The 121,811-nt window shown below is 45.9% G+C and overlaps 6 protein-coding genes across 19 annotated transcripts; 4 read left to right on the top strand and 2 right to left on the bottom strand.

Moving 5' to 3' along the window:
• Positions 1-325: 325 nt before the first annotated feature.
• Positions 326-21,090, bottom strand: LOC116435105 (venom dipeptidyl peptidase 4). Of its 2 annotated transcripts, XM_076367302.1 has the most exons (14): positions 20,938-21,090; positions 19,540-19,906; positions 15,016-15,073; positions 13,438-13,679; positions 11,243-11,317; positions 10,500-10,552; positions 9,516-9,712; positions 8,755-8,924; positions 7,604-7,704; positions 5,557-6,017; positions 4,673-4,955; positions 3,733-3,927; positions 2,713-2,873; positions 326-1,719 (listed from the first exon to the last, which is right to left on the bottom strand). In XM_076367302.1, exons 1-14 carry the CDS (start codon positions 21,078-21,080, stop codon positions 1,403-1,405), a joined length of 2,823 nt encoding a protein of 940 aa, XP_076223417.1. In that variant the 5' UTR covers positions 21,081-21,090; the 3' UTR covers positions 326-1,402. The 2 variants fall into 2 exon arrangements, with proteins under 2 accessions (XP_076223417.1, XP_031850173.2); XM_031994313.2 differs by lacking the exon at positions 20,938-21,090.
• Positions 21,091-23,540: 2,450 nt separating this feature from the next.
• vari (MAGUK p55 subfamily member vari) lies at positions 23,541-56,140 on the top strand. 7 transcript variants are annotated; one of them, XM_031994237.2, is made up of 8 exons: positions 23,541-24,175; positions 34,525-34,640; positions 47,494-47,790; positions 49,957-50,193; positions 51,630-52,104; positions 52,520-52,854; positions 53,991-54,065; positions 54,521-56,140. In XM_031994237.2, the coding sequence occupies exons 1-8, from the start codon at positions 24,112-24,114 to the stop codon at positions 54,695-54,697; spliced, it is 1,776 nt and encodes a 591-aa protein (XP_031850097.1). In that variant the 5' UTR covers positions 23,541-24,111; the 3' UTR covers positions 54,698-56,140. The 7 variants fall into 7 exon arrangements, with proteins under 7 accessions (XP_031850097.1, XP_031850099.1, XP_076223418.1 ...); XM_076367303.1 differs by lacking the exon at positions 23,541-24,175 and adding an exon at positions 24,248-27,212; XM_031994234.2 differs by lacking the exon at positions 23,541-24,175 and adding an exon at positions 31,293-31,858.
• A 3,567-nt stretch (positions 56,141-59,707) lies between these two features.
• On the top strand, positions 59,708-63,438 carry Sps1 (inactive selenide, water dikinase). The gene is made up of 6 exons (XM_031994243.2): positions 59,708-60,277; positions 61,080-61,184; positions 61,360-61,621; positions 61,704-61,894; positions 61,965-62,209; positions 62,287-63,438. Exons 1-6 carry the CDS (start codon positions 59,992-59,994, stop codon positions 62,437-62,439), a joined length of 1,242 nt encoding a protein of 413 aa, XP_031850103.1. The 5' UTR covers positions 59,708-59,991; the 3' UTR covers positions 62,440-63,438.
• Positions 63,439-63,748: 310 nt separating this feature from the next.
• On the top strand, positions 63,749-65,954 carry Ak3 (Adenylate kinase 3). 2 transcript variants are annotated; one of them, XM_076366460.1, is made up of 5 exons: positions 63,749-63,879; positions 63,956-64,134; positions 65,227-65,346; positions 65,455-65,627; positions 65,745-65,954. In XM_076366460.1, exons 2-5 carry the CDS (start codon positions 63,966-63,968, stop codon positions 65,952-65,954), a joined length of 672 nt encoding a protein of 223 aa, XP_076222575.1. In that variant the 5' UTR covers positions 63,749-63,879; positions 63,956-63,965. The 2 variants fall into 2 exon arrangements, with proteins under 2 accessions (XP_076222575.1, XP_076222576.1); XM_076366461.1 differs by having other exon boundaries at positions 63,755-63,873.
• Atg4b (Autophagy-related 4b) lies at positions 63,936-70,992 on the bottom strand. Of its 2 annotated transcripts, none has more exons than XM_031994353.2 (6): positions 70,376-70,992; positions 69,601-69,780; positions 68,997-69,344; positions 68,636-68,917; positions 68,038-68,438; positions 63,936-67,954 (listed from the first exon to the last, which is right to left on the bottom strand). In XM_031994353.2, exons 1-6 carry the CDS (start codon positions 70,437-70,439, stop codon positions 67,772-67,774), a joined length of 1,458 nt encoding a protein of 485 aa, XP_031850213.1. In that variant the 5' UTR covers positions 70,440-70,992; the 3' UTR covers positions 63,936-67,771. The 2 variants fall into 2 exon arrangements, with proteins under 2 accessions (XP_031850213.1, XP_031850214.1); XM_031994354.2 differs by lacking the exon at positions 70,376-70,992 and adding an exon at positions 70,231-70,325.
• A 7,918-nt stretch (positions 70,993-78,910) lies between these two features.
• Positions 78,911-121,396, top strand: mGluR (metabotropic Glutamate Receptor). 5 transcript variants are annotated; one of them, XR_012998350.1, is made up of 12 exons: positions 78,911-79,508; positions 83,256-85,659; positions 85,892-86,744; positions 96,017-97,096; positions 97,394-98,090; positions 98,667-99,460; positions 106,253-106,365; positions 108,586-108,857; positions 109,843-110,227; positions 110,626-111,097; positions 118,222-118,693; positions 120,294-121,396. XR_012998350.1 is itself a non-coding variant. In XM_076366564.1 (11 exons), exons 5-11 carry the CDS (start codon positions 97,543-97,545, stop codon positions 118,365-118,367), a joined length of 2,730 nt encoding a protein of 909 aa, XP_076222679.1. In that variant the 5' UTR covers positions 78,911-79,508; positions 83,256-85,659; positions 85,892-86,081; positions 96,017-97,096; positions 97,394-97,542; the 3' UTR covers positions 118,368-121,396. The 5 variants fall into 5 exon arrangements, 4 of the variants coding, with proteins under 4 accessions (XP_076222679.1, XP_076222678.1, XP_076222677.1 ...); XM_076366564.1 differs by having other exon boundaries at positions 85,892-86,081; positions 118,222-121,396; XM_076366563.1 differs by having other exon boundaries at positions 85,892-86,115; positions 118,222-121,396.
• Positions 121,397-121,811: the final 415 nt, after the last annotated feature.

The following is a 121,811-nucleotide window of genomic DNA, read 5'->3' as shown; positions in this document are numbered from 1 at the left end:
TCGACTTTATCGGGAACGAAAAACTAAATAGGAAATAACTTTCGCGTCCGGTGGCCGGCTCTATTTACACGCGGAATGGAGCGCGAAATATGTATACTCCCGCCTCGACATTTATTCAACTTGCGCCGGCGAAAAAAGAGGAGGCGGAAATGAAATACGAGGGAAATATCGCGAGGACGCGTCGAACGTACGATCGCGGAATCCTCTTTTCGCTCGTCGATGCCAGAGTTTCCTCCGATCCACTTGGAAAATTGGATTTTGGGTTCTGTACCGTTAATGATTAAGCTCGCGGGAAGTTTAATGGACCGTTAATGAAGTTCGAGGATTTAAACAGTCGGTATAGAAATTTATTTCCAAAGGAATGGACAACGTTCTCTGTTGAGATACACGCAAACCGTTGGTCCAGAGTATGCTGGTACAATTTTAACTATCCGCAGCGGTGTATTCTCCAAGAATAGCAGTGTTTAATTAGATTCTTGGCAGTCTACTTTCCGTTTACCTGAACACTTTGCGAAAGGAACAATCGAGAGCCCGCGCGGTTCTTCGCGCTCTCCTCGGCAGACTGTCGCGGAATCCATCCTCAAATATCGACCGATTCCCAGGCGAGTCTGCTTTAAAAAATTCACTCCGCTTTGGAACATCGGGCACGTACGTAATGTAAAACAAGAACCGCCGATATGTTTCTTCATCGAATCCACTTCCGACGAAATTCTTCGATCGGAGGGCTGGCCTTCGAGAGGAATCATTGATTCCTCCACTGTGTACAGGTTTAAAAAAGGGCTTCAAAGGACAAAGCAAACGAGAGAAAAGCGTTCTAACGGACATCGGTCGAAAAACGAGTATTTCCAGTTCCAAAACTGACTTCATCCATTCGCTAGTTACCAACAATTATTACGAGAACAGATTATACAAAACTTCATTCATAAAAATAAAAACATCTGTTCAACCCACGTTCATCAGAACCTTCCTACTATACACTAAAACCGAGTTAAATTTCCTTTCCGAAATTCCTCTATGAAAACCCCAAGAATAAAACTCTCCTTAATTTCCAATTCACTTCGCGCCAAACAAATTAATTTCTCGGAAGCATCTATCTTCAATCATTTCAAAACGAACACACCGCGTTGATCCATCCGCTAGTTTTCGCGTTAATCATCCTCGCGCTCAACCCTTTTCCAACGTACGATGAAACGGATCTACATAGATCCACGCGTAACGTGTGTAAACGTCCGTGTCGCGACGAGGTCCTTCGAGAAAGGAGGAAACGTAGTCCGGGAACTGCGAATGTCCGGATTAACCGGTCGGCGATCGAGCGACGCCCACGGTATTACAGGGAACGGTTCCAAGGGACAGGTCCAACCCTCCGAATCGTTCCCGTCCGCTAATCCAGAGGCGATCCGGGTCAGTGAGCGCGCGAGTATCCCAGGCAATCACCCCAAAATCGGTCCATGGTGTGGTAAAGGTGCGGAGATACACCGGTCAGGCCGTGCGCCTCGTCCGTGTAGGTCTGTTGCTGGAACATGATGTCCCGCTCCACCAGCGCCCTGTTCAGCGCCATGGCTTGCTGGTAGTGGACGTTGTCGTCGCCGGTGCCGTGTATCAGCATGTACTTTTTGCCGCGAATGCCTTCCACCCTTCTGGTCACGTCTGTGCGGTTGTAGCCTCCCAGGTTGTCGTCCGCCGTTGGCAGACCCATGAACCTCTCCGTGTAAATGGAGTCTACGGCACAAGGGGAACGGTCGAGAATAAAGAATGAAGTATGTATGTGCGCTGCGCTGCCGGGGAATTTCGGAAAGTTACTCGGCGAAGTTAAGGTGGCTGCGAGCTGCTCTAGCTTAGGGTGTATTTACACCGGAGCCGGGAGACTTTGATAACAGCGCCGACGACGGGGAAACGAGCGGATGGAATAAATGATTTCGACGCAAACTACCGAGCGATTACAGTGAGCTTTTGACGTTTCTCTGTGGGAATTCGATGTGTGCCACTGTTGAGACTTTAACCCCTTGGCGGACTATTTATTTTCGGTAGGAAGCTCGTGGGAGATTTTACTATCGGCAATTTGGAAGAAAAGTAGCAAAATTTTCCATTGTGCCTCGAGCGGAAGTTTCATTTGAAGATAATACATTGATAATAGCGAAATAGTCTCACTCATCATTGTACGGGGGTTAATTGATTTACGATTCAATTCGCGTAATGCTGAATCAGTTTCTTTGATCGTTTCTCGAAGAAACGTTTGTTATCTTTTTAACACGTTGAATGCCATGGAGTCACCGATGAGCCCCGCTCAAATTCAGTCACTGTAATTCTGAAATATGAAAACATTCCTATACTGTAAATAACGCTACTTAATGCGTTGACATTCAGCAAAACAAACCTGCGATAATCACGACGCAATTCAATGAAATCATTTAATATTGTACTTTTTCCATTTCGCATATTCTGCACCTTAAAATGGTGCGGCATTCAACGTGTTAATAATTGGAAAAGAAGACATCACGAGTAGGTTATAAACTGTCTGGTAGTTTTAGTTAAAATTGCAGGTTATGGATGGACTTAGTTTTACTAATTTGAATGTGTGTGCAGGTTATGTATTGTTGGGATTTAGGATAGGATGAGGAAGTGTACTGAATCTTTAAGCTACTCTGTGTCACATTTGAACATGGGCTACAGAACGAACGACAGTTGTAAGTGTCATGAGCAATATCGAATTACCATAATAGATCCAGGACGTAACAGGTGCGACCGATATTCCACACTTGAACACGGAGTCTTTGTCAGTGGCCAACGCCATCGCCGTCGCGAATCCGCCGTAGCTCCAGCCCCATATCGCGGTTCTGTTCGCGTCTATCCAAGGATAGAGTTTTTGCAGATACCTGAGCACCGAGAAGAATGAAGTAATCAGAAATCAGAATAATATCGAGTGAAGGAATTTCAAAAATAATAATAAAACTAGAGATCATTTGGGATCAATGTTTAACACTAGGACTACCTTATTTAATACGATTAATGACCCTATAAAAATCGTAACAATATATCGTGTCCGGTTTCTTCAAATTCATCATAGCATTCAAGTGAAACTATTTTCAAAATCATTTCGAATATCCAATGCTTTTGAGATATCAATAACTACGAAGCAAGTCGAAATCATTTTCATTGGTACGATAGTTCTAGTGTTAACAGAAAAATTGAAAGGACAAACACAGAATGTATTCAATTATTTTCTCATCGCAAAAATATCTGTGCGAATTATATATAATTCTAGTGTTAACAGAAAAATTGAAAGGACAAACACAGAATGTATTCAATTATTTTCTCATCACAAAAGTATCTATGCGAATTATATATAGTTCTAATATTACCAGAAAAATTGAAAGGACACAGGATGTATTCAATTATTTTCTCTTCGCAAAAATATCTTGCGAATTATACATAGTTCTAGTATTAACAGAAGAATTGAAGGGACAAACACAGGATGTATTATTTTCTCATCGCAAAAACATCTGTGCGAATTATAGTTCTCCAACTTCCATCGCATTGAGCAAGAGAATTATTATCTAAACCATTTTCGTAGTTTGTTGCCCGTCCCGCAACCGCGAAACTTAAGTCGGGGCAAGTCCGCCGCGCTTCAACTCCACCTGAAGCAACATCGGCGAAATGGGGTGACCTTCGTCCTCCCAGAAACGGACGAACCACCGTGACCGAACTGCCTGGCAAGAAACATTGGCTACTTACCGCGTGACAGCTATCTGGTCCTCGATTTCCACGGTCCCGATACGTCGATATATCTCGAATAGCATCTTGCTGCCCTTAAAGGCGGACCCGCGGCCGTCGATGTGCCCATAAATGACACTCCTGTTGGTTGCCATGTAAGACTCGAAGCCGTGCGTGTTCGAGTCCGTGATTCTTACGGTGTTCGGCCCGGAATACCTGCAGGAATGTCGTGGAACATAAAGAATGGTGTGTAAAATGGACGACGTTAAAAGGTGAGGATCACCGAGTACGTGTTTGGACAGTGGCACTTCGGATATCCGCATTCTGAACGGGGATTTAATTATCTCGGCGATTAACACTTTGCCACGTCACCCGAATTCGTGACATCACCGTTTACGCGTCACTATTTAAGGAATAATTGAATAATAGAATTTATAATACATATAGAATATAAAATAAAATATAAAAATATAGAATATAAAATAAAATATAAAAATATAGAATATAAAATAAAATATGAAAATATAGAATATAAAGTAAAATATAAAAATATAGAATATAAAATATAAGAATATAGAATATAAACTAAATATGAAAATATAGAATATAAAATAAAATATAAAAATATAGAATATAAAATATAAGAATATAGAATATAAAATAAAATACAAAAATATAAAATAGAATAATAACAGAATACTAAAACTTAAGCAATCTTGGTGACGTGACGAACGAATCGGATTCATTGACATTCCGACGTTGCATGAATAATAACTAGTTGCTATTGAATATTTGCAATAACCATTGCAGTGCATTAAACTGCTGAATAAAGTATGCAATATTTAGAAAGTTTCTGCTAATTCAAAAATTGTATACCTATCTCAATGTTCTCTCTTACAATATATTTGTTCGTTTCACACTTAATACGATCGTTACGTTTAATTAATTAACGGTAACTTACACATTGATCAGCAGAGGATACTTCTTCCTGTCATCGAAATCGGGCGGCAGGTATAGCCTAACTTTGCTCTTGTACCCGTTCACCTTAACATCAAGATTATAGATGCGCGGATGGCTCCGAGTAGCCAATTTTCGTCTCAGAGCTTGATTCTCCTCCCACGAGTAAAGCGGCGTGTGATAAACATCGAAGATCCTCACGAACATGGGATCAGGTCCCGCGCAAGCTATCACGTAGTACGAATTATCGCTGGAGAAGGAAGCATGAACGTAGGTGCACGTGTTTCCTGTGAACAATATCATCAATGCTTTCGCATAGTCATTCAATCGATCATCCCCCAACACGAATTCGAAAAACTTCGTATAGCTTCCCACCTATTCATCCCTAACTTGCGTTCTCAATCGATTATATCGAACTAAATAAATTCAAAGAAACATCTAAACAGTATTATCAATATCTCATAATATAAATAAACAATACACAAATCATACGAACATCAAAAAAGCCCACCGTTCTAGAATCAATTGAATCGCTCAGAAGCCAATGATTAAATCAATTTCCTGATATTCTCTGATTTCTATCAATTCCAAAATAAATATTCTTTACCAAATGATTTCGTTTCTAGGTCACAAATCTCTTCTGAATATTTCATATAATAATCTCAGCCGAAACATTAAATTTCTCAATCCCTTAACCAATTAACACTAAAACAAGCGATTAAATTATCTGAAATTTCTCTATATCAACCCCGAGAGTGCGTCTACTGACACTTCAATTGATTTACAATTCAGTTTGCTATTGCTGAATGAATTGTTCGAATTCAGAGAAACATCTGTTATCTTTCTAATTGCAAAAGGAAGGCGTCGGTCAGTGTTGAGGATATTAACCTTCAGGCGAGACAACGTTGCAAGAGACACACTCGGGTAGATCGCTGCCGTCCAGAGGCACAGAGTACAAGTTCCTCTGCTGGGGTTGATCAATCCCGGTCGCAATGAAATAGAGAATCTCCCTCTCGTGATCCAGGGAAACTATGCTGATCACTTCGTAGCTGCCGGGAGTTAAATCCTTCTCCCTGATCAGTCGGCCGAGCTTGTACTCGTATCTGGTCGCGTGGACGAATCGTCCTGCTGATGTCCCTGTGTTCTGCAGCTTCAAAACGACCGCGTATTGATTATGGTAAACCGGCGGCTGTATACGCAGCCAACCTTCGTCTTCCCTTTGCAGGAGCATGTTGTCCGCGTTGCCAGCGACGTCGTAACGCACCAGCTGGGCTCTGTTCTGCACGCGGTTCGTCCAGGTCGCCACCACGCTGCTGTCCCACCAATTCACCGTGTACAGGACGTTGTCACTGCCGGAAACGACGCTTCGATGAGATCTTGTTGCTTTTAACTCTGATGCTGTTCTCGGCTAGCTTATGTGCTCGAAATGTCAGTGGAAAACAGCACCATGTAACGATTTCTTCCTGTTTTCGTTACATTCTAGGGGATTCTTGGATAATTACAGGTGATTACATAAGGGATGATTAAATAAAAGTAACAGTGTTAGCAAAACGTCTATGTGCTCGAAATGTCAGTGAAAAACAGCACCATATAACGATTTCTTCCTGTTTTCGTTAGATTCTAGGAGATTCTTGGAGAATTGCACGTGATTACATAGAGAATGATTAACCAGTTAACTGTGGAATTTAATTAGAAAACCTCTGGTTCTGCTCGCAATAAATTAGTAAAATGGAGCGTGTACTCGTCGAACGCAGGACGAATGCACATAGAGTATATTTTAATGAAAGATCAAAGCGAAACAAAGAAGAATTACATGTTTACGTGAAAAAATAAAGAATTCATGAAAAAATTCGTATCATGTCAAGCTTTACGATGACGTGTATACTCGTCAAACACAGTTAACTGGTCAAATGAATGTAATAGTGTTAGCAAAACTCCTATGTGCTCAAAATGTCAATGGAAAACAGCATCATATAACGATTTCTTCCTGTTTTCATTAGATTCTAGGGGATTCTTGGATAATTACAGGTGATTACATAGAGGATGATTAAATAATATTAAATTAAGTAACAGTGTTAGCAAAACGCCTATGTGCTCGAAATGTCAGTGTAAACAGGAGCATAGTTTCTTCCTGTTTTCGTTACATTCGAGGGAATTCTTGGAGAATTGCACGTGATTACATAGAGAATGATTAAATGAATGTAACTGTCAGCAAAACGCCTATGTGCTCTAAATGTCAGTGTAAACAGGAGCATAGTTTCTTCCTGTGTTTGTTACATGCGAGTGAGTTCTTGGGAAATTACAGGTGATTACATAGAGGATGATTAAATGAATGTAACAGTGTTAGCAGAACGAACATCGCTGATTTGCATCTAACGATGACAGTAACATAAAGACAAGTAGATTCTGGAAATAAGAACGTTGTTTAGAATAGACTACGATGAGAATTACCTTTTGCGGACGATGATCGTTTATAGTATACAAAACTCGAGAATTCTAAATTAAATATTGAATGCTTAAATAGCAGAGAATAAGGGAACTATGTATTGATCTCTCGCTGTTTGAATAATTAAATCACTCGTTTGCAACTCGGTGTTCCAAACATGAAAGTTTGATCTCGACAGCGTCGACATTCGTCCGCAAAGGTTAACGATCGAATAGATTAAGAATGATCCATATTGCAAGCTTGCTACAGATAACGCGTCCATTATAAAATACAAAGCGATCGTAGAGAGTATACCAATGTGAACTATAAACTTCCACGTTAGCGATACTTGTCACAGTTAATCCCCGCCGAAGATAAGGCTATCAACTGTAGGAAATGAAGTCACCGGTGTTACACGGTGTCTAGCGATGGCCGGTCTGTTTGTTGGAAATCATGCTAATCCGGCGCGACAGCTGTAATGACGACAGAGAAGGCTTTGGGGATACTTACACGCCAACGATGTCAGTGGGTGGCTGGAGATTAACCAATTTGGAGTTCGGATTAGCCAAATCAACGACGCTTAGGGTTACAATTGGATTTGGACTGCCCGCCTGAAAAGCCACCGTAACTGATTCGAGCACGTTCGTTGCCTCCACGTGAGAAAGGATCAAGGGAGAAACCAAAGAGATGTAACCTCGGTCGAAAATCTCGGCGATCGCCGGCGGAACGGTGTTAATTTTCTTTAACGTTCATCGGCCATGGATACAAGCCGAGAGTAAAGCTCGCGCGGCGAGAAAAACCGAGGGGTTAAACGCGAGGTAACCCTTTCATCCCCTTTTAAAGCCGGCAATGAGGCCGGCCGGCCGTCCCGGGCTTCCTAATCTGTGCCGCACCGGCGACGAATGTCTCTATCCACCAGCAAATTGACTAAAGGCGAGGAACCATTACCCGATTCAGCCGATTTTTCGACCAAAGAATTCATCCCCTTTGTGTTTCTTTGAGAAAAACCAGAGAATTACGTTTTACGGATATTTAGGAACCGCCGCATAGTACCGAACGTCCGTTTTCTAGGCAAAACTGAACGCAAACTACCGAGCAATTGCAGTGACTAAGTTTTTGTAAAAATTTGGACAATATGTTTCTTAAGATCTGATCGGTTCCTTATTGTTACTGTACAAATATATATATAAATATTTATTTCACGATTTTTCGCGAGAGTTGTCATAGTTGAAATATTTGCAAACTAAACAGTGTTAACCCTTAGCACTCCAGGTTTTGTCATCTATCAGCAACTAATTTTTATAGTATTCTTAGTAAAAATTAGGAATGTGATAAGATTTCTTCGATCTTTTGTTTTCCTTGTTGGTACGAAATTCGGATGAGTGGAAAATCGAATAATTTTAGGGTAGTTTCTTTGAGATTCATTGAAGTATTTAATATTACAACTGGTGCAATATTGGAGCCTACAGAGTTCAAAGGGTTAATAACTTAGGTAGTTTGTTTCAGTTTCTCATCGATGTTTACGTTTTTCAGAAAGACTTTCAGTAATAGTTTCATTGTCCACGCAATAAATTTCGGAAATATTCATTAGGAGGAATGCGGTGCAATAGAAATAGATAATAGAGAGGTCGGTGTCTCGTCCGATGATTTATTAATCTCACCTTCGGGTACTTGATCTTCTCTTCCGTAGGATATTGATCCTCCATGCTGCCCGGCTTCCCATAATACAGGATCGCGATATCTTTCACCCCGGTGTCGTTGTAGGTCGCGAAAGCGAGGTGACGTCCGTCGGGCGAAAACCAGAGGGCCACCGGCGAGGCGAGCACTTCCTCTGCGAGCATTGTTACGTGCATAGATCACTATCGTATTCTCGATTAATCGCGCGTTCTTCGTCGAACGCGGGAGAAAACTAAGCACTTCTCGCGATTCCGTTGGATGATCGGAGGAATCGAAGGTAAAATTGAAATCCTATCCAAATAACTGTGACGCGATTGCATAGAATCTACACTACTGTTCACTTTGAACAAATCTCTGAAACGTTAATGATCGTTCCTTATAAAACATCTCGCGCAGACAAAATCAATACTATAATACGCGTTGGATTTCTATAACTTCGAACTGAAGAAACATTTCTACTTACAAAGAAATTCCACGCGATCTGCAAATGTAGATTAATCAATCCACAAAGTTCAAGATCGACGTGTTCAATATTTTTAACGGAAAAATCTCTTACATTGAATATTCTTCTTTCCTCGAGCCATTAAATTCTGAAATTAATTTAAATGCCAAGGGAATCGCTGGTGTTTCCCGACAAAATTATTATAATTCCATCAATTAAATGATGAATAATCGCAATTATAATGTATTACATTTGTTGAATTTCGTGGATTTTGCTACATCAATGTGTTAATAATATTCGTACCTTCGTAAACCCAATCAGGCACGCCGTTGAAAACAGCGTTCGGCTCGCCTGTGTGCGTCAATCGTCGAACGTTGTGGCCGCTATCGGTGAACTCCTGGTAATAAATGTCATTCTCCAAAACGTAAACCAACGCGTTCTTGGTGGGCGACCATTTCGCCAACGTCAGATGTTTTCCACCCGCGAGGTTCGTGTAGCTCCTGCGGGAAAGGATTCAGCGTGATTGCAACGGAATCGGAACGAACCGGTGCGGCGCACGAAAATATAAGTTAACTTTTTGAAATTTCTCTGTGGAAACTCCAAGACTGCATCTATCAAGGTTTTAACTGATTAACAATTCAGTTTGCGTATTGCTAAATCAATTTCTTTAACAATTTCTCGGGGAAACAGCTGTAACCTTTTTAATAATTCACAGCGCCAAATATTCATTCTCCGAACAGAACTCGATAAATTGAAAAGTATGAATGATATAAACAAATGGTTGAGACAAAAGTTGTAAGGTATAGAGCTAAGCATATGGTGGTTACATTTTTGTTCACATTATAAGGATATTATAAAGTTTTTCCAATGATAATGGATACTTTGCGGTTCGATTCCAAGGTTATACGAATAGAAAAACGGAATTGTTTTGCACGAAATTGTTGTTTCTCAAATGAAAATCATTTTGTATAGCAAGGACTACTTAACAGCACATTGCTAACCTTCAATTTTCGTTATACCAATAGTCGAATTTCAGGATTTTGTCCACAGACCACATCGCGCGGCGCAGCGGCACGAAACAAATCGATACGATCGCGACTGACGTTATCGCGACGATCTCGTGCACTTTGTACCTCGCGGATCTTGACGCGCGTAATGGAAAACAGAGGGACGAACGCGAACTTTATCATTATTGCGACAGAATCACCGGATCGTCTCGTAATTCGGTTTATCGGCGGATCGTTAAAGTTATCGGCTGCTACGCGGAAACAACGCAGGAATACTCACTTGCTTTCCATGCTGTACACGTCGAACTTCTGGTGCATCGAGTACCTAAAGCCCTGGAAAATTCGTGGAAATCATTTCTTCGGAACTTTCTCTGTCTCCGCGAGAAGATACTACTCGAGTAAAGATTCTCATTAATTGATAGCTAGGTCTGTACTAGGTCGTTTATCAGAAGACTCAGTTGAACTCCAAGTTTAACGCTAGATTTACGGACGTCCTACACTTTATTTTATTGTCCCTAGAAATCTACCTCTATATAAATCGCGAAAATTGTAACTTCAAAACCAGAGTATCAATGCATGTTCCCATAATTGCACGAATGAAAATTGACAAACTGTTACTAAACAGTGTTTGAAACACTAGATTTACGCACGTTCAATCTACATTTTATTTTATTGTCCCTAGAAAACTACGTCTATGTAAATCGCAAAAATTGTAACTTCAAAACCAGAGTATCAATGCATGTTCCCATAATTGCACGAATGAAAATTGACAGAAACTGTTACTAAATAATTGAAACATTCAATATCCGTCAAATCGACGGGTTCCGTAAATCTAATGTTAATATATAAAACTGAGATATTTCATATTCGAGTAACTAGCACTTGGAGTCAACGAGAAGATGAGTAAAGCGTTAATTGTTCAGTTCCGAATTTCCATCGTTTGTTCAAGACGTTTAAAGTGATCGATTGTTGACACATTGGGACGACTATAGAGAAGAAAGTATAGTTACTGTTAACACTTACAGGTATGAACTCATAGCTGATGAGAATGTACGAGCTGTCGTGGGAGAAGCTCATTAACGGCTTGTTATATCCGCTCTGAAAATCAAATATTGAATGTTTAGATCGCGCAGACCTTTACCGTGCGTTACTTCGATCGATTTAGAAACGAACGAAGTTTGATAACGAAGATTTATAGACGGTCGGTGATATCACACCGTGAATACCAAAGCATAACACTCGGATCGACGTCTAAATGATCCCGAGCGTTGACTAAACAAATTTGGTATCTGGTTATTGTAAGCTTATCGACGCGATAAATCGTAGAGAGCGTCGATCGATAACGCAATATTAATTCGTCGACGGTCTCGATCATAAGTATCTCCATTTTTCCACCACCGTTTCGAGAATGCAAACCGAATTTCATGGTGTCGGATAAATCCATTGATTAAATGAAAAAATTGGAACGTTAACGACGACGAACACGCTGCACAATTACCGAAACCGTATTTGCATTGAATATTTAGCCCGGGCAAACGATTCGTTGACCGAGAAATAACGCAACTGCGGTGCACGGTATTGAAATTATTTCTGATAATAATCGATGTGATTTCAGTCGATATATCCCGCGTGCCGGTGTAACGTTGCCCGACAAGACGCGAACGATTCGTGGCCTGGGAAAATTAAACGGAGAGTAACGCGCCTCTTGAATCAATATCGTTTGCCGGTTCGCGCCCGAAAGTGGACCGTGTAATTCACCGTCGAGGAGCCGGACGGTACAGAGAATTTCCATGCGACTAATTAAACAAGCTCTCGATATTTGTTACGCGCCGGTTAGTGGAAAGAGAAAGGGTAACTGAATATTTCGACCTGTCTCTCTCGAGATTAAACATCGAACGAGCTGCATCGTGTTTAACCCTTTGCGCTCGAAAAGTATTTCACTAGAGATATTCAACATTTTCCGATAAATAGACATGTTTTGAAAGCAACGGGACAGTGTGCATAGAATAAGCACAGTTTTTTTATTCGATATTCCACATATTGTGCATTATGCGAAACTTAACCCTTAGCACTCGAGGTTGCTTTGTAATCTATCAGCAACTAATTTTTATAGTATTCCTAGCGAAAATTATAAATGCTATAACATTTCTTCTTTTATTTTCTTTGTTAGTACAAAATTTGGATGTGTGGAAAATCGAATAATTTTAGGGTAGCTTCTTTTAGATTCATTAAAATATTTAATATTATAACTGGTGTAATATTAGAGCCTGCAGAGTTCAAAGGGTTAATATTAAATATTAAATTCTATAATTTTGTATATGCTGAATCAAGTGGCAACTGCAGGTTAATGTAAAGTTCAATCATCCGTTCGGAACATCTTCGATAACATTTTATTTATAACTTCGATGGAACGCAGGATACTATTATTTGAATTAAGATACACGTTCATTGTCACGTGAACTCTCTTCAGAAAAATTTGAATCTCGCCGTCAAGGTTAATCGTGTGAACTGCACAGTTCATTGAGCAACTCCTAAAGTAAGTCATTATCGAAACGTACGTGCCATTACATAAATTCAGTACAGACGAAACGTTAATCAGTTATAAAAGTGACTGACTCATTCAGCCTAAAATGTATCCTAACGTATACTAACACTTGCTAATCGCAGTAACAAACTGACCAATTTAAACGTGAGAATTGCGACTTGAAGGCCAGAGAAACCGATTCGCTATTTACTCTCCTCAGATTGTCCGTTATCTTTCCACAATTCGGTCCCCATCGATGCTGCATTCTCGTCGAACAGCGAAGTAGTAGAAAACTAAACGGGCAACTAAATTATACCACCAAACATCGTAACAAAATCCATCGCATTCCCCCTTGCAATCGCAATTTCCAAAGATCAAAGAAACCGATCCGCCATTTACCATCCACAAATTTCCCCTTATCTTTCCACAATTCGGTTCCCATCGATGCGCCCTCGGCGAACATCGAAACAGCAGAAAAACAAACCGGCCACTACGTTTCGTGTCCCAAGAAGTACTCGATTTAGCGACGCATAAAATCCATCGCGACCTTGCAATCGCAATCTCCCGAAGATCAAAGAAATCGATCGGCTATTTATCCGCGGACGTTTCCCTTATCTACCTAAAATTCGGTCCCGATCGGCGCTGCATCCTCGGCGAACAGTAGAAAAAGGGAAATCAGTTGGCTGCGACTCACCAGTATCGACGAGTCCAGGAAGATTCTGCTGATCCCCGACGTTACGTCGAACATACGTAGGTCGCCGGAGTAGTTATCGGTATAAAGGATGTCTGTGTCCGTCCGCCAGGTACCGTTGAAGCCGCTCGCCCGGAAACTTTGGTCGTAAGTTTCCTCCAGATTGAATGGAACGGTCAGCCTGTCATGATCCTCCACCTCGCCGGGATCGTATCGGTCGAAGTCTTTGTCGATCACCCGCGGTACTGCGACGGCGGGGGAAAAACGGCGATTCCGATGAAACCGAGCCGAGCACACGGCTCGATCGGGCCGGACAAATTGAAAGAGGAAGCGGGCGGGACGCGCGGACCAGCGGGGGACGGGGGTGAACGCGTTTCGAGATCGAAGAAAAATGGGGGGAGGACGCAATTACAGCATTGACCGGCTAAATTGACGTCGATGAGACTGTCGGTCCCCGTTTCGAGCAACTTCGACACTTAAAAAGACGGGAGAGCAAAGAAACCGACTCGACGCGTCGCGCTGGAAGTTATTCTTCGCTGTCCCGCGTTTCTCTCATTGTTCCGCCGTTTCTCCTTGTCATGTTCCTTCGATTAGAAGCGAGACGCTTCGAATATCTCGCTTGTCTTTAACGATAAGATTGTACCGATCTGTCTTCGATAGTTGATTCTCGAGCGACTGTCAACGATACGGGACGGCGAGAAATAGATTTAGGAGCAATATTAATCTCGCGCAGGAAAGAACAGCGCGGCAAACCGGAAACCGCGAGCCTCAGGGTTACGGCAGCAAGACAGATAAGAGTATCGCTCCGCGGACGGCGATGAAATTACGCTGCCTCCTGGTAATCGAATTTATGAATTTTCTTCCTCGTTCACGCGCCGGTGGCCCGACTCGGATGCACGCAAAAATTACGCTTAATTAATCTCGCGCTGCGCAGTTCGCGTCACTAATCCCCATCGCGCGCCGAATATCCGTATCCCGAGCAACGGTTTTTCCAAGCTCGCCGCGCGGGAATGAATAAACGAATAAGAAACCCGGAAACGCGGGGAACGATCGCTATTAACAAGAGCGAAACTCAACGTTCCTTCGAGATTCTCATTATTCCCGGCGCACTCGGCAGCGAATCGCGCCGAATCACGGCTCACCGGGCGCAGTCCGCTGTCTTTCGAGGGCTTAGTCGATCGCCCATTCAAATTCCTTCCCAATTACCGTAACACTCGGAACTTCGACAATTAACCCCTCGCCTCGTGGATTCTTTCGCAGTCGCATCGACCGAAGTCACACTCGATTAGAAGCATCTCGAACGCGAACGGGAAGGATAAAGGCCGAGCGACGTTTCCCGGTCGATACGAGGCGTTCGCGGGACCCGCGGACATCGATCGTCGGGCCGGAATTTAAGAAAGCTCGGCGAACGCAGCCGGCTCCGAGACAAATAACGCGAATCGTCGAAGAGCATTAGCCCCCCGCTCCGGATCCGAAGGCATCCGAGTGTCCCAGGCAATGTCCGGTCCCTAAGTAGCTTACGCGAAGCGCGATTATCCCGTGGGAGAGGGAACGGGGGACGAGAGGGACCGGCAGACTTACCGGATTTCCCGGCGACAAGGACGGCCAAGGATCCCTGCAGCACCAGCAGCTGCAACACCTGCAAAAAGATTCCGTTTCCTGTGAGACGGCTCCGTAAAAAAAGGAGTCCGGACGCCGTGCCTGGAATTCCGCGCGAATTCCCCATCCGTCCGGTTGTCCGCGGGGTCGCGTGCCACGGGGGGATAGGTGAGAAAGATGTGTCGGGGCGGCGGCCTCCCCCGGAAGGGCACGTGCCGGGCATAAAAGTTTCTCAAAGAGGGTGCGAGCGTAATTTCGCGAGGCGGCGGCCAGTAAAATCCGCGGAATTTCCCTCGCGGAACTGCCGGCGACCCTGTCCCGGCCTCGTTAAGCTTGGGAAATCACCGCGTGCCTACTGAAACTTTCCGGCGCGCCTTAATGGTCGACAACTGGTCGCCGGGGGAAGGGGCGAGCGTCGTCGCGGGGTCGCCGGGACGGTCCGGCCGACTCGTCGCCGGATCTTTCGCCCTTTAAGTTAGCGAGTCTTGCAGTTTCACGGGGGAAGCCGGCGGATTATGAATTTCAGATCGGAGATCGTGTCTCTGGGGACGGGGGCTGGGGATTAATTGTCCCGTGTTGCCTCGATGGCGGCGCCGATGCAACGGTTCGAGCGAACCTCGGATTTCTCGGGGAGTGTTTGCGGAGGTAGTTAGGGATGAAGGAGATTCTTCAGCTGGATTATCGTTTGAAATTTTTGAAGCACGGCGATTCGATTTTTTCCGGAATCGTTTTATCGTGGAGATTATTGAGGAAGAGGAATGGAGGATATCGAGGGGAACTGAGGGCGTTGTAACGGTTGTTGGCAAGTTGGAACAGGAGCGTCGCGATCGGATTTAAATCTTTCAAGCGACACCGTGACCGGCTTTGGAAATGACAGGTCACGTGGGCGGGCGAGTTTGTCAGCAGAAGTGTCTCGTGAATGATACACGTTAGCGAAATTCAGGACAGATCGAGTTAATGGTCGAACGGCGGAGCTGCTCGACTGACTTCCGTCCAATGTTCGGAACTGTCGAACAGCGAGCGCCGACGATGAATGTATTTGTCTCCCGGTGTATTGGAAACTTGGGGGGAGTTTTCTTGTTTTCGAATCTTGTTTCGCTTTTCATTACTAAATAATAGGTTCGGGGAGGTACTGCCGGTAAAAAGATCCCGAGCGACGAAGTTTGTTTCGGGACGAGCGCATTTGTCTGCTTCGCGATCAAGACGAAAACAGGGAGAATTCTTTCGAACGAGACGCTCCGGGGAACCGGCCACCTAACGAAGAGCAACTAATCATTTTCGAACGCGAATGTTCCCCGGGAAACAACTGAAACGGCCATGTTCCATTCTGGTCAATTAGACACGGTAACGAGGAAGTTGTTAAACTCTGGAGAATCTTATCTTAATTACGTCCGAAGAGAAAATTTGCTTGAACCTCCTACGGATTCGTTCGAGTGCGAACGACATTTTTCTTTTAATCGTTCGACGGGGCAATTTATAAAAGTGTTTGTTTCCTTAACGAGTCCCGTTTAATGGGACGCGCCTCAACCCTTCGCGCGACACAACGGGGAAGCAACGGCGGAGCCGAAGCGATTAAACGAACGCAATATCGTATTGTAGTCTTCACGGCGAGTATTAACGCTGATGAACAGTTCAACGATAAAACGTTCGAGTGCCATACGTTTACGAAGATTATACCAATCCACTGCGATAACGTGTGCAGTAAGGGGATTAATTCCTGTGGTCAGATTAGAAATTTACTGGAATCGTTCGCTTTCCACAAACAACACCTACATTTTCCTCCTAAACACGTTAAATCGACGCTAAACGTACCACGACCGGTCAAACGATCGGCTTTAAATCTGAGTTGGAAGTTCTCAATTTCATTTCATGGTTAATGAGTCCTCAAATTTTTATCTTTCCTTCCGTTTCTGTTTTCACTAGGAAAAATTGATCTAAGAATTACCCGCTTTACACTTGAGATAAAAATTATAAATTTTAACTCATAATTAATCAATCCTCCAATTTTTGTCTTTCCTCGTTCCTGTTTTCACTAAGAAAAATTATTTAAGCTTATTTTATAACCAGTTACTTGACCGATTACGATAGAGACAGATAAACGTAAAGCGCCGCCGCGTTTAGTGTTAAAAAGTTAACTGAAATCCGCCGATTCCCGGTATTTATCAACTACATTTATCGATCACACCCGAAGAGCAATATTGACATGCTAGGAAACAGCTCGCAGAAACAGCACGTCGAGTCAAAGGACGTAGCAGGTTAGGTCGACGCTCCGTTTCTTCGATTTTCCGCGGTATTTCTGAAAAAAACCTTCGAAACTTGTGCTCCGGCGAGGTCATTAGAGATCGGGGCGGCTGGGGGTGAACGAGAAACTATTTCGCCGGGTCCGCGCGAACAATTACCACCCACCCTTCTCGATTTACCGGCGCTTTTTCCATCCATCGCGTCGTGTTTCCACGTTTTCTTCTCCGCGAGTTCTCCGCAAAGATCGCCGGCAGGGGAGGAAGGTTGCATCGTCGACGATAAATTGAGGCGGTTCGAGCCTTCGAAACTTTTCCATTGACGAAACGAAAAGGGCTCGGGGAAAGTTATCGAATCGATACGTCAAAGCCGACGCCGTCGCACCCGTTCGATCCTCTCGAACGGAACTGCGGCGCGGGAACGGCGGTCGATCCCTCTCCGGAGACGAAACAAAAGAAAAGAGTGTCGGGATTGTTCGAACGGCCAGCTGTTGACGTATTTCACGTTTCAACCCTTTGCGGACGAAGATTGTTTAGAAAACACGGTACCTTTCGCGGACTCTGATGAATTAAATATTCAATGCTCAACCGTTTGTGTTGTGCCAAAATTCTGTTTATCAGTATCAATTATAATTTTCTTACTATGTTTCTCAAGAAATAAATCAAAGTAAATTTATTTGAATAAATGTTATTTTTCGATATTTTTTTGTAATAACACAGTATTTGTGATCTCATTAGGTAACTACTCTTATGAATTTTTTTGATATATAAACGGTTGATATATAAAATGCTCAATTCTCGTGATAATCGAGGTTCAAACGTTCGAACGTGTACAAATTCGAATCACATTAAAATCTCACAAAGCAATGGTTCCTGTTATTTATTTATTTTCGTGGCTGAACATTAATCTCCGATCGATACGAGAGCACCAGACACCACGCGAAAATGAAAACGAGAATGAATGAGAATTCAGAAGCGTCTGACAGACGCACCACGGTAGTTAAGGGTTAACGCCGGCCGTTTCCGTTTTTATTATTACATCAGGCGTGACCGTAAACGTCGTTTACGTGACGGACGCACGCGCCGCGGCGAGATAAATTATCGGCGGCGGGAAAATTGGCAAAACAGTTTCATTGCGCATCGGAAATCGCGCGAGCACGCTCGTTTTAAGCGCGTTGAACGCGGCACGATTTCATAGAGCAACGCGCACGGAATAGAAAAATTGTAATATTAAATCATTCGATCGAATTGCATTATCATCGTTCCACATTCATCTATCTAAACCTCTCCGCATTAGCCGGCATTATTTATTTAATCGTCGTTCAATTAAGTGAACTACGGTAATCCGATTCGGACGAGGGTCACCGACGACCCCATGGCAATTATTCAATATTAATCTCTTTTAACACTAACCACCACTTTTCCTACTGTAATTAGTCGAACCGGCTGCGAAATAGAGATAAACAAATTAGACGATAAATTTTATCTCAGCGGAAACAGAAACAAGAGGAAGGACGAAAATTGAGAAACCAATTAATCGGAGAATATAGGAATTGATATGAAACTCAATGAACAAAAGAAACCGCAGAATATTAAATCCGGCGATTCGACCGCTTCCCGGTACGGTTTAGCCTCGCTCCTTGAACACCGGGACTTTTAACGATTCCTACACGACCGTCGCGGCACGAGAAGCTTCGCGAGCTGGAAAGTTATTTATCGGCGAATATGTAACATATAAAACACGGTAATAAGCGCGTCCGCTTCGACAAGATAAGGAATTGTTTCACCGCGCGTTATCTCCGAACTCGGGAAATATCGATCGTGGATCAAAGTACAAAGGTAGCGTATTACGATACACCGGTGAACCGAACACATAGAAGCCACAAAAAAAGAAACATCTAATCCCACTGAACCGTTCGAACTCTATCGCCGAGCGATCTCCGATCCGCCGAAAGAACCGGTAATTACTTATTCCAGCTGCGTAAGCCGCCTTACACACGGATCATCGATAAATCACCGGCGTACACTTCACCCTGGCAAAATATAATCCAGCCGTTCCCCGGCGCCCATATTTCTGCCTCCTTCCCGATCTGTCCATTAAAAAGAAGACAAAAAGCGCGCGCCGTCCGCCGAAGATGAATATCTCCCATCGAACGGGGAAAACCGGGGAGAGAACCGATCGCGTCCGACGTCGATCGAACTTAATTTATTCGTATCCGGTGTCGCCACCCCTCCCGGCCGGGGGGTGGTTAGGGCCGCGGTAACCTACCCCGTTCCACGGCATGGCGGGCATGCGACGGTGTTCCAGCGGAGAGAGTCGATTCCGTTTTGCCGGCTCGCTGCGTTGAACGGCGATCGGGAGATCGCCGCGGACTCGATGGGTCTCACGGGTGCGCCGGACACTGACTGATCCATCGCGTACTTTCCCGACGTGCTGGAAGTGGCAGGTGCTCCCACCTCCTTCGATAAACACGGGGCATACCCGGGCATCAACGCGTGTCTCTTCCTCCTTTCGGGATTTGCTAATTCCGCGGCCGACGCGCCGCGCGGCGAAGAGCCCGCTCGCCGATCCACCGGATTGGTCGCGTTCGTGCGTTGAACCGTTCGGCGACGAGACCGATCTGTTTGGAAAGCGACTGAGGACAAGAGGCGCTCGTGTCGATCATTAATTATTGTCTTCGTTCCGTCTTCGAGGGGGACGTCTCGTGACCGGTCTCAATTTTCGATCGTTATGGATTCTAATTGGCCGGGATTGTTTCGCGGAGAGAGGTTGCGCGTCGATTATGACTCCTCAGGGTCACTTCCTTCAACGCGGACGGCTCGTGGGGGCGTGACTGATAAACGAGAGATTAAAATTCTAATGCCGGCGCTCGTTAGTGACTTCTGTCTTTTTTCTGATGCGCGCTCTTGAAATGGAGCGTGCGAATATTGTCATGTTCGGCTTGGTTTGGTAGGTCAGAGTGGAGGATTGGGATTGGGGATGAGAGCGTTGGTAGGTTTGTTATTGGTATAGTGTTAACACTAGGTTTACGGAACGCATCAATTTGACGCAGATTGAATTTTATGAACATTATTTGGTAAATGTTTCAATCGGTTCTCGTTGATCCAATTACACGAATACGAATGCCGATTGTCTATTTCTACATCTACAATTTCCAAAATCTAAATGAACGAATATCAACTGCTCCAGGAACAATAGAAACTGTACAATAAATGCCCGTAAACCTAGTGTTAATTGAGAAGTCGGTATTTGGGCAACTAGTGATTTTGTTAGAGCACATGGTTCGACGAATATAAGTTTGAATAATACATCCGATTACGAGTAATCTTCGTGAATGATTGTTCTCACGTGCTCTCTTAAAACATTAAGAATTTACAGATTAACACCGTTACCTTATCTCGAGCTTATCGCGAATTCACCATCATTCCGATCATATGACTACGATCCATCCGTTGCGAACAGAAACGATCGAGCGTATTAAGCAGCGGAGAGTAATTATCCGTCGATGGAGAGTACTTATTAGAATCGTCCTGAGAAATTGATTAGAAGATAACGATCTCGACCGAACGAACGAGGTGTCGGAAAAATTCGAAACACGCGGCGATCTCGAAGAGTGATTGTTAAATTCCCGGCAAACTGAAACGGATTAACATCTAGGCACGATACCTCCCCGGCCGAACGCTCCACATTCTTTTCCCATCGGCGGCTGTCACTAATAATCCTGATATACGGCCGGCCGCTGTCAATAACACCGTAAGCCGTTGAAATTCGTCGCTGTAAATCGCGGTTACCGTACGACAGCGCTTCATCGTTGCAATCGGTGCAGCGGCGCGTTGTATCAAGGACGACAGTGATTCGATCACGTGCATACAACCGGCGAATCAAGCGAGCCGAAACATCAAAATACCGTTTCTACACGGCATATCTCTGGACCTTAACTGTGTACCGATAACAAGTTACGTAATGGGCCACGCGATGTCTCTTAACGATTTTCGTTGCATCGTACAGGTGGCTCCACATTGTGACGCTCGAACTGCGGGATCGTTATTCGTGATTCTAAGGATCCTAAAATCTAAGGAATTCAAGAAGAAATTAAGAAACTAACTATTCTGTTACTATAGTTTCGAAACATTCTTCGATCAAATAACACTTTAATCGCCGTCTACTTAAAAGTCTGGACGATATGAAATTGACAGGATTTAATTAAATCGCCGATTGTTCGGAGCACAATGAACAATCTGTCACGCGTTGGGCCATTTCGCTGTTTAGCCGTGTGCTCGAACTTGCGAATTAAAAATTCTTAAAAAATTGAAAATTCTTTTAGGGAATTATAACCTGACCGTGTACGTAACGAAGTAAGAAAATATCGAGAACTGAACCACGAGTTTGACTCGTGTTTATGTTTGTCACGAATGAAGTACCACGAGCCAGGCTCGTGTTGTTTACGTTTGGTCCGAACGAAGTACCACGAGACAGGCTCGTGCTTATTGTTTTTGGCCTAAATTTCTTACGAGTCTCACTCGTTGTAGGACGAAGGGTTAAACTCTGAAAAAATTACTATACTTCTTATAACACCAGCAACGAAACCTAGGACGAAAGAAATAACGATTCTCGGTGTATCGTACAGGTTGCTCCACATTGCGATGCTCAAACTGCGGAATCATTGTTCCTAATTCTAAGAGATCCCAAAATCTAAGGAATTAAGTACTAAAGAAACTACTCATCGCACGTTGCCTTTAAAATAAATAATCCCAAGATAGTTTCAATGAAACATTCTTCAACCAAACCACACTATAATCACTGTCTATTTAAAACTATGTACGATATGAGATTGACAATATTTAGTTAAACTCCGAAATTACTCTACTTCTTATAACACTAGCAACGAAACCTAGGACGAAAGAAATAACGATTCTAATTTTATTCCTAATTCTAACAGATCCAAAAATCTAAGGAACTAAGTACTAAAGAAACTACTCATCGCACGTTGCCTTTAAAATAGATAATCTCAAGATAGTTTCAATGAAACATTCTCCAACCAAAGCACACTACAATCATTGTCTATTTAAAACTATGAACGAAAGAAACACCAATTCCCGTTCTAATAAACCAGAATTCAGGGATCGCATCGAGATGACTATCGCGAAATTGGTTCGAACTGGGTCTCGAAAAGCTTCCGCCTAGTTGCCAGTCGGACGAAGAGGATTTATTCGGTTTTTCCGCGGCGAAGCCCAAGATCAATTTCTTGCGAAGCCTCCGCGTTCGTGACCGGGTGGGAAGTTTAAGTCTAATTCCGCTGCTATTTGCGTGCATCAATTCACGTTAATGAATGCCCGGCGCCGGGTGGGGGTAACTAATCTCCGTGGCACCGCAAGCTTCGTATCACCTTAATCCGTGTACGAGTTTCGTGTATACGTGTCTCGGAGCCTCGGATGAGAGGGAGGTACACGTAGGAAAAATGGGGCGAGCATCAGCGAGCTAATCAGACGGTATTAAGCAAGTTCGATCGGCGCGAGGCACGTTCCGGCCAGCACGATAAACGTGATCCGTGTCGGGACACACACTTGGTACCAGCCGTTCGCTTATGAAACTACACGCTTCTTGCTCAATCTTCCAATTGATACGCGGATCATCGCGGAAAGATAATGATCGGATTCTGTGGCAACGTAAACCGTTGCAATTGTTCGACCGGCGGTGATGTAATTGTTTGACTGGCGTCTTTCATATGTGTTCCGAATTCGTCATCAGGCGTATTTACTTATGCGAGAGGAGATAATATAAATTTAACTTTTTATCTCAGCCCGGATATATTGTTCATTTATGAGAAGTTTGAGTTTAATATATACAAGCTGTTCACGTGTTTGAATCGAATTTTACGTGTATATCCACGGATCAAGGATAAGTTATTTTTAAACACGCAGGTATTGAAGGATACGAGACGATTGTTTCGCGACAGCTGTTTCTAGCTTGTAAAAAACTTGAACATTCGCATCTTAGCACTAGAACTACTGTACTAGTCAAAATGACTGGTTTCGATCTTTTTGTTTAATTATTGATATCTTCGAAATTGAATATTCGCAATGATTTTGAAAATGGATAGCTTCATTTCAGTACTATAATGAATGTCTGAAGAAACTGAGAATAATCTATTGTTACAATTTTTATAGGAATTGCATATCAATCGTATTAAACGCTCGGTAGTTCTAGTGTTAGAATATTCATGTAGGTTGCGTTCGGTGGATCCGATGTTCGTCACACTCGATCGAAGATCTTTCGTGTCAGAGCGAGTTACCTTGAGTGTACGATAAAAAGTGGAAGCAGTGCTCCGGAGTGACATAAACATTCTTAATTACGCGTAACAACAACGGGCGTCGCAGTTTTCATTATCTCCCGGCGTGCATCGACGTAAACGTCGCTTCGTTCAGCTTCTTTGTAAATTCAATCACTGCGCATGAGACGGAAGCGAACTAATTATTCCGTTGCAAAAACCGGCGAACGTATTCACAGCCGGGAGCGTTCACGGCTACGCTGAGGTGCTCCGCGGTGGCAAAAAAAAGAAACGGTTCCGCGTACGCGACACTGTTTGTGTAACGGATACGCGACGATACGGGGAAACCACGAGGAGATAGTGTTTTTCCCCGGTGCGGACGGGACGCATCCGTGACGCGGTGTGGATGATAAGTCGCCCGGGTCAATGCCGGGCGAACTAACCTTTGCCAGGCAAAGTTGAGGCGTCAACTGTTTCCGAGTTGCATTCGCGACGCCTCGGTGCATCTTTCGTTGCCAGTGGACGTGACACGTGACGACGGGACCCGGAAGTGGCTCCGAAACAAGCAGTTTATGCGGCCGGCCTCGACCAGCCTGATCCCAATCAGCCAATCATCGCTGAATGCCCATTGTTCCGGTATGTTCTGACCAACTGTAACGTTGGAACAGTGGTTCCCAAATTTCTGTGTCTGTGCGTAACCGTCACGAAGACAATCACGTCAGTCAGTTCCTTCGTTCGTGAAACTCGTTATTGAATTACCAAAGGCCTTCTTCGAAAGATTGAAAAATTACCAGAAACGATCATTTTCACATCGAATTTCATGTCTGCAATGAATAAATTATTTTCTCTATATTTACCCTTTGCAATCGGAGGTCTTTCACTAGAAATATTTTAACACTCTGATGAGATAAAGACGATATTTCGTAAAACTGACTCGAAGAGAAATCGCATGTACATTCAGGAACAAAGCTGTTTTATTTCGATATTTGTCAAATTGATGTGTTATACAAGATATAATTTTAACACTAAGACTACCGTACCAACTGACTGGTTTCAGCGTTTATTTCGTAATTATTGATATCTGAAAAGCATTGAATATTCGAAACGATCTTGAAAGTAAATAGTTTCACTTGAATACTATAATGAATGTCTGAAGAAATGATAATAATCAATTATTACAATTTCATAGGGATTACATATTAATGGTATTAGTGTTAGTATTAGTGTTAAATATCGAATTTTATATTTTACTGTATGAAATCAAATGATGAGTGAGTCACCTCGAGTGCAAAGGGTCAACCCTTGACGAACTTGTATTTCAAGTTGAACCACAAAGTATCGTTATATAGTAGAAAATCTTAAATTCAGAAGTGACCTAGCTCGATACTTAACGTGTCCATTGTAAACATTACAACAATGACAGTGATAGAAGTAATCAAATGACCTTCTCCGCCACAATATACTCTCAATAGTAGACGAACTCTCGAACGTATAAACCGTGCTTTTCATTTTCTCTTGATTCACCGACGATCGCCTCGCGGTCCACACTTTGCGAACCTCTGTGTTAGAACATTAGAAACCAGAATCACCTGGATACTGCCAGCCTCGAGCAGCGTAGCCGTACCGCCGAGGTCCCGCGAAAATATCGAGTTTATAGCCGGTCCATAAAGATCCCGAATCTCGTAATTGGAAGCCCGAACGCGGATGGATCGATGCCTCGCACTCGGGAAAGTGAGAAATGGATATCGGTGATTTCGGTTGCGAACTCGGCCAGCGTTAAGAGCTCGCGCGGTATTAACGCCGGAAATCGAAAGCTGCCGAGTTCGGGGTTTGAAAGGCTGTGCATGGCTATTTGATGTCGGAATGATCGGAGCTTAAGCTTTCAATGATACGGGGACGGAGATGGTGGAATGTTTGAACTCGGCGAGCCGGAGAGCTCAATGAGCGTAGTTTGAAAAGTGGGAGATGAGACTTGAGCATTTGAACCCGCCGGAGTTTCGACGTTGGGACCGCCGGCTCTGAAAAGCGGAAATTAGACGTGCACGCTTCGAGACGTGGATCTCAATTCGGGATTTCAAGATCTCGCGTGTACTGCTTAAAACTCCACTGCTAATAATAGAAATAATGCAACATTGGACGAAGGCTGTTCTCACGTCTATTTGGAAAATTAAGTTTCGTGATAACTAGTTTTTAACTAACTTCAGGAAGTGATAACGATTATAGTGGGAATAAATGTGGAAGACTGACTACTTTGCGTGGGAGGACACTAATATGCTCGTGATAATTTTACTGATAGTCTTGTCGCGTCAGGGACATACTGAACGGACATTTTGTTAATCGGCATCGCTACCTCCCGCTGATAACGAAGGACGCGATAACGTTATCGAAGCGAGAACGCTTGGGAGCGCCTAGGAATATGCAACTGTGTACTACAGTGCCGGCTCACGTTCAGGGAGAAGCTACAAGATGGCGGTGCTATGAAATATCGCTGCCAATCGTAGAAGTTACCAGCGATCGTAAAAAAGATTTACCAAACATTTATGTAACGACTTTCCTGCACTTTCTCAGTTACAAATGAAACATTTACTCTTCGAAACATTGATTTCAACGGGAAACAAAAGGAATGTTAACTAATTGATCCAGTATTCCATTCGAAAGGTTACCTGCGAAGCTCCACAAGATGGCCGCACATTTACGGGAATATACCCCACTAATACCTTCCATAAAACAAAAACTAAAAACCAAATTCTCACCGTTCCTTCGGAATTCGTAAATACCAACCATAGATTAAGAAAACTCCCATATTCGAAGCTGTTATCAAGTTTCAGCGACATCGAGTTTCCAAAACACAACAAACCCAAATACTCCTCAGAGTCTCATCTGAAGTCCCTTGAAACGATCATTCCAGCTCTCCAACCGTTCAGAACGAAATGCCGGGGAACTCCAGATTCGAATACCATGACACAATGTTTGTCTTCCATCGGCAAGCAGAAACCGCCCCTCAGACGGGCCGACAAACACCCTCGAGTCCTCGAGACGCTCCAGTTCCACGGTCGCAATCAAGCCCGCGCCCTTCCGTGGGCGCGTTTGCTATCGATCGATCAGGACGCGCTCGTTGCCACGAGTCGCGAAATCGCTCGGTGGCCAGAGAAAGGAGGGACGGGACAGGCAGAGGGCGAAAGCGGCAGCGGCGGCGGGCGAGAGGGTGCAAAAACCCACCCCCGCGCGGCCAAGCTATAAGTACCAGACACGAGCCGAGCACGGGCTTATAGGTCCCGTTGCGGTCTTCCTCGTTCGTTCTTCCGCCAAGCGGTAAAGCCCGCCACCGAACCGACGGTTGATCTATGAATAGATCCCGAGATCTCGGACTCCTCCTGCCATTTTGATTACGCGTCGGCCGGAGATCGATTGACGGACGGAACACGTGGAACGTTCGAGAGGTGCGGCATGACATGTTCCATCGATCGAGGACAGGAGTCGGCGGCCGCTCGATCCCGCGCGCGTAACACGCGGGGCTGGGATCCATGCTGATCGTGATGCCGGTCGGGATCACCTGAAGCGGACGCTGAAACCGGCGAGATGAAGAACAGCAGGTCGATGCTGGATATCGAGGACATCTGCGGATGCTCGATCATCCCCAAGAAAGAGCTGCCCCATTTGAGGTCGACTTCCGGTGAGTCCGCTTGACTGACAGCGACTTGTTTGTTTGACTTTCGCCGCTGATCGCGTCGGACGATCGCCCGGTGCTCCCGCGTAGATACTTCCGCGGAGTGGCTCGTTTGTTTCTTTTTTAAATCTCGTCGAAGCCTCCTTGGACGGATTCGGAGCGATTGCTGAAAGTTTGATGGACGTTTATTTGAATTTCTGTTTGCCCGGTCGGTTTAGCTTAGGGGCGAGCCTCTCTGTACTTGGCTTGTTATCGAGGGATTTTTCGACGGCTCGAAATTGTTAGGAGTCCGGTAAATAGAGCTCACGGCCGAGTTGCGACTGGCTCGAAGTTTAACGAAGTTTCTGTTTGCTCGGCGCTTTAAATCTACGTCGTGTCTGTTCCGTTGGCGGACGTCCGCGATGTTTCGAACGAGTTCCATTTGCAATTTAATTGTATAGTAGACTTTGACTTCAGATAATTCTAACGATGTTTATCGGATACGTCTGCCCGAACGATTCGCCCCGATCGAAGTCCGATGCTCGAGTTCTGTTTATCGGAGGATGATTTCCCGCGCGCAGCCGGCGTTAATATCGTTAAAAATTAACGCGATTTCCGGGGAAGCACCTCAGATGCCGGCTTACGCTCCACTTTCCGCGTCGCGGTTGCGACACGTGTCACAACACGCCAGCGACGATATGATTACGGCGACAGCGCGTCGTTAATAATTCATATTCGGGATAACGCGATTCGAAATATTGGAGGAGCGGTGAACCGAATAAGTCTCGTCGAATATTTCTCGTGGCAATTATTTTCGTGATCCTTTTAACCGTAGACTCGTACAAATTATAATTCTAACGCTGAAATCTTGATCATTCATTCGAGGAAATCGACAATATTCGTATTCGTTAGATCCGGAGAAACGAATCGTACGATGAAATACATTTCCATGCATCGGTTCGAATGCACAACGATTACGCCCGAGTTTCCATCAAACAAGATGGAACAGATAGAAGTAATAATGCACGCGTTCTCCAAAGAAAAACTCGCGGGATCGATAAAGCTCGCAATGTGACTGCTATACCCGTCAGCAACCTTGGGTGAAAGTTAACGTTACCAATACCTGTGACGTTCGGCCGCGTTACAGCCAACTGTTTCAAGCTCGATACCAATTTCGACGACTCTCCTCATTCCTCGCGTTTAATATTTTCATACTCTTTCCCGGAATGCTTGTGCAGGCCTCCTCGACTTGCTTCGCCGTCGCCCATTTGTTTTTCTTCCCTCCGCAAACATTCGTTCCGCGAACTTCACCTATGCTTCGGAAGTCGTTGAAGCCACTCGACTCGATTACGCACTTTTTCGAAGGCAGACTACGGTGCAGATCGGAAAATAGTTGGAAATTTTTGCAAGAATTCTCCAATTCGTTGGAAGAATCGCTCGCGGGACGGACACCGGGGCCCGACGTCACGGATAATCATCACAATCCACTTCATTCCACCGTCCTCGGCGCGGCAGCCGAATCCCGTCCGACTTTTACGACTTTTCTGATAAGAAGCAGGTTTGCAACTCCGTAAAGGCGGAGTCGTCGTCGGAACAGCTGTTTTACAATCGACTTAACACGCGTGTTCCTCTTATAATCGAACCTCGTCATCGGCCCGCTCCAATGAACCACCGACTGCTAAATAATAAACAAATTACCCGGCGTTATCCCCTGGATCAAAACTCGTAAAGATCGTATAATATTCGCCGCGCGTTCCGCCTAACGATTTAACGCTCCAAATCGTTTTCTAAAAATACCATTGGGACTCTGTGTAAATATCCCGCGGTAGTCTAAAAATTCTTTCACGTGTAAAAGTCTAGACGTATTTTATCAATAAACTGTCTGATATAATGTATGCTTATTCTCTCAGCTTAATTTAAAGCACCTCTATAGAATGTTAAACGAAATCTGGCCGAATAGAAATACTTCCATTTAGAGACATTATCAATCTATTTCTAAACTCAAATCGCAGCGAACTATCCTATACTCCAAACGTTAAACAAAACGCAAAGTTCGTAATTCATATTACAAGTACCAATTAACGGTAAACCTTATTCGGACCTTAATTGGTTTACAATTCAGTTTACGTTTTGCTAAACAATCACCACTTGGTTTGATACGGTAAAATTACAAATATAATTATAATGCACCACTATATGAAACATCAAAGTAGAAACTAGAACACTAGAATTATCGAACACTTAATACGATTAATATGTATATTTTAATTCCTATAAAAATTGTACCAATAGATTGTTTTCAGTTTCTTCCATTATAGTACTCAAATGAGACTATTTATTTTCAAAATCATTTCGAATATTCAATGCTTCGATATCAATAATTGCTAAACAAAAGAATCGAAACCAGTCATTTTGACTGGTACGGTAGTTCTAGTGTTAATTTACCAGTTAAATTTGTTACATGAGTCGCAACAAGCATCGTATATTTTATCAGTCTTGAATATTCTTACCAAAAAACTTTCGAGCGCAAAGGGTTCCTAATTTCTCACAGAAACGTCTGTTACCTTTTTAACCCTTTGCACTCCGAAGTTTTACTAGAAATATTTCAACATTTTCTGATGAGATGATGATATTTTATAAAACCAACTCGACGAGAAATTCACGTGAATCGGCGGACTAAGCTACTTCACGTCAATATTTCTCAGATTAATGCATTATATGCAGTATATTATTAAATATCAAACTTTATAGCTTCACTGTAGGAAATCAAGTGGTGACTAAGAGTCACCTCCCGAGTGCAAAAGGTTAATAATTGCAACAAGAAATCAGGAATCGGTCATTCTGACCCGTCCGGTGGTTTCAGTAATATTCTAATTTGCCACCGCCGAGGGGTGCGCGCCTCGTGCGACTCGCGCCGCGATTCAGCTGAAGTCCTCTATTATCTTCGGCTGAAAGGAGAAACATTCGCAGGGCGGAAGACTTTAATATGCACTTGGGAAGCGGAGTGCGCGCGAGTAAAAGGAGAGCACTCTTCAAAGGGTGCACCCGCGACCAACGTCGACCAGACGTCTGGCGTCACGTCGCCGAATCACGACGACCACACTTTTCTTTTCGCGGCGTCCCCCCTCTCTCTGAAAAGCAGCTGGTCCGTTTCTGGACCCTCGCTCGGAAGCCACGGAGATTCCTGCGGCCAGTTTTCCCGCCCACCCCTACAACACTCCCCACTCCAGTTCCCTCATTCTGTCCCGTCTGAAAAATAAGAATAGCTCTCCTCTCCCTTTGATCCCTCGCGTTCGCCGACGAAATCTCCTGGGCCGTCAGTTTCGACCGCTCTTCGGCGACGACAGCATGCGTCCTGCGAAATTCATTTTTGGAGAACACTCTGGACACTGGAGGATCGATGAAGCAAGATTTCCGGAGGATCATTGAGAGTCTTATGGTATAGAATTGACTAGGAGACAAAGGAAACCATGGATCGGAATTATTGGAAATTTCAACAAACTAGACACGTTTGAAGAGAAAGGAAGTAGCAACTGTCGAAATGTGCCTAGAAATCAATGAATGAAACGGTAAAAATTGATTATAGCATCGATCATCTATAACCTTCTATCTTGAACAATTAGAAGCAGAAATTACAAGTAGAAAGTTTCAATAATACCATACGATCCCACAAAACTCAGACAACTATAACCAGACGAATCACCAAATATAAACAATTCACCAAAAAACCAAGCCTTCCTCAAACAGCAGCAAATCGATCCGCAACATCCGAAAGCTTCTGCAAAGGAGCAAGTTTATCGCGAATTGACAGAAATCCGACGAACGAAAGAAAACTATTCCAATTAAGCCTAGCCGAGCAACAAACCGATCGAAGTCTCGGAAAGCCACGTCGCGTTCTCCGAGTGTCAACAATGAGGATCGGACGACGTAGAAGAATCGTCGTCACGTAGCGGGCGTCCGTGACAAAAGGAAGAGGAGCACTTTCGCCGTCGCGATGCCCTTAAAAAGCGGCGCAGGTTTCCTCGTCGACGAAGGGAACGGCACGGCGTGGACGTCGGCCTAGCTCCGTAGTCCCGTCACCTCCACAGGGTGTCGCTTTCAGTTCCCCGGCTGCACCGGGCACCGAGGGCCCGGCAGGTGTAAGACGGCGTTTCCATTCACCGCGACGTAGTGTCGCGAGGCAGACACGCTCCCGCCGTCTCGAAAGAAAATCGCGCTCTCGGCCGGCCTGCCGTTGGCGGGACAAACAGTGCCGTAGCTCCCGGAGTCGCTACAGGCCGAATCCCTCCACCCGGTCGCGATCCGAGTCCCACGGAAGCAAGACGAAACGCGTCGAACATGAAAAGTGCTGCCATACGTTGACCCATAACGAGGAGAAACTGGTTAAAGCCGTCGTGACCGTCGATCGCGAGGCGGGCCAAGCGGGAGAACCTTCTGAGTGACGATTCGAGGACATTCACGATGTTCCCCGATCGATTAGAGATACTCGTAACCAGTGAACATGTGAGATTCGTCGATTGAAGTCGACGGAAGTTTCGGAGATCGTCGTGATTATGCTGAGATAGAAGACGCGAGAATGGTTTTCTTCGGGAGAAAGGACAAGCTGGAGGATCGCCGGCTGCTGGCCAGCCTCGACGCCGTCAACGGGACGAAAGTGTATCACATCGAAAACGGTAAAGAGAGTCGGAGGTATCTATTTTTCGATCGGCGAGAAACGCGAGGAGGAATCGAACGGTTCATTCGGCAGAGGTCTTCTTCGAACGTCCCGGCGAAAGAATCCGGGGAATCGTTCGCGCTCGCGCGATATCTTCGTTCCGTGAAATTAAGAAAGAAATATTTAGTTGACCGGGAACGAGCACGAGATTCCACGTCCTCCGGGAACTGCTCCTTCTCCGATGCGCGGCTTGTCTAAATATTATTCCGGCGCATTTATATCCGCGCATTTCACTGGACCCGCTACGGGATCGCCGCGTGCGAAACCACGTTTGGGGATTCGCTGGCTGTCATGGGAGAGGGGACTCGAACGGGGCTTTTCGCAGATTCGTAAACGCGACGACTCGCGGAACTTTGGCCGGATTTTAATCTTCGATGTCTTGGGGAAGGAACAATGAGATGGACACTTTGATTCGCGGCTATTCTTCCTTTGTCATCCGTAAACAAAGACTCTGAGAGATCCTTCGATACAAAAGGATTTTATCTCGAATACCTGCTATTACCTCTTTACAATATACGATGTGCGTGACGCAGGGTATGCTGGTACAAAGCGTTTCGATTCTTTCGATTTTTTCCTTTATGATCCAACGTTTAACACTGAAACTACCGAACGGGTTAAACACTCCTGGTTTCTTCTTTTTGCAATGATTAAAAAGATAAATATTTTTCTAAGAAACGATTACAGAATTTGATTTAGCAATACGCAAACGTAGATCAAATCAAGCTTCGGTAACTGCTTCGGGTTTCTATAGAGGAATTTGGAAACGTCGAAAACGAAGATGGAGGGTTTCAATTCTTTCGACTTTTTCCTTTATGGTCCAATGTTTAACACTGAAACTACCGAACGGGTTAAACACTCCTGGTTTCTTCTTTTAGCAATGATTAAAAAAATATCAAGTATTTTTCTAAGAAATGATTACAGAATCTGATTGTAGATCAATTCAAGCTTTAATAGCTGCTTCGGATTTCCATAGAGGAATTTGAGAACGTCGAAAACGAATTTGTTTAATCTCAGAGAATACATGTACAAATGATTCGTTCGCTGCTTGATTTTCATGCAGTAGCCGATTCGTTTCTCCGGATTACTTATTGAAGGGTGACTTTAGAACGAACTTAGTCTCGGTACTTTTGCAAGCCAGTTAAGTCATAGTCTGCGGTGAGAAATAGGTCGAGGCGTTCGTGATAGACGATACCGCGGTTCGTTGTACCGCTTCGCGTTCATACCGCGCCCCGATATTTACCTCGCGACGCATTTATCATGCAACCGTTCCGTCGACGTTGCTTATCGTCGCCGGTTCAAGTAGCTGGCTGGCTATCGAGAGCACTCGTGCCGCAAGTGCAGCCCGACTTTGAAAATTAAACATCGTAAAGCTTCCACGGGACCCATGTTCAACGACGAATCCGTTCCGAAACGCGCGCGTTTCTCGTGGAACTTTTTGCGAAATTTCGATCGTAGGTTACCTAGTTCGAAGCAGAAGAATTCATCGACTCGGCCGAATGAAATGGAAAAGCCGACGCGGAGCTAGGACGCGCGCGGCTCTAATTAGTCGGAGAACTCGTAAAATGCCTCTAAGAAGCAGTCGTTAGCTTCGCGATAATTTCTTCGTCCTTGAGCTTGCTCCATTTCACTGTTTTGCTTTCCGTCCACTGTTTACCCCTGCGTGGATCGAACGATACCAGTGTTCTCTGGACGTTCGTGAGAATTGATGGATTAACGAGTGGCATTTCTCTTTTGCAAAGTGAACGTTCACGTTTGAGTTAAGTTGCTTTTGGAGAAAATATATGGTACTAGGTTCATGGATATTTATTATTCATTTCTTTAGTTCTTGGAATTTTGTCGGTTGGACGATTGGGAAATGTGTCCGTGAAAAAACGTAGTCGATTGACAGAACTGGTAAAAGATAAGGTAAATTAAGCAATGCGAAGAGTAGACAATTAGGAAACTGTTTCGTGTAACTGGGTCAATCAAAATGGACGCAGATGTTTACCAAATAACTCGGAATTCATAGAATCCATAGAATTGATAAAATTCTATACGAATTTATCAAATTTGTAAAATGTATAAAACTTATAAAGTTTCTCAAATTCATCAAATTCATCAAATTCATAGATTCTATAATTCTACAATAGTTCGAATTCACAAAATTCATCAAATTTATCAAATTCATAGGATTCTACAATTCTACAGTAGTTCAAATTCACAAAATTCATAAAGTCTATCAAATTTGTGAATTAATAAAACTTATAGTTTCTCAAATTCACCAAACTCATCAAATTTATAGAATTCCATAATTCCACAATAGTTCGAACTCACAAAATTCGTTATCCCTGAAACGAATACACTCCGTGAACCTAGCGTCAGGCGGTTACAGCGTCGCGTTACGGTTAACGTAACTTCCCCCGTTCGATTTTTTCCGTCGAAAGTTGCCGCGTGCCGCGTCTCGGCCACCTGTAGCTTTCAGCCGAATATTGATCCGCCCGGAAGATGGCCACACCCGGTCGCCCCTCGCCGATCGTTCCCTCTTTCGCGCCCTCGTCCCGACGCTTCCACCGGTAGTGTCGTTGCCCCTCGCCGACGTGGAAGTCGCCCCCAGTGTTATGGAAAAGTGCGTGGTCACTGTTCCAGCCGCCTTCATGCACGTCCGCGACAACCTCGAGGAGCTGGGCAAGGTGGCGGACGACACGGACCTGCTATTCCTGAAAGGCCTCCTGGACAGTCCGGTCGTGAACTCTTTGGTGAAGGTGAGTGAACGTTCGGCACGCCGCCTCCGTCTTTTGCACCCTTTTCTCGCTGTTATGTCACCGTCCGCCGCGTCCTGCGATTCAACCGTCGAAATTGGATCAATAGCGACGTACAGATGATTTAATGGCTTGTGAATAATTCAGTGCATCCGTGGGGGATGATTTTAGGGTGGTTTACCTAGAATATAGTGCGTTAAGACATTTTTCAGTGGATTGAAAGTTGTAGAGGGTCAACGTACTGAGATGTAGGTGATTAAAGTTTTCTAATTAGAATCAGATTATTTCGTAATTTGTGAGTGACTGAGACTATTTAGATTATTTCTCATAATGTTAGTATGTAACTGTTGATATTTTAGAGAGTGAATATTGAAGTGTTAGATTAATATTTTAGTACATTTTAGCATTCAAGTAATTGCAATTTTTTATTGAATTATTCTGTGTTCAATATATGTGTCGTCTATATTGGAAATACGTTGTTTTACCTTTTTATGCGAGTATGCAGCGAGGTGATTGCTTGTTGAATGCGAACAATAAAACTCGTCAATGCTCGGAACAGTTAATCATTAAAAAGCGTCCCGACGTATTGTTTTTGGCACAAAGGACTAAACAAATAGTTGTATAATGTGTCCGAATCATGCGCACGTTGCACGTAGACGCCGAGACACATGCACGTGCCACGTGTTTACTACGATCGCTGGATTTTACGAGAACGGGGAAGAAGGAGGGAGAGAGAGAGAGAGAGAGAGTGAGTTACAACGTGTGCACGTGAGTGAGGGAGAGAAAGAGAAAGGACACGGTCATTTACGATGGGTTCTGCTCCGGCTCACTGAAATTTCCGCCATCGCGGAGTGATCCTGCCACCGTGAAATAAAAGAGGAAACCAACCACCGTTGAACACCGTGGATAGACGAAAATTCTCTTCCACCGTTCAAATCATTTTTTCTCTCGTCTCCGAAACATCTGTGATTTCTTCCTTTGGATTGCCGTTGAGGAAACGCGATTAAAATTCGACTTTTTCACTACTTTCCATCAATCATTACATCGTTAGAGAGACTTCCGCGTGTCAGCTATTTCGAACCCCACGCGGCCTACTTTCACTTCCGCAATAACGCAAATAATATCACGACAATTAAGAACGTGTATTTAAGGCACGACGTACGTTCGTTTAATTACTCGGCTATTATTTTCTACTCGTTTTCAATTATACTGAAAGTAAAGCTTCATACTCTCTTCAGTATTTTATACAAGATTCTCTTGAGTCTTATGTGAAATGAAAATTTTTAAGTATTTCTTCGTGCCATAAAATTTTCGCAAAATCAGTCAGGTCATTATTAACCGTTTGCACTCGGAAGTATTTCGTTGGAAATGCTTAACATTTTCTAACTAGACAAAGACGATGTTTTTTGAAATTAACTCGAAGAGAAGGCACAAGTGAATTGAGAAACAAAGCTTTGTTATCCCAAAATTTCATACTCTCCTCAATATTTCATACAAAATTCTCTTACGTCTTATATAGAATTTAAAATTCTCTTATGTCTCTTATCAAACTTAATGTTCTAGTACTTCTTCGTGCCACACAATTCTCACAAAATTCCAAAGATCCGTGTATCAAAATTTTATATTCTCTCCAACATTTCATACAAAATTCTCTTATGTCTCATATAGAATTAAAAATTCTCTTATGTCTCTTATCAAACTTAATGCTCGAATACTTCTTCGTGCCACACAATTCTCACAAAATTCGCAAGATCCGTCTATCAAAATTTCATACTCTCCAACATTTCATACAAAATTCCCTTCCACCTTCCATAAAATTTCATTCTCGAGTATCCCTTCGTGCCATACAATCCCCGCGATCTTCACCAGATCCGTCCGCCACCGAAGAGATCGAAGTCGAAACGTTCCGCGCGAAGTAGCCACGATTTCGAAGGAGTTCCAGCGTTTCCGAAAAAGACCGGGCGGCGCAGGAACACGAGATGCACGGGGAGGAACGTGAAAACAGTGGATCACGTGTCCGGGAACTTTCGGAGCCGCGTTATTTTCTTTTCACGGGGCGCTTGCATCACGGCGGTGCGCGCGTCCGCCCACGCCCACGCATTATTTCGGTCGCGACACACATTTCTCGCGTGGATACGGGAACAACGCCGCGTCGGCCTTCGATGAAAATATTAGCGTCGATTGTCTGGGCCGTGGTTCCTCCGTGACGCCGAGCCGTCCGTCGCGTCACGTCTCCTTTCGTCATCGTTATATAACGCGTTTCCACGAAGAGAAAAGAAACCCGACGAAAAATAACGCCGACCGTCTAAACACGACGTTCCTCGAGGACCTAACGGGCATTGCCCATAAATATTGCTCGTAAATCTTCATCAAATTTATACTCATAATCTCTGCCTCTCGTAGCTCTCACGTGCGTCTATAATTATTACTCGATCGTGTTAGACAGATTCTTTCAGCCGGTATTCATGCATCCATCATCGTTAGCGTACAAACTCCTCGGGATCGGATTTTCTACTGAAAGATCCATTGACCTGTTAACCGTTGAATTTAGTTGGAAAACCTCTCGTTCTGCAATAAAATCGAAAAATGGAGGACGAATGCACGTAGAATATATTTTAATGAAAGATCAAAGCGAAACAAAGGAGGTGACTGAGTCAGTGCAAAGGGTTAAAAGACTTCTTTCAGGATTCAGAATCTTCAAGTTCCACTGTAAATACATGAAGAAAACGAGTCACCATATTGATAGATAAAATATCGATCTAAAATACTCGATTCCCGAATACGAAATTCGAAGGAAGGATCGAGAGATCCCAGCTACTTTCCGACATTCCAACACCCGACACCTCTGGGCAGCATCTTCTAGGTTATCTCCTGGAACACAGGACGCTCCTCGAGATTTCGAAATTCTCGAAGCTCGTGGATGGTTCGAATTATCTTGTCCCGATCGGCTGCGCGCGGACCGACCGTTCCTCCGGGACGTCGGGTCCCGTTCACGCGGCCCTCCCCTCACCTGTCGGGCCCACATTCCATCTTGCTCTTCGGCAGGTAGAGGAGAAGCCCCTCCCGGTGTCGAGAAGTCGTTAAGCAACGGTGTCCGTTTCCGGCTCGATGTTTGGTCAACCTGACAATGGGAATCGATGACAGTCCCGGCGGGGCGTCCGGCGATTTCGCCGAAAAACGCTGGAAACCGGCCACCAGGCCCGGAAAATTGGGTTGTTGACTCGGGACCGGGAACCTGGTAGCCGCTTTGCGGGCGAAGTGTGAAATTTTTGATTCCCGTGAGCCTTACAAATATAGATCGCTGTTTCTTTTAACGGACTTCACGGGGAACCATCGGTCATCCCTTAAGAGGGGCGGACATGAGGTTTAACCCCAGTTTTAATTGCAGGTGTGCTTCTTTGTCGAGATACCTTTAACCCCTTGGCTTATGATTTCTTTCTGAACTTTGATCAGGCTACTTTGTCATTAATAATTGTGGGAATGGATGTATTTGAGTGTTTGAATAGATATATTGATGAGTATGAATGTGTGTGCAATAGATGAATGACGCGACTGTGTGTGAGTGCGTTTTGAATGAATGTTCAAAGCATTGGAATATTTTAGATTGTATTGATTTTCTCTATATGTTAATAATGTTCGTTTTTTCTATGAATCTAGAATATTCCAAATGTGTGTGAAGTTAATGAATGGTAATGACAGAATGTTCTAGAAAGTGTGTGAGTGAGACACGTCTGAGTATGTAAATAGTGTGTGCGTTGTTTGATTTAGTTAGTGTTTTATTGTGAGTTGTCAGGAAATAATTATACTGTTTCTAATAAAATTCTCTTTCTCCTACATAATTTATTGAAGAAAGAAAAATTCTAAGCATATGTTATGCCTATATTTTCTTTTAAGTATAATAGTTGATTTCAGAGGAATAATATTTACTTTGAATTCGAATGAACTGAGTAATATACATATTTGTTGAATCATGTTGAAAATCTTCACCACGAGTCTCTTCACTAATCGTACCACGTGTTTTTATAACGAATCATACCACGATGTGACTCTCAGTCGCTTGTGAGAATAAAACGAATGATTCAAATGTTATTGTTTTTATTTATAGGTCCCAAATATTAAGAGCCCAACAAAACTTATGGAAATGCAATATGAAATAATGAAAAAATTTAAGTGAACAGTTCAAATGTGACTCAAAGTCACATCGTGGTCTGGTTAGGGTTAAAAAGGATTGTTCGCACTGCTTTCTATAAATTAACTACAATTCAAATGTATGTCAAACATTACAATAATACAGAGTTATCGAGAAGTGCAAAAGTGTTTGTTCTAAGCTTGTATAAAACGTTTTATTTCGAATTATTTAAAGAAACGAGGAGTCGGTTGTTTCGATTGATATTTTGTTTGCTAAATATTGATCCAGAGGGTGTGTATGTGTTATTATTTATTGTTTAAAGGTATGTGAAATAGTTTAAACTGGGAATTTGAAGGTTACAAGTAAAGTTTGCGTAAGAAGTGTTTTAATAACTGCGTAGAACGTCGTTCATTGTGATTAATTAGGAAGAGAGGTCGTTCGGGTAATACGAGAATTTAGATTAATAGGGCTTTAGCGAATTACTGCGAGGGACGTGGAGAGAACCGCGCCGTGATATGTTATCTGTGTAAATCGAATAGAAAGAAAGATTATCTAGATGAAGTGAAAGCTGCGACGACATTTAAAGGTCGAGGAGTCGTTCAGGCTGATCGAGTCTTCAGGGTGTCGTGTTCCGAGCAACCTTCGTGAACTTGAAACACAGGAAAAATATGGAATTTTCGAATTTGTATTTCATATTTGTTTTCATTTTATTTGTGACTTTGTCTCCCTAATATGAATATTTCATCTTGCCAAAATGACATTCGTTCGCAAAGGGTTAAAATAAACTTTCTCTTTTCAAACGCACTTTTCCTACATTCCAACTACTCAACAAATTTCCATACACCACAAGTGTAACAGTGATCCGTAGCCTGACAATGGCAACGAAACCACAGGAAGAAGCCTCGACAAGAAAGACACTTCCTGCGTCTCGAAGAACAGGCGCACAACGCGGCCAAATGGCCGTTTTCTGGTCAAAACTCAATTACTTTGAAAGTATAAGTAATACAAACGAATGGTTCAAACAAAAATTGTAAAGTATAGAGCTAAGCATACGGTGGTTATATATTTGTCCACATTACGAAGATTTAATGAAGTCCTTTCAACGACAATGGACACTTTGCGTTTCGATTCCAACGTTCTATAAACAGAAACAGAATTGATTCGTACAAGATTGTCGTTTCTCGGATGAAAATCATTCTGTTCAGCAGAGACTACTTAGCACTCATTGCTGACCTTCGATTCTCATTATAATAGTCGAATTTTGGGATTTTCTCCACGGGCGGCAGCGAAGCGAGCTGAATCACACGTGGCCGCAGGAAGTCAGGGTTAGGTCTGGGTTAGGAACGTGAATAATCCGGCGGTCTTGATTGACAAATCGTTCGCCGCGACTCCTCTGATATCCCCGGCAATTGGTTCTGACCTCGGAGAACCTGGCCAATTGTCCGGGGTCGAAGGCGGCGTCTCCTCGAGCGGAGTCATCGCTCGCTGGCTCGCTCGCTCGCAGAAATCGCGAGGACGGCGCGCCGCAGCGATGCGTGTTGCGTGTGTACTCGGGTGTACACGGCTCCGATGTAATTCCAACCGGCTTTGTAATCGCGAGAGGGGGACGGAGGGGGGGAGCGCGTGTGCGACATCCACGCGCGTGTAAGTGACAGTGGCGTATCGAAGCTCCTTGAACGCCACGCGCTGGATTTTTCGAGCCAAGGTCTTGGAAATCAGTCGCTCGAAAGCCAATGCGGTTAAGTCGATTTTTTGATGTTCCCAGATTTTCGAAAGTTTCAATGGAATAAATGATATTCTCTTTAGTTAAAGGATTTACTCGTTTCTTCGTATTTCGTCAATCGGACAGCCTCTATAGCTTCTGAATATGTAGAGTCATTTCAGAAACTGAGACATTCATTTTCTCGATTCCTGATTTCTGCACTTAATTGGCTTCTGAGAATCAAAATGAGTCGATGAGTTTCTTTGAATCTTGAAGAGTTGTAGGTTTTATTTGAGTTGAAATGCTTTGGAATTCTAGTGTTGTTCAGAGAGTGTTAGGGGTGAGTTAGGGGTGTACCTTTGGTGAGGATCCAGAAATGTTCATGAAGGTTCTTTCGAACGTAGAAACTTGTAATTCTAATATATGAGAATATAGTTTCCTATAATTTACGAACCAATTTTCCTTGAAACATACTAACTCAGGAAATATTGAAATCAGCGATTGAGCATTCTTAACTCAAAATTAAGTCTTAACTCTGATTCGGCAATAAGTTGATTCATTTCTATTAGTATACCGTTTGTTTCACAATTTTCATGAGACCAGGGTTCACGAATCACCCGTGCTCGATAGTTGTCTTTAACGCTGGAGCCATACGATCCCGTTGGATCGCGTAACGGATTATTGTGTATCTTGAGAAGGGTCTACTCGTGTCACGAGATCGATAAACGGATTGGTGTCAATGACTGGGAACCACCTTTTCTACTGTGCCATTATATCCATCGTCTCGGCTGCGAGCGAACTTGCGTCACTTTCGTAGATCATCTGTAGCTTTTACATGATCGCGCGTGAAACACTTCCAGGAATAAGTTGTTTGCAATTCGCCACCGTGAAAATATTTTCACGACCGGCGGGAAGAAAGTCACTTATAGGCTGTGTACATTTTCATACAGGAATGACGAACGCAATCGGAATGTTTAAGTACTAGGCCACCCCCTCCACCCCCCACCCGCCATTCTTCGGGTTGATACAGAGGATATTTAACATTCCCTGCAACAAGCCACGTTCAGGCTTGCATGTTTACATCCTCTGCGAATGCCTCCGGTTTTCTTTGTTACGGAGCCTAGCGAAAAGATGGCTAGACTAGCTGATGGAAACATTGTCGGATCTCGAAATTTATTTTCTGTGCTTCGGTTTCGAAAGTTACGCAGGATTTTCTCGAATCCCGATCGTTAACCAGTTAACCGTGTTTGAGTATACACGTCATCGTAAAGCTTCACATGATACTAATTCTTTCATGAATTCTTTATTTTTTCACATAAACATGCGATTCTTCGTTTCGCTTTGATCTTTCATTGAAATATACTCTACGTGCATTCGTCCTGCGCTCGACGAGTAGACGCTCCGTTTTTCGATTTTATTGCACGCAGGTTTTTGCAGCTAAATTCCACGGTAAACTGGTTAAATTCTTCATCAGTTCAGAATTACTTTGAAACGTATGGTATGCACAGTATTTAAAGCGTATCAAAGAATCGTATATGTAAAGTGTAATAAAATGGAATTTCGAAGGGTCGAAGCCGAATGATGTTAAGAGAATTGAGCAAGAGGCTACAACAGTGGAACCCGGTAAGAAACACCTGCTGCACTTAAACCGGGACGTCTGGCCCCATACCGGTCGATCCAAAATATACAGCCTAACGTACATACGTATGCACATGAAGCCTCCAATTACTGTTCACAGTGCTTTACACTATCCAAAACGAAGAATCTGTGACCTGGTCTACTTCTGTAATCGCTATCGCAAATCTTGCATAAACCAGGTCGTCTAACTCCGTACAGGTTACTCCAAATCATGAGGCTCTGGTTCAGCGTAGCAAAGTAGCTTTCAAAGAATATCGCTTTCCTTAGGAGAAAATATACGTAGTCCACGATCCAGTACTCAGTCTATAATCCAAATCAAGTCTAGCTGTACAGGTTGCTCCAAATGACAAGATTCTCTTTATCCAAATCTCCAAAACAACTTCTAAGGAGTACTGTCACTTTCAGTCCAAAGAACATACAGCTTTACCTTCAACCTATCCTACAATACTAATGAAAATCAACCTTCTACAGGTTGCTCCAAACGACAAACCCTCTACTAGTCCTCTACAAATCTCCACACTGCCAAAGAGTAATCACTTTCAGCTCAAGAGACATACAGCTCCAACCTTCTAAAATCCAAATGAAAATCACCCTTCTACAGGTCGCTCCAAACGACAAAACCCTCTACTAGTCCTCTACAAATCCCCAAACTGCCAAAGAGTAGTCACTTTCAGCCCAAGAGACATACAGCTTCAACCTAAAATCCAAATGAAAATCAAGCTTCTACAGTTCGCTCCAAGTGCCAAGACGAACAAAACCTCGGAGTGAACGTCGAATCCGAATCCCGGGGCCACGAAACCATCTCCGCGTCGTTGCTGAACCGCCGCGTTCGACCGCATCGTGAAACGCAGCCGCGAGGCATTGGGGTCTGAAAGCGGCTCGTAGACGGCCCTGCGCGCAACGTAGCGGAGTGTTGCATACCGTCCGAAGAAGGGCCCCCACCTGTTTCGCTCAGGCAGCCTGAACGAACGGGCTGCACGGCCGGGTGGGGGTGAAAGAAACGTCAGTAGGCGCGGCAGTTTTCTGACGCCGCTTACCTAAGCAGCAACACGGCCGACGCGGTCCGCGCACGGAAAAGCCCTTCGTCAGCCGCTGCGTGGCCGTTTACCCGGAACACGGTGTGTTTCCCGTAGTGCGAACGCCGACGGCCCTGGCCTGATCGATAACACGCCGAACGAACCCCGGCTGCGACGGACGCTCGACCCGCAGTCGCTCCGGACACGGCCGACGCGTTCTCCAAAAAGGAGCGTCCTACCTGAGCGGCGGGCGACCTCTGGTTCACCGTTTCCACGCGAAGTAAGTCAGGACCCGAACCTCAGACCCAGCCACCGATCCCCTACCCGCGATCCGCTCGATCGGCGACCGCGGATTCCCCGAGGATCGAGAACCCATCCCCTAAGAAGCTATCCTCTCGACGCCTCTCGCAACAGTTGTTGGCTCGGGAGCACGTGTGACGCAGGAAAGCCCGATTTCTAAGTGACCCACAGCTCGATTGGCACCTGGTGCCTCGAACAGGATGGCCGTCGGAATTCAGTTAGGCTCTTTCGAAGGAGAGAAAGCGGATCATCGGCTGGATCCCGGTGAACTGTGAAGTGGGGTTTACGTTCTTATCGACACACGCGGATTCCATTGGTCCGATCGGGTTCCAGTGTCCGTGTGCTCTTGCCAGTCGGAGTGTACGTAGGCTACGAGGTATTGTTCGCATTATCCGTCTTCATCTACACCTACGAGCCGTATGAGTCACGGATCTCGGCTAGGTCCCTTGGCCTACAGTGGTAGCGGCAATTTTATCGGGCATCGTACAAGCTGGAAACGTCGGGAATCATTGCTGAAAGGGGGACGCGGGCGTCCGCGAGTGAAAAGGTTTTCGTAACCGAAAGGTAGGGAGAGCTCAAGATGGTCGGTTCAACTGTCCTTGAGGTCCCCGGAGAAAGGTACACGTTGAACGACGCGCTCGAACGGCGCGCGTCGATCGTTCCAATACCGTTCCGATTTCGATCCGCGTTCGCCGTTGATGACCGTTCAGGAATGCCGCGGACGAGCGGCACGCGAACGCTTCGCTGATTAGCTTTTTGTTTATGGCCAGGGGCTAGGCAGCAGGCTGACAGACTAGGCTCTCGTAGACCGTCGCGTCACGGATTTATTGATTCGCGTCGTTGCGACGTCTACGGTAACCATTGGCGGGAACCGTATGGTCTCCGAATGACAGCGATGACGAAACCAGCCGCTCGTTATTGACACAGGTAACGAGCGGTATTTTCGTTCCTCGAATATAACAATCTTGGCGCGGTTTCGTGGGAGCTTTTCATGGACGTCACAGAACACCGGCGGGATTCATTACGGGTCTGTCGGGTCCGCTGAACACCGGCCCCCGGCACGCCGTTGTTCCCGTGACAAATGTACTGTAATTAACGGCCGGAATGATAAGCATCTTGCGACACACGGAGAAATACCTGCGCCGCGGCTTCGCGTTCCGCGGATCGGACAACATCGCGCTGGTAACCGATCGTTTTCGTTCGTAACGCTTACTCGTCACGCTAATGGGCCGGAGAGTTGTCGATGGTCGACGTTATAAATTCCTAATGCCGGAAAACTGACGGGAGTTACGTTTTATTGAGCAATGTCGCGCTGGCAACCGATCGTTCTCGTTTGCAATGCTCCGTCCAGCTAATGGCTTCGGAGCTCGATGTTTGACTTCGTTAGGGAATACCAGTCACGTTTGATTGATCGACTCGAGTGCGACTCCGTCGTTAATCTTCACGGTAATTGGTTCGTCTCTGGTATTTTGAACTCCTTTCACTGACTTCGAGACAGATGCTCTCTTATAGACACTAGTTTCCTGTTTCACGAACCAAACGTTGAATTTCATTTTAATGAATTTATGGATAACTCGTCCACGTAACAGTTCCTATGTTATCAGAAAGCAATATCTTCTCGCATATTTGTACCGTGCGAGAATAACAACGTTCAAAGTACGGCCAACGACAAAAAAGATCGCACAAGCTCCAACGCGCACACTTAATCCTCATAAATCAGATTTCGTTTTCCGAGTTCCAAGGAAAACACGCCTCCAGCGCGTTCTCCGGTGTCGCGCGCGTCGGACGCTGATTTACGCCGCGTGTCCGCGGATAAATCGCGTGGGCGGCGACAGATCGGTAGGACGCGCTCCTTTGATCCCTGTTTTCGGTGGCAGGCGATTTCATCGCGTAGTTGGCAAGCGATGTCATCGTTAGCCATAATCGATGGCACGACGACAGGTCCTTCCGCTCCGTGAAAATAGCTCGTCCATCTGCGATGCAGATGCATCGGGACGGAATGACTCGATGATGATTCACCGCGGCCGAGAGGAACACTTCGACGAGTAATTTCCGCGTCCAGGATCTTTCTTGAAACGCAGAAAATCGATACGACGCTCTTTCGCGAGCTTCTCCCGTTACAAAATTATGGAAATGACTCAGAGAGACTCCACCGAGCAGCTTGCCACATACTTTCGGATTCCTTGAAATCTGTCGCTCCAGTTTTCTTGCGTAAGTCGAACTTAGTCATGCGATCGCATTAATAAATGATTCGTTGCTTGTTTGATCCTCGAGGAAACGAACTTTCGTGATGTTAACGAAATTAACAATGAAGCTTGAAGCACTCGACACATTTTTGGATGAAATGCAGGTTTCTGGAAGTAACTTAACGGGAAGTTATACAGAAATTAAGGGACACCAAGCTTTGTAACTTTTCTCTGTGAAGTCAAGTGAAAAGGATTAATTTTCTTCGACGTCCAACGTTTGTATTCGAATTATGTGCTAACAGATTTGGTTTTGTTCAGATGTGTTCAGATCGAATTGAGATGTCTCAGGTTCGAACGCAACGACATAGGTACGCGTTCGAATTAAAGAGCGGCGGCGGTTTAATTACGTTGTTAATTTGCATCGAGGAAACAGGATTTGTTTCTACAATGATCACGTGCACGACGTTGATTATGATAACTACAGTCCCACCATGGAATTTTTCACAGCGCCTGGGACACTGTTTTCCCATCGCGTTCCCCATCGGTGGGCTCAGGTATCAAGCATCCTCGAAGGTGGCTCTGAAACGCTGAGAACCGACCCACTTTCGTAATTACTCGCTCATTGTTGTGACGATGTATTGGCTGGTTCAGCGTGGAGTACACCAGCCTTACGTGACCGACGCTAATCGAATCAAACCTCGTTGACGCCGGGTCATAGTTGCACAATGACGATTTGACACTGGTAGGTGACAAATCACCGGTGAATCCTCGTTCCGGATTCGCTGAACGGCGCGTCGTTACCTAGTACTCATCATCGAAGATCCAAAAAATTGGAAAATGAAATTTTCCATGAATTTTCAAATATTTCACCATTTTGAATGGCCTGGAAGAGGAATTTCGTAAAGAAACGTTTCTTTGAAATCATTTGTAATCCATCTTGATCGCTGTACGAGATATTTATTAATGAGAATCGTCATTTGAAGTGACTCTAGGCGATTTCCTCTTATTTGGTACGATTGAAATTCGAGTCGACTAATATGGCGTCGGATCGAGGAAACCGTTGATCCGACTATAGAGCCTAAGAGGCTCAGTTTCTCCGGTGCTGTACGGGGAGGACAAAGAGCAACCATGGCTCCTCGTACGGTGAATTTAATGCGGAAACCCGTTTCGACTTTCACAACTGGCAACAGCTCAAAGCCGCTCACTGTTCGCGGGTTCGACGAAGACCGTAGGAACGAACGAACGAGCGAACGGCGGTTCGATGCCTAGCGTTACGTTACGAACGTATACATTTCCCTCCCTGTTGAACTGGTCACTGACACTGAGGTTTCGAGTCACTCTCGTTTCATTATTGAATATCGGTGATACGTTGCGTACGTTATATTCACTTCGCAATAACAGTATCAATACCTGTCCCCTAGAGTTCTTATTTATTAGAACGCGTTCAGTGACCTGAACAATGGTTCACGTTGTTCGCTTTATCACAGCAGGATAACTGTAACTATGTTCCAATTAAAAAGAAAGAGTAGAGTAACACTACAAAAAAGTAAAAAGATTCATCAAACGTTTCGATTAATACTAAATACAAAGAATAAATGGTTAGTCTGAATTACTTCATAACAAAATCGATTTACAAAATGAATCCCAATCATCCCTGTAAATAGTAATAATGCAAATCTTCATTGGAAATGAAGGAAATTGAAATTGAAAAGTGGGTTAGATTGTTAAGCTGAGATTGTAAGTGAAGTAGAAAGCAGCAACAGTAGCTGAGATTTTTAGTTCGACTCGTAGGTAGTCTCGAGGGAGCCTAGAGACTCTCGTGGTCCGAGCGAAAACCAGTTTTCGTGAGAATCCTCGGATCACCAGGGCGCCGTGACTGTTTCAGGTCCAGGAGCGTTTGGAGGATCCTCCTCTCCACGTGGAACCGGTATGCTCGTCCGTCTGTGACATCGTCGACGAGGTCTGCCACGCGTTGCGCGCCTCCAGGGACGAGAACGCGCGGGAACTTACGAGACTGCTGCGCAGCTCACACCTGAAGGCTCTTCTGGAGACGCACGACGCGGTCGTCGAGAGGAAAGAGGCACCTGCGAAGCCGGAACCGGCGTTGCCGACGATGCCCACCAACGAGAGGACCGAGGCCGTGAGGATGGTCGGCCTGAGGCGGCAACCTGACGAACCTCTGGTAAGGTTTCTCTGATTATGTGGCTAGTATCATAAGTTATCTTTAGCAATTTATAAATATTTCTGATTGAGTAATCGTGCGCTAGGAATTTTGTCATTTATGGACTGGTAATTTAGTAAGTTATGTACTAGTAATTTAGTAATCTGTGAAATGGTGATTTATGTACTGGTGATGTAGTAATCTGTGAAACAGTGATTTAGTGATTTATGTACTAGTAATGTAGAAATCTATAAACAAGTGATTTAGTAATCTATAAATTAGTAATTGAGTAATCTATAAACTAGTAATTTACTAATTTATAAACTAGTAATTTAGTCATCTATAAATTAGTAATTCAGTAATCTATAAACTAGTAATTTAGTAATCCATGAATTAGTAATTCAGTAATCTATAAACTGGAAATTCAGTAATTTATAAATTAGTAATTTACTCATTTATAAACTAGTAATCTAGTTATCTATAAATTAGTAATTCAGTAATCTATAAACCAGTAATTTAGTAATCCATAAATTAGTAATTTAATAATGTATAAACTAGTAATTTAGTAACTTACATACTAGTAACGCAGTACTTTAGTAATTTACATACTGGTAACGTAATTCATACAACCCATATAGCATCTTCAGTGCTTTGCAAAATCTGAAATTCAATATATTCCTATTACTATAAAAAGAATGAAAGGATACCGCCTACATTTTCCAAATGATTTCCCTTATCGAACCGAACGACGCTTACCTCCGAGCATTCCGTTCCGTTGCAATTTTCCCCGCGACATCCTCTCGGCCGTATCGCGACGTGTTTACGCTCCCGCCGGCGATCGTTTATTCCATCGCCGGTGGCGAGCGAAGAAAGTGGAGGCGCGTTCAGCAATTAACAAAGAAGCGGCTGTTCGCGCGGACTTTCTCGGCGGCCGCCGGATCCGCTTTTAGAAGTTTACCATTCCGCCACGTGAGAGAATTCCCATTCAGAATCGGGAGCCGATCGCGCGAAGAAAAGACGGAAATGCCGCGTGCAGTACATAAATAATTCGGAGAGTTTATTATCGTCGCGATCCGGCGCCACGTGCTCCGCGAGATAGATCTACGTGTCTCCTCCAGTAGGCACCGGCACGCCACCGACGGACAGCTAGATTTTAACCATTCCCGCTTGTCGAGATGTTTGTTAAAGGAACACTCGGCCGTTTGTTTTCCTTCGGTTTCTCAGACTTTCGGAGATTCTTTTTGACACGTTTGTAAATCGAAACGGAACGGATCCTCCTGCAAGTGCCATTCATTATTTCTCCAGGGGCAAATATTTCGATTTGTTCGCGTTCCTTCTAAGTTATCGAGGTCTCTTTTCGTTATATTTGGAAAATTGAACAAGGTACCATTGCACTGTGTACAGTGGAACGAATATGTGGAACGTATGCCGTAGGTACCGTTCGTTATTCATCCGAAGGCTCCCACACGCGTTGGAACCTGCGGCGATGCAAGCATCGTAATTTATGAACTATTAATATAGTAATCTATAAAATAGTAATTTATTAATTTATGTACTAGTAATCTGGTAATCTGTAAACTTGTAATTTAGTCATTTATAAACTAGTAGTTTAGTTATCTGTAAATTAGTAATTCAGTAATCTATGAACTGGTAATTTAGTAATCCATAAATTAGTAATTCAATAATCTATGAACTGGTAATTTAGTAATCTATAAATTAGTAATTTACTAATCTATAAACTAGTAATTTAGTAATCTATAAATTAGTAATTTAGTAATCTATAAACTAGTAATTTAGTAATCCATAAATTAGTAATTCAGTAATCTATAAACTAGTAATTTAGTAATCTATAAATTTACTATTCTATAAACTAGTAATCTAGTAATCTATAAATTTACTAATCTATAAACTAGTAATTTAGTCACTCACATACTAACAACCTAGTAACCCATATAACGCCTACATAACATCTTCAGTAATTCTCAAAAGCTAAAATTCAATTATTCCTATTACTATGAAAACAATGAAAGAATACCATCTACATTATCCAAATGATTTCTCTTTCTAAAACGAACGACACTCGCAGCACACGAAAGTGGCGTGCAGTAGCTAAAAGCTTAACGACTCCCATTTGAGGGACACGCTTCGTTTAGACCTGCTTGTTCATCCTCGCCTACTTTTGCACAGGGTCTGACGGTGCAGGTCGACGAAGCTGGCAACTTGATAATCGCCAGGATCCTGGGCGGCAGCACAGCTGCTAGGCAAGGTCTGCTGAGGACCGGCGAGGTGATCCTCGAGGTGAACGGGAAAGATGTCCGCAGCCCCGAGGAGCTTCAGGAAGCCATTCACGAGGCGAAGGAAAACCTCACCTTGAAATTGGCGGCTGGGATCGCGAATGATGGGAATCGACCTGTCAAATCTACGGTGAGTAATCGAAACGATACGATTCGTGGAGTCCTGGATCACGATGATCTTATTTGACGATAAAACTACCGAGCAGTTACATTGACTTTCTGAAAAGATCTGTCGAGACTTCAATTGATTTACAATTCAGTTTGCCTATCGCTAAATAAATTTCTTGAATAATCCCTCAGAGAAACATATCTAGTTAGTAATTACAAAAGGAAGAGTTGGTCTGATAATTTTAGTAAAAATGAACAGTGAATTTTCAATGGAATTAGGATTTTGATTTAGTAGCAGATGTTTAGAGAAGATTCTTCAACTTTTTATAGCAGAATAGTCTGTTTTTAACGTTGAACGACTGAATAATTGATGTTCATTAGACAGAACCAATCTATTAAGTTCTCGAGATGAATATTCCGCCGGGAGAAAGAAGTTCAATCTAAACGACGATAGTATAAAGTTTATAGGGGCGTAAAACTGTGTTTGAAAAACTCTAGAGTGTTACAGGTTTACGTTTTACTCGTCGAGTGCCGAATTAATAGAACCGACGCTTCTCCTCGTGTTTCTACGGTCAAACGTAACGACGGCGTTTCGTAAATACTGAGAGAAATCTGTCAACGTCGTTTCTTGACGCGATTAGACTTCCATTACGGAATCTAACTGTTCAGATTTTGGCCAACTGCTCGTTTAGAGCATGCTCTAAATATAACCGTGACACTGGAAGTAAAGAACGCAATTAGAGACTGTGTTGTAATTAACTGGAACCACATTTAGAAGATGTTGATCTTAAACGACACTTGAAGTATCAATTTAATTGATACTAGACTCACGGGACCCGTCAATTTGACGGATACTGAATTTTTTAACCCTTTGCGGACGAATGTCGAAATTTTTCATATTTGGAAGACTGAGTCGTTAATAAATGATTTAATTACTCGAATAGAAAGAGATCAGCACGTAGGTTTCCTATTTTTCTATTGCTCAAGTAATTGATATATAATTTAGCTTCATCTGTTGAGGGTTAAACATCATTTACTAGCCGTTTAAGTCAATTTTGATTCGTGCAATTATGTGAATACGAATTCCTTGAAAATACCTAAATTCAGTCAATCATTAAAATAGTTGACCCTTTGCACTCACAAGTCTTTCTCTAGCAATATTTTAACATTCTTTGATAAGACACAGACGATATTTCCCGAAACTAACTCTTAGAGAAATGACACTGAGTAACAAAACTATTTTATCAATATTCCACCTATTGATCTATCATACTTAAATATCAAATATCATCAATAGCATTAAACAGCATTAAACATCAAATTTTATAATTCTACTAGAAGTCAATTGCAATCTTAAAAAATCCATTCTCATAATTCCCACAAAAAATTTAAACAATCTTCTGTTAACTCGGTTAGCTCCAAAAAAATGTCGATTACAGGCAGTGTTCGCTGTTTCAGTGTTACATGAGGGCCCTCTTCGACTACGACCCGTCCGAGGACACGCTGCTGCCGTGCAGGGAGATCGGTTTGCCCTTCCAGAAGGGCGACGTGTTGCAGATCGTTGACCAAGCGGATCCGAACTGGTGGCAGGCGCGTCGAGTAGAAGGGGATGGTCTCGGTCCGCCGGGCCTGATCCCATCCCTGGAGCTCGAGGAACGGCGGAAGGCGTTCGTTCCGCCGGAAGCGGACTTCGTGCACAAGATAAGCATCTGCGGCACCCGGATCTCCAAGAAGAAGAAGCGGAAGATGTACCAGTCGAAGTCGAACGGCGAGTTCGACGGCGCGGAGTTGCTCCTGTACGAGGAGGTCGCGCGGATGCCGCCATTCAGACGCAAAACCTTGGCGCTGGTCGGCCCTAGAGGCGTCGGCCGCAGAACCCTGAAGAACAGGCTGATAAACAGCGACCCGGAGAAGTTCGGCACCATTGTCCCATGTAAATCTTCTTATCCTTTTAGAGCATGGCTTCTTTCGAGGGCTTTATTAGGCAATCGTTTATTTCGAGTTGAAGGCATTAGGCAATGGTTGATTTAAAGTTGAAGCTCTCACGAAGATATTCATCTAACAAGGAGGACCAGGCATAGAAATCTATTTTTGAATAAAAATGCACGTTATAGTACATATCTAGAAATGAGAAACCCTCGCTTTAATAATGATCCTCTTTCGAAGAAAATGAGTTTGAGGTTTGTGTGATGGTAACGAGACGATGAATAATATACTTCTATACGCTTGAAGATCCTTGCATAATTCTTTTCATCTCTGAACCAAGCAATGGTATTACATATAGAAGATACATTTTTGATTGCATTGTTGCAAATCTGTTGATTTGACATAATGCTTGAACTCTGTAGATACCTCGCGACCACCAAGAGTCCTCGAAGAGGACGGCAAGAGCTACTGGTTCACGGACCGCGAGGCAATGGAGATGGACATCAGGGAGCACCGGTACCTCGAGTACGGCGAGCACAGCGGCCATTTGTACGGCACCAAGCTGGACTCCGTGCGCGAGCTGATCCGAGCCGGGAGAATGTGCGTGCTGGACTGCAGCCCGGCCGCGCTGAAAATCCTCCACAACAGCACCGAGTTCATGCCGTATGTGATCTTCATAGCCGCGCCGGGAATGGAGCAATTAAAATGCTTGTACGACCTTGGCAGGTCGACCGGAGCGAGCAGTCGAAACTTAATGGTAATTGCGGTAGTCTTCTTGGCTTTCTTTCCGATTCTCGTGCGGGTAACGTCGAGAATGCATTCGCATTGTCCTAGGAAAATTCCATCGATCTAAGAATCGCTGTAGCTTTCATCTAATTATTCGAATATCGAACGATTCTCTTCTCTTTCTCCCTTAGAGAAATTCCGGTAAACGACGCTTCAGTGACGTTCAGTGGCGATTTTCTGTTCTTTTCGTACGTTATTATAGATCTTGTTTGTAAAGTACGCTGCTCCCAAGTTATTCGGGAAAGGATAAATCGAAGGCTAAGCGTCCGTTGAAAAGTTACCGAAACAGACGGCATCAAAGCGTCGCTGGGAAACTTATAGGGGCACGCGCGAACGCTAAATATTATTTTATCAGCCGTAATAGTATTCCTGCACGCGATATAAATCGGTTTCCGCGAAGGTTATATCGGTGCGGAACGGTCGGGATTCGCAAATAAATTCCGGGCGATGACGTTTTGGACGTTCTCGCGTTCCGCGGCGTGCGTGACGGGAAGAAAGGGACGATGGGGTTAGAGGGGGAGGCAGAAACGAGCCGATCCGCGTACGGAATTTTCGTGAACGGGAAACATATTGGCCGCGTTGAAAACAAACACGGCCATCAAACGATTTTACGATGCAACCGCTCTCGAACCCCCTGCCTGCCAGTCTGTTTGCCGTCGTTGTGTAAATGTGATTTAGCTACTACTGCAATTCGCATGCACTCCCCGTTGATTAACACGTTCGCCGTGCCATGGATATTGATCCTTGAGAATCATGGATGTCATTTTTACGCAATCGAACCGAAAATATAAAAAGGTAATTTCGTTTGTACAGAGTTGGTCAATTTATTCGAAGATCATATAAGTTGATTGATTTAAGTATGGACTCCTAGTGGTACTGTGAAAGTGTTAATTATCATTGAACAATCTTTTCTCTTCTGATGATAGTACTCGTATGTTGCATCGATGCTGACTTAAACTATTTTTCGTCTGCGTTACTCGAGTATCTTCCGTATTTGAATCCGCTCTTTACAGAGATTCGTCCCTCACCCCCCTGCCCCGTGTAAACTTAGTTTCCGTAGCGTTCTTTATTTAATCATCTGTATGTATTTGATGTTCGCTTTGCTAGTTTGACCGCGCGAGTTCCATCAGGTTCAGCTCGAGGAGAGCCAGGACTCTGGAGTCTCTCGCATCGTTATACGAGGTTTGTATTGCATGTACCTTTATTTTCATTTAGCGTTGCATTAGCCCTGTTAGCGATTAGTATTTAGTAGCAGTTCATTTAGTAGTGAATTATGTATTACAATTAAGCCTTTACTTTTCGTTGCTTTACGAACAAACTATAAATATAATTGTCGGTATATGAAGTTAAAATAAAAGCCTCACACCTGGTTCGATATTATCTACCAAACTTCACCAAACAACCTTCGTCTACCTACATTCTACACAAAATTGAACACCAGCTGATCAAGTTATCTACTCCACAATTCAAACACCATTTCCCATCCCACACAATTCATACACTCGCATCCAAAACATGAAACGCACAGTTCATTCAGGGCTCCTAAAGGGCAATTAATCACTAGAAGCTAAAGTGCACCAAGAAGAACCGGTCCGAGAGTCTTCGAAGACTAAACTAAAACCGTCTCTGATCAACAGGAAGACGATCTGAAATCCACGCTGGAGGAATCCGCCGCCTTGCAACGCGCCTACGAGAAGTACATCGACCTAGTGATCGTGAACGAGGACTTCGATAACACGTTCAGACAAGTGATCGCCGCGTTGGACTCTCTGGCCACTGAACACCAATGGGTACCCGTGAACTGGATCTACTAGATCCGCGAGAACCGTCGCGGACGAAGACATAGTGTCCCAAAGGATGACCTTTACGAGCGTTCGAAACCCATCGATGCCTGTGGAACACGGGAAAGTGACCTTTTACAGTCTATCGAGCTTTCCTCGAGCTGTCAGCTCCGTTCTGACGCTTCGGGAGCTGCCTCTCGAGCCTCGAGCCAACGATCGAGCGTATCGTTGTCGCGATCGTGTTCAAACCGAGCCGCGAATCGCAGCGGTCCCTCTTCTTTTTCTTCTTTTTCAATTATTATCATTGTCGTACTATGTGTATAGAGAGTCTAGAGTGTTGTGTGTACATTGTCTCGATTGTACGGACACTTTTAATTTAATGGTACACCGGACCGAGACGGAGGAGACGCCGAGAAGTACCGGTCACGACGGTTCGCGATCGTCCAGGAGGCAAATCCCGTTCATTGCCGTTTCTAGCAAGTACAATCATAGCATTTACGTTACGTTACGCTGCGTTACTTTGTTTTAGGTTTACGAAGCGACCCGTTCCACCCGCTGCCAGGCGGCTTCCGATTTCAATCGTTAGTATTTTCTTGAAACGATACCAACCTTCTCAGTGATCATTCACTTAATCCTTCGTTGTGACATATGTTAGATGCATTCGTCCTGTGTTCAACGTTTATACTCGTCATTGCTTGATGTTATACGAGAGATTTCCCATATTGAATATCACAGTTAACTCGAGTTGAACACTATTCAATAGATTTTCTAGTTTCTTCTCGAGAGTGTCTTACTTTCTCATTTTCTAATTCTTGACCAACGCGTCTCTCACCGTTTCCAATTCACAAAACGCAAACAGTATAATATTCTCCTTGGATACATTCCCCATTGTCAAGATTGGAAGGTGTCGAACGGGTCGGCGGGAGTAAGCATTAGACCGTCCAATTAATTTTAGGATAACGCCTCGTTTTCATTTCCCTCCAAGCCTGCGTACACGTACGCGCGCGTTTATTTTGAGGTTTAAGTGCAACGGACACGACTTGTTCTTTTCAAAGCAATATATATATATATATATATATGTATATGTATACAGAGAGACAGAAAGTGTGAGTGTGTGCGTGTGAGGGAGAAAGTGAGGGAGATTATTGTGCATTATGTACTCGATGGATCCTCTTTGTACCGCTCGTGCACGCTGAACGTATTCCTGGCATAGAGTGCCTTAATAGTGCAGCCCCGCAAGGCTGCGGCGAAGACCTACTATGTCGAACGAAGAAGAGATTGTCTTTTACACAAGAGTTTCACGTAACGAACGCTGACCATCGACACCGCCGTTTCCTTTGTTTCCCTTCGTTTCCTTGTTTCCATCGTTTCCCATGCTCCGGCCACGTATGCACGCGGATACACTCGAGCGGTCCTCTTCACGCGAATGTACACGCGCAGCGCGACACACGGAAGAATAAAGTTTATCGAGCGTTCGCCATGAATTTGAATAAAACCAGTTTGCCAATCCTAATCATCCTAGACGGTTGCATTGATCCTCGATCGTAGCGATAAGAATGTCGATCGACCGGACCCGAGGACCATTGGAGGTTGAGAGGTGTTCTCAGAACGCCATGGATCTTTTAAATATATAATTGCGGTCTCCTGGATCGCGCAGATCTTTTGAATGCGCGATTGCTCTCCCGAATGCAGACGTTTTGAATATATAATTGGGACGGGCGATCTTGGGGATCGATACAGGAAATTATAGAAGCTTGTAGCTCGCGCTGTAAGTCGCTTATGTTTAGGACGAAGCTGTAGCATTGACGCGGACTGAACATTGGCTTCGGTTCAAATTAGAAGCTGCCCGTCTTCGCGGCAGTGTATCGTTAGCTCGATTACGAATGGAAGTAGAACACTCACGTGTCGATAGCGATCATGATTTTGAATTATACTTGGCTGTATTAGTGAAGGAATAGTTGGTACTTGTGTTACGTGTATGGACGCAACTGTGGAAAAACAATTGGAAACAGTCGTGTTTAATTGTAATTGTTCCGATGGAGAAACATGCTGAAATTGAGCAAATGATATGGAATCTTTGATTTTTAACAGAATGCAAATGCAAATGACGATTTTATTTGATTATCTGTTTCTGTAACTATAATGTTCGAGCTTTTATAGTAATAATGATCTGGATGTGGTGACTTGTCTATGGTATTGAATAATTGAGTATAACTGATTAATCAATTTGATTAATTATCGGTGATTTTAATCAATTGATAGTTGATAATTTAATAATTGATTATTATCGGTGATTTTAACAATTAATACGCAATTGCTTTTTTGACGTGACAGAGAATGGCTTGAATGATTTGTGTCGCCATCCGCGGTGAAACGTCCAAGTCACTCGTGATGACCACAAATAAAATGGTAAGTTCATTCCTATAATACCGACGGGGTTTGAAAAAGTTAAATTTTCACGTAGCTTCATTAGCTTTATATCCTGTTGATATTATAGGAATGAACTTACCATTTTATGTCTGTAATCAGTGCCAATAAGTTGGCCATTCTGCCGTAGATGTCACTGCGAACACATTTGGCGACGCAAAAAACTTGAATATTAATTTGTAGCACCACGGAACGATAAAATCATAATTTACACATAGCTTTATATGTGCATTTCAAGTTACATAAATTACAATATATAAGATAATTATTTTTAAACCAATCCGTGTAAAATTGTTTAAGGAAAATGTTGGATTTTCTACGAAACTTCGAATGTATCTTTAATGACACAATTCTCATACTGAAATGCCTTTACAGGTGTAAACAATTATTTAAGTAATGATAGTTTAAATTTAATACTGATCTATTAAGAAAATGCAGAAACTGCAACCAAAATGGATCGCAAATCGATGACAACGGATCACGTGATCTGTCTATGGGGTTTTTCTTCCTATTGTTCCTTGATCTTTTCGGAATAAAAAGGTACCTGAGTATATGAAAGAACTGAAATGGAAAAATTATGGTTAAATGTTAGATACTCAGATACGAATAGTTGTGATTATATCATGATGCGATAATGATCGCAAAGAAAACAGAACTTCGCGGTTTTCAGTAAAAAATGCATTAATAAACCACCCTTTAACGCGCAGATGCACAACTACTTTTATCTTGGTCAATAGAGTGCACGATTAATACTATACATTTTTTTAATCAGGAATGAAACAGTAAACACACCAGATGACCCCATGGAGTTCACTTAATATCGTGATTTACGTTATGTTAAAAAATGCTATGAGGGATCAAATTTATCGATATAATTAAACGTTATAACACACTATTATTAGTACTAGCATTATACAAGTAGTTATTAAATTAATTTACAACTGTTACATTAAAGTAACAATTCAAAGAAAATGTATTTGTATAGTTAAGAAAATATACGAACATTTTTGTAATTATGCACTCGCTTATTGTTAATAAAAGCAGGTCGGATCTAAAATATGGTGATACATGCACACGCACACATGCACCCGCACACAATTTCAAAATCGGACAACAGCATCCTATGTTCTTCTAACCGTTGACCTTTATCTTCACGCGGGTTCGTACATTCACGAAAGAAACTGGAAAAAAACATAAGGAATTAGCATTCCAAGTGTTCCTCTGGTTTCAGTTGAGAACCGCTGAACAGCATTGATTGGTCGGCGAAGGAATGGCGGTACGGCTGTTTCCGGTCAATCAGCCGGAAACAAGCGAATGGTATGTTTGAGAATTTTGCACGCAGCTTTACACGCGATGCGAATCCGTGCACGAACGTGAAACATTTTCTACGGATGAATTGTTTCTGCAACATGTGTAAAAGTGGATCATGCAAATCAACATTTTCGTGCAGCTCGTTGCTCGTCACTCGCGAGCCGTACTCGAGAATTATGATTGTAAATAATAATTCAATCAGATAAATACGAGCATAAATAATAAGTAATAATATTGTGCCCATCTTTATTTACATTGTACTCTGTACTTCGTTCCATCGGAAAAAAATCAAAGACGGAACAGCCTGGCCGAAGAACTTAGATCAATGAAAATAAAATATTAATGTCCATCTGAGAGTCGTTTCATATATACTTGATATAGAAATTTTAATGGCATTTCACTATTATCTCCGATAAAAATTGTTAACATGATCCTATAAAACGGATCATCGTGTTTGTACCAAAAAGATAAAACGAAAATATAAAAATTACAAAAGGAAAATAACGCAAATAATTTTCCCATTTGTAATACATTTTTATAACGGATATTAGTTTATTTACTTAAATATTTTTCTTAGTAAAATAATGTTCGAAAGGATAAACAATTAGAAATCACAGTTGCCTCCGTGTGTACTTCGATCGACAGAATAATTTCAAATCAGATTGTACCTTCATTGGCGCATATTCGAGATTTCGTTGCCACGCATTTTTGGATAAAGTATACATTTTCTAAACAATACTAACCAGCACGAGCCTCGAATAAATCAAGTTCAACGTAAAACAGAAAAATTCATTCTAATAAAAGCAATAAATAAGAAAACCACAGCTAACCACGAAAGTGTACAGAAATACTTTTGGGGTCAACTGTAGAAATTTTCCTACGTCGAATTTAAACCTCGTATTTCCATTGTTGCGCCGCTCCATTCCATACGAAGCTAATCGTGCGTTTAAACCGTTTAGCCGGCTTGTCAATTGCCGAGCATCGCGATTCGACCGCAAAACCAAAAAGAAAAAAAAACGGGGGGAAAAAAAAGAAAAACGCGTCGTCGGTCGAGACACGAACTTATCGCGAGTAAAGTGTATACGCGTCTCACAAAGGCACACTTGTCGCGTCGGTCGCCTCGGTGCTTGGATACGGGTAGAGACGCCGATGTGCAACACGGGCGAAGCGTCGTCGTAACGACGTTCCTGGTAGCTGGACGGGCGATACGCATGCGCCGGTTTGAAAGGGCCAATCGGAGGAATGCAATGCCATTGTAGGGACATTGGGGGGGCACTCGGTGGCCTTGCGCGTTCTTCCGATTCCGTGGAAGTAGGAGGCACGTCCATTTTGCCAGCACGTACGATCCCGGGCAGTCGACGCCGGTGCAAAACTGTAATTCCCGTTCGCGACGAGTTCGTATTACTGGGACAGTGGCTGTCTGTCGGCGGCGTTCGTCGAATCGAGGTCGCGTGAGAAGCGTACAGATAGCGCGCGTGAGAACCTGCTACTTGTGGATATCGGTACAGGAAGCCGTCAAAGGAGAATCGTTGTCGCAGGGGCCGCGAAACGCGTCGCGTACCCGGTTCGTAGTTGACTTTTAGCAAGATATGGCAGAACTGCAGGGAACTCAGGTCAGCCAGGACGCCCTGGCCGTGGCTCAGCTAGAGCTCGGTGGGAATCCCAATGCTTTGGCGTTGCGTAGGCCATTTGATCCGGTGGCGCATGATCTAGACGCAACCTTCCGCCTTACGCGGTTCGCCGACCTAAAAGGATGAGGGTGTAAAGTCCCTCAGGAGGTTCTTGGGAAACTCCTCGAGGGACTACAGGCCGACGATGGTAGCGCTCAAGATCATGAGCATGCCCACTTTATGCACATGGCCATTCCACGCATCGGTGAGTAGAATGATTTTATTGCGCGCGTGCATGAATATCTCAATGAGCGGACATGTTTGATTTTCTGCCGCGTCTGTTTTCTTTGTTTCTTGACTATTCTTCCCTCCATTTTGGGAGATAGAAGTTGTTCGAATGTTATCCTGATCGATTCGACGGGCATCCAAAGGATTTTTTCGAGTGATGCGTAAATAAGACAATCGAGTGCGGATATTTTGTAAAATTTTTACCGGTTCCGGTGATACATGTTTCGTGATATTCGGGATAGTTCGTGGTTATTCTTTTTGGATTCTTTTGATTATGTTTGTTTTTAAGTTTTTCTGTTCGTTGAGGATACTGTGAAAGTATAGATAAATAGTTTTGTTATTGGCAACGTTCAGGGCGCGAATGTCTGTTCTATTGTAGTGTCAGCCATATTGTCGCCTCCCGCCCGATTTCTCCCACGCCACCGGAAATACAAGTGTTCTCAACTTCTTCGAATTCAGCAGCATAATCAAAATATTATGCCATCTATCTGATGTTCTGTGAAAATAAAATTTGAAGTAGTTTTATAACAAATGACCTTATAAGTGTGATGCGAGAATCAGAATGTTTGTTAGTGTTAGTGTAATTAGACTAATTTTACATTTAGCATATAAATTTGTTTTCCTAGTTTTCTTATTTTTGGTATAAGCCATCTAGATAAACAAAAACATAAAAGTACAAATACATATTTTAAAAATATTTCATAAATACAGTCGGTTTATAATTTAATTTATTAAACATTAATAGCAAGTTAATAGTTTATTGGAATTTTGTGTTACAGGTATTGGTATGGATTCCTCCGTGACTCCACTGAGACACGGTGGGCTTAGTTTGGTTCAAACCACAGACTTCTTCTACCCATTAGTGGATGATCCTTATATGATGGGTAAGATAGAAATGATATTGATTCTTGATTATGGAACTTTAAATTCTTAACTGTAGTCTTCATCTGGGAAATCTGTAGAGTTTGTAATTTGAGTAATATTTATGTTTCCTTTGTTAAGGATAAAATTTATTGTATGGCAACCTGTTTGACCACTGCTATTGGAGTACTTTTCCAGGTAAAATTGCATGTGCTAATGTTATCAGCGATTTATACGCCATGGGTGTTACGGAGTGTGACAATATGTTAATGTTGCTGGGAGTCAGTACAAAAATGACTGAGAAGGAACGGGATGTTGTTGTTCCCCTAATCATGAGAGGGTTTAAAGATTCTGCCTTGGAAGCTGGCACAACAGTGACAGGAGGTCAAACAGTTGTTAATCCCTGGTGTACAATAGGTGGTGTTGCTTCTACTGTCTGTCAGCCAAATGAATATATTGTGTATGGATCATAATGTGAATTTTGTTATACTGCACTTCAAATTCATTTATCTTTCAATAGTAATGAATTTTTTTTTATTCAGCCCGGATAATGCAGTTGTTGGTGATGTTCTTGTATTAACAAAACCTCTTGGAACTCAAGTTGCTGTTAATGCTCATCAATGGTTAGACCAACCAGACCGCTGGAATAGAATCAAACTTGTGGTAAATGAAGACGATGTCAGGAAAGCTTATCAAAGGGCAATGGATAGCATGGCTAGACTGAACAGAATAGGTGTGTTTATTTATATTTTAAATAATGAATAAAAGTATCGATATAATGATTATTTTTCTCCTGTTAATAGGAGCTAGACTGATGCATAAATATAATGCACATGGAGCAACAGATGTCACAGGCTTCGGCCTTTTGGGACACGCGCAAAATTTGGCCAAACACCAGAAAAATGAAGTCTCTTTTGTTATTCATAATTTACCTGTTATTGCAAAAATGGCAGCAGTAGCAAAGGCATGTGGCAATATGTTCCAACTATTGCAAGGTCATTCTGCAGAGACCAGTGGTGGATTGCTCATTTGCCTACCTAGAGAACAGGTGGGTAACAATATAGTTTGAAAGTGTATTTTTATTATAAACATTTGATTAATCTTCGGTCTGCGAATAATTTCTAGGCTGCAACGTATTGCAAAGACATCGAGAAACAAGAAGGATATCAAGCATGGATTATTGGCATCGTAGAGAAAGGAAACCGCACAGCTAGAATAATCGACAAACCACGAGTGATAGAAGTTCCAGCTAAAGAGAAGGATGGTGAGCTCTGGTAAAAGGATTGAAAGTCTTCGCCTCCTTATTCACCGATATGTATTTAGAGAATACCACGATCAACGCGCATTTACACATGAAAAAAACTTCACAGGTTCAGAGCACTAAAGTGTATACTATAATACAAAGTCTTTTTTCTCTAGATACAAAAGTACTGATGAATACATTTCATAGCAGTATGATATTTTTGTTTTGTGGGTTAACGACGTGATATATAACATTAATGACTCCTAATTTTGTGTTATCTTTGTCGAAGTTGAATGAGGATATAATTCTCTGCCTTTTTTTTATAATATTTGTCAAAAGTTTAAAAAAAAACATCCGTAATACGTTCTTGGTTGTCTTCCGGACAACGATGAACAATTATTAGAGAATTCGACGATAAAAAAAAAATATGGGAAACAATTTCAAAGAAAAAGGTTAAGAGTTAGGTATAGTCTTTCTAAGGTTAAGACGAAAAATACGTATAAGCGTAGCCTCAGGTAGCACTAGGCTAAGCTTTCAATTTGCATTTGATCAAACTGGCAATACACGTTGAGTGTCAATTGGGTGCTTAACGTTGACAAAGAACAGTTGATTAAGATACATACAAATGATAGTGATTACAGAAAATCTATAAATATATTTTAAGGGTGTATACAGCATCACGAAAGGTTTTAAAAGCGAATGTACATTGACTCCACGATTGAAACGAAATGTATGAACACTTCAAGAAGAAAAAAAAAGTTTATAAATGAAGACATTACTACCCGCGTAGTACTCAATGATAGGCATTTGACGCCAATGAGTTTTTCACAACCTGTAATTCTGATCTATTGTTATATAGAACGTGTATAAGATGTCCAAATGAAAGATAAGGCCTTCTCTAGTTCTCTCGTTACATACGCTTTTGAAAATAATTATAAAAAAAAAGAAGGAAGAATACAAAAAACGTGCACAGGCCCTAATGTTGTATTACTTTTTCATATGAATAAAGTGCTACTTTGTCAATAAAAAATATTCTCTTTATTACAATCACAATTATCGAACTACCTTCCCCGTGTAAAATGCTTTTTTAAAATCTTTCCATAACAATCATGTTATAGTAGAGCGATACGTATAACTATCAATTCACTATGTATACATACTTACTTAAGTACTTCATTCTGTATGTGTATTTACACAAAAATCGTCAATTTGGCGTCAATTCAGAAATTACGAAACAGATCACACATGCCTCTGTACGCCTATTCGATTTGACCGTTTATCCCAAGGTAGCCAACACGCAAATAGTAAAAGGAACTAGAGACACTTTGGTTCATTTACGGGTTGTTTGTCATACTATCCGACAACTAGTCATACAATCGCGGTTCACAGGTCAACCACTGCATATCGGCGGGTACATTTTTTCTTTGCATAGATAGTTGTCATTCTCGTGCAAACGTTTCCCGCCCGAGGTAAAGGTACCAAAGAAGATAAAGAGTTCAACGTTTCACGTGCTTACATTTTGTGTGATTAATTTTTTTTTTTTTTTCGAAGCAACGATTTAATGGTAGCACTATCCACGTGGTGCTCCAAGGCTGCGGCCTTCAGGGCCGTGATACTGGGCGCCCCTGCCTCCGGCAAGGGCACCATGTCATCCCGAATTGTCGAACATTTCAAAGTGGCTCACATATCTAGCGGTGACAAATTACGTGTTCACATGACCAGTGGTACCGGTACGTGCAGAAATCCACTAACCGTGGATTACACAGTCGCTTAAGTCGTCTCGATAAAAATCTGGGATCAGTTTTGTACATCGAACCAATATTGCTTCTCTGATACAAGACTTCAGGATCTGGTCGACGTTATCAAAAGCATATTTCGGTTCTAGGTACATTACTTTAAACTTCAATGTCAATTTCATAACACATTTATTGCGAAACGTCGAAGAACACTTGTTCTTTCGATGTCGTCCGATTAATCAGGTCACGACTAGCTTGTTTAATGATTTTTCATTGATCTCAAAGCGCTACTCGGCGATTCAATATTAAATTATAAATTGTAATCGAAATTAAGACATGACACTGATAATGTCACTTTTTTTTTTTATCGATCTCTTTAGACTTTTTTCTTATTCGACTTTAAAGAAATGCATGGAATAGTAACAAGTGTTCTTTTATGGAGAAACGGTATACATCGAAGTAATACTACATGGTTAACAGTAGATTAATATTTTTACATTTTTCTAACTGAATAGTAAACCAAGTAAAATCTTTTCTAAAATTAAGATCCATATCGATCGCTTCGAGAGACGAAAGTATTCTGACGTGATTTCGTTTAATTCGCCATAAATTATAACTTCCCTCGGAGGAGGGTACTCTATCACGAGGAGAGTTAAATTGGACACGATTAGATAGTCCCCTACTCTCGATACCGATATTATTTCGAAGGATGCCATTATCAATTTATTCACCCTCCTGTTTACAAACATCGAAGTCGAATAAAGTACACATTAATTCTATTCACAAAATTCCCTCATCGAAAGAACGAACCATCCGCCGAGCAAGTGTAATTTATTTGAAAAAGATCCGCAAGTTATTTCAGAATTTTATTTCTTGGCAAGCGAGTTGCAAACATTTATATACACGTTAAAGTAATTTATACTTAGACCAACGCTAAATAAATAGCGGCGCGCGTGTAAATTTATTTTTGATGCACGGGTACAACTTTTATCATCCGCTCCAAAGTGCACTGCAATATTAATCGATGATAAACAGTCCGATCGTGACCGCAACCCACGAATGTATTTTTCCTTTCCGTTGATACAGAATTGGGCAAGACCGTATCGAGTTACGTGCTGTCCGGCAAATTTGTCCCCGACGATGTGATGATCTCGATGATAAACAAGGAAATCGAAACGGTGAACGACAAAAATTGGCTGTTGGACGGTGAGTGATAGGATAAAATTGTATCGGCGACGGCGATTGGGGTGACCTTGAACGAGGGTGGCCACGCGTATGCAACTAAATTTGAATAAATAGTTGGCATTGACACAGGATTCCCGAGAACGTTGCAGCAAGCGGAAAAGCTGCAGAAAGTTCATCCCGTGAACCTTGTCCTCTACCTTGACGTGCCGGTGTCAGTGATTCTGAAGCGCGTAGAGAACAGATGGGTTCATTTGCCCAGCGGCAGAGTCTACAATATCGGATTCAACAGTCCCAAAGTGCCAGTAAGTGGGAATAAATAGTTAACTCTGATTTGAGCTCCGTACAATTTAGAGAAAAGCCTATCCCCCGTTTTACCTGGTAATTGATTCTAATTAAAGACACGTCGGACCTTTTCACAGGGCAAAGATGATGTAACCGGTGAACCGTTGAGCAAAAGAGAAGACGATAAGGTAGAGATCGTAAAAAAGAGACTGGACAGGTACATTGCCGAGAATGAACCTATTTTAGCTTTCTATGAAGGTATTGGTATATTGAATACTTTCCGCGGTAATACTACAGACGAGCTATGGCCGCACGTCAAGGACACAATCACGAAATTTTTATCATAGCCGACTAATCGCTAGAGCGTACCTCTATGTAAAAAAAATGCGTGTTGAACTAGTGGAGTATCCAAACTGATAGCGACCATATGCTTCCAATAGGATGTAATAATAGTACTTTATGTGTGCATACATATGTGTAAACCGTGTGACTGTATGGAAAATCAGAAAGGTCCATAATGTATTTTTCTGTCGTTTTTCGTGTATGTACACGTACATACAACATTTCTTATCAATATAGTACAAAGTTGTTCAACTTTTAAACGTATACAACTTTCACTTGCTTTACGAGCATCGTATTTTATACTATGTCTTCAACATTCTGTATCACGACGCACACCTTATTTTAATATTGTCACATCAGATTTGACATGTTATGTTATGATAAGAAAGAAACAAATATTCTAACAATAACACGAAAGAACGTTGCCAATTGTAAATACGCTAATTTACGTAAGTTAGCAATGAGTTCGATTTGTTATTTTTTTATGGAAATTATTTGTAAGTATGGTATATTGTAATACAAATGGGATCAAAGAAATTGGAGCTATGAAATAATTGTTGGGCTTGTGTAATGCAAATGTATTATATATTCTGTTTATAATTGTTCTAGAGAAAATAAAGTGAATTTGCGACTCTAAAGAGGTAATAAACATTGAAAGTTTACTCTTATAGCTCTTTTCCTTTTATTTGTAACTGTACCGATATAAGAATTTTAACAATTTTTAATTGTGTACAGACCTATTAACAATATGAGAATAATATACATTATATATCACACTCACATTCTTATTCTTTTTCAATTCTCGAAAAAAATTAAGGTGATTCCTCAGTTAATAACAGTAGCCTTAATATTACTACAATATACGTTTGGTTAATCGCATATTTCTTTTTCATAACATAAAACGTTATGTCGAATGCAATAATAAGGCGCGACAAAGCGCGAGAACTTAGTATAAGTTCAGAACAGTCGTCAGAAGCAAATATTAGTATATTAAATAAATAAATAGATAACTTAGAATGTTTCGTTATGAAAAAAAATTTGATGAAATTCATTCGAGCTTAAATGTTCGTTTTGAAGGTAGATATGGTTTGTGTCTCACGCGCATTTTTTGTTGATCGATGAAGGAATGAAGTATGGTCATGTTGCAAGGAATTACAGTATTGCTGCATTATAAATTAAGTTATATCAGGAACATTTCCATACGGAGTTAAGAAATGTTATAAAAATTACTCTTCATAGCAAAAATCGTCAACTTACGATCTACGCAAGTCTCGACGTGATCGTCGACGCGAACGCGTCAAATAAATATTTCTTCGAAATAATCCTAGTATAATTATAAATCGTACGCTAAATTAATCTAACAATTCTTAAAGGCAATCAGTTTTCTACTTTTCTTTTGAGATCAAAAAAACAACGTAACAAAATGTTGTGCAATAACGTATAAGATAGAAAAGCCGCATTAAATTATGATCACAGAATTATGTGTTGACGATGATAACGCTCTTTTAAGTCTACATACTCTGTTTTTTTTATCGTGAATGGAAAATATTTGATGTACTTATTCGTGTCATCCTATAGACACGTTTAGATCTAAAGAACGGTGGTTCCTTCTCTTTTTTCTTGCGGCACAAATTCATTTCACAAAGTAAGATTTAACGTCTAATATTATGCAAATCTGTATCTACTGAAGTCATTAATTGAATATCTTTCACTGTACATGTGTGGACGAATGAAAGGAGAATTACGATGAATTTAATATTATCATCTTTCTCCGAGAATTGTCTTTAAGTATTCAATGTTTGAATGTACGTTGGTACATGTCTCATTGAACCAATTTGAACTCTTCACACTCATCGAGGTCATCATCGTACGATTCGTTACCTGTAAAAGAGGTAGTAGACGGGATATTTTCTGCAATTTCAATTTTTTGATGGAGATCTCTTCCACTCCCTTCACAGAACAAGAACATAGGATAATCAACTTTCTCATCTTCGGGCACCAAATACTGTAACATCGACATATTCGTTGGTTTTCTAAATCGAGTTAACTAGTCTCGTATAGTGTTATATAGGGAGCAGTTATACATACGGAGGGAGCAATCTCCATAAAGTTCGTGAACTGGATTTTGGTATGGAAATAAAATCCAACGCAACAGCTGGGATCCATTTTTGAAATCAACATCTTTCTCGGCGAAGTACAATGAAAACTCGTTAGAGGGAAATTATCTTTTAATACATCAACAGTTTCTTGACAATAATGTGGATCTAAGTTAATCAGTTTATCTTCCTGGAAACCAATGAAGTATAGCGAGTGTCTGGGTCGACCACCAATAACTCCAATACAGGTATCTAAGGTAAGTAAATGTGTCAAACAAGATGCATAGATAGGATTCAATTTGTCAGCACCAAGCCTTAAAGGTACGAAAAGAATAAGAGATTTCCATTTGCCATCAGGCATTTGACATACACTTTCAACATCCTGCAGGTAAACTGTAAGAAAATGATACGAATTAGATTCAAAGAGTATATGGAATTCATAAGACTGATATTTACTTCAAGGGTGGTTTAAATTTGATCTTTGTTGCAGGAATCGGAGGCAAGAAAAATTAAGACAGGAGAGATTCTACTCTAAAGCAAGTCTTACATCTAAAAAAAACACCCTATAGATAGCTCAGATATTTTATCACCTGCACAGTCTTGAGCAACATAAACAGCCAAGTTACTGAATACTGGGTGGTGTTCGGCCGCATTCTCCACCGCTTGACATAATAAATGTGCAACAGAGGATGGTCCATACCAATCTCCAGCACGTTTTCCCCACAATGCACTCAAAGATACAAGCGCATGTATCGAAAACGGAGATATACGTTCAGGTAGATCTCCGAACGATTTTATAATTAGTCTATGATTATATTCGTCCAATTGTTGTTGTTGTGTTTTTATCGGCTGGTCGGGCTGCCACCGCCATTCTGTAGCAAAAGGTTACTATTAGTCATAGTTATTATCTTACAATAGACATGCATAAATTCATGAAAAGGAAATATGTGCCTCTTCCAAGAAAATGGCAGACTAGTGCCTGTGCCAACATCATCTGACCACTACGTAGCATGCAACCCCAGCCACAGTCAGTGGTAAATGTAGATCCGTTCAAAATAGGAAATTCTCTTCTATATGTTAACCAAAGTCTAGACATGAAGTCTTTCTTAAATTCCTCTATACCATCCTCAAAACTAATAGCATCTATTGCTAAAGATATTTCGCTTCCTGTGTCTAATGTTTTCTCAGCCTCTGAAGCCTTTTCCAAAAATTCTTCTGGCTTTTTTCTATAAATTTTCCCAAGCAAAAATACTGGTGATTCTTTGGAAAAGTTTGGTTTCACCATCTTAATAGTCCAACCTTAGAATAAAACAAAATTCGACTTATACTTTGTTCTAATACAAATTTTAAACTCCAGCCTTACTATACTGGTCACTCTGATACTAGTTTAATTATTTTATTGATAGCAAAAGATAAATAGGGAAGTTAATGATGAATGCTCTTAAAATACTAAATCTAAGTGTTTAAAGAAAGAGGCAGTTGAAAATATTCATTGCAATTGAAACTGTAATTCTGACCATTCTATTAAGTTAAAATAGATTTTAATACTACTAACCATATTTGACATTATTCCACATAGACATCAGCTTTGTTTTGACTTTACTATCGACCTCTGTTGCAACATTGCAATCATCCATAGGCAATCCATTGTTTGTAATGTTGAGTTGTATGTTTGGGACACGATCTGTGGCAATCATTCCAGAAAACAATCCTATTGTACTATTACCCAAACCTCCTATAAATCAAAATACATTTCATGTCCAAGTGTTACCAATTTTAAAGTATTTCAACATACAAGTGTCTAAAAACTAAACAGTTGCTTAACACTGAGTTACAACACAAACAAAATTCACAGAAGCGGTCATAGTCTGCAATCACAAATGATGAAACTATAAACGCATGTACATCATGGTCTAACAAAGGAAATTTACATCCTAGGCAAATAAATTTTAAATAAAAGTGACCTTAAAATACATAAGAATTGGCAATTACAAACAAAGCTTAGAATATTGGTTGCTGGTTGCAGATACTTCTCACGAAAGATATAAAATCCTGCAATCGTGGAATGAATTTTATTTTTAATTTCATTAAAATCTATTCTCAATTTCCAAAGAAGAAACAAATAAAAACGAGACGGTTGATCATTAGCATCCAATATTCCAAGGGTTGTTTATACTCACCATACCTGAAAGCGAACGTGCAATTTCACCGAAGAAAGTCTCCACTGAGTCACGGTTTTCCTTTGAAACCACGTATGACACTTCAAAAGGAAGCAGAGTAGCAACGCGTTTCTAAGAAACTTCTGATTCGACTCGCAGCGATATCCTTACCTAACCTCTCCCTGGAGGGTTGCACCTGTCCATTCATGCCCAACAAGTAAATTTTCGAAAGCATCCACCCCGAGACATTTAAGTAACCGCAGGAGGAGGAGCAGAAAGAAGAAGAGGAAGAAGAAGAAACGGACGACCAATCACATTTTCATTGGAGCACGATTATGCCGACGAGGAGGCTTCGTTCATTTCGTCTGGTCTCGTTCCTTGGACACTGTACACTCGACAGGACAATCGAACGCGAAGCTGTGTGCATCGGTTAATGCACGCGGCAAAGTATCGCGCAAGGCTCGTTCACCGCGGAGCCCCACTGTCAACCGGACGTCCCATTCTCTCGGCAAAAGTGAAATACCAGCTCCGTAAGACACTCGAAATAGAAGGCGGAACGAGGAGAGAACGGTTTTATCGCTATAAGGACGTGATGCGACTGGCAAATAAAACGCGGGACAACAGGCGAGAGGGAGCGTTTCGAAAATAGGATTAAAGAGACCGTGCCCGACCGTGATGGTAGGAAAGGGACGCGTGTTTACAAAGACGCGTCGCGTGTGAAATTTAAAGCGCCCGTTGAGCGCGACCGTGCCGCCGCCTGCCGGGAAATTCGAACAGCGGCTCCGTGCACGCGAATTGCATCGCTGGCACGTACGGATTGCGCTGACCAGATCTGATTTCGAAACTACGCTATCTTATCGGGCCGCACACATGCTCGGGGAACGTTTAATCGTGCGGCAAACAAGATGTAACAGAAAGAAAAGAAAACAAACAATCGATATTACTCCTCGTTTATTCCTTTATTATTTTCTTTTAGTCGAGATAATCGTACTGCCTCTCGATATTTCGTTTGAATTAGTCCAAGATAATGAATACAGAAAAAGTATATGTATATATATGTATATAGATGTTTTTGTTATTCTGAGTCACGCTTTTCAATTCTTTATTAATTGTAAGATTAACGAACATAGTGTTTCTTCGATGAAAACATGTCGATGAGAATTCTCGTGATACGATTAATGATAGTGAATTCTTGTAACAAATTCTATCTTTTCAATGGATTTCCGGTGCGTCACGGTTTCCGATGATTCCGCCATTTTCGAGATGCTGAACTTTTAAACCAGTCTACGAAGACTGTCTGTAACGTGACTCGCGGTTTTCTCGTTAATTTAATCAATCCGCGCTGATGATTCTACAAATAAGGTGTATTCACGTTAATTGAAACTTATAATTTATTTAATCGGCGGTATCACGGCACTGGAAACGGATCTTGAGTACTCCGTAAACTGAGCCGCCATTCCGTTAATTAATACCGTTCCGGTCGAGGGGCTAACAAACGCAGCGCCGCTTTCATACGGAATTAAAAATCGCGCAAACCCGATGAAAAGCTGGATCGACGCTGTTTCAAACTATTAATTAAATTCTGGATTTTCGGGCCGCTCGAAACACACGGGAACACGGCCTGGATCCCGAGCGATCCACGGGAGGCCGTCGCGCGGTCAAAGGGAGACCTGCTTCGCCGCGTTGAATTCGAGGCGACTCGAAAAAAAAATTATTAATTTCCCCCGGCTGGAAAAGTTGTACAAAAGATTCGCGATTCTCCATTCGCCCGGCGCGGGATAAATGACCTTTATGAGCGTTTCAATGGACGAATTTATAACGTATCGTAACGAGTCTTTGTGTCCTCCATCGATAACCCCGCGGAACGGAATCAAAGTATTCGCGCGGAAGGTTTACATTAATGCGAGAACATTGGAGCCGTTAATGAAACAGGTAATCTCGAGCGGAGAAACGCGCGCATTGTGCGTCGTTTAAAAAAAGATTGTACCCGGAGAGAAACGAGTTGAAAGCGTTCCTTTACTATATTTCCCGGTGTTCCCGCCGCGCGCGTGTACCCTCGTTCAACCGTTCCCGCGTGCAGTCCCGAGATCTCAAAAAACACGAGTGCAAGAGGAATCGCTTCCTCGACAGGAGGGTCCATTTAACGAAACAACCCTCATCACCGTAAGATCCCCCTCGGAAGCGACGCGTCCTCGAGGAATGCCGGAGCGGTCCCCTAATTGATCGCCGCTGAAAATCGATTAGAATTCCGGCAGCGTGGCGGAGGAACAAGATTAATGGAGAAATAACAGAGCGCGATCGGGGTACATTATCCCCTTTCGTCGTGGCGCAATAATGCACTTTTATCACGGCGAGGGGGGTTGGCGGGTAGCTGGCGACTGCTCGGGACGGCACAGTGGAAACGGTCGGACGATGGGTGGCGGCGGGGTGGACGCGGTGGGACGGGAGGGATGGAAGGTCGATCTGAAAGGGAAAATGGAATGACGGGAGGGTGGATGGCTCTCAGGAAGCGACGAAGAAGCGAAACGAACGGGCGGTATAAGTCCCGGTGTGTAATAGAGACAGCCGCGGTGGGACTGTCATGCGCGTCTTGTAGCGGAATAACCAATGAGGTACGCGTATCCCGGCTTACCTCATTGATTACCGGGTTCGCGCTCGTTCTAAATTTCGCATTGTGCCCGCCGCCGTCGTCGTCGTCGTCGTCGTCGTCGTTTTCGTCGTCCTCGCGAAATATGAATCGGCGCGATTCGCCGGCACCGATCGCGCCAGGTCTAACCCCCGTCGCTGGAAGATTGATGGAAGGAAATGGAACGGCCCCGGCTGTCAGGACAATAATCTCACCCCTGGCTGTATTGCATTAACAATAGGCCACGGGGGCAGGTGAATTGAAAAGCTGCTCGGTAAATCTCTAAAGGGATGGGGCGGAGGAAGGTGGGCAGCGATGTTTCCTCGAAGGTAGCCGTCTACAGGGTGTCCCGTGGATCGAATCTAATTTTCCGATGACGTTCCTTAGTATTGACACGCGCCGCCCGCGGGCGAGGCGCGTTGATTCCGTTCGCTCGGCACCGCGGACGACTGTAGCGATAATAAAGAATCTCGGATTGTCGCGATCGATTCGGACGTGCTCCGTTTAGCGTCTTCGCTTCCGTCGACAGGGAACAGAGGCGGAGGGTAGACACTCACGCGAGCAGAGCTTAGACGGTTGACGCTTTGACTCCGCGGTGAGCTAATTTTTCTTCTCGCGAAGTATTCTCGGTGTTGTTAGCGCGCGGACGTGAATGCGCTCTTTACAGAGTATTTTGAAAAAACGGGCATTACCGGCGGCTTGATCCTTACGTCGAGAGCCTCGAGGAGCTGAAGGCGAAGTGAACGTATAATTACGTTTCTGTTGAAACGGTTCTTTTGTTGCGTTCCGCGCGCCCGCGGGCGCGTTATAAATTCACGGTCCAGAAATCACGCGCGACGGTAATTAAGATGGAAATGTTTTCCCGCGATCCGCGCCGGAATAAATAACACGCGGCCCCGATGGTCTCGTCCGACGGGCGCGCGCCGGTTGCGCCTAACTTTCGGACAACGGGTATATGATACACGCCGCGCGCTATGCTAATAGAAGATTGATGGAGCCCGGGAACAAAGGGACACGCGTAACGGCGGATAATTATTTGCGCAATAAGTTGAATCCGCCGTTGTCTCGATGCTCGCTGGAAGGGTGGATATCGCGGGAGGGTTGGAAGTCGGAAATTAGGTCATGCAAGAATATCGACGGACCGACGTAATCACGCTGCACGACGCGGCTGAAGACATCAACGAGTCACGGTCTCTCCTTTTTTTTTCCCCCCCTTCCACGCCCTTTCTCGCGCGAGTTCACCGCCGCCGGCGAGGATTCTTCGAGTTTAATGTTCGGACGACCGACCGAGATACGCTCGAACGTTCCGCGAGTTAATTGACTCGGTTGGCCTTTGGCGGTCAGACAAATCCTCAATAATTCCGGGCGCGTTCCACCCTTAGCCCGAAATGCGGTCGCGGGAACGAAAATCGGTGGCTGTTCAGAAATTTCGGGAGCGGACTATCAACCGAACGTTAGACGCAATCTCGCCGTCTTTCATGTACACCGCGCGCCGGTATTCACGGATGAACGGCGCACCTGATTAGTATCTTCATCGTTGATCATTCGGATTACCAGCGCGAAGCTGGCCGAGCGGCGCAATTCGCTCGGAAAATTACGCTGTCCGTCCGAACTTTGCATAGTTCCTTTTTGCCCGGCGACACGGCCGGGGGAGGGCCTCGTCCTTAGGGGTTGGAATCTCGGCGAGAGTCGAAACTCCCTAATGGAAGCGCCGAGGGGTTGCACGGCGCAGAACAAACTGCTCCCCGGAGTCCCGCAGCTGTACAGCTTTCTTCCCGAAGTTCTTTCGGAGGCTACATCGGATCCCCTTCCCCTCCGCTTGTCCGACGGAAGCGCAGGCGAACCACCACCGGCAGCGTAAGCGCAGGCATCACCCGTTACACGACTGATAATTCCCATCAGAGAGAGGACTCATTAGCGGAGCTATACTTCCACGGCGGAGCGAGCGAGCGAGCGTGCCAATATGCACGGCTCGTGAAACACGGAAACGCGGCCGGCTTTGCGCGATATTAGCCGGCGGGATCGATAAATCGACCCGACTTCCGACCGCGGGAAACGCCGACGCGCGCGACCGCGAATTAAAAGTCTATCGCGTTCCTCGATCGTCCGGACGTCGGATCGATCGACGACGTGCAACGGATTTTTTTTTACCCTCTCCTTCTCATTGCCCTGGGCGGTTTTCGATTTTTCATTCCCCAGTCGTTGAATTCTGTAAGAAGTCACTGGAAGTGTTGAGCCTTAAACTTTTTCGTAGATTGCAACACTTTGATGTTCCCTTGGAAACAATTGCGAAGTAGCGCTCTTGAATAATCGCTCGAAGGTATTATCTCATTAGCGATGAGTATATCCAAATGACTGTACGCTTGAAAAATGTACGATCGCTCGTTCGAAGCGAACACACCATTGGCTGTATCATCGAGCGAGAAAGAGAATCGTTTAAAAACCTTATTTCACCGGTGAAAGGCCCCGGGGGGTGGAGGATAAATGAAAAATTAATTAAATCTGCATCGAAGCGTTCGCTTTGTTCTATTCCGCGGCGTCGCGTGTTCCACGGAAAGTCCGATGTCCATTTAATAGACAGAGAACCGGCAAATCCTTTTGTAGAATGTATAATGTCCTCTAATCAGTCGGCGAGCGACACGCGCTATTACGGCGGGCAACTCTTTGATCCCATTCCCGCGCGGGAGAAGAATGGAGGAAAGTACCCGGAAGGGGAATAAATCGTTTGTGAAACACGCAGCCGCGGATTTTCACGGGAGAACGGGGTCGAGCGTGTACGAATAAGTTACGGCCAAGTTAAAACAAACTCGCGAAACTCGCCGGGGCCGCAGTGGCGATTGATTAATATCGAGCGCAGCTGGCGCCCGCTGAAAAACTGACTCCTCCACGCGAAAGAATCGGAGAAAGATTGGCGAAGTTCGCGGAGGACGGTCGGGACCTCGAAAAGCGAAACTCTCTCTCTCTCTCTCTCTCTCTCTCCTTCCTTTTCTTTTTACACAGCTTGGATTCCTGAGAATGGAAATTTAATAAAACGGAAGCCGGCGTGTGCGCTTCCTCCCGTTCCGTGTATTTTTCTCCATCCGCGGAACTCGGCCCCTCAGACGAAACGACCGCTTATAATTTCCTGTTAAAACGACCGTTACTCTAACGCAAATTTTTCAGAAAGATACCGACGTTCCGGCGAACGAGCAATCACGGATTTTAAAAGGCTGGAAAATTGAAGGTTCGTTTATCGCGCACTTTACCGCCAAGATGGCTGCCTTGAAACGGCACAACTTCGGTCTAGCGTTGAAACGATCGCGGAGTTAACTGTCGCGCGTGTAACAGTTCTGTTGTTTAAAAACAGGCCGTAATTGTGACGATTACTAATTCTACGAGGCTCGTTCAAGTTTCTCGAAACGGAGAAACATCGAGCGTAAAGAAGCGAAGCGTCCCGGTGCGAACCATCGATCACAGTTCCAGGCACGCTGAGACAATGATAATCGACCCGTCTGTTTGTCCGCGATCGAGAGACAAACGTCCGCCGCTCGGTAAATTATGACGAGACCGTAATTTACAGGTGGCCGTTACACGTGGCGGGGTTGTGTCATCGGCAGCGCTCGTAATGTTGTTACAGCGGTAAGTTAATAGGTTCGCCAAACAAATCGCGCGGCCGACACCGACCGTTTAATTTGCAAAGTTAATTATGATCGGCGGCACGCGTATCGGCGGCAAGGTGTTCTCGAGATAACACTTGCGGTTACGCCGTTCGAAACGCAAAGAACGAAGTCCAACTCGAACAAAGACTGCGCTGTGGCTAACAACTCCAGCGAGACACGAGTCTCTAAAAACAGAACGTCCTTCGTAGCGAATTCTGAAAGCTAGGAAAAATTCTATCGATTGTGTTGTCACGTGTTATCGTCGAGACACCGATTACAGTTACCCTCCAATCGAATAAATCGAATTTCTACGTGTCGTACGTGGCGTTAGCGCCTTAATCTAATTGGGTCCTCGAAATTCCAACTGTCGGTGACGGGCGATCGTTCACGGGGACTCCGGCAGGAAGTCTTTTTCCACCCTAGCCGAAGGGAAGAACAGTCCGTAAACCTGTCAGACTACCGCTGACCAAGGAGCCAATCCCGATCGAGCGTCGCGTTCAAGGGCTGTTGACCAAGGAGGTTGAATGGGTAGCAAACTGCTTGACATTACGGAAGGGTCTCGCTTACACGAGCCACCAAATATTGTAAACGTCTGCGCCAGCGTTAGCGAGCCGGCAGTCGTGTTGGCTCTCTTACCTTTCAACCCTGCCCCCTTTCCCCGTTCTTTTGAAGAGGAGCACATAAGCGACTATCCGCCGGTTCCGTCCGTGCCTTCCGGCGATTCTCTCGCGTTTACACGCGCGATAGCTTGAACAAGGCCTCCGCCGTCCCGGGGAGGAACGTGCCCTCCAGGATTTACTCTGTCCAGGATAAACTCAGCCGGCGGGGGGAATAATATCCTTAAACGCGGCATAGTTTCCGTCAGAAAGCGCTGCGACGGCGCGTATTAATTAAAACGAAATCCCCGGGCCGCGGCGACGCGCGTCGCGGATGTCGCCGCCCTGATTCGCCGGATATTCCGGTCCCGTCGCTCCAACGTCCGTCGGATGTCTGCATTTAAACGACCCTCTTAAACGGCGCCGAAGATTAGCGGAGCGCCGGGGTTTATTAGATCTTCGGATCCACCGTCGGCCGAATCGATTCGCGTGCGAACATTCGCGCGTGGAACGTTCACGTCCGGAAAGGGACCGGCCAGAGGATCTTCTCGCGAAGATTCTAAATCGCGAGCGACTTGAATTTTAATCGTACGAGTATACCATTGCGAGGACAATGTATTTATCGTGTAACCGAGAAATCTTCGTATGGGATAATTGCGTTGGAAATTGATCAGAGTCTTTATAGCTGCAGCGACAATGGTGTGATCGTTGTATTGTTATCGAGGAATTTCGGAATGCCGGGAGAACTTTCGGAGAAATAATGTTTTCTCTTTATAGCTTCGTCGTTTTGGTTCGATGAAGCGCTTATAGAGAGCATCGGACACGATTCCGCGATCTTCTCGTCGCGCGCTCGTTTGTCTCTGCCGCTTCTTCCGTCACCATCGGCAAGAAGGAGGCGAGGTACCTCCATTGTCGGCTAATTGGGGATTGCGATACAATGACAAGCGAGGCAGACGAAGCACGTATATTGACAAAGTAATGCTCCAACATCCCTGGACAAGCTCCGTAGAATCAGGCAGCTCGTTTGCTCGTGAGCAGAATCGATAAATTGATTCCAGGCGATCTCCTGGAACATCAGACGAATATACCTAACATTATCCGCAACGTGCATTGAACTGTACTTAATGCGGAATCGCACCTACGACGATTATACGTAATTTCGCATTGAGTTCGTAGAATCATAGAACATCTGGAACAGAGACGTCGACGAAAAGCGGGAACGATCGGACATGTAGACTCCGGTTCGGTCGAACCCGAAAACATCTGCTATCTACCAAACGTTCGGATACACTTTGCAAATAACTCGACGTCTGGATGTACGTATGCATCGACGTATATGAAATTAGCATCGTAAACAAAACGAGAACGCACCAATCAACCCATCCCTCGGCCTAGCCGTCCAGAGGTCTGCCAACGGTACGCTCACCCCGTCCCGAGAAAGAGATCACCGCAAGGAAAGCTTCAGGCAGCGACGAATCGAGCTGACGGTATCGAGGTATCGTCGGGTATCAAGAAAAAAAGAAACTGGCGGGAAACTCGGGTAGCACAGCGTTGACCGTGATGTCGGAAAAGGACAGACCGTGACGGTGGCTGAAGGTAGCGCGGTAGGAGGCCGAGGATGAGGACGAGGAGTCGGCGGAGGAGGAGAACCGTAGGATGAGGAGCGAGAGGAGCGGGAGGGGGTGGGGTGGTATGAGCCCTGGCTGGTGAGCTTGGGCACAGAGAGGAGCGAGGAGGGGACAGGGTGGCGGAGAGGGGTAGCGCGCGCAAGAGTGAAAGAGGAATGCGGGGGAGACACGGGGGGGAGCGAAAGCGGCGAGGGTGGTTCGGCCGGCCGGTCAGTCGTGCTGTGGCGGCAACCACGATGCGTCGAGTCGGTTCACGTTCACCGCGATGTTGCCAAACAACCCCCTCGATCGTCCGTTCGGAAGCGTCGAGGACCGACCCGCGGGAGGGATGAACTGAGAGGGAAGACGGATCGTGTCTCGGTAACCGAATCGCATCGATCGGTGGATCGGCAGACGGTACACGCGCACCGGACCTCCTCGGTTCGGTTGGCTCGATCTATCGCGCTCGGACCCGTGTACGCTGGCCCTCCACGCCTAATATCTGGGGTATAATCCATCCTGGTCGAGTCAGTGGGATCGTCCTGATGGCTGGGACCAGCTCGAGTTCGCGGCGCACGTCGCAACGATCCACGGAACACGTTGGCCGGATCGTCTAGCTCCGATCCCCTAAACGGCTCCGGGGTGCGCGTAAACAAAGGTGGGATCCAGGCCAATCTTTCCGCGACTTCCGTCGCCCGGTGGGTCCACCCCCGCTCGGGAACACGTGCGGGGAGGAGCAGGCGGTCGCCAAGTGGTTCCAGATGATCGTTCCGCTGAGACTGCTGCTCGCGACGAGACTCAGGTGGTCCTAGCGGGAACGCATCGTCCGGCTGGGCGGTAAGTACCCGGACGCCGGAAGAATCGCCTGCCAGCAAGGTCCGCCAAGAACAAGACGTTCGATCGCCCTTTGCCCTTACGGGCGCGCACACACGCGGCCGATCCTTGCTGGCCCGCCACGGAGATAACCTTGGTTTATCTAAATCTCTAGGTCAGACACGAACTATCGCGCACTTGTAATTAAAGACGCCTCTCTCCCCCTCCTCCGCCCTCTGTGTTCCTCTTCCCGTTCCGAGAAGCTTCGCTTCAAAGCGACTTTCTCACGCGACCCGCGGAAGCGCAGGGATCTAGCGCGCGTTAGATCTTCCGACGACGTTTCGGCGGTTTTGTAACCGTTGGGACAATGAGATTCCGGAGTGGGAAGCTTGCGAGGGAATTGGTAACTTTCTTAACGTCACTCGATTAGGTGGATGTTTTAGCAACTCGATGTTTTCGTTGAAAATTGTTTTATAATATTATCTTTATGAATACCGTTTACAACGAATACACTCCGAACAGATACGAACGCGAACATTCCCAGTCTCGACAGATTGATTTCACCTTCGCAGCTCGCAATCGTAGATAGCAACTGTCCCGCTTTTTACAAAGAACATCGACGGGCACGTGAATTAATATAAAAGCCACCAGCGATTCGCGGGACAAGGGAATTCGATTTCAAAGGCAACCGAATCCATCACAGAGACGAATCCAGCCAGAGATTACAGGGCACGATAAGCCCGCTGAGAACAGGTATTCGGTGAAACCTAAAAATTGTGATCAATCACGGTTAATGAAAGGGGGGTGGGCAGTTTTGTCGGGCAATCGGTCAACGCGGCGCGGCGTGCGTCGTTCTCCGCGGTGATCGCCGTCGATCCTTCCTTCGAACGCTCGGAAGTGGAATGAGTCGGTTCAAAGGCGGACGTTCGAGCATTGATCCAGCGGGAACGATCGCCGGAAGATCCAGCTGTTGTTCGGGACTGCGGTAAACGGATCGCAGTCGCATTCATCAAACACTGGGCGTCTGACAAAAAAATAATGTTCCATTTCTGTATTGCCACACTATTCTTCTACTTCATACTATTAGAACGCACTCAAATTTTCAAACGTTAGACCACATATATGTAGTGTGTCAACCAGTTGATTGACCTAAAGACAACGATCGAGAATCGAAAAACAAGAATATCGCGAAATAACACGCGGAAAAAGACAGCAGAAGACAGTTTCGTACAATCATTCGAGGTTCATTAATAAAGAATAGTCGCAGCGTTTTAAATTGATCGTTAAATCTCTACAAATATGTAAGTGTCGCGTCGGTCCTTATCGATAACGGAACGGTATTCGGCAGATACGTCGGTGCCGCTGCTAATTATTTCCTCCGCGACGGGAAAGCCCGACCCGGACGTCGCCGACACCGTCGTCGGCTGCGTGCTGCTGCCCACCGTTTTTCCGCGTCGCGATGAATGAAGTGGTGATCGTTATTTAGGTCGGCCGGCAATTTTCGTACCCGAGGCTTTTAAGCGTCCATCCTCTAAAGGGTTTTCAGACGCGGCGAAAGGAGGCGCGGGACAGGGAGGTCGGGGGGCGCGAAGGTTGGCTAGGAGGGTGACGATAACCCGTCGCTTGAAAAGCCTCGGTCGCGACGAATTTCTCGGCGGACTCGGCTCCTGGTGTTCCAGGCGGCTCCCCGACACCTCTCGACACCTCCCCCGGGTATAGGTGTAAGCGGTGATTGCCCCTCGAGTCGAGATCCCGAGTCGAAAGTCTTATTCCGGGAGGAATCACGGGAAGTCCTCGAGGACCGACGATTCGAGCCGGCCGTTTTTCTTCTCGTTTTTGCTCCGTCGCGATCGGGCTGCTGATTCGGTTCGGCGTCGAGGACGGTGCTCGCCGGAGGACGCTGAACTGGAATATCGTCTCGAGCGACACGATTTAATAATCGTCTTTGAGACTATCGTTTCGAAAACCGAGCTTTACATAACAGAGACGCAGCTTCGAGTCTAATGGGTCCAGACGCCGTCGTCTGGAAGTTAAATATCGATTTCACCCTAAATATACCCACGTATGACCCATTTACGATTTGTTCTTTCGGCGAAACTGGGGAAGCACTTTTACGGCGCGCCAAATCAACTTAGAATACCCTGCGAGTATTCTCATTCTAAAGTACTGTTTAGCGGATCTGTTTTCATGGAAAGCGACGATTTTCAGCTTCGGCGATCCGAAAATACCCTCGAAATGGCGAATTTCTAGCGAATATCTCGCTGGTTAGATATTATAGTGGAGAATGAATATTTATCGACGCGGGTCGGCAACAAGATTCCCTCGCACACCGTGAAGACAATGCAGCTCGGGACTAATGGATGGGTTCCAGGGTCTTTCAGCGTTACACCCGGGGCACCGTGGAAAGAATCGCGATGCCAGTCGAACGGGCGACTCGCTTCGAGCGTAATTAACGCGGCAGTCGTTCAAAGTGCATCGAACGCGGACCCCGCGCCGAAAAGTTATCCGACTTTCGAGCTGCCGAATTAATTAGAGCGCGAATAGTAATCGCGTTCCGCGAGTTTTCGCCGGATTCCAGTCGGCCGGGGCTGCAGCGATCTTCGGGTGACTGCGAGGCGACGCTTGCCCCGGGGTGAATCGCTTCCCTCCCTACCCCTCGGAATCATTCGCGGAAGAAGGACGCCAAACACGGAATACCACTTAAACCGTTTCTCTCCGAGTACAATGCGACCTGTAATTGTTTCTCGTCTGTTCGAGATCCGACACGAGGTTCCTTTCAAGTAATTCCACCGTCGTTTGACAAAAAATTCACCCTCCGCGCTCGGCAGATCTCCGCTGGATACGTTCGACGTTTCCCGATCAGATGTGAACGACACTGTTTGAAAGTAATTAACGGAACACGCGTAAATTGAGGAACTATTTTATTTTCATGTTTCACGTGTCGGCGCGTTACACGAAGATTAATATTCTATGCGGGACTTTATAATTTCGTTGTAGGAAATTAAATGACGATTGCGAGTCACCCTTTCGAGTGTAAGGTTGAGGGATGTTGCTTTTGCAGGTGTCGAACGCACTGATGATTTTATGTAGAGTATAGAGAGAGGAACACGATCATTTGAATTTTACTTTTACTTGGAGTATTTTACTGATATTTTGTTGAAAGCTTCTTCTTTCGATATGTTCATAGATTCTTTTGAGCTTTTCATTTGTACACTCGCAATATTAAAATATTCGATCCGGGACAACGTGGTCACACGATACTACGGAACAATGTTTTTCATTCTCGTCCCAATTTCATCCACTCAGAAGTTTCGTACGTTGTACGCGCAGATCGGTTTCTATATTCCTTGTTCCTGTTTGATCGTGTTTTTCTATTTTTATATATACACGTATACACACGCGCGTAACAAAAATTCGAAACATTCGTATCCTCCGTGTCCGTCATAGCAAAGCTCCGCCGTGTAACGGTATCCGATTGAAAACATCCAAGTTCAAGTGGAAATATCGTTGTTCGTTCTGAACAGAAATTTCTCAAAAAAGGTACCTCAGGTTTACAGTTTCAATCATTCTCGGGGTGTCGCTTTCGCGAAACCGAAGCAAATTTTTCAAACACTGCGTACCATCTAGACATAACAAAAACCGAACGTAACCGAGTAACATTAAATCGAAGTTTGGAAAACTGGAAACCTGCGCCGCGGTTTCCACCGAGTATTACAAGGCAAGAGGTCGAACCCTCGACGCAGCGCTTCACGCAATCTCTCGTTTCCACAGAATCATCGACCGGATCATCAGCTCTCGACCCTTCGAGGACTACAGCGCGGAGCTACCGGAAACGTCCCGAAACGAAGCCATGCGTCCCGCGATCAAAGGAAAGAACACGTGTCCAGTCGACTTCACCTCGTCTCGTCGCATTGTTCCTCGACCGCTGTAAGAAAGCCCGGGAAAGCCGAGGCGAAGCGATAAGAGGCAGTCGACGCGCGAAACGCCGTGCAGGGAACGAAGAGCCGAAAGCGTCAGCGACGCGTCTGCCATCGGTCGAAGAGGATGGGACGTCGAACGGCGAACGGATTGGTCTCGATGACGCACGCCGGGTCCGTCTCGCAGTGCCGTTAAACTAGGGCGCGCGGGTGGAGGGAAAAATCAACGGGTAAACGAAGGAAGGAAGCGAGAAAGGAGCGCGAAGTCGGCTGGACCGCTCGCTCCCAGGGAATCGTCGGGAAAATAATCTCGCCTCGAAACACCAACGACGACGACGACGACGACGACGACTGGCGGGAGACAAGGGGTGGGGTGGGTGGGTGGCAACGGGCGAATAAGTGTCCGCGGGCGGACTTCGGGTAGAGGATATTGATTTGTTTTTGTTGCTCGTGATAGCGCGGAATGTGTGTCAGGTGGCAGACGACGGACGAAATTTCCCCGAGGCGAGGCTGACTGAGAGGAACAGACGAACGGAGACAGAGAGGGAGAGGGAGGGAGAGAGGGAGGGAGAGAAAGAGCCACCCAAGAGGGAAAGGAAGCAAACAACAGTCGGTCGGAGCCGGGGGCGGAGGGAAACGGAGAACGGTAGCCGATGGAAAAACAGCAGCCGTGGACAATTATCGCGAGACCGACGAGAAGACTTGGCCGGATATAATGAGAACGGGGCCGGAGGACGGCGTGTTTGTTCGGTGTCGCGTTCGCTCGGTCTAACCGTCGGGGGATGCTGCGCCTTTCGATCCGACCTCCCGGATTAACCGCGTTCCAACGGGTCTGACCGTGTTAGGGAAACTTCCCGTGGAATAATTCCAACGATTCCGTCCGCGCGGTCGCCGTCGGCGAGCTGTCGACGGTGTAAACGGCTCTCCTCGAGATCGCGGAAAGAAGCTAACGGTCGACGCTGTCAGCAGGCACCGACGACCTTCGAGCGCGTCCATTCAGTCGCCCGAGGTGCGTCATTTTCTCCACGCGCCGCCGGGGGAGAGGAAAGAAAGGGAAAGTCGCCGGGAAACGATCCTCCAGCCGTGATCGCCGTTGCCGAAGCGACTTCGCGTCTATTTAAAAACGTCCGCGTACCGTTTGTCATAGCGGAGCGCCACGCTAAAAACGTACACCGGTGCGAGGGTTATTTGTGAAAATGGGAGATCCATGATCCGCGAGAGGGGCGAGACGCGCGAAAGATTGACGAGAATACACCGTGTCGCTCGAGCGGAGGAAAAGAGATTCCTCCCTCCACTTTGTCTCACGCTCTTTTCGTGGGAAGACATCACGGATCGAAATAACCGAACTCCGGAGGCTATCGATCGCCTCGTGGAAGAGATTGCGGAATCGCCGCGGCGCTAGTCGATCGAGAGGTTGACATTGGCTCGCCTGATCACTGGGAGACGCCGCCAATTAGAGCCGCGTTGATTGAAGAGGGCCGTTCACGCGCGCCGTTGCTTCCGGTCCGAGGCTTCGGCCGAGTTCCAGTAACTGCGACATCGGCCGGCCACGTCCATCGTTGCTCCCCGAGGAGCCATTGCGCGATTGCGTCCAGTTTGTGCTCCGACGTCACGGTCCGCGGGGAGGACGCGCGAGGCAGAAGCTTCAGCTCGAGGAGACGCCGACGCTTCGGTCCGCTGTCAACCGCCGGCCGTTGGCAAACACTGCTGCCAATCGACTGATAGGAGGAAAGACGATCTAGAAGAGGATCCAGCTGGGAGGCGGAACTAAGGAGAACGTCGAGGGAAGTCTTCGGGAGGGTGGACAGATAAATAGGGGTTGAGAAAGAGGTTCTCCAGAGGTTGGAAGCCTACCAGGGCTGCCTCGGAGGTTCCTCGGCTGGGACTGCGAGGACTCGAATTCGGAGGGAAGTTCTTGTATCTAGGATAAATAGATGGCCAGGGGCGGGCACCGGGGGAGGGACTCCGCGGCCGGAGGTACAGATGAATTCGTAGTTCGCGTAGCGATACCCTCGCGAGGTGAATAGAGAGTCGAGGAAGATCAAGAGGAAAGTCGATTCAACGGGGGCCACCACAAAGCCGGGGATTCCCGCGTGCAAAGGGACTGGGCTCGGTTCACAGGGGAGCCCTGCGAGCCTGGAACCATTCAACGAACGCTGGCCAACTGATTGGAATCGATATCTTCCGCCGGAGGATCCGGGAGAAAGAGGACGACTCTTGGAATTAGGCTACCGGGGCCAAAGATCGCGGACTCTAAGGTGATTTCCTACTGGTTGAACAAACAATAATAAAGATTATCGTTCCTCGATATCGGTAGATCGCGGATATTTACACGGCCCCCGCCGCCAAAGGCGAACGACGATCAGATACTTATTTTCTTCGCAAACCTACGGGACACTGTACTTAGCGAATCCTTACTTCCCCGTGATACAGATAAATCTTCGTTCACGAACATCGGACTAATCACCGTGTTATTATCCTTGTTACCAGCCTCAGGGGTGAATCCACGAGCGGACCGAGGTTCCTCTACGATTCGCCCGATCCCGAGGAAGCTAAGTCGGCGGTGTCAGGGTCGAAGATCAGCCCGAGCCCGGGGGCTGCGAACGAGGAGACCGCGGTGTCATCGCGGGGTGACTGGCAGCGGTTCGGCCGCTAAACGGACAACAGCGTCGCCTTCTAGGTGGAGTGGAAGAAACGGGTAGCCGAGTGTGCCGGTGAGCGGCAGGCAGCTCGCGCGAAGGGTGGGCGCGCCGGGTGAGAGTCTGTTGGCTGCCGGTGAAGGGCAGTCGGCGGCGGGAGGGGCGGAGGCAAGGAACGTGGCATGAATTAGAACTCATTTGGTAAAGTGTTGCGCGTGTAGCGAGTTTTCAAGAGGTCGTCGGGGGTGGTTCGACGAGGCCGGACGCGCGGCGAGGGCCGGCGGGGGGAGGAGGGGCGCGCGCGTAGCTAAAAGCGAAAACGAGGATGGTTCGGCGGAGGCCGGCAGAAAGGGAAAGAGAAGGAGCGGCGCGCGGGGCGGACGGCGAGCGCGATATGAGAAAAAGAGGGGGGAGGTGTTGAGGGCGAGCCGGAGCGAGGGAGAGACAGCGAGGAACAGGGAAGGTGAGAGAGGCGCTGGACCGTATCGTGGAAACTTGAATCCCGCTGGCAACTTGAAGGGAGAAAAGGGAGAAAGAGGAAGAGCAGGGGGTGAAGCAGGGAGCGTGAGAGAGAGCGGGATAAAGGAGAGAGAAAGCGAGAGGGCGGAGGTTGGCGGCGGAGAAACAGAGGAACACCACTTTGCCGGTTCTCGCGCTTCGTTTAAAGAAAACGGGTCGACTTGTCGAGGTTGTACGACTACCGAGTAAGTAATACCCTTTAATCAACGACCGGCAGCAGGGAAACCGGAAAGTTTATACTCGGGATCGGCCGCTCGGCCCGGCTCCGCGCGGACCGTGCAAAAAGATGACCGGCCGACTAGGCCTAGCCGCGGTTCGCCGGTATTCTCTATTATACCAATCGCGGAAAGTAATTCTACAAATGCGTTCGTTGCCGGATAAAATGTATTCCCCCGTCGGAAGGCGTGCTCCCGTTACGAGGGGCGCGCGGGCTGTAAGGGTTGAAAAGGCGCGGGAGGAACTACCATGGAACCGTTCGGGTTACCTTATTTAAATACGATATGCTTTCCGGTTGGTTTTAAAGCGAGTGTTCCACGTTACCTCGCTGGCTCTCTCGGTCCCTTCGTTCGGTTATAATGAACTCTGGTGAATCATTTCGTTTCGAGTTTCCTCGGTGACTATCTCTGTTGGAGTTATTTTGTTTTCTCGTCATTCTTAGTTGGTCGATCGGATTGCTTTGATTATTAGGTTACTGCAGACGTTTATCGGGAATATATTTTTTGAAGTTGTACGGCGTTGGAGGGGTTGGTATTAACCCTCTGGCAGAATGCGTCGAGGAGTAATTATACGAAAGTCTATTAAAACCGTCGAAACACTGAATTGAAGTAAATTAAACCTATCTAAAATAGTCAGATTTATATAATATGTCATTAACGGAAGATGTAGTTGTTGAATTGAGTTATGCTGCAATTAGCGTGAACATTTTACGGCCAACGATACATCGAAATCAAAATTTTCAAGATCCTTCCGGCGCCAACAGTAGCCAAAGGGGTTAATATTTTACCCGATTCGTGCAGGCGACATTTGATTTATATTTTCGTTGGGAATGTTTGTAATAAATTTCACATTTCTATTGCAAACTTTAATATTTTCCACACTCATTCTGCACGTAGCTCCTGCCCGTTTATTCTGTAATAGACCGGAGTCCTTAATGACGACTCGTTAACCGTACTTGCATCGAACACCTGTGTGATCCCCATCGTGCAGTGACTCGGCACTTCTGGTTTTCTCTTAAAGGGAATTGACGGGGAGAGCTTTAGAGCGCTTTTCAACCCTCCGCCCGTTCGACATTTTCCATTTCGAGACGTCGCCCGGTTCGATCGAGGGCCGCCTCTTTTTGCACTCACCTGTATACCATTCAAACGTCTGCTGCCGCTTGATCCGCTATTAATAAAATTTTTCAGCCCTTGTACAGTCTTCTTTGTATTGAATCGACCCATAACTTCTCGCGGCTATTTATATGGCAAACGACATGCGTTTTCCTTTCAGCGAAATTTGTTTTCGCTCGACGTAGTATTCAATTTTTTCGATAATCGTTTGTGACAACTCATCATTGGAAATTTACATGAGTAGTGGCTTGTATACAAAAGTCCGAAGGAATTAATAACCAATTCGATTGGAAAGTAAGTTTAAACTAGAAGATATTTTACTCTGACCGATGACGCCACTCGAATGTCAACACGAACCTCCGGCCGAATTTGTGGGTCAATTCGATAGATCGCTGACGCTTATGCACCCTCGGCATCCCTTGACCCGTGGGAATGCCTGAATTAATCGACCGTTCGGCGAAATGAAATAATATTTCAATATCACGGAAAATAAACCCTTGAACCTCGCTTCCGGAGCCACGGATCCGCAGGAACTTTCGCGGTCTGAACGCGAAACGGCGCTCGGAAAGCAATGAAGCTCCCGTTACAGACGGTTTAACGAGCGAGTCAATATTTGCCCCGGAGTGGAAACGGCCGAAGAATTTTCGAAGTCGATTTCCTCGAAAATTCCACTCGATTCCGCGGCCACGCCCCGCTATCAACCGCCACATCGATTTCCCTGATAATCCGTGGATACCCGCGAGAGCCTTTTGAACGGCGCTGTACACGTTACCGTGAAACCCGCCGCCGCGGCGCTCGTTTTTCCGGTCGCTGGGAAACTTTCGATAGAAATTACGACCGCCGGAGCGGAAACGCGGCGGAAGAATGAGGTGCAAGTCGAAAATCGCGAGTTCCGGAGCAATAAGTTCACCGAACGCTGGCAATCGAACGGTTCGCGTTTGTTCGAAGTTCAGCATCCCATTATTCCCGCATAAAGGAATTCATTATCGAAGCGTGAACCCGGGCATGTGAAAATATCGGAAAAATGGGGAAATTCCGGGGAACTTTGTTAAATTCCCACGAGAATCTAGAAAATTCAGGGGAGAGTTACAATTAGAAGATAAGAAAATTGAAAATTCCTTCAACCCCTTCGCTCTATATTACCGTGATATACTCGTGGTGAATATTACAGAATCTAACAACCATGAAAATTAGTCTATTCGTTTGAATTCAAATTAAGTATTATTCGTTATCAATGTCTCGAATTTCTCTGTAATTTATAACAATAATTCTTAATATTAAAGCAGCTAAATCGATCACGGTTCCGAAAGAAACGATAAGGCAACGGGTTCAGTCGGACAGAGAATGCCGAAATGGATGCTCGGTTGCTAACATAATGGTTCACGCTCGAAAAAATCGGCCGCCGGAAACCGAGGCGAATTTTCCCGATGCACCGTGCCCCGGATAATGTGAGCACGGCGAAATTTATGCGTGCTTGTTCCTTTGTTACCGAGAGATCGGTCGCGTTCCGCCTCTCTCTCCGCGTGTGCATACGCGCGGATTCCGTGGACTCCTTCCTGAGGAACAATGGCGCCGCTTGGGTTTCCGCTCGAGACGGATCCTCGGTCCAAGAACCGAATTTCGGACAGGGGCGGACGAATCTCGGGGCACGAACCAGTCGCGTCGCGTCGCAGCGAACGAACGAACGAAATAAAAAGCGATGGCGGGCCTACTCGAGCCAGTTAACAGGTGTGCTCCTTGAAGCTTCGAAAGCGGCGCTTCCGGACAAAACCGTTTCAGCCGGTATTTCTCTCGCGAAACATCGTTGGAACTCCGAAAAAAGGCGGAAAGCTTACGCCCTCTCGCGAATCGATCGGTATTGACCTGTTTCAAAAAATGAAGAATTAATTCTCGGATTCAGACGCTCGAGTTGCATTTCGAACGCTTTGTACATTTGTGGAAGATATATACGAATATCAAATTGTAAACGCTTCTGGTCAGTGATACGATTCAAAATTCATTCGAAGTTTGCATTAGAAATGGCTATTTCGTCTATTGTTGCCTGATAAAGCTTTGTCAATAGACTAATTTCAATGCTATTGCTATTGCTGCCTGATAAAGCGTTAATAGACTAGTTTCAATGCTGCGCCATGTGTGGATCCTAGTTTCAATCTGACGCAAGACAGCAGTTTCTTGGTTATAATCGAATTTAAGGTACTCTTCGTTTGATCGATAATTAAAAATAAGACGCACGATACGCCTAGCGCCGAGAGGATAGGAAATTTCGTGGAAAGTTTTTGTCGCCGAGGCAACCGGCGCTCGTCGAGAAAGCATCTCAGGTCGTTCGACGGGCCACGCCGTCTCTGTGTATCCGGTTTTCGGACTAATAATTTTGCGGACAACTTCCGGCCCGTGATTGCCCAGGAAACTGCTAATGCGCGCACGTCCTACATACGCGAGAGAGGATCGAACGTTTCCGAAGTCGGCCTCGACGGTACACGTGGCGAGCCCGGGATTGCTTCTCGCGGGAGATCCTCCACCGTGGAAAAAGAACAGCTGGCCGGCGACCTCCGGCGAGTGGAAAATTCTTTGGAAATTCGCGGGGGAAAATAATGGCCGGCCGACCGGTTGGACGGCGTCGGGTCCCTCGGTGATATTTCCAGAAAATTGGCAATTTCTCACCCACGAAGGCCCCGTGATAAATGAGACGGGCCTCGTCCGGTTGTTCGTCAAAGACCACACGAAACACGCGAGACAAGATTTCCACCTATGACGCACCGAGAAAATCGAGATGAAAACGGTCGTGATATGAATTTCAGTATCCATCCAATTTGCAAATGAAATTCCCTTGGGAACCGAGCGTCGCATCGGAAAATCTGCTTTCGGAATTTCCTTCCTCCACGGAATTCGACGAACGCGTAACATAAACGCCATAAGCGGTTACACTGTTTTCCTTGGAAAACCCTGCGACAAACGAGAAAACTCGGTCCGAACGTGAAACGAGATTCTCTCTTAAAACGCGCCGTTCCGAAGGAAGCAGGACTGAATAACGCGAATTCGCGTGCCAAGCTGTAAATTAACGTCCCGTCGAAATTTCGTTCGCATCGGAGGATCTTATTCTTCGGTCCTCCCTTATTCCGTCGCTCACGATCCAACGAACATCGAGCACACGCGCGATTGCGCCAAGGCGACGCTTGAAATGGTCGCGAAATTGTCGCAAAGGGGCGTCCTCTCGCAAAAGAAGATGACGTCGCCCGCTAATTAACTTAGTTCCACTGGCGTGTGGATATTATCAACGTTAAGTGCCTTCGTTAAATTAATTCGTGTCGACAACTGCGCGCGCCGCGCGTCAAAGGGCCGGCGACAGCGGAAGCTAACGCGTGGCAGCCCTCGCGCCGCTTCCTCCGAGGAGAGGGCAACGAGTCTTCCGGTTTCGTGTCGGGGAAAAAATCGATTTATCGGTAGATTGGAAGGCCGACGAAATCGCTGGGAAACCGTCCACGGTAAATATCCAGAGTGCTCGCCGCGCGTCCACGCTCGGCTCGCTCGATACTCGAAACGGGAAAACAGGAAGGTACCCGCTTTTTGTTTAGCGCTGGCCAGATACCAAGGGTGGGAGACGGAAGTTCCGTTCCAGGAGGAACTGCGCCGCGCGCGACGACGAAAATACGCGAATATTATCAACGTATAGATTCTACGTCTAATCTCTTGGAAGCGTTGCAATTTAGCCCTTCGAAGAGAAAAATTGAAAAAAACTCAGATATATTGTTATGTAACAGATTTTAAATAGATAATCAATTCGAATTAAATTTTATATTTTCTTCAATGCTGTGGTAATTAGCGAAGTTGCATAGCTAAGTGTCTTTGACATTAAATGAGAAATGCTATAACGTTTCTTCGATCTTTTATTTTTCTTCTTAGTACAAAATTTGGATGCGTGGAAAATCGAATAACTTTAGGGTAGTTTCTTTGAGATTCATTAAAATATTTAATATTATAAGTGGTGCAATATTGGAGCTTACAGAGTTCAAAGGGTTAATACGTTGCGGACAGGCTAATTTTCAGAAAACTGAATTGTGATGGCAATTTTCAGTGAGGTCAACTTACATAGAAAAACTCAGATATATTGTTGTGTAATAGATTTTAGATAGATAATCAATTCGAATTAAATTTTACATTTTTTCAATACTGTGGTAATTAGCGAAGTTGCATAGCTAAGTGTCTCTATATAAAAACGAGATTTCTCGTTACCGGGCCGCAATGTGTTGACGCGTTGAGTGCCACGGAAAATGAGTGTTTTATCACTTATTCCTTCGTAGCGAAGATAAAATGGGAAATATTAATTACTCGCTACCAGGATTCTTACGTTACACTGTTATCTAGTTATTTACTGGACATTTTGAATCGACGTCAGTTGTCTTATGAATTAGAATTCTTTTCATTTCTCAACGTGTTAAACTTCTGGATAGTCTTTAGACAAGGTATATCATTCAACGACGTTTTAATCACTGGAAAATGAAACACGCGTGAATCTGTTCTTGTTTCAGTAATTGAATTATTCTACACGCTTAGAAGACTTTAGAAACAATATTTCTCTGTTGTCTCTTATTTTCCATAAATCTATTACCCGCTCGCGTTCATACAGTATTTACTTTATGCAAATTGCTTTCACCCGTATACCGGTGATAATAAATATCTGTTAAATATTCGGAACAAGCCAGTTTCAATCGAGATACGCGAGAATTCCGCCGGCGTTTCGATCCATCCGCGGAAGATCGATCTCGACTGCGCCGAGCTCGTTTCCGCGCGTTCCGAGCGTCCGCGCCGGCAAACGGGGGCGGAACGCGATATCCCCGTAGCCGAAAAATTGATCGGAAACGTAGAAGTTCGTTTCTGAGGTAATCGAGTTTGAAAATGGGACGCGAAACGAGCCGACAGTAACCCCGCGTGGATTGTTCGCGTTCGGACTTGATTTTCGGGTGACAGCCACCGCGGATACAATTTTTCGACACCTACTATTTCTATCCCGACTTTCAGGCTGTAACGTCACGCAAAGAAACTCCACCAGGCGGGATCTCAATTTACGCCGTGAAATATAAATCGAAAATTCAAGAACGACGCTGTTCGCTTCCATTTCCTGTATAATCCAAGTCGAAGATGATTTCAATTTACTCGGACTAGATTCGATTCGAGGCGGTTCCACGGGAAATATTTATCGCCGTTCGGATTCGGTTTACCTGAAACCGTTGTCTGTCGGGAATTCGTTTATCGTCGACGGGGGGTGCGACGAAACCGATCGGTATAGAAGACGCGAATCGGGGATCGAGGGAGGTAATCGGCGTGGCGCAAATAAAAATTCTGGACAAATTGTTCCAAATGTCGCGCACGTCGGACACGCGCGACAGAAGTGGGCCGAGGGTGAGCGGCTAACAAAGAGCGTGCCTTCAAGAAACTAAGGGGGTGACGGTTGCCGGAGACTGAAAGCGCGTTTTGCATAAAACCTCCATTTACTTTGTGGGATTTCGTAACGCGGCCTCGCGACGTGACAAATTTTCGATATGCACGTTCCATTTGAACGTCTATCTTGCGGCTAAGGGTATCGCGTTCCTTTTTCTCTTTCCCCCTCCCGACCCCTCCCTTCCCCTTTTCATCGAGCGAAAGAGACCGGCTCTCCGGGAAATAATGGCCTGACACCGGTGCTGAAAAAAATGGTCCCCCGATTTGCGTTCGGTCCGCTCTCGTTATCAATCAGCCGGGCCAGCCCGGCGCTCGGTTCTATTTGTTCGCCGCGCGGGCCACCGAGCTTTGTTTATCCGCGGAACGCGATTGAAAACGAAGAACGGCCGCGATTAGTGGAACGGATATTACTTTAACCGCCGTGTACTTAAACGGCCCGGGGCGCGCCGAATTCGAGCAACGCTAATCGACGCTAACTACCGACAATAGTCCCTTATCGCCGGTGGTTCCGCTCCTGTTATCGAGCAGGTGCGAGTGTTTACCAACATCTCGGCGTTACGACGGAAACAATGGAGCTCGTAACGCAAACCTCGCTGAATCTCCGATTCGCGTTTACCCGGTATTACGCGGGTAATAATATTACGACGATAAACAATAATATTTGCGGGAAGCGTAGCGCGGGCGAAACTGAATCGAGGGAACGGGACGGGAATTAATTGATCTCCCGAGACGAGCGTCTAACGGTGAATCGCGTCGGTCGAGCTGTGTAGAGCCCGGCGCAGCCCTCGAGCGAGTAAAAACGGCCGAACGAGATTCCACGGAAGAGGGAGGCTCCGACAATGGAATGATCCTATCTGCATAATAAACTCGAATCTCGGAGCACGACGTCTCTAATTCCACGAACACGGCGGAAGGCTCGCGAATAATTCGCGGGAGAGCGAAACAATCGCGAGAGGCGGCGCCGACGCGAGGCGGGGTTCAGCGCGGATCGGACGGCGATCTTAAGGGAGCGGCGGAGGGCGGCGCGCGGATGGCGGAAGGTGGAAAAATGTCGGAGGACCCTCGAATTTAAAGCCGGTCGTCGGGAGGCACGGTTGTTAGAGTTCCGTGAAATTAAGTCCGCTTAACGAGTACGAGTCGGGAAATTTAACGAGCCCGCGAAGGAGCGAGAGGCAGGCCCCGAGGATTTCGCAGCCGTTTCGACGCTGACGGCTGCACCCAGCGCGCCGGTGTACGGCTAGTCGCCTCGACCACCTCTTCTTTTTCCTCCCTTTTTCCGTCTCTCCTACCCCTGCACCGTTTCCTGCCATCCTCTCTCTCTCTCTCCCTCTCTCTCTCTGGCTCTCTATTTTCTCGCTATCCGTCGCGGCTTTTCAGAAAGGAGTAAGAGTGAAATCGTCCTAAATAGCGGCTGACTCGGTCACGTCGAGTTAAATCGAATGAAGCCCGGCAAGCGTGCGCGCGAGCGAGCGAGCGAGCGCACGCGAAAATAGAGGTGAAAAAGAAAATATCTGGCTGCTCGACGGGAAAGATAAAGAGGAAACTGCGTTCCTTTCCTCGTGTTCCGCCGCCCCGCCTCTCCTCGGTTCTTTCCTTCTCCGCGGCTCGCGCGTTTCCGACTTTATCCTCCCGCTCCCCCGGCTCCCCTCTCGTTCCGCCGCGTGTTTTTCTCGTTTTGCTCCTCATTTGTTACCTGCGATATTAATTCGAGACTGCCGAGGGGGAGAGACACGGCAGCTGATGGCCGTCGCGCTGCGTTAGAGGCTCGGCGCGCGCGATTCGCCGGGTATTTCCGCGAGATTTCAGCCGGGATTTAAAACGGGACGATTATTTCTTGTTAAATCGAGTGCCGCCGCTCCACCTTCAGCGGGAACCGTTTGATCAAAGGAATTAAACGGAAGCGATCCCGCGCGGAGGGAAATGTTTCGCCGACGCCGCGGCGGGACGGGATGGAACGGCTCGCTTTATTAAGATCGGATTTTCGACGACGGGGATGAATATTTCTGCCGACGGCCGGAGCCGATCGTGCTCCGCGGGATCGGCGGGTAATCGTCGGCGATACCGCCGAATGAAATTGTTCGGTGTTCCACGGACGGACGGGCGTATTAATTCATCGTTAATTCCGCAAAGTACGACGCAGCTTTCCATTCGCCGGTTTTTTCATAAGTAACTCCATTACCGGGAGTGGAAAAACAAACTGATCTGGCGAACATCGTGGTTCGCGTCGCTGTGGGAATTCGGAACGAAAGCTGGGAATTGATAGATTAATTTCGCCGTTGAGTGTTCCCCGTGTCGCGATGAATTGCAGAATTTATTTGGAACACCGCGCTCGTGAAAGGGACGAAAGAAGTCTCGCTTCCGACGATTTCCGCGCGAAGCCGTAAAGGGGCCGGAAGTTTTCGCCCCGTAAAGACCTAGAAACATCCTTTCCCTGGCTGGGTCGCGCCGTACGTCGGCCGCGGGAGCCCGGAAACCGCCGGTGGCGCCGGAAATCGCCGGGATCGTGGGAGTGCGTCTCGCGGAATCGACGGAGGAACGTTTTTCCGGGTCGCCCGGCCGGGAAATAGCATGCTTCCGGTCGTGCGGCGGCTACGGGCCGCGTGCTCGCGATCGATAAAACGTTCCGGTAATCTTCTCCGGTTTCCTCCGAATCCTGACGCATTAATATCGCGATTGCTTACGCGGACGCGCAGGCGGAGGGATCGAGTCGGGGACGCCTGGAGGATCCACTTCGAAGAAGCTGGACGAGATTGGGGGACGCTTCGATCCACCGGGACGTGTCGAGACGTTCACTGTGCGACGTCTACGGAACGATGAACACTGTGGACACTAGGGTGCTAATAGTGCAACTATGCGAACGTATAGACTAGTCGCTGAATCCAAGGATAATCAATCGAATAAGACTCCTCTTCGACGAAACGATTCTAAACGGACCTAACATCCTCGCAAGCTTTTCGGTGATCTCAGGTGAAGCTGGTCTAATATAGACTCCATGAACGCAGAAACTAATCGAAATTGGCCTAGAATATACAAATATCCGGGGTGCTGATGAAAGCTTAATCGAGTACCCAGAAAACGCTTTTTTCTACGCCGATCGAGCACCGTTGCTCTCACCTAAACGATCTTTCCTAGGAGACAATAGGTCCGACACGCGGAAGCCGCGGTACAGTCGATTGATCGACTTTAAAGAGACTTTCCGCCGGGATTCCCGCGGTGGAAACATACTCGAAGCTACCCGGGAGAATTGTCGGCCGCGAAGACACTTGCGATTGGTATCGCAGTCGTTTGATCGACTTTAAAGGGACTTTGCTTCGAGAAGAAGACGCGCGGAGGAAGACGGCCGGAGGCTTTTGAACGAAAATCGCGACGGCGCTTTGACACCGCGCCCCGGAGTCGACTGATCGACTTTAAAGGAACCTAATTTCGACATTCCTCGAGCGGCGTGATCCCCGCCGCGGAGAAGGCAACGCGAAGCCACGGCGGGTAGCGCAACTTCGGCCCGAAGTACCCATTAAACTACACTCAGCCGGGTACCGAGCTCGCAGTCGACCGGTCGACTTTAAAGAAACCCCGCTGCAAGTACTTCGAAAGTGGATTCGGATCCCGGAGGCATCGCTAAGGGTGCAGCCTCGGTGAAAGGACATTAAATTCGCATCGGGGCACCGGCTAGCACGCTGATCGATCTCACTGCGCGGCGTTGGTCAACGATGCTTCGGACAGATTGCCTACCTCGTGCCGCCGGTGATATTATTATGATCGTTAGGAATCCCTAGGTAAATATATAAGACAGCTGGGAATCGGACGACGATAATGATAAATCCCAGATTAACAGGGTAGATACGGTATCACGGTGGAACCTCGATGTCCGACAGTCATCTAATCTCGTAAGCTTCTAAAGTCACCTCGCGAATCCTCGGAATGTTAATGCCGAGGCGAGAGTCCGACGGCAATCTCGTAAAACGCTCGAGATTCTACCGTGATAATTTCATAGAGCCGAACTACCCTTCGAAACATCTTAATTTCAGACGACGAGCCGACAACGCGCGTTAAGCCGCCCTCTGTCGTTCCAGAGAGCACCCCCGGCCGCCTCCGCACCGAGAAGAGGCCGCGCAGCGGCTCCTCGAGACGAGTGGAATCAGATCGCGCGCCGGCTGGCCGCGCGATAGCGCAAGATGCGCGATACCTCGTGAAGACGACCGTTCCTCAGCAGGCGGCTAAAATGAGCCAGCTTCTTGGCCGAACGCTGCTGCTCCTGATGTCGCTTCACCAGCTGCCGCTGGTGGCGCAGTCGAAGCTCCACAGCGAGCGGGAGGCTGTGCTGATCCCCGGCGACATCGTGTTGGGCGGCCTGTTCCCCGTCCACGAAAAGGGCAGCGCGTCCTGCGGCCCCAACGTCTACAACCGCGGCGTGCAGCGTCTCGAGGCGATGCTGTTCGCCGTCGACCAGATCAACAGTAACAAGAAGATGCTGCCCGGCATCGTGCTGGGCGTCCACATCCTGGACACCTGCGGCCGGGACACGTACGCGCTCAATCAGAGCCTGCACTTCGTCCGGGCGTCCCTGTCCAATCTGGACATCAGCGTGCTCGAGTGCGCGGACAAGTCGGTGCCCAAGGTGAAGAAGACCGCCACCGCGGGCCCGATCTTCGGCGTTATCGGCGGATCGTACAGCTCGGTGTCCCTGCAGGTGGCCAATCTGCTCAGGCTGTTCCACATTCCCCAGATATCGCCCGCGTCCACCGCCAAGGCGCTTAGCGACAAGACCAGGTTATACTCTCTAGGTTAATCCGTCGGGATTCCGATAAAAGGATCATTTAGACTTATTGTATCACGCGAGTTTCGGGTGGAAATAAACGTAAGGCTGCTTATCTTATCGTGCCAAAGCTTCGAGTCTCTGTCGAGCCACTTGTTTGCAACGCGTTAATTCGAAATCAAATCACGAGATTCAGAGGGAAAAGTCGACGACCGTTGATCCAGAGCGTCCTTATCCCCTTGGACTATGATTTCTCTCTCAACTCTGATCGATACGGCTACTTTGTCATTAATGATTTATTAGAGAAAGAGAAAAATTCTAAGCATATGTTACGCCTATATTTCCTTTTAAGTATAATTGATTACAGAGGAATGTTTACTTTGAATTCGAATGAACCGAGTAATATATATATTCGTTGAATCATGTTGGTTTTCTTCACCACGAGCGAGACTCGTAATTTGTGCCATAAGCGAAAACGAGTCTGACTCGCGGTGAATACCTTCGATTCCGACCTTACTATGGCTCGCGCGATCGGATAGCGTGTAGGCCAAGGGGTTGAAACTACCCTTAACAGGTCTCTAATCCCCCAGGTTCGACTACTTCGCGCGAACGGTGCCGCCGGACACGTTCCAGTCGATCGCCCTGGTGGACGTGGTGAAAAGCGCGAACTGGTCGTACGTCTCGACCGTGTACTCCGAGGGTAGCTACGGGGAGTACGGCATAGAGGTGTTCACGCGCGAGGCGACCGAGAGGAACGTGTGCATAGCGGCGGCCTTGAAGGTGCCGAGCGCAGCGGACGACCACGTCTTCGACGACATCATCCTGCGTCTGAGCAAGAAGTCGAACGCCAGAGCAGTGGTGTTGTTCACTCGCGCCGAGGACGCCAGGGGTATCCTGGAGGCAGCGAGGAGGTCGAACCTCAGCCAGCCGTTCCAATGGCTGGCGAGCGACGGCTGGGGCAGGCAGACCAAACTGGTGGAAGGTCTCGAGGAGGAAGCGGAAGGAGCCATCACGGTCGAGCTGCAGTCGAAGAACATACCCGGGTTCGACGACTACATGGCCTCCCTGACGCCCGACAAGAACCGGCGGAACCCGTGGTTCGCCGAGTACTGGGAGGAAGTGTTCGGCTGCGTGCTGAAGAAGTCGCCGCTCCTCAGCCCGAACGGCACGGCGTGCTCGTCGAACCTGCGGCTGACCGCCGCGACCGGCTACGAGCAGGAGTCCAAGGTGCAGTTCGTGGTGGACGCGGTGTACGCGTTCGGCTACGCCCTCCACAACCTGCAGAGGGACATGTGCCCGAACAGGATCGGCCTGTGCACCACCATGGCGAACTACGACCGGGGCGTCTTCTACAGGAATTATCTGCTGAACGTGTCCTTCACAGGTGAGCGGGATATAAAAGCCGGAGGACGAGGGTGTCCGGGGCCGGGTCGATCGCGCTCAATGCCCGGGATTCAATATTTCGGGGATGAACGGCGCAGGGAGGCCGGCGGACGTGTTTAGGCGTCTCCCCGTGAAATCTTTTTCTTCCCCCGCGTCAATCGGGGGTTAGCGGCATGCAATAAACGGGCGTTATCGCGCGCGGATCACGGTATCGGCGCGGCGGCGGGGGTAAGCGCCGATGAAACGGAGACGCTCATAGGGGATCGGCGAACCACCGCCGGGCCGATATGAAATTTTACACGCACCTGGGATGCCTCGGGGGCTACTCTTTGATCGAACGAGTAATTCGCGGGTAACCGGGTTTCGGGGACGGTTTCATTGGAGACTCGGCGCCCGCCGCTCTTCCCGGCTGCGGATTAATTTCCAGCGCGGGAGGACGGGCGGGCGGATGTCCGGGTTTTCGGGGTTCGTTTAGCACATTCCGCGCCGACGGAATTTCATAAAAATTCCGCTCCGGGAGGAGACGCGCGTTTGTTTCTTTAAACAGGCTGTTTTGGATGGTGCTCCGAGGTGGGTACGTTATTGTACCCGTCACTCGAGGTTCGAATGTGGTGTATCTCTGTGAACGATACGAATCAATTGTTAAGCGTGTGGGTACGTGTTTAAATGACACGGTTCCGATAGAAACATCGGTGTCACCTGTGCATGAACGTGACACGCAACGCGATAATGTTGGCTGATGTAATGCACGGTCAATTACAGTAATTAATAAACTGGGCGGGGCGTGTAACGATGGCGAGAATTAGGTGACACCCGTGTGTAGGGGTGGATAAAAGGTTGCTCGAAATTTTCGAAGTTCTGAAACGTGTTCGAGTCTTGAAATTTTCCCGATGATCGCTTCTACGTTGATGAATTGTCGAGTAAACAGAACTGTTTGTCAAAAATCGGAGGGACGAGTAGTTGAAGAAAAAGTTACTTTGCTTTCAAGAATCTACCTCGAACAGGAAAGAATCCTGTGGAACGTTCGGCATACAGAACTACCGAACAAAAACGAGGAGGAAATATAGCTGGATTCTCCTCGCGGATCGGAGCTGCCAAATCCAAAACATAAAACTTTTCCAGAATCTACCCCTTAAATCAAAGAAACCGTTAAAACAGCCCGTGCACGGAACATCGAGTCTCCTCGAGGAAGATCAATAACGAAACGCAACTCGTCCGCTCAAGGGCCCTGAAGTCGGACGATGATACTTTTATAGAATTCACCCTCTAAACTAAAAACTGTTACTTCTTTAGTATCAGCCCCCAACGCTGGAGGAACTATTAAAACAGCTCGTAAGTACACGGAACTTCGAGTCTCTCCGGCGAGAGTTACCGGGGAACACGGCTCGACCAGTTTAGAATCTGAAACCGAAAGAGGGTGCTTCCCAGAAGCAACCGCTACGCCAAAGGAACCGTTAAAACGGTTCCAGCACGAAATTTCCTACCCCCCGACAAGAAACAGCGGAAAAGACTCGTTTAGTTCAGAGACGTGAAACCAGACGACGATACTTTCCTAGATTCCATCCCCTAAAGTAAAAGTTCACACTGTCCCGGAATTTACCCTCGAAATCAAAGGGACTATAAAACAATCGTTAGAAGCAGTAGAAAAAGCGACCAGCTCGGAGCGAAGCACAACCGGATACCGTTGAAACTGTCAACCCTTTGAACTCGAAAGTTTCTCGCTAGAAATATTCGATATCTTCTGATGAGATACAAACAACATTCTCAACAAAATTTTATTTCAATGTTCCATATATTAGTGCATCATGCGAAGCTTAATATCAACCATCAAACTTTTACAATTCTTCTATATCAACCCTTTGCACTCCAAGTTTTTCAATTGGAGATACTCAATATTCTCCAATGAGATGCGACTGACATTTCCTAATACTGACGCAGCGAGAACTCATACATTCAGGAAAAATACTATTTTCTCTCGATAATTCAAAAATTTATTAAATATCAAACTTTACAATTCTGTGTCAAATCAATCGGCGACTGATAGGCGTTTCTTCAATGCAAAGGGTTGAAACGACTAAAGATACGGGAAAATCAGCGAAGCACGATGTCCACGAGAAAACTGGCCAGGCCATAGTTTCGCAGATTATAGCCGTGGAACACGCGGCAGGGCGGTTTTTGTGCTCGGCGTGCGCGCGCGGGCAAAGGCTGACCCATTAAAAAAAGGGTTGAGGGAAAATTCGTCCGAGGCTGGCGAAGCACCGGTGACTCTGATGTACAGCGCGAGCAGGATGAAGGATAGAGGGCGGCAGGGACGTGGAGGACGGGGCTTGGGGCTCGTAGGGTGGGAAAAGCGTGAAAGGGAGAAAAAAATGTGGGGCGGGGGTTGTATCACAGAGAGATCGTGTGCTGTATCGATCCTAAATTTGCAGTCCGATGCCATTGTTTTTTTCTCCCCATTTGCAAGGGCGACGAGCCGCGATCCTCGGTTCATAGGTAGACGCTCGAACGTTTCAGCGCTTGAATATTAAGCGTCCACCCCTTTCGCTGCTCCCTGGCCGGAGAAACCTTACGGTCCTCTTACACTGGATCCGCGGCGCGTTCTTCTCTGCAACGCGTTCAACGCCAGATGATTTTCGCACGTATCGCCGAATATATCAATTTCTCGACGGAGCGAAGTATGCATAATTCAAAAACTTCATATAAATTATTTACGCGTTGCGTGATCGTTTTTCGTAGGTTTCACCCGACGAATATCGCTGCGTCGTAACCTCGAGAAGTCGACGATCATCGTTTAATCGAACGAGTTACAGGAACGTTTGATCGGTGATCGCCTCTGGGTTGGCGCAACAAAAAATCGAGTGAGAATCGACTACCGCCGCGGCATTGGACTCGTTAACCCCGACGATCGCCGGTTTTCTGGCTTCCTTTTCACGCCTCCAGACGCGCGTCCAGGTCGGACCGGTATCGCGGATCGAATCCAATCGGATGCGTGGCCGGCGCTATCGATCTTGCTCAGCGGGACGTCGTCGGCCGACCATTTCCGCGAAATGACCGGGAAATAACGGGCAGTTTCGGCTCGACTTCGCTCGCCGTTTCGGATCGATCGATCGGCCGCTCGCGAGGCTTTTATGAGATCTAGCTGCGGACCGGCCGGATTATGGCGCGATCGTAAAAAACGATCCGGAAGCGTTTTTCTTCGCCGGCGGGCGGCCGACACGTTTCGGGCCGTCCCGGACCGAACGGTTTCGGGGGATCGATCGGTCACTTTGATTCCCTGCCGCCGATTCGTCCGGGCGAGTCGTAAATAACGCGTGCTCGCGGAGAGCGTGCTGCCATGGGGCAGGTCGCGCGGACGCGTTCTAGGTCAACGGATCAAGAAATTATTATCTGCTTTGTTCGCGGTTCAGCGGGGATTATTTAACGCGTTATCCGCCGCGAGGATCTCGAGCGTTTCACGTGACGCCTATTCTTTCGCGGCGCGGGGTAAATGGGAGCGATTACTAATTACTCGCCACTGCAATTCTCGCGTTACGCTACTACCGACGTCAGTCATCTCGCGTTTCGTAATTCCAAGCGATTCGGGAGTGTCGGTCATTACGCCTAATGAAATGCGGATTGTAAATATCCTCCTTATCTCGGCCATGTGGAACGACTTTCGATATCAACTCATTTCGAGTCCAATATTTGAGAGAGACATACTCTCGATCGTGCCTTTGTTTCTCCGTTCCTTTTTTAATGACTCTCTTAGGGGGTTAGCGTGCGGAATTCTCGTAATTGTTGACGTTAAGAGTATCACCGACACTCGAACTCCGTTCAGTCTTTTTTAATCTCCGATCCGAAGTTTCTTTTGCTCCGTTCTACCCTTCACCCGATCGGCAACGGTGATCGGCAGCAAAGTTGCGCGTAGAATTCAGGGCTGCCGGTTCTCAGCGAGCGGCCGACGCTGACACGATCAGATATCCGTCGAGGTTATTGCTAACGTATTTTCTGCTGCGCCAACGGAGGAAGGGTTACACAGTTATTGTGTCACTGATTACGCCGCGTTATCGCGTAAAGTGCCGTGTATAATTGCGTGTTCGAATAATGACGCGAGCGTGCCCGGGCCGCTTCGCTGGACTTTCTTTCTTCTCCGCGTGATTTCGAAATTGCGGGGGTGTTCACGGTGCACGCGCGCCGCGAAATTTTCCCTATCGTTTTGCGCTCTAATTCGCCTCCCGCGGTTATTGATTCGAGACACGTGTCCCGATAAAACGCTCATTAATTATGCCACCATTTTTTCCCCGTCGCTATCTATCTCTCGAAACTTCTGTTAGTACAGATGGAAATGAATTTCCGCCCGATCGATCGAGAACGTCTAATTGCAAGTCCATTGTCCGCGGCTGTTCCGAGATCACTTTCATCGATTATTACGTTAATCGTTAACCCATGAACAAAAGCCATTCGTATCGTTTGACCGTTTGTTTAACCGGTATACTGTCCAAAAGTGTCAGTTTTTTTAGGTTCGTACAAATGAAGTTTATTCTTCCTTCTAATTATTTATATTTATTTCTCTTATTGACTTGGAAATAGAGGAATAGAACGAAAAATATTTAGAATATTTTTATGTGAAAATAGAAAAGCGTTATCAACTTTCTGAGCGAGAAAGACGTGCTCCTTGGTATTTTTCGATCGGATTTCGAAAAAATTTGGCACTGGTTAATTTGGAAGGAATAGAAATTCGTTACGTTTGAAAAATAGAAGAACGTAGTGTAAGACGAATTGTCCGAGGGAAATGTTCGTTGAGGTATCTAAATATTAATTTGTAATCGTAAAAGACGAGCGAGTTCATTCGTTCGCAACGAACCGTGTCCTCTGAATGAATCGAGATGTCGGGATATTTTCGAAATTAACGATTTATAATGTTTGTTCAACGATCCTCGCGTCCAATTGAATCACAATACCTGCACCAATACAAATTACATCGGGCGGACAATCGGAACGAGATAAGTTGTTTCAGACCGCTATTATTAGACTCCGGCTTTTGTGCGTTCGCAACGGATACAGCTGACGCGGAACACGATACAATAGGAACTTTAGCCTAGTCTCCCGGCAAACCCTACTTTCTTCTCCGCGCAACGGGACCAGTAATTGAGGTAATAAACTTGTCTTTATATACACGCTCGCTATAAACGAATCGATAAAACCATGGATTCGCATAAACACCCGCGATATTGTTATTACCTATGCGCTGAATGCCGTCTATTTCCATCGTAATTACAAAAATAACGCGCCTGAAATCTTACCTCGAAATCACGACAAACGTGAGACGTTCTCAAACGGAATAAAACATTCTATAATCAAAGTATTCTACGTTCCGACAATAAATACAAATTACTCGTACCACACTGAAACCTGTAATGTAAACAATCTACATCCTACGTAATTCTTATCACAATCAACGTTAAGGGAAGAGTCAATGTGAAGGGAGCAAGCGTTCGGAAGGAATCTAGATTCTATCAGCTAACGCGATACACGTCCCTTCACAATGCCGTCCAAGTAAATCACGGAAGATAAGCCGGTGAAATAAAAAAATCGGTATCGACTCGACGTCGGGCTAAAACCTGCGACCAAAAAAAAATGCAGAGAGAGAGAGAGAGAGAGAGAGAGAGAGAGAGGGAGGGCATGGAAAACAGGAAAAAAATAAGCGGAAAAGATTTCCCGATGCAGTTAAATGGAGAGTGATCGAAGCGGCTTCGGAATCCGGCTTCCGTTCATCCGCGGATATTGCGCCGATCGGATCGTATTAAAAACAAAGTGGAGTATAATTTTCGTTCCCGGTCGAATTATTTCGTATCGCGGTGAAACGGGGGGCGGGAGGCGAGGAGGGCGGCTCGCGAGACGAACGGGACACAATCGCGTGTCAATTACGCGAGCCGGAAGAGCGATAATTAAAAGCTATATTGCCGGGATCGCGCGGATATAGAGACATATTAAAATCGGACCTCGCGCGCGCGTACGACCGGGAGATAAGCAAACGAATGCATCGGCCGCACGCATAAACCCTCCGTGTAAATTTAACAAATCGGCTTTTTCCTTGCCGCGGGAACAATGCCGCTCGACTCCTGTAATCGAATACGCTCGGGGGTTGTCCGCTGCGGCTGTCCGTCGGTTGGGCGGGGCGGAGGGGGAGGGGCAAACGAAAGCGCGGATTTCGAAGCGGCGCAAAACATTATTACAATAAAAAGAACGGGGGGAATCGAAGCCTCGAACGAAGGAAGATCTGGGTACGTGTCTGTTTAAATGTCAGTTGAAAACAATCGAGAGCCGCGAATTCGATTTGATTCCCGCGGGATGAACGTCTGGCTGCGGGGCGTTCAGTGTCGGGCGAATTTTAATTCTGGAAATCGCATCGCGTTCGAGTTGGCAAGTCGGTGTTCGAATTCGATGGAGAAAGAGCTGGGAAAAGTAATGGATGCGTTCAGGTGTATTCGCCGCGGATCATCGCGAATGCTTTTCGCCTCCCACTACTTGCTGTTGGGCCACTCCCACTTGTTTTCGTTGGCTGGCCCCGCCCACTAGCTCCTCTTAGCCCCGCCCATGAATTCTCATTGGTTCTCCCATAAAATTCACGCTGTGGTTTGTAGTTATTTGTTTGGTTTCGTAATTTTATAGGTAAGAGAAAAATTGAATTACACTCCATCGGGCGAGTGTTGTTCGGACACTGTTGGTTCCCGAAAATCTTCGGTGAACTGCGAGTCAACAGAGCCGTTGACATCGAGGCCGAGCAAATAAAAGGCAAACGTGATTTTTCCAGACGAAGCCGGCAGCGAGGTGAAGTTCGACGAGCACGGTGACGGGCTGGCGCGGTACGAGATCCTCAACTTCCGGAAATCGGACCACAACGGGACTAATGGATACCACTATCGGGCAAGTGAAAGTACTTTCGACTTTTTTTCCCCCGGCCGGTTAATTAGAAAGCCGCGCGACGCGGCCGTCCCGTTTCTCACACCGTCGGTCCGAAAACTTTGGCTGGCAGCGGACCGCTTTCAGCGTTTTTACGCCCACCCTGGCCAGGAATAATATCGGAACCGAAGTTTCCATTATTGGATCCGGCGAGTTTCAACGGGCCAGAGATAATTACCCACCGAGCGGAACCGTGCCGACGCGGAGCAGTGTTCGAGGCGCCGATCGTTCGTCCACTTCGAAAATACAAATTATTCTTCCACCCCTTTGGCGAATTTCAATGGCGCGCGCCGAACGAAATGCCGCCCCCGTTCCGACCGGCGTTCGAACATTATTTAAAATTTTCTTCATCGCTGCCCGTCGTTAAACATTCCGTTTCAGCCTCCATTCGATACCGGTCGGCGGATTTTTCCCTCGATTCGCGAAATGAAATTGCACGATTCCACCGAGCATACCTTTCACGGTCGCGTCGAATTTGTTTAACATTTCATTTGGAAACCGCCCGTATCGATCTATCGACCGTCGCCTCGAATTTCTCGGCTCGGCGCGGATCGTGCGGTTAATTTCCCGCGGCGGGGATCAACGGAAATCCCTTTCCTTTTGTTTCCAACGGTGATCGCGCGGATTCAAAGAAACGCTTAATGCTTTATTTCCTCTCGGCGCTCGAGCTCGAATCAATTTTCCCCGGTTCTCCGAATTCTTGCCGGTTTTTCGTCCCCGATCGCGAAACTTTCTGGGAAACTAAAAACGACGCGAAAACCGCGCGTGTATCGTCGGCGGGGCCGCTTAACGATTGTTTTTCGATAAAAATCGTAAATCAATGGGCGCGGCGGTCGCGCTGCCGAGCGATAAAGTAGCCCCGGCGCGGACATAAATTGCAACGTGACCTTCGCCGCGTCCGCACGCCCAACCCCCGCAAGTTGGACGCAACTTACCGGATGAAATACGACTTTTCACTTCCTGGTACAGGTAACTTTAAATCGTCAAAAAGCGCCGGGCTTTATTGCGCATCGGACCGTTCCCGGCGGGTCGACCATTAATAAAATAGAAAAAACACGGGGAACAAAATGGAAGGAGCGAGCAGCGCCGCACGTCTGCAGATAGCGGACAGAATGAAACTGTTTTTTTCTTCCCTTTCCGTTTAAAAAAAAAAAAAAAAGAAAGAACGCCGCTTCGCCCGTATTTCATTTTCTACGTGAAAAATACAGCGCCCGGCTCGCCGGCGCATCTGCGGCAGTTTCGTGCTTGTTTCTGTTAGTTTTTGTTATTAGGAATTGATGAAATAATGGCAAGGACGAGTCGCGGCGTCGGATTGTTACGGGAAACGCGACGCGAGACCGGAGTGCCGATTTTCGCGAGCGTCAACTGTTCGCTTCGAATGCGCTCGTTCGAGATTGTTCGACGCGTATATTCTCGCAGCGCGGAAAAACGGAAAAAGGAAATTGACAAATTCGAAGTGGCATCGAGATCAAGCAAACAATCCGATTTTCTCGCGCCCGGCGAGAGACGCTTGAAGTTTATAAGTGTTTCGCGTCGAAAAACAATTCTCGCGGGAGCGGACGTGTAGCTGACATCGAGTGCCACCTGAAGTTACAGTTTCGTAGCGTTTCGACGAGTACTCCCTCTCGATATCTAGCCAATGGGAATTGGACTAGAATTACCATCCCGATCGATACTCCCCTCAAAATTACAATCGGCCAGAAGGAACGTTGATTGATCGGGAAATTTTGAAACGCTGGTACTTTAACGTTGCAACACGCCGAATCACTTTTCGCTCCGGCGTCCGCTGGAAACGAAATGTCTCGTCAGCTCCGGGCGATATATTCGACCCCGAATGCACGGACTCAATATCGCGATCGTACTCTGATCATCCTGTTCCTTATCAACATCCCATTATATAATAATATAATTCCTTCACCTTTAACACACGCAGAGTCTACTTATCTTCTCGAAATACCTATGTTCGGATATCGAATCATCTATAAATTGATAACTTTATCAGAGTGACACAAGTGAAACCAAAGAGAATTTAGAACATAAGAACCTTGAAACTTCCTAATTGCCTACCGCAAAACTAAGTTGCTCGATACTTTCAATCAACATAGCAACGCACAAGCTCATCGAAGCAGAACGAATGAACGAGACACGAGGCAGTAAGGGGTGACTAACAACAAATTCCGCCAGGTGGTGGGCAAGTGGTTCAACTCCCTGGACATCAGCACGGAGGACCTGGTGTGGGCCAGGGGCACGAAGGACATACCGATCTCCGCGTGCTCGTTGCCCTGCGAGCCAGGTATGATAAAGAAGCAACAGGGTGACACTTGTTGCTGGGTGTGCGACCAGTGCGAGGAGTACGAGTACGTCTACGACGAGTACACCTGCGTGGAGTGCAAGGCGGGCTACTGGCCGCACGACGACAAGAGGGGCTGCTACCAGTTGCCGATCAACCACATCAGGTGTGTGGTATCGTAGTTTCAACCCTTTCGCGACGGGTGCCGTGGTGCATCGCAGCGGCTGACGCCGTGCATATACGGCAGCCACTTTTTGGTCCACAGAGGCTGACGCCGTCTAGATACGGCAGTCACTTATTGGTTTTTTTATATTATTATTTTATTTCAATGGCGAACTCAAAGTAAAGCTATAAATACATTGGTGGCGAAGTATGGTCAGTCGCACTGTTGCGGAAAGTAGCGAAGAATAATACAGGTGCGCCGTCGCGAAAGGGTTAACACTTTGCCGGCCGCTCATTTCTCGCGTCGCCATTACGCTGCCGCCGGCGAGATTCTCGCAGGTTCTACTACTCGGTGATATTTACGCAATTGTTCGCAACATGGTTGCAATGATATGTCTACCTACACAAACGTCGATATGACGCATCATCGTTGGCGAAAATAAGTCACGTGTACGTGACAGCGGTCGATAACGCTTGGCAAAGAGAAGTTGGCGGCTGGCAATGTGTTAAGACAGCGAGTGTTCCGAAAGACAGGAAGACGGCCGTAAAATAGAAAGGAGATGGAGACCAGGCACAAGGGTTGATGACGAGTGGTGGTGAGAGTAGGGTGCGATTGAGAATTTGTTGGAGTGTGAGTGAGAAGAATGCGTGGGAGTCGCGTTGGAAGAGAGTTTGTATTTGTATGTTATTCGATTAACTCTTTACTCGAAAGATTTCCACTGGAAATATTCAACATTTTCCGACGAGACACGGACGACATTGTTCAAAACTAATTTAACGGTGATTCACAGATAAATTAAGGAACGAAGCTATTTTATTTAAATATTTCACATAGCAACGCAAACTTTAATTCAAAATACTAAATATTCAAGTTCATAGTTTCGTTGTATTAAATCAAGCGGTGAGAGTCACCTCTCGAGTGGAAAGGGTTAACTATTCCTATGTTTTTTTTCCAAAGGAAACATAATTGTTTTCCATTAATACCACAGGTGGGACAGCGCGTTCGCGATCGTTCCGGCGGTGATATCGTGCCTTGGCATCGTGGCCACCCTGGCGGTCGCGTGTCTCCTGTTCCACCACCGGGACACGCCGCTCGTCAAGGCGTCCGGACGCGAGCTGACGACTATTCTGCTGGCCGGAGTGCTCGTCTGCTACCTGAACACGTTCCTCTTGTTGATGACTCCCACCACGGTCACCTGCATCCTGCAGAGGTTAGGGGTGGGCGTCAGCTTCAGCGCCGTTTACGGTGCCCTGCTCACCAAGACCAGTCGGATCGCGAGGATCTTCGACTCCGCCTCGAGATCGGCCGTCAGGCCTAGGTACATCAGTCCTACCTCCCAGATGTGCATCGCCGCTGCGCTGATCGCCTTCCAGGTACGCCGAGAATTCCCATAGTTCCTTGGTATATCCCTTTTCCACAAGTATCTAGCTCTGGCGATAGAATTGCCTTGTGCTTCTTAAACGCATCGAGGTCATCAGCCGAGCTAGAAACTCGTAGGCGGAGTTAAAGAGACGATGGGCGGGGCTTGAAGTGGTGGCAGTTAGGGATCAGTGGATTTAGATAATGGGAATTAATAGATTGGTAGAGTCGCGAACGGAGAATAAACACGGAGTTAAAGAAACTGTAGATGTTAAAGGAACTTAATGAAACGGACTAATCAGAACTGATGGGCGGGGTTAATAGGGATTAGTGGGAGGGGCTATAGGAAAGTAATCGCGAAAGTAACCGGAGGAACGGGTTATTCGAATCGGCCGGTCCGATCTTGTTGCAGATCGTGTTGACGTTGGTGTGGATGATCGTCGAGCCGCCGGGCACCAGGTTCTCCTACCCGGACCGCAAGCAGGTGATCCTCAAGTGCAACATACAGGACATGAGCTTCCTGTTCTCGCAGCTGTACAACGCGATACTGATCCTCGTCTCGACGATCTACGCGGTGAAGACGCGCAAGATACCGGAGAACTTCAACGAGAGCAAGTTCATCGGGTTCACCATGTACACCACGTGCATCATCTGGCTGGCGTTCGTGCCGATCTACTTCGGCACCGGGAACGCCCACGAGACCCAGATCACCACGCTATGCGTCGCGATCAGCCTGAGCGCCTCCGTGACGCTGGTCTGCCTCTACTCGCCGAAGGTGTACATCATCCTCTTCCAGCCGGACAAGAACATCCGGCGGAAGGTGACCATGGGGGACAAATTCAAGAAGCAGGGCAGTAGCGCGGGCACTTCGTCCATCACTAAGTGTGAGTACCTCCCAGTAACGTCTTCGACGGTTCTTCAGCGAAACGGTACCTCCACGTTTTAGCCGATGTAGCTTCATACCGTCCAGTGCTGGGAATCTGGCACTCGTGACGTCATAGGACATCATTCCGCACTCCTCGTTGTGCGATCTGATAAGCTTCTCAGTGAATACAACCGAATCTGACCAATCAGACGAGAGTGCCAGCTTCCCATGTTAGTCTAGCTGACCCTTGGTTCAAAGTGCAAAGTGCACGCTCGTGCGCCAATAATGATCATACGTCCGAAAGCCGAGCGTTGTGAGTGGAGGAGTCCCCTCGCCCCTCTTCACTTTTGAACCAAAGGTCGGTTTGACTGACACGGATTCTACAGTAGTCATTTTTATCCGTGCAGCTGGTCGTGGATGACATGGTTCCATTATAGCTTAATTTTGATAGATGAACTCCACTATATATAGCTCGAAAACGATTAATTCGAAGTCACTCGGAAATTAATCGACGTAGCCGCGAGCAGATAAGGAAGAATGAACGCGCAACAAGAATAGTAAATGGTAGAGACTACGTTATTCCGTGTTCCCTTTTTCCCCTTCGCGAACCCCGAGGATCCAGCGTTCGTGTCTTTCAGACAAATCGGGACAAGACAGCGGAGTCGAAGGGAATCCTCCCGGCCGACATTCTTTCGTCCGGGGCTCGATCGCTTTCGGGGAGAAATAATGAACAGGAGAATAAGAAATGAAGGCAATTAGTATCGAGAACCCGATCCTCCGGCTTTTGTCTACCGGGGGAACGGCGTATTTTAATGATATCGGGGAACGGGGGGGTAGAGGCGCGAGGGAGAAACAAATAACAGGCACGGAATATGGCACAAGAATTCGGGATTCCATCGCGGCTTTTGTCCCGCTGCCTCGAAATGGCTCCCAATTAATACCCCGGCGACGGGGCTGAGACCTATTTCGGTGTACATTTACGTCCGACGCTAATATCCCGCCGATACGCGCCGATTGAACGAATTCTAGTACCCGTTCGATCGAAATTCATAATTGAGTACGTTAATCGAGGAAGACTGGTTCGACTCTTCTTTCATCTAAATATTCAAAGGCCTCATTCAAATTCTGACATTCCACTCATGTCTACATTAATTCCGGAAATATTCATGTCAGATTTGATAACGAACGATGCACTTCGTTTAGTACGTTCAAGAACGTATCTAAAAATTGATGGACGTACCCATAATTACGAAAGTGATGATAAATACAGGGGAAACGAATTCATCGGTTTTTTCGCGTTACATTATTTTAAACTGAAACGAGAGCAAATACACTCGGGCCACTTTCGTAATTATGGGCGCAGATGAGGAACTGCCGTTCGTCTTCCGACGAATAAATTGTTTCGAAGGTCGGAAAACATACTAATTTTCTACGAGCAGATTTATCTGTTTATTCTGGCCGAGTCGAGCCCATTAATTCCCAGCTTCTTCGGTCAACTCGATCCGGGGGTGGTTCTGATTTATTACGTGACCGGGGTGTTGGATGGGCAGCTAAGTGGACTCGGCCGGCCTGACGGGTTCCCGTGATTCACCGGCCCCCGGGCCACCCGGAAAGTTTTGTTTTCCCGTTGTTCCCCGCTAATGACGTACAAATCGGTCGACCCGGTGGCCACAAAAGAAAGACCACGCCGGGGAAGGCGGCGGGGGCGCGCGGAAAGTGGGACCGCGAGATACAAGGCGTTGGCAGCGAGCCGAGTTCACCGGGCGTGTTTCGCAGCCTGGTAATTTGCGATCGAGTCAGCGTATTCTGGGCATTATTAGGCTCGATCGTGCCGAGCTGATTCGAACCGAGCATCGACGAGCTCTGCGAAGGAGTTCGACGAATAATCTACTTCAACGCTAGAAACTAGCTACTAAGTGACTCCGGGAAACAGTATTTTCCGATTCAATCCGCACCCCTCGGGGGATGAAACTTCTGACTCGCGGGAGTGAATACTCTTTTCTATCCATCTATTAACCCTTTGCACTCGGAAGTTCTTCGCTGGAAATATTGTAACATTTCCCGATGGAGACGATATTTTGTGAAACTAACTCGATGAGAAATCGTATATTGAGGAACAAAGCTATTTTATTTCAGTATTTCTCAGATTGACGCGTTGTACAAGGTATAATATTAAATATCAGATTTCATAGTTTTATGTCAAACCAAATGGTGACTGAGAGCACCTCCCGAGTGCAAAGGGTTAACTTAAGAGACAACGAAGTTTAGTCCAGCTTTATCCTTAACAATGCATCTTTTCAAAGATCCTCCCCGCATACTTGTAACACGCTGATTGTAATTAAACCAATTAGTACACCTTCGGAAACAATTCTGATTCGATGACACAGTTCGACACTCAAGAACACAACCACCATTTCGAATATTCCACCGTCAGTTCCACTGATTTTATCCGTAACAATGTATCTTTTCAAAGATCCTCCTCTTGTACTCGCAACAGACACGCTAATTGTAATTAAACCAATTAGTACACCTTCGGAAACAACTCTCGTTCCATTCACGCAACACGATCACGACGCTCAAGAACTATTTCGAATATTCCGTAAACCAAAGAACTCCGAGACACTCGAGATTTTCCACCCATCTTCTAAACCGTTTCCTCCCATTTCCAACAGACGCAAAAACGAACGCGCGTTTTCAATTTTTCACATTTCTTCGATTTCCCACTGCGCCGAGAGACTCGGACCTCGTGAAAGAGGTTTACTCGCACCCCGCTCGTTCGTTGTGTGCGAGGGTTAGATCGTATGCAGCTCGACTTTCGAAATTTCACGGGCGATTGAACGAGGGAGGCGAGGTTCGCCGGAGTTCGACGCGGGACCACGCTCGAACGGTCTAAATATTTCCCTGCGATAATACTTAATGCGGATCCGATTGTTGGCAGACGCATCGGCTCCCTCCGATTTCCGTATGGAAATCGACCGTCCGTCCGCCCGCGTCATCCCCACCCCGTTACCACTGTCTATTGTAATTACGGGACTAGTTACACAGCCGGGCGGCCGGCGCGCAATCACCGGGGATTACGGCCGGAACGATAACGCTCCGGGATTGTTCTTCCTCGCGCGCTGAATTATTAAGTTAATTCTTGGAGTGCCTCCACCGCCCGTCCCGCATATTTCTAACCGGAACCCGAATCGGATCCGCGGACGAAACCGGCGAACGATGCGGGCGCCGGTGACAGATACGAAAGTTTCCGTCTGAATGTCCGCAGAGCCGCGCGCCGCGAAAGTTAAATTGAAGTCCCGCTTAATCCCGCCGCCTCCGGTTACGGATCTCCCCGAGCCTTTCCTCCTCCAGAGGCGCGGACCTGGTAAATCGATGGTGTCCCTCGAGAATATCAGAATCAGGAGCTTGGATTGTAACGAACGCGGTTTTCGTTGTAACGCACGATGTTTTTAGATAATCGGACGCGAGGCAACGTAAGCTATCGGACCGAAAAGAATGCGATCGGTAATTGACCGAACAACGGGGCGCCGCGAAACGTTCGTCGGTCCCGAAAGTTTGAGCGTCGGAATTGTTCGCGTCGAATCGGATTCCGTGGTGCGATTGATCGGCGAACGGGCGCGGAAGTGTGCGAAGAATGGGGCCGGCGAACGATTGGTTTCGCGGTATTTTCACGAGAACGCGGACGATTATCGGGGCATTCCGCGGAATTGGCGGGACGTCCCGCAATTAGCCGTACCCCGGGGAAACGATTATTCCGCGATAGGCGCGCGACGGAACTGGAACAGCTGGTTTCGGGAAGGCGGTTTAAAGTTTCCGCGTGCTCGCGGAAATGAAAATTTCCACTGTTAGTTCGGAACTTGACTCGAAGTTCGGAAGAGCAAACACGGTTGCCGAGCATTGCGCGGAAAAGTGTACAACTTCTACGGCGATCGTTGGAAAGTTTAAACCGTTTTAATTGTAACCGATACTCTGGCTCTCCGCGGTATCCTCGAGAAGGAAGGGAAACGTAAAGGAAGAAGAAGAAGAAGAAGAAGGATCGTAGAATCGTCCGGCGGAAGCAGGGAAAAATTGTTTCCCGATCGAAGTTCGGCTGGCGTTATTAATTCGGGATTCGATTCGAGAGTCTCCCGGAGCACGTTCCTGAAAACAAACCGAGAGAATTGATATTCCGGGAGAGTACAGAGCTACTTTCTTCCGTGATACGTTCCCCTGCATTTCACCGTTCGCCGAAACGAAGTTGACGATGATTAAAATTTCAAATCGCACGGGGTGAAGGAAAACAAATAGCACAAGGGGGAACGGGTTAAGGAGAAGCGGAGAATTAATAAAAGAAAAATTGTTATTCCGTCGGCTGACGATAGCCGACGGCGCGGACAAGGACGAGCCCAACCCCCGCGGGACGGGGGTTGAAAAGTGTCGATTGTAATTAGCGTTAAGAGCTCTGTTCGATCGCGCCGCTACCGTGTCTACTTTCTCCCTTTCTCTCTCTCTCTCTCTCTCTCCCTCTCTCGCGTCTGCATATTAACCGTGCGTTTCGGCTAGCTCGATAACGAACGGATAATTAGCGTGCAGTTAATAATACAGTAGGACCTCGATCGATCGCTGTGCTATTTTTCACTGTTTCCCGATCCTTCGACGTCTTACAATGTTCTTCTACTTTGCATTTTCGAAGTATGTACTGTCGAATTTCACCAACTTGCTTCAGAAAGCTTCTTGGATTTTCGATTGTATGAATCCTGTCGATTGCTCAGGTAACGAACTATTGTACTTTTATACTATAACTGACCACTGACGCAACTGTTTCTCTTGACAATAGGGGCGGAACCAACTGAAATTGTTACGAAATAATTTTAAAAATTTCAATAGCCGACTAATTGATGGCTTCTGTAAATCTAGTATTAATACTTCTCGCGTTACGTTTTGTAATCACAGAGTGACCAGCTTGAGCTTCAGTTTAGTCAGTGGCTGTTCGACAGCGACAGTAAAGTCATCAGAATATTATACTACATAAAACATTTTATATGCTAGAAAAATAGACAGCTCGAACTTATGGGACAACTAATAAATTAATAAATATTGCGTCGTAACCCTTTGCGAACGAATGACATTTCGATGAGATAAAATGTTCGTATTTGGAAGAGAAAATCGCGGACAAATGATTTAACTACTCAAACAGCAAGAGATCAACATGTAGTTTCCTTTTTCTATATTAACCCCTGTTAATTACAATTTATTTCAATGACAAGTTAAACCCGCGATGAAGATTTCTAGACTAATTTAACAACAATCGATGTTATTCATTACTCACGTATCAAAGCAAACAACTATTTTACAATTATCACTGTATTATCTTCAAATAAAATTTCCGCTTGAAGTAGAATGGACAATTTTCTTGCATTTCTTCCAAATCGTCGATAATAAAATGATACATGAGCTTAGTAACGAAACTAAATAGTACGCCAAGGAGTTAATTAACCAATCGATATAGAACTCAGCTGTATCTGTCGAAGGTTCTCTATATTTCAAATCTTCGTCGGCAAAGGGTTAAATCGGCTGATCGAGGCTCCGCTGTTGGAACGTAAACGACCGATAGTCCAGTCACAGGATTTGTTGTGTTCACCGAGTCCCTGGGGGATGGGTCTCTTATCCTTGGAGCGTCCGGATCGCGATCCTGAAATTGCGAGCCCGACTGGCGAGACACACTGTCGCGGTCGGATCGATCCGCTCGGGCATTTTTAACCAGGCCACTTAAGTCCTCGGAAAATTTCATATCCACGTAATATCTGGCATCCGGATATTGAAACCCACCCCGTGAACTTATCCGCGTCGCACATTCCCCCGCGAGTTCGGCGCGGAGTGGGCGGCGAACGTACGATAACCGGGCGAGCGTTATCGGCGAGGCTTCGACGCGCGAGGAAACGACCTTGGACCGCCGCGTCGCGCGAAATTCGAGGGAACCGTCGGCCAGCCGGATTATTCATGTTCGACGTACTCGAATCCGTGTGTTTACACGGTCGTTTCGAATGTTCCGGCGCGGATTTCGCGAGTTTTTGCCGCGCGATATTAGAGCCACGCGTGTCTACGGTCGCTTTGTTACACCGTGTTCAGCCGGCGGAAAAAAAGAGTTCAGCGTAACTTCAACCTAGTTGCGAGCAATTTCCCGCGCATTGTATCCGCGACGTTCAACAGCAATTTCGGGAATACCTATTGATTTTTTTGCGAAAATCCCACCCCTTTGTTCCGGCGCTCGAATATTTACCGCGCGGCGTTAGCGGCAATACAAACTCGAGCGATTTTAATTCCCCCCACTGTTCCGCCGCTCGCGCGATTCTTTCGTTAATGGTAATTGATATTTCGAACGCGGAACTTTATTTTCGGTGGAGTGAATTAATACGTTAACTACCGGTCTGTCGGTGCAACGAAGCTTTCGAACGAAATATAGAGGAAATTAAACTACCAGTCGTCAACGTTGATTTCATTCTCTCTGTGTCGAGTATGTGATTCTGGTCGGTACGAATGTCCAACTAAATTGTGTGGGATAAAAATATAACTACTTACAGAACAGCAAATAAAAACAGTATGTATATTTAGAAGGAAAATTAGTGCAAGTCGGCGTGTCGCTCTTAGCTGCGACGCGGTCGGCTGTGCCCGACGCCACACCTGTTAATTCATTCTTGATGTCTTCCTTTTGCAATTCTTAAAAAACTAACAAATTCCCTGAGAAATCAAAGAAATGAATTTAGCAATGCGAAAACTGTGAATCAATAAGAATCTCCACAAATGTACTCTAGTTTCTACAGAACTTCAGAAAGTCTAACACTAGAACTACCGTACCAGTCAAAATGACTGGTTCCGATTTTTTTGTTTAGCAATTACACGTACACGCTTTTCTCACGGTCCAGTCGCTCAGTTCCAGACACTCTTCCTCGCATTCTTTCAGCCACTCGAGATTCTCCAAACGCAGTCACACTATTCTCCAAACATCCCGGCGCCGGTCCGTCGCAATACGACTCGGTCGCCTTTACGCACGCACAAACCATTCATCCCACAATACTTTAATCTACGCTAAATATTCTAGATACTGCACTACGATACTACAATAGTTTATCGAATGACCGAGAAGAGCAAACCCTTTGGTTCCAGACACCGGCTGCGAGCTGACCAGCGAGAGCATGCCGCTGCAGAGCGCGCTGACCGCCGCCGTGCAGACGTCCGTGGGCGTGACGGAGATCGCCCTGACGTCGAACACGTCGGGCAAAACTACTAACGAGCAAGTGGCGGAGCTGTAGATGGGAGCCGAGCCGTAATTCAGATTTTCAGACCGTTCCGGACACCCCTGGCACCCGGCCAGCCGATAAGACCGGCCCGGAAGGGTCGCGGTTGTGAATAGTGCGAATGTGTGCTAATAAAACGGGGGCGGGGGAGGATCTCCCAGGGGTTCCGCGCTCGTCAAGGGGGACGTGGCGCGCGCGCGAGAATCGGGAGCATCGCGGCGGCAACGAGGAGAATGGACGGGACACGATAAGGGAGCGGTTCACAAAGAATCGTCGTCGTCGTCGCCGACAAAGCTCCTCGCGCGATGTCCGACGGCCCCGTGAATCCTCGATGGATCTGGGTAAGCTTAAGTTATTTACAGTCGGTGGACAACGCGCAGCGAGCCGGTAACACACTTTTCCTCCCTTTTTTCCCGCGCCGCGATCGCGTGTAACGCGCCGCCAACCCCTTTCCCCGCGACTTTAAAACGGGATCATCCGGGAACTCGCGGCGCTCTAACTCGGACTTCGCGTTCCTCTCGCTCGGACGTCGATGGAATATCTTTGGAAGTTTGTGAATTGACACTAGAACTACCTGATTTCGTTTCGATCAACAAATTCGTCGTTTGGATGCTAAACTACTTTTGTGGATATTTACCGAAAATGAAGTGATTGGGTGTGTATGCAAAAAAATTAATAAGAGACAATAGATTACTTCCGGTTTCTGCGGACACTCGTTACAGTGCTCGCGTGAAACTGTTTATTTTCAGAATCATTTCGAATGTTCAGTGCTTTAAAATATTAACAACTGCGAAACAAACGGATCGAAACCATTTTGAGTGGTACGGTGGTTCTAGTGTTAATATTGAATAACATTCGAGTGTTTGTTTAAACGCAATTAATAGGTCGGCCGAATTTATTTACGAAATTTACTGATGCTACTTCTGGCTTGTTCGGCAGGGAATGTTGATAGGTCGTTTACATTCAAGTTTCTGGTTATTTCTATATATTTTGACATTGTTTCTTTATGTTTTCACTGCTTTGTAACGTACACCGCCGACCGTGATCCATTAAAAATATTTTCTTATACCTTTGGAATACCAACTTCAGCGAGCGCGCCGCGCTTTGTCCGCCGATTGTGCGTAGTGCGAGGAAATAATTGAGGAACGACAGAGAGAAATGACGTGACGGACTATCGGCCGGGACGCGGGGCAGGGCCGAGGATGACAGATGCGCTTAGAACGTCGTGTCACGATTGTCAAGCGTCTACAGGGTGTGCGCAACCGTTAGCGAACTTTGTAATTGTCGCGCGCCGAGAAGAATGGAGGCATGCGCTGCCCGTCGTCCGGACGACGACACCGATCGCGCATCGTCGCTGGCGTTTTCGTTCGCTCATTACTACTACCGGTATGTCGAGATCACTTGTATCGCGATCACTGTTGTCGTTATTGTTACTGTTAACGGTTACTTTGTGAATTATATATGAACGATACAAACACACGCGACACGCGTACACGGATGTACACGGTGTACGAGAATACTTGTAACAATGTGATGGCACGAGTCCGTTGCGTCTCGGGGAGATCGAGCTCGGGACTACAGTCGAGTTAGTGTAATAAATACCGGAGGAAAATTGATTAACTTATGGAATTCGCGTGTAATTCATTATCTACCGCGAGAACGGTTTCGACGTATGATTCTCCTGAAAATGCGAGTTTTCCTAAGAATTATTCATTCCTTTCCTGAGAGAGGTATTCAAAGTGATTTTTGCAACTATTCTTTTGTTTAGTACAATTCGCCTCTAAGGGAAAGGTTCTCGAACTTATTCTTCGAGCTACCGAGTCTTCTGTTAATTACGATTCTTCTCCGGGAAAAATGCTTTGAAAGTTCAAATTTCTTTCTCTTTCAAATTTCCTTAATTACTAACACTTCTTTGCTTGTTATTACTTAGTTTTCTTACAGCCGAGCTTCCCGTGAGTTAGCCTCTTCCACGAACTATCGATTCGGATCCCAATACGAAGAAAACAGCCGGCTATCTTCCGGCGGCCGTTGAAAGGTCGAGGCGAGAGACCGGCGCGGACGAACGTTAAAATGTTTGTACCGTTCATTAACCGAGCGTGTCGGCTAATTGGCGCGATTAAAGTCGCGTGTCGGCCGCGTGTATCGGGGAGTTCGATTCGATTACGGCTAATAACGGCGAGAACGGCGCTCGAAGGTTCTCGGCGACCCCGAGACGCACCCCCGCCGCTCGGATCGCGCGGCTCGTGCCAAAAATTGAACGAGCGTCTGGGAAGAGTGCGTACGCTGCAAACTTTACGAAAGACGCTCTCCGACAGATTGAAGAATCACCGTTAACGATCGTTTTTGTATCGCATTTCACGCTCGCAACGAATAAATGATTTTCTCTCTATCAACCCTTAACGGACCGGGAGTACCTCAAGTTCACCCACCGCCGGAAAATACGTGGCACAATACTCGACGCGTGAATTGTAAATATTGCAACAACAACAGAGATGAAAATAATAAAAATGTCATGCCGCTTGTACGACGTTGCTCCGTTAAGGGTTACACCATTATCTACCTAATTTCTCCAATCTCTACAATCAATTATTTCCACGTTTCCCTACTTTTCTAAACTGCAACGTACGCTCTTCCGAGAATTGGGCAAAGTATAATCCGACTGCGCGCAATTAACGACGATTCAAATGTAACATTCGATAACACGTCTTTGTAATAACGACCTTCGATTAATCCGCGACCGAAACTGAGCCGACGAAGGTCCTAATTAATGATCACCGTTAGTAAGTTGCAGTCGAACGAAAAGTTGCGGTTCGATCATTAGTCCCGCCATGTGATCAGATTAAATTTTGCCCGATTCTACTAGCAGACGTCCATTCGATTATTCCGTTGGAAAGAGGACGAAGGAGGATGAAAGAGGAAACTGGGAACGGTTCGCTCGTGCAAATGTAATTAGCTCGTTCGAGTGATCGGCGTTCATTGTCCATTCTTCCCGCGTAGGCTGCCCTGGCCAACGAGCCGACCGCGGGACGAAAATTGACTGGGAAAAGAGGGGGTGGGGGGGTGGGGGCAGGAGTATTTACATTCCGCGAGATGTGTATATAACGCGCGCGAGCACACACGCGTCGTAGGCGCATCGTATTATCGCGCGTCTCCTTGAGACACTGTTACGTAGCTTATTTAACCTGTTAACCGGGGGGTGGCGACGAGTTAACGCGTCGCGACGCTCGCGTCCGACCTCGAGGGAATCGCTGTGAGCAAAATATCGTTCGCCGTTCATACGAAAATCGTGTATCGGCCCTTCGCACTCGAAAGATCGTAGAACTATTCGACGTTTCCTTACTAGACACGGGCATTTTGTCAAATTCGAAAGCCGAAGGAAGCCATTTTGTTTCAACGTTTGGTACGTCGCGCAATCTTTAGCACTAAAGCTACCGAGTAGTTAGACTTTCTGAATTCCTC

Source organism: Nomia melanderi, chromosome 4, assembly GCF_051020985.1.
Source record: "Nomia melanderi isolate GNS246 chromosome 4, iyNomMela1, whole genome shotgun sequence".
NCBI classification, from domain to species: domain Eukaryota; kingdom Metazoa; phylum Arthropoda; class Insecta; order Hymenoptera; family Halictidae; genus Nomia; species Nomia melanderi.
The sequence above is the reverse complement of the archived record's forward strand: the minus strand, read 5'-3'. Positions and strand labels throughout refer to the sequence as shown.

What these genes read in the sequence shown, in the direction of transcription:
- LOC116435105 (XM_076367302.1), bottom strand. Translation starts at nt 21,080, where the DNA reads ATGAAGCGCTGTCGTACGGTAACCGCGATTTACAGCGACGAATTTCAA. An exon ending in GTGTACAGCATGGAAAGCAA is followed by an intron (nt 9,713 to 10,499) that starts GTGAGTATTCCT and finishes CCTTTCCCGCAG; the next exon opens with GAGCTACACGAACCTCGCGG. An exon ending in GACCAGATAGCTGTCACGCG is followed by an intron (nt 2,874 to 3,732) that starts GTAAGTAGCCAA and finishes CTCGGTGCTCAG; the next exon opens with GTATCTGCAAAAACTCTATC.
- vari (XM_031994234.2), top strand. Translation starts at nt 31,762, where the DNA reads ATGGTTTTCTTCGGGAGAAAGGACAAGCTGGAGGATCGCCGGCTGCTG. An exon ending in AGTGTATCACATCGAAAACG is followed by an intron (nt 31,859 to 34,524) that starts GTAAAGAGAGTC and finishes TCACTGTTCCAG; the next exon opens with CCGCCTTCATGCACGTCCGC. An exon ending in GTTCGGCACCATTGTCCCAT is followed by an intron (nt 52,105 to 52,519) that starts GTAAATCTTCTT and finishes TGAACTCTGTAG; the next exon opens with ATACCTCGCGACCACCAAGA.
- Ak3 (XM_076366460.1), top strand. Translation starts at nt 63,966, where the DNA reads ATGGTAGCACTATCCACGTGGTGCTCCAAGGCTGCGGCCTTCAGGGCC. An exon ending in TCACATGACCAGTGGTACCG is followed by an intron (nt 64,135 to 65,226) that starts GTACGTGCAGAA and finishes CCGTTGATACAG; the next exon opens with AATTGGGCAAGACCGTATCG. An exon ending in TCAACAGTCCCAAAGTGCCA is followed by an intron (nt 65,628 to 65,744) that starts GTAAGTGGGAAT and finishes ACCTTTTCACAG; the next exon opens with GGCAAAGATGATGTAACCGG.
- Atg4b (XM_031994353.2), bottom strand. Translation starts at nt 70,439, where the DNA reads ATGCTTTCGAAAATTTACTTGTTGGGCATGAATGGACAGGTGCAACCC. An exon ending in ACCCTCCAGGGAGAGGTTAG is followed by an intron (nt 69,781 to 70,375) that starts GTAAGGATATCG and finishes TTTGATTTATAG; the next exon opens with GAGGTTTGGGTAATAGTACA. An exon ending in TGTTGCTCAAGACTGTGCAG is followed by an intron (nt 68,439 to 68,635) that starts GTGATAAAATAT and finishes ATTTTCTTACAG; the next exon opens with TTTACCTGCAGGATGTTGAA.
- mGluR (XM_076366564.1), top strand. Translation starts at nt 97,543, where the DNA reads ATGAGCCAGCTTCTTGGCCGAACGCTGCTGCTCCTGATGTCGCTTCAC. An exon ending in GCGCTTAGCGACAAGACCAG is followed by an intron (nt 98,091 to 98,666) that starts GTTATACTCTCT and finishes CTAATCCCCCAG; the next exon opens with GTTCGACTACTTCGCGCGAA. An exon ending in GCTGAACGTGTCCTTCACAG is followed by an intron (nt 99,461 to 106,252) that starts GTGAGCGGGATA and finishes TGATTTTTCCAG; the next exon opens with ACGAAGCCGGCAGCGAGGTG.